The 144,179-nt window shown below is 40.7% G+C and overlaps 1 protein-coding gene across 10 annotated transcripts; it reads right to left on the bottom strand.

The window, feature by feature from the left end:
- Positions 1-37,069: 37,069 nt before the first annotated feature.
- KLHL13 (kelch like family member 13) lies at positions 37,070-117,622 on the bottom strand. 10 transcript variants are annotated; one of them, XM_066339239.1, is made up of 12 exons: positions 117,522-117,622; positions 115,249-115,379; positions 113,870-113,959; positions 107,314-107,378; positions 100,220-100,301; positions 100,014-100,072; positions 61,194-61,335; positions 59,808-59,940; positions 59,360-59,556; positions 52,315-53,110; positions 45,183-45,296; positions 37,070-43,596 (listed from the first exon to the last, which is right to left on the bottom strand). In XM_066339239.1, exons 3-12 carry the CDS (start codon positions 113,912-113,914, stop codon positions 43,109-43,111), a joined length of 2,121 nt encoding a protein of 706 aa, XP_066195336.1. In that variant the 5' UTR covers positions 113,915-113,959; positions 115,249-115,379; positions 117,522-117,622; the 3' UTR covers positions 37,070-43,108. The 10 variants fall into 10 exon arrangements, with proteins under 10 accessions (XP_066195336.1, XP_066195335.1, XP_066195338.1 ...); XM_066339238.1 differs by lacking the exon at positions 115,249-115,379 and having other exon boundaries at positions 117,522-117,618; XM_066339241.1 differs by lacking the exons at positions 100,220-100,301; positions 107,314-107,378; positions 115,249-115,379 and having other exon boundaries at positions 117,522-117,618.
- Between the last annotated feature and the right edge of the window lie 26,557 nt (positions 117,623-144,179).

Here is a 144,179-nt window from a genome sequence, read left to right on the forward strand (position 1 = left end):
TAAATTCTCCTTTAACTTTAAATAGGGAGTTTTTAAATATTTAAATAAATAGGGAATTGCTTGGATTCATTTAACCATCTTTGTTGCTTGCTGGATAGAACAAGGAACACCAATTCACCTTTCTATACATGTCACTGAGTCTATAGCCCCATGTGCTAGGAAGGCAAGGCACACAAAGAAAATATTATGCCTTCATTTGCTGAGAAAACAGATTCTCACTAAAATGTAATAAAAGTATTATGGTATGTTTACTGGTTCTCTTTTGAACAGAAAAAAAATAAGTTACTTTATTGAACTATTTATGCTGGTTTTTGATGATTAACAGACTTATTGGGAGAATAGTGTGTCCACTGGTTAGATTTTGAGAGAAGGGACAAAGGCTTTTATGTTAACTGGTCCTTTTGCTCACTGCTGTCATGAGTTTAGAGAGATCCCCACCAAAAATCAAACTTTGATATAAAATAACATTCACCAAACATAGAACACAGCCAAGAATGCCTGCAATTACAGGGCAGCAATATTCCTCTGTCCTGGGGTCCCTGTGCTGCAATACATACAAAACACTTCAGATGGAGTAATTTGGATAATATTTCAGATAGAATAGCTATTAACAATTGTTTTAATTAGCCCTTGTCAAACATCATAGAACAAAGCACTGTAACACCAAGACTGCTGCAGATATTTTAAGATTTGCTCAAACAGGTTCCATCAACAGCTTTGTCCTGGCAGGAAATTCAAAGAGAGGACAACTAGAACATTATGCAGCGACACATGACGTTGCAGCTATTAAATACACATCTACCAAAGAGCTTACTCCAAGGGGTCCCACAGATTCAAACCAGAATTATTGCCAACTGAAAACAGTTTTTCAGTAGTTTCTCTGTGCCTACTGAATGTCTGTCTTCAGCCTGTCTCTAAATATATTCCATTTCATCTTAGGAGAAATACTAGAAAGGGAAAAATATCTTCAGTACTTGTACTCTTTCTTGTGAAAGGGTTGCTACCACCTCTAGCTCCTTTCTTAGATCTGTTACACAAAGTGGTCCTGCTGAGGGGCTTTGCATAGCAGAACTTCTTAAGATGATGATGCCAGAGCATGAGTGTAGTGGGCTCACCCCTGGCCTTTGCTTGGCAGCAAGAGAAAACAAGGTGCCTTCAGCTTTTGAAGTCTTCTTCTAACAGGTTGGTTAATCTGATCAGAGGCAGTCTGGCTACTCTAGATTTTATAGGCAATTAGATTTTACAGGCAATTAAAATGGCAGAGAAATAAAATTTAAATACCACATGTAAGTTTAAATAATTGATTTGCAATTATGCAGAGTATTTCATCCACAGTTCTGCCAGGATGCCACAGAGGGTGCCTTGACACACCAGAGACTGACAATGACCTCAGGAGTGCCCACACTGACCCAGTCAGTCCCAGCGACTCAGTTGGGACCCAGTCCTGAAGAACACAAATCTTGAAATGAAGAAGGGTTCAAATCCTCAGTATGGCTCCTTTCCATCTCACAGTCTAAACACCGTAGCATTGTGCAGGATGGTGAAATGCTGCTACCTTCTCAAAGGGTCTCCTCCAGAAACCAGTCAGAGCAATGAGCCATTTCAAGCAGCTATTTCAAGACCATGCACACATACATGCCTCAGTGGAGGAAGGACAGGAAGGGCCTCCCTTATGATATTTTCTGGCAAGGTTTGTCTCACCATGCCAAGACACAGACCATGGGAGTTAAGTAGGGGTCAGTGGGCAATGATCTGAGGGCACAGAGGTGGTACAAAGGGCAAGGCAACCTACAGAGGGGTATGAGGGAAGAACAATTGGAGGGGGCAGCATTAAGTGACCAATGAAGGAATCCAAGTAGTTCTGCAAGGCGCCATGAAGGAAGTATTCTCTTTCAGCCTGGGGCCAAGAACTCTACAGTAAATCTTCCCAGCACAAAGCCTGGAAGTTTCCCCAGTGGGCTTTTTAGAGTTCCCACAACTCCCCTGTTTTTTCTTACTGTGAAGAGTAATGTATTTTGCAAACACTTAACTAAACGGGGAAACACGAGCAAAATGACAAGAACAATGATTACAGCTCAAAAAATTCTTTTAACAAAAGATGAAACCTATTGTCAACCCATCTTATCACATCACAGGCTGTTCACCAGGGCTGTGCTGGGCAGGTCGGGTCCTGCAGTGAGCTTTGACTTTCAAACAATGCATCAAATCCCTGCACTGGCACGGATGGCTGAGTCAGCCCAGGGGGTGCCATATGTGAAGGTGATGCCCAGAAGGTACCTTTGATCCAGAGGAGGTGCTACAATGCAGAAAAACCCCATTCCATTGCACACCATTGCCCCAGATCATGGCTGCACCTACCTGGCTCCAGCTGTACTTTGCTCTTTCACAACAGTGTTCCTTTCTTTGTGTTCCCTTCAAGGTGAGCTCTCCCTTCAAGTTTAATTGGATATGTCGGTGTGTTTTTGTGCTCACGTTGAAGTGAAGCTAATTTTACATGGCAATATGCCAGTTCAGGAAACCAATACACAAATTCGTAATTATTAATGCATAATTCAGTGATTATTTGCATACAGTAAACAGGCCATCATCTTGATGAAGTGTCAAATGGTATAAAGTGCTAATGAAAGAAAAGAGAATAGATAAGACAAGATCACGAGATCAAGAGAGAGAGAAAGTGGGAGTAGAATATATCCTCTAATGAACTTTGAGAAGCCTCCCTAGGCTGTTGTGCATGACAAGAGACACTAAAGCACCTTTAAGCACAGCCCCAAAAGCTATCTTTTCTCCTGCATTTCAGTCCAAAATCTTCCATCAAGCAAAGGCCTAGGGTTTAGCTGGGTGTAAATCAGATCATTCCAATTAAACCAGAAATTAGTCCTTTCAAGACCTCATCATTCAAAAGGCCCATCATTGTCAGAGGTGCAATGTTTCATTATTAAAGGGCTCCCTGGCTGTCCCAGTAGGGTACCTACACTTTCATTATACATTATGTATGGTGAGATTATTTTAGTCATTTCAACACAACAGCAAACATTTGCCAGCCTCATTCACGTCTCTCTCTCATCCTTATCCTGGAGTCTGTGAGGGAGACAGAGTCCTCACCTCCAGCAACTGCAAAAATACTCTAATTACCAGGTGTTTTTGTCAGTAACATGATATTCATTGAGGAAGAAAGGGAGAAATGGATTCACATGCTGATAATCCATCACTGGATTCATTCCATCTTTTTACAGTGACTGTTGCATCCACTGGAGAAACACAACTCTTACTGGAAGCATTCTCTTTGCAAGGAAAAACAATCAAAAGTTTTTACTGTGAGCAAATTCTTTCTTTTTAAATATGCAGGCTTCATTACTATTACCTTGAGCTTTAAAATGTAAATATTTCAGAAAAGGGTTTCTAGTTTTCAAGATTCACAAAAAATGTGGGGTTTGATATGTTATATGTAAATAATATTTCTACCAAACCGCAGGTGTAAGTAGTTATTATACACATCTTGAAAAAACTTCTGAGAAAAATTATAAAAACTGTTGTAAGTATATACAAAAAAAAAGGCTTTTGTTCAGTGTTTGGCTTTAAAAACTTGACTATTTAATGGTAACTCCTAATGAAAAACTTGAGCATGGAATAGTGCAAATGCAAATGAGAAAGGATAGTTCCTATCCTGATTTATGGTGTATTAACCTGTTGCTTTGTGCACATTACAGTTGGCTTAAAATTAAATAAAGTGATGATGGTATACACCTGGTAGTAACTCCTGATAGACTGAAGCCAAACCAGACTGGTTGAGGCTCCCAGAGGCTATTGGAGCTTCTAGTACTTTTTGTACACATGTTATTGTGTGGGTTGCTATTGATTAGGTGTCATAAAAGCCCTGACTTTGCTTCCAATGAAGTGGAATCTACCCAGACTTGCTGTGCATTTAATATACTTTCACTGAACTGCAAACACACCTATTGTTAATGAAGGGGCAGTCACATTCTCACTAAATACAAGCACCAAAACATTCATTATTTTGACTATTCTGTGGTTTGCTCTTTTCTACTGTCACATCAAGAACAGCAAGGTGGCTTTTTCAGAGGACAAAAGGAGAGACAGGCTTTCTTTGTGTTCATTCCTGTTTGTTTGCTTGCTTCTTAAGCAGATAATATTGCCTCTCCACAAAACCTATTTATAATCAAGGCTTCAGTCCTGCTTCCCTCTTGGATTTTTTTGGGGGGAGTGGGGGTTGTTGGGTTTTTTCCTCATGAATGGACTGCCAGGGGGAGCTGAGCCTGGGAGATAAATATATCAACTGCAGTAACTCTTGAGCAGAGCTGAGGCTTGGCACAGCGCTCTCTTTCATGCTGCTGTATGCATGATAAAAAGGATTTTTTTTTTTTTTCTGGTGAAGATGCTTTAGGAGAAAATGTTCTGAGCATGGTGCACAGTGGAGAGAGAGGGAGGGAGACAAAGTCTGGGAAAGAAGGCAGGAGCACTTTGTGCCGTAAGAAAAGATTTAAGCTTGTCAGAATGAAAGACAAGCATTTTCAAAGTGCATAATTTCCTGAGAATTACATGGGATGTGGGTGGCTTCAAGGCTACAGCTCCTGCTCTGCCACATATAGGTTTCAAGGTCAGAGTCTAATTTTATCCTGTGATATAACAGCCTGTGCTGGAAGCTGCTGAGACAAGTCTGAGCTCCTGTCGCCCCAAGTGATTAGTGCCTTGCTTTTCTTGTTTCTCTGAAGCTGACGACAGGGTGAAAATGGGCCAATTTGGGATCACTCCATGACTTCCATGTCCACAAGTGACACAGTGGTGGCCACAAACACTGCTCCAAGCCACAGCACAGCTTCCACTGCCAGTTTTTAAGGTGAGCTGAAGGTTCTGGAGGGGAAGGAATGAAAGCTGAAATTTCTGAGGTGGGCACAAGCTGTGTAAGATGATGGTTTCTTTTTCCAGCTAAGCCACAGAGGCCTCATGACCTCAGGGCAGGAATCAGAAATGCAAGGCAAGGAGGGAACATGGCAAGGCAAGGCAAGGAAGCAATAATTCTGTGTTTATGAATGCAAAGGTTCATCTCAGATAAACTTGGCACGAGCCTGGGAGAAGCACTGGGATGAAATCTGACTTCAAGCAAACAACCGAAAAAAGGAAAGGGTGGAAAACGCAAATTAAAAGTCAGTGAGACAGACCTTGAGGGACCTGACAAGGATTAACACTTCTGATGCCTGTTCCTCACAGAAGAAAGGAGGGTTTGACAGGGTCACAGGGCTGAATGGTTGTGACCTCTGGAAACTGGTCCATCAGATTTCCTGGGATGGATTCCTGAGATGAGGGCAGACAGAAATCTATGCCTAAGCAGTTCCTGCCTTGGAGCAAGCACAGGGTAAAACGACTTTCTGCATTGTATGCCAGTCCTGCTATCCAATCATTTCACAAATTCCCCATAATGTATCTCTTGGCATCTGCAATGCACCCCAGAGAGGGAGGAAGGGAGGGAGGGAAGGCAAGGAAGGAAGGCTTAATCTTTTGTCACTTTTGCTATAAACAACACAGATACCTGCCTTGGTATCCTTTGGGTTTTTCCCCCCATGACAATATGCCAATGGATCACAGAAAATGTTGGAGAGCCAAACAATCTCTACTGCCCAGGGCGACTGCTCTGCCATTGTCAGACAGGAAATGTCAGGTTTTGCTGCTGCCACCAATGTTCCAGGGCTGGCTCAAACCATGGATGAAGAGAAAGGCAAATTCTGGCCAGTGATCCCTTCCCAGTGATGTGCAGCCCGCCAGGAGAGGTCTGCTGTTAGCAGCCACAGCTGCTGCTCACTCTTGTGCTTATAGCCCCCAGATTCACAGAGGGTTTTTTTCACACAGCACAAGCCTTTTCTCTCCTGTGAGGTCACCTGTATCACTATTAAAACTGTCTCCTAATGACTTTCTCAGAGACAGATTTTTCCTCACCTAGGCAAGAGCACTGCCAATTCCACCCATTAAAAGTATTGACTGCCACAGGGTGACGTGTGGAGTGGTGAGACCACAGAGCTGCAAATTGCAAAAGACAAATTAAGTCCCCACTGACAGTTCTGAGCAGCAGCACGAAGAGAGCTGTTCCTGCCTGCAGAAGGCTTTCTAAGACTTTTGCTAGATTGAAAACAAAAACAACACAATGGCAACAGTGACCTTTGGGCCAAGGAAGAGCCAAGGATGAAATTCTTGTATCTGCAAGGGCCAGAGGAGGTGCAGGATGATGCTGTGGGAGCACCAACAGTGCCAGGAACTTTTCAGCCACCTCTCAATTCTGCAGCATGGATGACAGGGAGCAGTTCAGTTTTTTGGCTCTCACTGAGCAGACACCAGACCCTCAAGTTAGACACTCAGGGTCATTGCAAACGCTGAAGCATCTGGTAACTGTAAACCATAGATTTTCTTCTGAAGCACTCTGTTAAAGCAACAAATTCACTATCTTTCCTACACAGCCTACATTTATTTCACCTTGTACCTTTCCTCGTATTTAGCTGCATTAAGATCAGCTTATTCTATACCAGTCCAGTGCTGACTACAAAGTATACTGCTGATGATCATAAATTCTTCATGATGCTATTTTCAAAGTAGAAAAGATCTGCAAGGCTGGGAGAGACTCTCCTACAATCCTTTTACCTTAAACAATCACGTTTGCTATAAACCTGTTATAAACTTGTTATGAAGAAAACAATCAGAAAACTGGTATCAAATTTGTCTGACAAGGTCATCTCACTTTCCTTTAATACTTTATCCATTATGAAGTAGGATTTAAAATAATGATGCCTTCAAGGTACCTTCACCCCTAGCAGATGGCAGAAGTCACAAGGCAAGAGCTGTAATTAGAAAATCAATGGCGGGCTCATCATTAATTGCCTCCTACATGAGTGCTGGAGAGAAAGAGAGGGGGTCTGTTTGTTTTTTGCTGAAGGTACCCATTTTCCAGTTTGATGGTTCTTGTCCCTGGCCTCCACAGAGAATAGTAACATCCCACTTGAGTTGTTTTGGAAGTCTCCAAAGTGCTCAGTTGTTTCCAGGACCAAGGAAAGGGGAAGATGTGTCATTTTGCCTGCTAATAAATCTCCAATTGCTTTCCTTTAATGCCTTTGGAGCTGATTCATGAAGACTGGCAGGGAAAGGACACTAACAGTGGGATTGTGTCTTTTGCATTCCCCTGACGAGTTACCACGCTCAGCCCAGAATTTCCCTGACACTAAGGGGAGTGTATGTAGAAACCCTGCACTCCCACAAAAGCTCTACATGCATATGGGTCAGACCAACTTTAATTACATGATTCTTTTTCTTCTCTCAGATTCCTAGACTTATGCAGGACATGCTACAGAGCTGGTTCATGATTTACACATTTAGAAGGAACTCTGTTCATAAACCATAAGTATAAGGTTTATGCTACAGGTCTGCTTCCTGGAGTATCCAATCTTTAGTAGCAATGGGGAAAGCTCAGGAATGAGCAGCAGCTTGCCAAGCTTTTCAGTAAGGACTGAGACCAGCTGGCCTGGCTCAAAAAGGATGCAGACGTACCTGAGCAGCAGCTCACTTTGGTTGTAGCTGCCCCCCAGCCACAGGCTCCAGTATATCCTCTTTTTGTAACCTTTGGGCAAGACCTCAGTGTACTACAGGCTGGAGGGGTAGGAAATCAGCCCGGCAAAGGGGCACCAGCTAGAAAAGAGAGCATCCTGTAAGCAACAAGGCAAATGGTGCAGGGGAACTGGCAGCATTCATTCAGGAGCAATTCTGGAAACATCCCACAGAGTAGATAATGCCAGGGAAGAGCATTTTCCTTTAATGGCCCCTTCATTTCCCTTTTATTGCATCTGAAGTATGCAGTAAAAGGAAAAACATTTGAAGCCATAAACAACCACAAAGAAACAGCCTGGCATCTCCTGAAATACACTGCAGGATTGTATGCAGACAATTTTAAGAAGAAACAGGGTGGTGGCACAAAGAAAGACTATTGATGATCCCATGCTGGGGGAAATCTCATCCTCCTGTAGGATGTCTGAATGAAAATCCCACACTGTGCTCCTCATCACTTGTTCTGCACTGGGAGACTTGCCTGCTGGCTCCATGGGCATCAGGCCCCAGGGATCATAATATTCCTGAGGGAAGCAGATGTGGTGGATAGACACAGGGACAGTCCTGCAGCAGCACCACGTGTTGCAGGTCCTAGAGATGTGCTGAGGAGCCAAGATAGGGTTTGTGCCACTGCACTGCAGCACAAGGCATCCAGCCAGCAGAATTCCACCCCCATGGACAGTAACAATGCAGTAATGTCAGAGCATCTCTGAACTGAACTGCACCTTACTGGCAAAATTTTGTCATATCTGAAATACCAAGGAAATTTTTTTTTTTTTTTAGGAACTAACAAGGTGCCAAACCCCACAGTGTGCAGGATGATAGCCTGTCTAGAGGACTTGAATACCTGCTCCAAGCAGTACCTGAAGCAAAGCTGCAGCATGGGAGCAGCCTGTGCTGCAGACAGCACAGGACAGCATCACTAAGGTTCATGGGATGAACAAGGTCCAAAAGTGAAAGGTTTCAGATGAGACTCCCAGCTTCAGAAAGAGTCCCCATGCTGAGCACACTTGCTACTTGCCAAAGTTCATACCTATCAAAGACATGATAAGCAATTTCTTTGCCAACACATGAAGAACTCTGATCAGGTGAGGCAGACCTCTTTTCTACAGCTCCAGCACATGCACCTTCTGGACAGATCATACAAACTGCAGAGCCAGAAAAAGCTTTTGATTTGGGGAAATTAAGGCTTGGCTCTGCTGTGCTAATGAGCAGTCATTATTTGAAGCACCAAAGCCAAAGGAGTGAGATCCACAGAGGTGTCAGGGAGAAGCATGATTACCTTCCCTTCAGAATCAGGGTGCTCTCACACTAGGGCTGCCACAGCATATCCTGCAAAGCAGCTGAAATGAGAGTTACCATTGAAGGTATCGAGGAAGCTGATGAGCTGGAGATGGAGCAGCTACAACCCAGCATTTCCTATTCCCTGTCTCAGTGCTGCTTTAAGCAGAGGATCTCGCTAACTCCAGGCAGTGGGAGAGGCTACAACTGGTGGAACTGAGTATGGGGGTTTAATTGGGGTCATCCTGGGGCTATGAAATTTGATCTTCTCCTATCTTCCAGCTGTACTCTCTTCATCTATTCTGTGTAGGCTTTTCCTGCTACATTTTCACCTTTTAGCAGCACTCTCAATAGCAGGCAAGTATCTCTTACCCAAAAATCCTTCTCCCTCCTACCCTTTTCTGAGAGCACATCCACCTGCATTATTATAAAAACCTACTGATTTTTAAAAGAGCTTCGTAAATCCAAGAAGCGAGCAAACAGTGTAATTAGCAAGCAAATTACACACTGCAACACGATGAAGAGTGAATAGAGAGGGGTAACTTGTTGAGATCTGTCTGCAAATAAGTCTCCCATTGGAGCAGACTACATAAACAACTAGTCAGAAACTTATTACATCTGCATGAGTCACCACTGGCTCAAAAGCTGCAAAGAAAGGTAAGAGTTCACTGAATCCTAATCAGCAACAAACATATGATCAGCCTCAGAACTAGTATAACAACTTGTCTTGGTTTGAAAAAAAGGTGCCTGCCAAGGAAGGCGGAAACATCCTTTGAAACAGAAAATATGACCACCTCCCCTCCAAATTATTTGAACTTTGAAATGAAGGGGCTTTCAGGCCAAGATATGGGGGAAGAAACAGCAGTTCTTTACTGGCCTGTACGTGTCAAACAAGGTGAACAAACACCAGCAGCGGCAGCGCCGAGGGACAGAACAAACCCCGGGACAGAACAAACCCCGGGACAGAACAAACCTGGGACAGAACAAACCCCGGACAGAACAAACCCCGGGACAGAACAAACCCCGGGACAGAACAAACCCCGGACAGAACAAACCCGGGACAGAACAAACCCCGGGACAGAACAAACCCCGGGACAGAACAAACCCCGGGACCCCGCTCTGGGCTGCGGCACCTTCCCCTGCGGGGCAGGGCCGGGCACGGCCAGCAGGGGGCGCTGCTGGCTCCGGGCCGGGCCCTGCCGGGAGTCCCCCGCGCCGCCAGGGGGCGCTGTGGCGCGGCCGCGTCTCCCTCAGGCGGTAATGGCGGGCGGGCGGCGGGAGAGAGAGAGACACGGCTTCCTTTGCAAATCCCCAGGGACAGCCGGCGTCACTGCCCCTCTGGGTGGCGAAATGGGCTGCAGCAGGAACCTCCGAGTGGAGCCGGGCCGGCAGAGACGGGCACACCCTGGGGTGGCAAAGGAAATGTATCAGGAACTCCTGAGCTGTAGCAGGAGCCGCAGGAGTGTCCCAGCAGCAGGGCTGTGGGGTCACACCGCAGTGAAAAACCCGGAGCAGGACAGAGGAACGGCGGGGCTGGGCAGTGACAGCCCGGCTCCCAAACACGGCCGGGAGAGGAAAGGGGGGGAAAGGGGCTCGGGGTCCCGGCGTTTCCCTGGGACACCTGAGGGGATGGTGAGGGATCTCACCAAGGGACATCGGGTGTGAGTAAGGGCCCAGTTCAGTGGCTGCTCCTGCGAGCAGAAACTCACTCACGGTACAAGACAGAACCTATAGCATGAGAAAATCTCCCCATAGCAAGACCACAGCTTCCCCTTCCCTCAACAGTGGGAGAGATAGGAGCTGCCCTTTCTCTTTCTCCCTAGCCCAAATCTTGCGGTATTTCTGCCCCTCCAAGAGAAATCCTTCAGCAAGAGTAGTCACCGCACCCTTCTCCTGAACCGTGGCAGCTTCTTGGGTCTCTCTTAAGCCCGGGTCATTATTGTCTCTTAGCAACAGAGGCGAGAAAATTCCCTGGGGGAAGGAAAAGGAAAGGAGCGATCCTAATCTCCAATACAACTACACATATGTAAGCAGTGCTGCTTTCCTATAAAGTTAGTAGAAGGATGTTAAATGACACCTAACGCTAGTTTTAATTTAGCTGGATGCTGTAAAATAATGCCAAAATAGGAAAAAAACCACAAAATCCCAAACAATCCAAAATACCGATTTCCAGGGCCCAAGAGTCAGTAACCAAGGACATGAAACAAGTTAACGATAACATTTAGTGTAGATATGCATTACATTACTGGTTGTCCAGCCAGCAACACCTAATTGAACTAAAATTATTCACTCTGCATATCTAATTAGAGGACATAGTCTCAAGGCTGTGATACTCAGCCACTCAGCATTAGGTGTTTATATGAGACATAGCTGATGACACTCTCTTGTCAGGACATGGAGGAGATGCCAGTGCTGGACCCGCAGCTCTGGTTTGCAGCAGATATTACTGCTTATGATGGCCTTGATCTTTTTGTTGTACATTTACAGACCCTACTGCTGTGCACAGACATCCCACACGAAATCTATCAGAAAACATTACCCACTATAGCTCTTGGCAACACCAACTCCGCTGTGCCAACCAGCCAAAATAGGGCTCTAAGCGAGGAGAACAACTCAGATCATATGTTTTGCTAATTATGCATAAGAAGAAGACGTAAACAAGCTCCATTAAGATTATTATGCATGAGTTCATGTTTTCGCACAATTCACAAATTACCTATAACTGCTTTTCTCAGATAAATAAGGTTGGAACGATACAGCTGACATTTTTTGCCAAAGACTATGACTTCACCACAGCTTTCAGAGCAATTACCCAGAGATTTACAGTCTTATTAACCCATGACCCTGATATTTTCTGATGAGACTTTATTATCATCCTAGTCTGGTGGCTGAAAAGAGTCCTTTGCTTGATCCAGAAGGCTCAGAGCAGAAGCAATATGTCTCTGAACTGAATCTGAATCTGAAAGAAACTGCCCCAGCTGTGTATGAGCCTGGATAGCCCTGTTCTAGGGGGGAAAACTTGTCTAGGAGGAAAACTGGGTCAATAGGATGAACATTTAGGATATCTTTCTTTTCTGATTCAAGTCAATCTTATACAAACAGGGAATGCTAAAAGAGACAAAATTACCAGAAGGCATTGATACATAATTCCCTGATCACACCAAGTTCACTCCTGCAGAGACATTCGTGGAGAGTCTGGGGGATCAGGACAAAAAAAAAAAAAAAAAAAAAAAAAGGAAAATATGCTCCTGGAAGCATCATCTCCACACTCTGAACAAACACAGCTCCAAATCCTTTATGAAGCCACAGCCTCTCCCTAGGTCTTAGATCACAATGAACATGTTGCTTGGCAATACCATTCCGTTTTTAAAGCTCTCTATTCCCCAGCACTTCTGATTTCACTCCTAACTGCATGCCTACTTGGGATTTCCTGTTGAAAAATGTTGGGAAGCCACTGCACTAGATTTCTTAGTCCCTTTGTACTTTTTAACAGTGCATAATCAGATCAGGGCGGACTTGTGACTTTTTAGATTAACCATATTATTATTTTGATACTATTTTCTTCTGGATCATCAGATAACAGGAATTCCTTTCTAACCCCATGTTACTCTGCTAATTGCTTTAGTTGTACCTACCAAACACTGGCACACTGGAAAGACTGTTTCCAGCACTGGAAAGAACAAATTTGATATGAAGAGATTGTCTGTTTTTCTGTACCATCTCCTGACAGAAATAGAATGAAAATACCTCCCTGAGATGAGAGTAATATGGGACAAGTCCATTGTTTCAGCCAGCGCTGTAGACAGCTTTGCTGGAGGAGAGCTGCAATCAGCTCCTTCCCTTGACTGGGCTGTACACAAGCAGGAGGTCTTACCTAAAATTTCATCAATTTATAAATCCCTGAATGACCTCCATGGATCTCTTTAAAGAGTTTTGAAGCACTGCCAGGTTCACCAACCTTGCATTATTTCCAAAATGATGCTGAGAGCCTTTGCTTAAACTGGTGGTGGGGTAAGAGCACCTTGTCCCAGCAGCTCTCTTCACACTTGAAGGGTTATAAAAAGGCTATTTAAGGATTTCTGCAGAAATCTCATCCATCTTCCAAAAGTGGTCATTATGAAGGACACAACTCCTATAACACTGAGGGCCCAGTGGACTGGAGGGCAGAGCAAAAGTCTACAGCAGTAGGCTTTTTTGGAGTTTAACCCAAAATTAACCCAAATGCCCATGAACTGCTGCTACCATTGAGTTAAAGAGGTGTGTGCTTTCCTATGGATGTGTTCAGGCGTTCAGCTCCCAAATCCAGCTGGCTCAGGGGCTCTTGCTTGTGCAAAACTGTGCCTAGACCACAAATTAAGGTTTGCAAATTAAGTGGCATCATGTTCTCCTTGACTATGACATTCATAGCCTTTAACTACAGGTATTTAGAATTATATTAATGTCTCCTATATTATGTAAGGCAGATTAGAGTTCTGTTCCATTTAATCTTGCTCATCCATCATTTATTTAACTTTGTGTATTGTCATTCAAGGCAAGTATTTTGAAATCAAAGCTCCATTAAACCTATGCAATTATCTGTTGTTCTGGGTAACTGTTATCACTGGGTGCAATAGCTTTTATTAACTGAAATAGAACATTAAAAAATGAAAAATACGTGATTATTAACCTTGGAGCATCCCCAGGTCCTCATTTTGAAGCAGCTCAGGCATTAATCCTATGACTTATAAATAAGTTATTATTTTAAAAAAGACAGGAAAAGTTGTAGAAACAGACAACTAAGCAATGTCTTACATCATTGATTTTGCTTTTTTAAGCAGGTGTATCTTTTTTCCATGCAGCACACAGAAAGGCTTTGATGTTTTATGTAATGCTGTCGCTCACTGAAAGACAACTTGAAGTTCAGTATAAAATTCAGACTGCACAGAGAACCCAACTTCACAGCTCCTGCTCTCCTACTTGCAAAATGCTTTATATTTAAGAGTATTTATACTGCTTGCAAACTATGTTCAGAAGAGATATATTGTGGTGGCTCTGTCTTAATCACTTTGTAATTAGAAGTACATTTAGTAACTTCAAAGTAAGGGGAAATATTTGGTCTATTTATGCACTATTCTTATTCTATGTCATGCTTGTAAAAACTTCAAAGCGTCTAAAAAACCAGTCTGATTTCATACATAATTAGGTATGGAAGTGATACTTCCAGTAGCAGCCTAAGACAATAGCAACCCACTTTCCAGCCCTTGGCAAGAAACAAATCGAGACAGAGACAATGGCAAGAATAGCTGATACCTGAAATCACCTTCCTGCTTTCTGAGGTGAGAAAGCGTAGAATCAGACAGTTCATGTGGTCTGTGTATCATCAAATTTCTCATTTGTGTCAGGAAGATAACTAGGAAATCTTATAGAGTGGAGTATATGAATTGGTCAGATATGGATGGTTAGATCCAGAAACACCCTTGAAACAGGGAGCTGCAGAAAATTAACAAGCTCTAAGGGAAGATGGCCAACTCTCCAGAGGACAAGGATAACAGAAATAGGATCACATAAGGTAGCCGGTAACAAGAGGCAAAATTGCACTGTGAAATTCCACTATGCTTAGATACAGTTGTTAGCTTTATCCTGGGAGAAGTTTAATCCAGGCTTTCTTATAATCCTTTTCCTATTGCTGACCAACACAACATCCCCCAAATAGCCCAAACCACTCTTCATGGACAGTAGTGCTTGCACAGCACAGCCTGCCATCCTTTCAGCAGTTCTCTGCTGCAGGAATCAATGCAAACTCCTCTTAAGGCATATCTTTTTCTGTTGTTTCTCTGTCACGGAGAAGAGAACTAAAAAATACCCTTGAAGAGATGCACATACAAGATTGGATGACTTACAGGCAGCATGAACAGATGTACGTGGGTATTGACTACCTCTCTTGCTCCGAGTAATAACTGCAGGCTACAGTGAAGAAGCTGCAGTCTCCCAAACACTTTCAGTCATTTCTCATTGGCCTCCAGCCAGATCATCCCACAAGAATCTTTTCAATTATGCAATCCTATAAAAACAAATTAGTTTCATGACAGTGATGAATCTGTCCTCTGACTAACCTTATTATTTGCTTGCTTGCTTTGTGAAGAGCAGGATCAAACAACTTCAGATTTATCCATACATTTTCAGTGTTTTGTTAATCACCCTATTGCTTTATTGATGTTCCCATATTGGACAATCACCTTCATCTGAAAAACACTTGCTAATTGTCAGTGCTGGGGAGACTTGACATTTGTAATAAGTCTGATTAGTAGAACGGTATTTCTGTTGTTCTGTCAGGATGTAATCATCACCTGTAAAACAACAGGATAAAAACAAGTGGGGAACAAAATAAAACGCTATGTGTTTTCGTCCATGGGGAATCATGCCTGACCAATAGCACATGATTCCTTATAAGAGAGCTTCCTTATTGGACTGGGGAAACCCACTGGTCCTCACCTATCCAGAGTGTGGCAGTCAGTGAAATTTCTTTAAGTGATTTACTACTTTGAGACAGAATGGCTGGGAATTATTTGGATTACCAGCAAGCTGGGCTGGAATGAGATTTCTCAGAGCAAGGGCATTATCAGTGATGACAATCCACTTCATGGTTGTCATTAAGGATCCCGGTCTATGAAGCAGCTGTGGTGTTCAAGGAACATGCCAAGCTCATGTTCAAGACAAGAGGTGTCTTACAGAGGGAGACATAACATCAAACTGCACTGTATTACCAGGCTTTTCTTTTTCTTTTTCTTTTTTTTTTTCTTTTTCTAAAACCTTAAAACGGTCAGGCAAAGAGTCAGAGGAAAGGTGACATCAGAGGGACTGGTACAGATAAAACATTTCTTGCAAAGAGGCAGAGCTTGGCTCAGCTCTGCTCTGCACTGGGCAGGTGATCACTAACACAGGCCCATGTGAAAGGAGAATAAAAAACTGAAAAAAAAAAAATTCAGCTCCTAAAGAATCGAGATCTGGGGGAAAAGAAAAGCAATTAACAGTGCAATTTGATTCTAATTCCCAAATTTTAGAAGTCTGCTGCGGTGAAATAGTTCATAATGAAGCAATTTCTACCACCACACTGAGAAGGAGAGACATACGGGCCAGGAACAAATCAAAAGCCACTCTACCAGAACCATTGCTCTTGAAGAGCCATCAGAATTGCTGCTGAAGTGTCTTCAGTGTGCGTGACTTAGCATTCAGTCACTGCCCAGGCTGATGCCAGGCTAACCAGCCCTGCACAGGTCAGTGTATTGCTGCTGTTGGGGCTGAGCCTGGGGGACAGGTGACTTTTGAGCTTCTCCATGCAGGAGAAGGAGTAAGAGATGCTCTCATTTGCCTCCCAGAAACACTTCACATCTGAATAATCAAGCAGTGGAGGGAAAAGGGAGTTTATAATGCCAGATGCTGAAGCCTGTGTCTTCAGAGTCTCTCTCTCTCAGGGTGCACCAAAAATGCTCAAATGGTACAAAGGGTTTAGTCCATACAGAGTTCACAGCAACTCCTGCATCAAACCAGGATGTCCTGCCATGACCTTCCTGTGCTCACCAAACCCTTGGAAGTTTGCAGGATTTCCTCAGCTCAGCTGGGACAGGGGTGAGCAGGACCAGAAGCACAGCCAGGACAGGCACCTGGGGCTGAGGCAGGTCCTGCCCCAGTGCCAGGAAAGCTGAGCCAGGGCAGCTTTTGAATCAGAGCACCACAGCTTAGCACTCACCCTAATGAGCTGCCTATTACAGGAACAAACCCTGGTAATTTTAATTCTCTCTCATTTATCCTGGAATCATTGTGCTCCCACACGCACATCACCTGACAGTGTCCACTGAGACAAACAGCAGCTCATTCCTAAAACAGCAGCAACTCTGTACCCCATGAGCCCCGGGTAGGCGACCAAAGCTCAGACAGGAGCTCCCTGACATCCAGATGCGGCACGGGAGATGCAGACACCCTGCTGACTGTCTCTGCAGGACTTCCCCAGAACAGCAGTGCCTGGCTGGGTTTTGTCTCCAAAACTGTCCCAATCCATCTGCAACTTCAAGGCAAGCTGAGAGACCTGAGCAGGATCCCAAACTGGAGCAATCTGGGGTGCAGAGACTCTTGAGCTCTTTCAAGGGCAAGCAGAGCCAGTCTCTCACAGTCTCTCACATCTGCTCATTCAGAAACTGCAGTTTTCACAGAGGAAAAAAAAGAAAAACAGAGTGGCATTTTTCACTCTTTCCCACTAAAGTTTTAAACTGAAAATAGCACAATTTTCAAAGAAGGCCAAAATGAAAAAAAAATTACAAGACAGGACATAAACAGAAATTAATAGAAGTATTTCCACAGGATGTTTTAAGCATGAAAATGTTGTCATAAATATCTATGGAAAGATTACCGCTATTTTGGGTCAGCTGTGGAGTCAGCATTGAGCAACAGATTTTGCTGAGCATCCGCTCTTCTGGAAACATTTCCCAGGATAGAAAGCAAAACACCCAGAACTTCTCAGCACATTCAATCTGCTAATTTTGTCCAAGGAAATCTATCCTCCAAACTGTCTTAGACAGAGCAGTCCCAAGGAAGACCAGCAGCACTGTAGACACTGGGGTCACCCATCAGTGCTTTGTACAACACACTGCACATACAATCCAGAGCCTCTTCCTTGCCAAATACACATTTTTATCCATTTTAATGCTGATTCTCCCAGCAGCCCCTAAGCAGGAATGAGTGGCTGAAACATGGGCAGGGAGGCAGCAACAAAACCATCCTCTTGGGGAGAACTGAACCTCCCAGAGAGCACTGGAGGGATATGAATTCTTCCTTGGAACAAGAGTGGAGACAAATTCAGGGAACTTATTCCTGCTGCCCGGATGTGTTCAGCATAATAGGCAGCTGTGCTGAACTGGGGCTATCCTGAAAGAAAATCCATTAGATAGCATGGAGAACAAGACCCTGGAGAGAGGGTGGAACAAACTGTATAGACATGGATGCTGACTAGTGAACACAGGTTCACTATCTAACTCACATTCAACAGTGTTAAAGCACAAGAGCTGTCCCATTCCACAAGCCAGAGGGAGCAGCATCTCCCTTTAGACCCTGCAGCACCCAGGTACACATGTAAACAGTTTTCTTCAAGGGATTTGCTATCAAAGCCAGCAACTTCTACCATGCAGATGGAATAATAATTTTAAATAGTAATTTAAAGAGTGGAACTAATGAGATTTCAGCACAGGTTTGGGTTTTTCCCTCCTTTGGATAAAGCTCATGTACTTTATTTATTAACGTAAGCCCATATTACAATTGTGATTAACCTCCTGTTTTGCACTGCTAGGAGCTGAACAGGCACAGGGAATGAGAATCTAGAACAAGGAATGTGGGTCCACCACATGCCCAAGGAATCCAGGGTTTTGTGTAAGCTGTGGAGACTGGAAGTGTTACCGAAACAGCACTGTTGGTCACAAGGAGGAAAACAGCATCCACGGTGTCCATGGATGGTGCTAGACAGGTGCTGGCAGCTGCAGTTTCATGCCAGGTAGGCACTGCATTTTCTGGATGAAGATGAGATGCTCCCCTAGCAGGCCATTTTTCCTGAGAAGCTCCCCAGCCTCACCTTCACTCACTCATTCACCCACATTTTTTGCTTGTACTGTAACTAAGAACAACTGCATTACTAAGACACATCATCACATCATCCACATGCGGATGTGAACACAGGGGAGAGAGCAACTTCCAAAACCATTGCAGATTTTGGGCATAAAAATGCTTTTTGGGATAGAGAAAATCAGCATACAGACACAAACCTCCCCATCTGCTAATAAGTTTATTTCCTGTCAACGTGCATATAGCACAGCAACACCGACTCCTTGTAATTCCAGTTAAATCAGTGGGAACACCCAGAAAATAATTTAATCTCAGGACTTGGTTCATATTCAGCCAGACAGGATGAGTGACAGTGTAGTTCCACCCTTGGTTGGTTGGTTGGATTGAGCAAATATACTGTCTGGAGTTGAGCAATCATCCACCACATGGACTCTTAACAGAGTATTGATGGATTTTTGGTCCTACCCTAAATCTGCTCAGGACAGAAGTACCATTTTTACTGATTTTGGAAGGTGTTGCTCAGGGCTTACCTTCCAGAGGCTATGCTGCCCCAGGCACCAGGCACAGGTAATGGGATTTGGAGCTGGTCCATTCACCAGCCTGGGTGAAAGCCAGCACTCACCAGTCTCAGGCATCACTCAGCAGAGCAGGAACTCCACTTAAAAACCTGATTGATTAAGGCTTATACAAGCATACTTTTATTTTTTTATTTTTCCAAAATTAGTTTTTTAAAGTGTTAATGCTACAGCAGAGTTCTGCAAAGTAGGGTATTTGTAAGGCTGTTTTAAAGATTTTAAAAATTGGGAAAGTCAGTTTTAAAAAGGAAGCTTCAGATGGCAACTGTAAAGCCAGTTTTCCAGCTAAACAGTACAAGGAGAAAAAGCATAATTAAAAATAAAATTATCGGGCTTTTAATTTTACATTTACCAGACAAGCTAAATATAGCAGCATTAGACTAAAGCATTGTCTTCAGCAGGCTTAAGTTTCAACAATTCATTTGCTGATTAGCATCTACATGAAATCACTCAGCACCTTGATTTTTTGGGGAAAAAAAAGACAAATAGTGAATTTTTATCTGTTTAAAGAAACCCAAATCACAGTGGGCTAAACATAGAAAAGGAGAGCGATAAGGGAGAATGATGTAAAACCTAATTAAAGACCTTTGGCTGCCACAGAATTGAAAACCAATTAAAAACCTCTTTTTGCCTAGGAAGGTCCCAGAAGAAATTCTTAAATCTTAATTTGCTTCTGTCCTTATCTGCTCTGTGACAGGTCTCTGAAGCCTCTGCAGCCACGCCAGGAGGATAAGAGGGCAGTGAGCAGCGGCGCTCGGGGTCTACCTCCCTCTCCACAGGCAGCGCCGCTGGGACCGCGGTCTTTAATTACAGAGCACGATCGGCTGCTCCATTAGAGAAAGGGCTTTTAAAGCCCCATTTAAAACTTGATACGCCAGCCTCAGTACCTCGCTGCCAAGTACAGCCCTGGTGAAGGATGAAAGATGATGCTCAGCCCAGGCCATGCCTTGAACATTGCCCGCCAGCACTTCCAGATGCTCCCTGCTGGGGCTGTCTCCTGTTCTGCTGCACGGGGATAGTGCCTCGGCACTTTGCCAGACACTTCATACCATTTTGTTTTATTGCTGTAGGGAATGATCAACGACAGAAGCTGGGAACACTCAGAAAGACTTTTTACAGGTTTATGCTTAATTTAAAAATCTAATTTAAATCCTTAGTAGCCTTTCCTTTCTATAAAATTAACACTTAATTCCTTCCTTGCTACTTGAATGAATTCTTATGTGTGGTCAGCTGAAGAAGATGAAATTGGAAATCACAATTCTGGGGTGGCATACTGCATGTGAGTAATTAGAACCATGGATTTCGACAAAGATTTGTTTTCTTTATTACTACTTTTTGTTGCCTATGACAATATCCCTAGTACTGCCAGCACACAGATCAGAAATCCCAGGCCAATGAGACTCTGCAAAGCATGATTTGGGAGCTGCTGCTGTGCCAGAGAAGGAGGATCTGAGGGCAGAGAGCACGCTGCCTGATGTGTCTATCCCCTGAGACATTCTTGGAAAAATATGAAAGAACATTTTCTCCTCCACATCTTCCCCTTTTGTTGAATGCTCCCTTTCTTCTGTTACTGCTCTCATTTTCCCTTCACGTTTTTAGATTTCTAACATATTCTGTTTTTTCCTCCCCACCAAGGCAGACTCAATCTTGCCTCCCACCGTGGAGCTGCACAGCTGGGTCAGCTCTCGCTGCTGCAGGCAGCAGGTGACCCTGCTCCCACCATCCCTCTCAGGAGCTCTGGTCTTCTCACCTGAAGGAGAATTTAAATTATCTTAGCAAAACCCTACACAATGATGGATGACTGGTCATGGCACTTTCCTCCCAGAGATCCCACAGGAATTGCTTGAGCTGGCAGCTTGCTGGGATTTTCATGATTTAATGTGTACCCATGAGCTACCTGAAGAGCGGCTTGGGCAGTGCAGGTCCTTTCATCATTTTTCCTGCTGAAGTCCCAAGCTCCATCCACGCCAGCAGCTGTAGAGGAGCAGCCTGTGCCTGTGCAGACACAAAAAAAATACCGTAGTACTGGTATTTACCAACTGATTAGCAATGACAAATGCATCCACCTTAAACAAAAGGACCACCAGAGCCTCGAAGCAATTACATAAAGCAAACTGTCACCTTGAGAACATATTGACATTGTTTAAAACTCATGTTCCTGGTGACTTTTCTCCCTTTCCTTGTGCCCCTCATGATGGCAGCTGTGGTGGATTGCTGCCTTGAGTCAGCCATGCCAGTGGTCTTCACGTTCTACTATCTTCCAGAGCTGAGACTCTTTCTTCCTATGGACAGGGATGGGTGCTTTAATTGCAGCCTCTTCCCCGAGGACTGGAGCCTCAGAGGAGCAGAGCTGTTCCTCCCAGGGACAACTGGGATCCTGAGGCCTCACTCTCTGGAATGCCAGGCCATGGTACTCCAGGGCTCTGGTGGTCCTTCTGCTGTAGGTAGATGCACTCATCACCGCTGAGCATTTGCAACCAGCCCTCAAGCATCATTTCCATGACTGAGGGCCATTAGTCATCTGATCGACTTGCTCACCACACCAGCAAGTTCTGCTGCTGCACTCCTTACATGAAAAAAGACAGCTTTAATTTGGGGGAGGCAGGTTTAATCCTGCTGGAGGAGAAAAGCCATCAGGAGTTCATTTAGTGCAGTTTGACGGGAGTGCTGTGTGTCGGCTCTCACGCCATCAGATGCTTAGTGAGAAGCAACTCCAATTGGGAATTAACCCATTTTGCAGTTACTGCTAAACCTCTGGGTTTAATTATTTTTAAGAAAGTATTTTAATCCCCATTCCTGGGTTGTTGGGTTTTTTATTTTTTTTCCCAGGGATCTGTTTGCCTTAAAGCAGGTTCATTTCTACAATGGCAGCTTCAGAACTTTGTCTGAGATAGGCTGGATCCAGAGCTTAGGGGGCTCCAGGCTATCAGACACATCCAGGTACTCCAAAACCATCAGCCTCAAGAGCTCTTCTACACATAAAAATTGCCTTTGATTTTGCCCCTCCCTCCCCCACTGGTACAGCTAAATTTTATTTTCCTTTATGCTAAGCCTTTATTCCTGAACAACAGACTGCCCAGAGAGAAGGATAAAGAGGAACTGTCTAGAGGTTTGTGTATTGTAAGGTCACAGCAGGCCTTTCCTGACGTAAGTCACTAATAGCATGGCTAGACACACTAAATGACATAAAAGTCAAGAGTGGACAATTAAATATAATTTCAAAGTGATAGTTACCCTACTTGGGAATGCCACTGGATTTACAATGTCTAATCCTTTGCAAAATGTCTGTATATTAAATAGCAATAGTTAATTCAACCACATATCCTCTCAGTGACCTCGTTAGTCTATCCCCTTGCTAAAAATACTCTCGATTTGTCCCTGGGAATACAATGATTCTCATTAACAAATCATGGTTACTTTTATTTAATACAACAGCACAGACAAATATGATATGAATAAAATGTAAGAGATTCCCATTTTCTTACACAGTCTGTCATTTGTTAAAAAGTTGTACTGTTTCAAATATTATGCCAGTTGTAAACCGGTCTGTTAAGCTGTTTGTACCAAAGTTTGTACCCTCAAACATCTTATTCCAAGTTGTATACCCCCTCTAAAACCCCGGGGTCCCCCCCCCCCCCTTCCGTCGGGCTAGGCTGTCGCCGTTCCCTGCCGGCTCCTCGAACTGCCAGCCCCGCCTAATAGGAAAATCCAAGGACTTCCATGGTGCACCGCTCCAAAACCGAAGTACAGTTGCCGGCAAACGGACGCAAAAGCCGCGACCCAGCACCAAATCCAGGTAAAAAGGGAGGCACTACAACACCGAGAAGACCCTCAGCTACCTAAAGACTGAATTCTGCTTCTGCCGCCTCGCCACGACCACAAAGAGACTGGAAAGAAGTGACGCCCCTAGACCACACGAGCCCAGTTGGGTTGCCGGGAATTCCCGCGAGACCGGAGCCTCCCGACTCTGCTGCGGCGAGAGCAGCAGATTCGCCTGACACCTGATCCTCAGCGGCGACAGGAGCGAGGGCGGCGACAGGAGCAGCGACGGCGCAGGCGACCCCTCGAGTTCCCCCTTTAAAGAGCTGACTAATAAAGGCTTTTCAAAGGAGCAGGTCTCCTGGCCCGTTTTTAACAATTTGGGGGCTCGCCGGGATCTAAACCACGCCCAGAAGAGGACCAGGACGGGAAGGCGCAGCCCGACCTCGGACCTCCTGGACAGCTGGACATCCCGGACCAGAAGACAACGCTCGCCAGCCTCGCGGGACGCCACTGAGGGAGCATCGGTAAGAATAACCGGTGGCGGGAGTGGAGACGAGCGAATGTGGAGTGAATGGGGGGGGGGCCGGCAGCTCGGACCCCCCAAAGCAGGAAGCGAGTGAACTGGGAGAGACTGAGGCGTCTCCAGGGGCATAGGCGCCCCCCTCCGGACGTGCGGAGGAGAGAGTGAGTGGCACGTCAAAGCAGTGGGTGACAGAAAAGGCTTGGGCCAATTTCAAGCGTGCAACAGGGCTCGAGCAGTGTAAAGCACGCACCACACTGGCTGAGGCTACGGCCCAGAGCGTCTGAGTACCGGCTGGGGTAGCAAAGATAAGCTGCTTTTGGGGTGCTTTGGAGACTGGCTGGGGTAGCTGTCGGGGTGCTGGGACAAAAGAGTCTGCATTGGTTGGGGGTACCCAGAGAAGAGGTACGCTGTCCGGGTGCAGAGGAGTAAGAGTCAAGGGAGTCCCAGAGTGTGAGGGACTTTTAGGTAGGGGTAGTGGCTGAGGCCCTAAGGGCAGGTCACCAGGCTACCTGTGGGGCATTCCGAGCACTGGCAGGGGTAGTGCCCAGACCCTAGGAGAGGGTCCCTGGGGCTACTTACGAGTGTTCAAAGAGTGAGTGAGAGTTAAAATTTGGGCTGCCCGCCTTTAAACTTATGTGTGTGTAGGGGCACCTTAAAGAAGTTTAGTTAAAACAAAGTCAGATAATTTTGCTTTGTATTGCCCTGAAGTAAAGTTTCTGTCAGGGTAAGAGCACTGTAGTTTTTATTTGAAACCCAGTGAAAATGGGGGCATACATAAGTAGAGTGGAGCCAGTTGAGGAGAAGAGAGAGAAAAAGATAAGAAATATTCCACCAGACAGTCCACTAGGACAAATGTTAGAACTATGGGAGGTTGATGAGGCCACTAAAAGCTTAGACAGAATCAAGATGATCCATTATTGCATAGAAGCTTGGCCTAACCTAAATTTACCTGCAAAATGGCCATGGTGTGGAACTAGAGACCCCTGGATGTGTTCACAATTAACTCAATACTTGAAATCTCGAGGAGATTCAAGTATTGAACAGATACCCTATGCTATCTGTTGGCAAAAACAAGTAGTCAAAATAAAACAACAAAAATATGTAAGTTACAGCAAGGGAAACAAGGGAATGAAAAGCAGAAGAACCAAAAAGAAGCTAGCCATAATTGGGACCCCTTAGAACATTTGCCTCCTCCTACAGTTTATCCCGAAGTAATCCTCCAACCTCACCTAAAAATCATACCTTCCCAAACTGTAATCCCTGTTCCTTCCCCAGCTTACCCCCCTCCAATTTATAACCCCTCTTACCCTCTGCCATTCCCTAACACTGGTCTAACCTCCTCTCCTTCACCATCCACAATCCCTGCACCTCCTCACAGCTGGGAGTTAGGTCTGGCACCTAACAATGCATCCTGTCAGGCAATAAAAAACCCAGAAAGTTACCCTTACAGTAACACCAGGTCAAAAACCAAACTCTTTCCCCTAAAGGAGGTCCCATTGGGTGGGGCAGTTGGAGGAATAGGATTTGTCAATACACCTTTAACAGCGTCAGAAGTCAGAAGTTTTAAGAAAGAGCTGGGGAATCTAGTTGAAAACCCAGTGAGAATTGCCAACCAGATTGACCAGTTTTTGGGCCCAAATATTTATACATGGGGAGAACTAAACTCCATCTTAAATATACTATTCAATCCAGACGAGGTTCGGCTGGTTAGGGCAGCAGGAATGCGCATCTGGGAAAGAGAAAACCGAATGGGCCCACCCGGTGACCAGAAGTTGCCAATAGCTGACCCAGGGTGGGACCCAAACAGAGGAGAAGAGAGGAGAAATATGGAAGATTATAGAAACCTAATGATAAGAGGTATTAAAGAATCAGTTCCTCAGAGTAGCAACACCAAATTAGCTTTTAACAGGATGCAAGAGAAAGATGAAACCCCAGCAGCCTGGCTGAGCAGGCTCAGATGGAATTTCCAGCAATATTCTAATTTGGATCCAGATAGCCCAGAGGGACAGATATTATTAAAGTTACAATTTGTCACAAAATCCTGGCCAGATATCAAAAAAAAACTTGAAAAGATGAAAGACTGGCAAGACCGAGAAATAAATGAATTATTAAGGGAAGCCCTAAGAGTATACCTTAAGAGAGAAGAAGAAAAAACAAAGGCAAAAACCAGGATTATGGTAGCCGTGGCCAGGGAAAGTGTAAAGGATCTCAGAAAGGATACTAAGAGTAAAAGAAACACAAAATCTTTACCAGGAAAGGTAAGAGAAAGGAACCCACCACCTTGGGATACTCTTCAGAGACCAGGAGAGACCCGAGCCTGTTATTATTGTGGAGAAATAGGACACTTTAAGAAACATTGCAAAAAAATGTCATTTAATGAGACTGTCATGAGGGAACAAGAGGCATTAGAAAAATTATTGAGGAAGGAGGTCAAGGAGGATTGGGGGTGTCATGGGCTCTATGCGTTAGGGGACCCCATGAAACATCAAGAAGGGCCCATAGTAAATTTTGAAGTAGGTCCCCAACATGAAGAGTTTGAGTTTTTAGTGAATACTGGTGCAGATAAATCATGTATTAACCAACTTCCAGCTAAAATTGCGATTAAAAGAAAGACATGTGGAGTCCTAGGAGCAGAAGGGGAGCCTTTCGAGGCTTCAGTTATAAAAAATGTAGAAATTAAAGAAAATTCCAAAAGATGTGTCACTAATTCGATATATCTACCCAAAGTAGACAGTAGCCTGCTGGGAAAGGACCTGCAAGTTCAGTTAGGGGTAAGGATTCTTCCTAGAAAAGGAAGAATGGTGCTACAAATCATGAGGCTGACTGTTAGAGACTTAGGAGAAGTCAAGCCAGAAGTCTGGGCCGAGGAGGGAAAATATGGATATTTAGATATCCCACCTATAGAAATAAAAATGCAAGAAAATACGCCTCCTATAAGGGTCAGGCAATATCCTATTTCTCTGGAAGGGAAAAAAGGACTAACCCCAGTTATAACCCATCTACTCACAGAAAGAATATTAGAACCTTGTACGTCACCCCACAACACCCCTATTCTGGCTGTAAAAAAAGCAGAAATAAGTTTAGATTAGTGCAAGACCTAAGAGAAGTAAACAAAAAAACAATTACCAGGCACCTGGTGGTACAAAACCCCTACACACTCCTGAGCAGGATCCCTAAAGAACATTCCTGGTTTACTGTAGTAGATTTAAAAGATGCTTTTTGGGCCTGTCCTTTGGCAGAAGGAAGCCGAGATTGGTTTGCTTTCGAATGGGAGTGCCCTGAAAGTAAGAGAAAGCAGCAACTAAGATGGACTCGTCTTCCTCAAGGGTTCACTGAAAGCCCAAACCTTTTCGGGCAAGCCCTAGAAGAGTTACTAAGGCAGTTTATCCCTAAAAATAATGTACAAATCCTGCAGTATGTAGATGACCTCCTAATATTGGAGAGAGAGAAAGATGAAGTGAAAAAAAACAGTATTAATCTCCTAAATTTTCTAAAGGAAAAAGGCCTCAAAGTGTCAAAGAACAAATTACAGTTTGTAGAATCACAGGTCACATGCCTCAGACACCTCATTGGGGAAGGGTGTAAGAAATTAAGCCCTGAGAGAATCTCAGGTATACTCTCAATCCCAGCTCCAACCACAAAAAGAGATATAAGAAAATTATTAGAACTATTTGGTTATTGCAAACTATGGATAGAAAAATATTCCCGAAGTGTTAAATTTCTCTATAAAAAGTTAGTCCCACCTGAACCTGTAAAATGGACAGATAAGGATGAAGAACAATTGAAAGACCTAAAGACAAAATTGTCTTCAGCCCCTGTCCTGAGTCTCCCAGACCTTAAGAAAAAGTTTGACCTATTCATTAACTCTGGAGGGGGAATAGCTTATGGAGTATTAACCCAAGAATGGGGAGGACACAAAAAGCCTGTCGCATATCTTTCCAAACCTTTGGATCCAGTTGCAAGAGGGTGGCTGGCTTGCCTCCAGGCTGTAGCAGCCACAGCTGTTCTTGTAGAGGAAGCACAAAAACTGACACTGCAGGGAAAAATCATTGCACACACACCCCATGATCTCAGGACAGTGTTGATCCAAAGGGCTCAACAATGGCTGACTGACTCTAGAATTTTAAAATATGAAGTGATTTTAACCGGCACCAGTGATTTGGAGCTAATCACATCAAAAAGTCTAAATCCTGCCCAGATCCTCTCAGGGGAACCCACACCAAACTTAGAGCACAATTGCCTGGAAATCATAGATTTACAAACAAAAGTAAGGGAAGATCTTGAAGATACACCTCTACCATGTGGGAGGGTGCTATTCATTGATGGATCATCTAGGATGACAGAGGAAAAGAGAATATCAGGCTATGCAATAGTCGAAGGTACAGAAAAGGACAATTTAAAAGTTATAGAAAAAGAAAAACTGCCCCCCCATTGGTCTGCCCAGTGTTGTGAAGTCTATGCCCTCAAGAGGGGATTAGATTTATTAGAACAAGACCAAGGTACAATCTACACAGACTCAAGATATGTATTTGGAATAGTACACACATTTGGAAAAATCTGGGAAGAAAGAGGCTACCTAAATTCAAAGGGGAAAAAACTGATACATAAAGAATTAATTAAATTTGTATTAGAATCTCTTATGAAGCCCCAAGAAATAGCAATTGTACATGTCAAGGGACATCAAAAAAAGTACACATTTGAAGGAAAGGGCAACCAAGTAGCTGATCAAGCAGCCAAACTAGCAGCTCAAAGGCTGGGAGAACCAATAAAAATTCTTACTTTAAATGATGTACCAGCTAACAAAGTTAGTGAACCCATATATGATGAAAATGAATTAAGAGAAATAAAAAAGTTAGGTTTACACCAAGGGAAGCGGGGGGAATGGCTGACCCCAGATGGAAGAAAATTCCTAAATAAAGCAATAGCTCGAAAAATGCTGGCAGAAATCCACAGCCTAAGACACTGGGGCACCCAAAGGTTGTGTGATCATTTCCTGAGAGAACACCTATGTGTTAGAATCTGTAACCTGGCCAAAGCAGTTACTGAAGGATGCCTAATTTGTCAAAAAGTAAATCAAAAAGTAATAAAAAAGCCCACACCAGGAGGAAGACAAATAGCATTAAGACCCTTTCAAAGCATACAAATAGACTTCACAGGAATGCCTCCAATACAAGGACATAAGCATCTTTTAGTTATAGTTGATCACTTAACGCATTGGGTGAAAGCCTTCCCTACAAAAAGGGAAACAGCACAAGTAGTAATAAAGATACTACTAGAACACATCATCCCCCGATATAGACTGATAAATAACATCGTTTCAGACAGAGGCCCCCACTTTGTAGCACAAGTCCTGCATGATATTGTTAAAGCCTTAGAAATGAAATGGCAGTTACATACACCCTGGCATCCTCAAAGCTCAAGAAGAATTGAGAGAATAAATAAAACCTTCAAAAATGTATTAACTAAATTAATAACAAAAACTGGAATGAATTGGCTAAAATGTTTGCCCCTAGCACTCTTGAAAATCTGAGTTCGACCAAGGTCAGACATAGGGGCTTCACCATACACAACTATCCCGAATAAAAAAAACCATTGCCACTTCCCAGTGACTCTGATACCCCAGCAAAGACTCCCTCCAAATAGACCACCATTAGAGACCCAGACACACTTAAAATAACCTTCAAAAGACAACCAAAGCCCAATTAGAAACAAACAAACAAACAAACAAAAAAAACCAACAACCCGTTGTTCAAAATCTTTCCAAGTTGTTATCAAAAACTGTCATTTAAAAATGTTCTCTGTAAGTTGTTCTAAGTGTTAAGCTGTTTTAAAAAGGTTGTGATAATAATATCATTACAGATCTCTTATAGGGCACACCACAGAAAGCCTAATCAAAAACTGAACAAGTGGGGGCACACTGAAAGAAACTCCATAAGGCCAGCTAAATAACTTCCCAACCCAAGAGGCAAGACCAGGTGAGATCGAGATAATGGTTCATACTGGACTCTTGGGAGGACTAATTATAGTCCTATTGATGAGCAAACCCACCGAAGGAGCATGCTCTAAGAATGACTATCCCACTTCCCTAACCCAAGAGGCAAGACCAGGTGAGATCGAGATAATGGTTCATACTGGACTCTTGGGAGGACTAATTATAGTCCCATTAATAAGCAAACATGCCAAAGGAACATGCTCTAGGAGCTACCATCTCATCTATGATGAAGAGAATCTGCAGTCCCTTATAAGAGTTCACACTCATGTGAGTCCCACGTGTTTTAATATAACCCAAGTAAAAAATAAAAAAAACAATATTGGATGGCAAAAATTGCTGCAACGTTTATGCAGCACCTAACGAGAGAGTGCCCTATAAGAGAATTGTTTTACCAAAAAAAAAAAAAAAGAAAAAAAAAAATTAGACAATCCAAAGGGAGTTGCAAATTTAATAAAAGAAAAGCCACTGAATGAAATTGATGAACCCCTTAATAAAAACTTACCTATTGACTTATTTATTGTAATAAGCATCCTTGCCAGCTTTCTACTCCTTCCCTGCATATTCCCCTGTTTAATTCGAACTGCAACCATTCAAGCAAGCCCCAAACCTACTGAAATAAAACTAGAACCCCAAACTGAAGAACTGAATAAAGCCAAAAGAATATATAACCAATACCAGAAATTAAAAAAGATATACTCCCATGAATCAAGAACTGCCAATTGATGCGGGCAAAGGCCCGATCAAAGAAATAGAGGGGGGACTGATATGAATAAAATGTAAGAGATTCCCATTTTCTTACACAGTCTGTCATTTGTTAAAAAGTTGTACTGTTTCAAATATTATGCCAGTTGTAAACCGGTCTGTTAAGCTGTTTGTACCAAAGTTTGTACCCTCAAACATCTTATTCCAAGTTGTATACCCCCTCTAAAACCCCGGGGTCCCCCCCCCCCCCTTCCGTCGGGCTAGGCTGTCGCCGTTCCCTGCCGGCTCCTCGAACTGCCAGCCCCGCCTAATAGGAAAATCCAAGGACTTCCATGGTGCACCGCTCCAAAACCGAAGTACAGTTGCCGGCAAACGGACGCAAAAGCCGCGACCCAGCACCAAATCCAGGTAAAAAGGGAGGCACTACAACACCGAGAAGACCCTCAGCTACCTAAAGACTGAATTCTGCTTCTGCCGCCTCGCCACGACCACAAAGAGACTGGAAAGAAGTGACGGCCCTAGACCACACGAGCCCAGTTGGGTTGCCGGGAATTCCCGCGAGACCGGAACCCCCGACTCTGCTGCGGCGAGAGCAGCAGATTCGCCTGACACCTGATCCTCAGCGGCGACAGGAGCGAGGGCGGCGACAGGAGCAGCGACGGCGCAGGCGACCCCTCGAGTTCCCCCTTTAAAGAGCTGACTAATAAAGGCTTTTCAAAGGAGCAGGTCTCCTGGCCCGTTTTTAACAAAATACACATGAAAAATACATCAAAGAAACTAAAAGATGGCTTTCTGAGGGGTAAAAACGGTCAGAGCAATCAGTTATTTTCTTGTGAGAATCCAAAAGAACCACCAGACCACTACAGGTCAGGCCACTACATGCAAAACACAGCAATAATCTTGTGCAGGTATGAATTAGCCCCTACCCCTCCCTGTGCTCAGACCATGCATTTTACCCACAGCTACATTCTTTTATTCCCTTTAAGGCATGTCTTGGAGGTCCTAGACAGGAGCTGCACTGAGCTGGCAGGGTTGTGTCACCTGGACCCACCACCTCACTGAAGAGCTCTACACCTGTGTCAGGCTCAGTTCCTGTTTAAGCCACAGCTCTCCAATGTCTCTTAGTCACACGATGCTGGCCCTGAGTTACAGGCAGTTTCTTGTTGATTTTCCATGCTGTCATGTCACTCCTGCAGAAGTTCTCCAGCCTGTGAGATGCAGCAGGAGCCTTGGATTGCCCTTCCACTTAAAGGCTCAATTTGCTAAAAAAAAAAAAAAAAAAAAAGTGCTTGCAGAAGTGTTAAGGCAAAACCCTGGAAATTCTTAAAACTATACAAAGCATTTCCCGTGAGCGTGCTGGTCACAGGGCCAGTCAGGATCTCCCTTTCTCCATCTCTGTCCATCACCCAACCCAAAAGCACAGCTCAGTGAGGTAACACCAGAGACAAACCAAAATTACTGAATACAGCCCCTGTCACAGCTGGAAGCAGAGCCTGCAGGAGAGATTCTCCCTTTCCTGGAGGAAGCTGTGCCTGAGAGGAGGATGAAGCTCTCAGGTACCAGCAGCTTTTCCAAAGAGCATTTAAAGACCTGAGTTCTTCCCTGGCCTTCACCATCCTTCAGCAGCAAAACCCTAAGAACCTTGCAAACAAGCTGAAAGATAAGCAATATTTTTCATAACATTACTTTAAAAATCACTGTAGCTTTCATGAAACTCATTTTGCCTATAATTTTATCAAATTGTTTTGGTGAAAATTGTTCACTCCCTACATGGTGATGTCCACAGCCAATACCTGTTCATAGGCCTATAGCAGTGCTGGGAACATGCTCCTGGTTTGCTTTCTAGGCCTAAAATTATTTGAAATAACTTTCTATCAAGACATATAAATCTAATCTGTGACTCACATACAAACATTTCACCTGGTTCCACATCTTTCACTGGAGCTAGAAGGAAAATGGACCTTAAATGAAAATAAACCATAGCATCTGAGTATTTAACATTGCATCTTCTTCAACTGAGGGCAAACAGTTCCTCTGTTACATCCTTCCTGTTCATCACTTTTTTCAGCTGAGAACACACAATTATTTGTGATAGAAATTCTAAGAAGTAAATAAAGTTAGCTCTAATTAGTAACCAAAGTAATTTTTACTGAATAATTAAACTATAAATCTTTCTTTTGTGCCTACAGGGCATATTCTCTCTTATATTATCTGTGATCATATTGCCAGAGTCTTGCTACTGGACAAACCTAGTAAATGAGGCACAGAAATATCAGACATTCTGCAAGGTGTGAACAGGGCAAATGCTGCTGATGTTGGTTGGTGGGGTTGTACTGTTTGCAAGAAGAAGTTACTACTAAACTGCTGCAGCCCTTTCCAGTGTCTTAATGGTGGAGAAATGGTAAAGCACCTGCTACAGGCTTTGAGAAGGAATGAAACTGCTTTAGATTTGCCACTGTGATGCACATCTTTACAACCAAATGTTCATGTATAAACCATCATCCATTAGCTATAAACATGCACTAAAAATAATTTTAAAAAGGAACATTCAGCTGCTATTTACCAATTCAAAATTTTTTTCGCCATTCAAGATAGTTTAATTTTTTTGTCCTCTTTTTAAAGCAATTCATCCCACTTCACCTTGATGTCTTGTTTACAATTTGTTTCTAGCCAGAGAGCGCTGACAGATGTGATGTGATTAGCAAGACAAGACAGCCTAAATACAAAGCAGACAGTACAGCAGACAACACGCAAGGGGCCTGCAAGCTCCTCTGCACACTCCGTCATCCCCACCAGCCCTGGGAGTTCCCATCTGACAGTGGAGATGGGGATTTACCCCTGCAAGACCACACAAGGGTTGGTTTCAAAATGGGCTGCACTTAGGAGCAAACCCAGGTTCTGTTGAATTACAGAGAAGAAATACGTGGCTTTCTGCAGCCCAGCTCTTTCAGACAGGAATATTTCCAGCTCAGTTCCACTATCATTAGCAGAGTTACTAAAATAATTTTTGAGGTTCAGCTTGTGTGCTGTGACCTTGTTCTTGGTGCCACCTCAGCAGTGCTATGGGAAGAGGAGCAGAGTCCCACAGCTGCTCTGAGCTGCAGGAGCAGAGCTGCCTGTAGGGAAACCCTCTTCTCCAGCATCCAGCATGTCAGATATGGAATCATCTGTGTGTTTTCCAAGCAAAGGGGTCAGGACTGGGAGGGCAAAGAGAAAACTGAGGAACTGTCTAACAAACCCAAATGACCTTTCTAGTGTTGTCAAATTCAGATACCTGGGGTCCCTCTTGCCAGGGTGTTTACATTACAGTGTGAATGGCTTCTCAGAACCCACCCCCCAGTCACCAATACGTAACACATCCAGAGAAGAAGCTTTATTCATTTGATGGGGTCTTTCCAAAATATTATTCCCCAGTTTTGAGAGGCACACAAGGCCGTCCAATATCCACCCCTCAGTACCAAACATCAAAATGTGCTGTCCAGGATCTGCAGACAATGGAGTGACAAGCCTCTGCAGATGGCTTTACTTACTATTCTGGCGAAATATTTTCACTGAAGGCTGTCAAATCACATGGATGAAGTCCACAGTTAGAGAGTAGGACCTAGAAGCTGAACAAGGGACATCCCACCTTCAGCAAGAAGAGCACAGTGGGTTCAGGGGCTGATGGTTCCCATCATGGCAGTCATGCACAGCATTTTGCAGAGGCATTAACCAACAAGGATGAGTTCAGAGCCAGGAGAGGCTGCACTAGATACTTGATCACAGCAGGCTTTCATTCCCTTGCTCTTGTGATGAACTCAGTTACTTGCAGCAGTTCAAGAGCTGTTTTCATAAAATAACCAGTGGTCATGTGGTTCTCCTGTGCCTTCTGTGGGCGGCCAATAGGGCCACTTGACAGCACAGTCTTTGCTGTTGGCATCAAAATGTCACCTGACCCCCCATCCTTCAGGCAGATCACCTGATGTTAGGGTTTTTGAGAAAAAAGCAAAAAGTAATATCAATAAACAGTTGGAGAAAACAAGTTTTTCAAACCTTAGCTGATAACCAGCTTCAGAAGAGTGTAAAAAGTTATTTGTTCCCATTTTATGTGGAAGGGAATAAAGGCTTCCCAGGTGGCTTAGAAAAGAAAAAGGAAAGAGAAAGGTCTTCCTCCAGCAAACAGAACTAGGAAAATACAGATGTATGGTACCCTCTGACCAAGGTCCCGCTCCTGGGTAGGTCAGGCCAAGGGTGTCCCTCCCAGACTCCAGCCCTGTCCTTCCCACATCCCCATCCAGAACCTGAGCAAATGGCAGTGCTTGTTACTGGGAAGCTGAGGAGCCAGCCTGCTGGACATCTCCTCTCCCTGGAAGTTCATGGCACTCCTGCTCTCAGGACACTGGTTTTGCCCACCAGCTACAACATTCAGGGTTTCTTCCAGCAGGTCCCTCCCTCTACTCACAGCACTGTGCCCATAAGATTTAGCAACACAGAGGTTTCACTTGCCTCTTAGCTTTCATATTTTATCACACACACTGAGATTCTTCTGCTTAATCTTGACCCATTTCCAGTGGCAAAGCAGTAACAATAGGTCAGTAACAGGATGTAATGTTTTGATGCTGCAAAATCAGCTCTACGTGGGGTGTAGGGAGAAGGCTCAGAGCAGAGGCTTCTGTAAAAAGAAACTCCAGTAATTTTTAGTTTGTTTGCTAATTGACAAGCTGATTTTAGACTACACGAAAGACTAACTGCTATTCCTTTCAGTCAGTGAACTGTTAATGAAGCTGGAATTCGTCCTAAAGACGATATGGCACGTGTCATCTCTATCAAGCTATCTAAATTCCAGAAAGTCCACATTTATAAGAGTATAAATATGGAAGAGGAAAATGAAATGTGATTCTTTAAGAAGTGTAGTTTCTGCTGTAACCCTAAGTTCCAAGCTGCATCTGTTTATTGAATGGCCTTGGTCCTTCATGCCACACAATGTTAAGAAAAAATAATTCATCTTAATTTCAAAAAGACAGCAAAAATGATGAAGTGAGATGAAAAATGTGAGTAATCTTTTAAAACTCCCAGTCTGATGCCTGGTCTAATGAAAATGCTGGTTTTACAATGAGGGTGGGCTTTCTTTGGGAGGAAGTAAGGATAGGGAGAGCAAACAAGGCCACAGTTTTTTTCTCATCAGCATCCCTAAGTACGGGGCACATGCTTGGTGACATGGAGAGGTCTCAGTCATGTCCCTAACTACTTAAACCTCTGCATGGCCCAGCCTGCCTGGAATCAGACTCACAAAATGTCTGAGAAATATTTAGAAATATTTCTGCCAAATATTTGGCGGAAAACTGGGGGTGGGGGAAGAGAAATCCCCACTCTCTCCAAAATCAGTGGCTGATGAACACTAAAACTAGATGAGATCACTCAGACATGCTCTTAGCGACCTCTACGTGCAATGATTGCAGCTCAAATTTGTCCTGTGCTTTGGAGAGCCGAGGTTGAAAGTATTCTGATGAACAATCAAAGATAAAAGAGAAAATCCTTCCTCCATGCAGCCAAATGAAGGTATTTTTATGACTCTGCTGTCCACAGTGGATCCATGCTGGTCCCTGCACAAAGAGGCACAGCAGCACCTGCATTCCCAAAGTCACAGTTCATCCCTTAAGCCCCTCAGAGCCAAGGGCTGAAGCCCAGCTGGGGCAGAGATGGCCCCTGGCTCTGGGCAGCTCTGGCACCATGGGGACTGGATGCAAACCCCCAAAAGGAGCAGGGATAGGATTTGGGGCTGTGGTGCCTTGGTGCAGGAGAGTACACATTGTTATTCCATGGTGTGAAACAAAAGCCACAGAGCAGGGAATAATGCAAAGATGTTTGGTTTTTCCTTTCCCAGCACTGTGTCACTGCAGGCCAAATGGAAACCTCCTGGGTTATTACACAAGATAAATTTGACAGGATTGTAAATCATAAAATTGTCCCAAATGGCTGCTGAAAGCAGACACTATCATTCAGTTGTATCTGATGTTTCCTTTTCTTTGTTTCTTCTTGCCACGAGAAGAAACATTCCCTGCTTAAACTTTGTAAAGTGAAAAGGGGAAGCAGAAACTCCAAACATATCTGAATGATGAACCAAAACATGACATTTCATGTTTCCTGGGTTTGACTAAATGCAGTAATGCTGAAATAACTAGATACATAAAATCTCTTTTTAAAAGGCTTAGGAAAGAAAACCAGGAAAGTGTATCCTCTAATATTCTACATAATTTTAAAACATTATTCAGAATTGACTAGGTAGAAAACACTGACTTATGGGAACTAGGGCATCACTTATGTGATATGAGCACTTGAGACATCCCATATACACACAAAGTCAAATATTAATAGCATGGTATATCAGAAGAAGCAATCTCTCTCTGTTCTGGGGACAGACGTAGGGATTTATTTTATTGTCTTTATTTACAGCAACAATCCTTTCAATGCTAATATCCTCAGCTCCTGACAAAACACGCCTAAGGGACAGCAGCTCTCTCTTCCCTTTTTGGAAACTTGGGCTGTGCTTTAACGGCAATTAGGAAGCTGCTTTGATTTTCCTTCCAAGTTCACTGCTCTTGACCCTGGTTGAGGTTCTTCAGTCGCACAGGGTTGTTCCCTGAAGATGGAAGAACAACATTCCCAATGAGTCTTCCTGGGTAGGAAGGGAGCTTCGCAGGCAGGGGCCGAGGAAACCTCAGCACCCAGTGCCTCGCCCACATACCAGCAGGGAATACACACTCTATAAACAGCTACTGTAGGCACCCGTTGCAATTACGTATCTGAAAGAGTCAAATATCCAAATCTGAAGTTAACCATAGGTCAGATTAATCTGCATTTAAATGTATCAAACAGGGCAGGCGTGTTCTTCAAAGCAATTTTTTCTCTAGAACTGTTTAAGAAAAGAGATGACCCCTCTTTACCCCAGCTAAACCCATCAGAAGGAATTTTATGACTGTGATGGTTATTTGTTGACAGCTGTCAAACATTTGGGTAAAAATATGGAAAGATACACTGGCAGGCACTGAGTAAGAAACATGGGGAAGGGACTCAGGTGATCAGTGGTGTGTTTATTTCGGTGCATAAAACATGTAAAGGAAAATTATTTCCACATTTCTAAGGAAAGGTTACAAGCAATGAAAAACAAATGGAAAGAAACCAAGCATTTTTTTTTTTTTTTTACAGTAACGTTGAACAAGGGAGGTCAAGGCAAAGTTGTTAATTCAACAGAAGCCAAGTATTTTGGAACAATCCTGGTTATGAGTAACACAGGTTAGAACAGATTAATTTTTTCTTTATTAATCAATACTGCTCTGTGAAACAATGTTTAAAATCTGAAATGTTCCTACAGTTCTTTTTCCTGCACTGTTGTGCAGACAGATGAGAATAAACAAACATGATCTCTACTGAGAGCTGGAAAGTGGTGACCCAACCCCGACCTTCCCTCCCATGATCTCCATCTGGGCACAGAAGAAAGAGCAGAATCAAAGGCCAACAAAAAGTATGGTTACCCAAGGGGTTCCTGTGTCTGCCCCCTTCCAGAGCACTCAGTGTGCACAACTCTCCTTATAAAGGGGACAAAGACACTCTGGTGGTCTTTAGATCCCCAGGTTACTAAAATTTTCAGTCTGAGAGATTTGCCTCCTGCACACAGATTTTGGCTGGGTTTGGGAACATCTTGAAAAGCAGTGAGGGGCTGGTGGGAATTAAAAAGCCATAGCCCTCAGTCCATAGCTCCAAATGGTCTTTAGCTCCACTGGTACTTTAGATGTAAGAATCCAAGCTCAAATTTATTTTGGAACTCAATCTACAGGCAGCAGGGAAGACAGGAGGTGCTCTTACACAAGGAAACAGATGCCAGAAGGCCCAGATTGCTGTGGTCTAAAGGAGAATATGGAAACAGGCCAGCCAAGAGTGCAAGCAGGTACAAACAACTGAGCTTTGACTCACTTAAGCCAATTATAAGTTATTTAAAAAAATTTATATATATATATATATATATATATATCACTCCCTATTCATTCTGTGAGAGCTCAAAGTCCAAACTAACCTCTAAGCCATGACAAAAAGATTCTAAAACAACATGCATTTATGTCCCAGTCCCAAACACATTTTCATCTGAGATCTCACATTGCAGAACGATTTCTCCTAAACACTTAGGAGACAGAGCTTCAAACAGAAAGGGTTTAATTAACCATGTGGATAGCCTGACAGCATGAAGCTCTAAAAGAGCCACCTGAACCTTCTGCTCCCACTGCAGACTCAGAGAGGAATTACTCATTTCATGAATAAAAAGTTAAAAACCCAAACAGCAGCAATAAATAAGAGATGGGGAAAAAAACCAGCACATGAGCCAATACACACAGTAGGAGACTATCCCCTCAGGAATGTCAGCCACTTATGGCTCCTCCTGTAGCACCACTCCCAGGTTATCTGGACTACATCATCTATACAAATCACCAGGTCATTAAAGAACCCTGGAGGACTCCTGTGTGTCACTGATGGTGGAATTCCTGAAAAAAACAAGTCATGTTGTTTCAGTAAGACTTGTTATGAAAACACATCCCCCCACATTTTCCCAGAGTGGGTAATCTGCAGTCCAACAGAGCTGGACATCAAGACATGGAGCCCATGGACTGAGAAAAGAAGTTCACTTAATGACCTCTAAAAGACTGGCAACAAGAATATGTGAACTGATGACAGGCAGGAAAGCCATCTAGATTTCCTAGCTTGCTCTCAAACTGCAATCACCTTTTCACAGCTGAATAGGTTCTGCAATACTCACGGGACTAAAAACTGCATCAATCAAGCAAAGTATAACTCTGCCCTTTAAGACTATTTTTTCTAACCACATTTGCACTCACAGAATCACTATTCACATTTAAACTAGAATAAAAAAGAAAAAAAAACCAAATAAGCTACATATGGTGTGCAAGAAAAGAACACTTTCACAGAGCATCGAAAGCATAAAGTGCCACATGAAAGCTTGACTCTCCCTTCAGATCTCTGGGTAACCACTGCACACAACCCTCCACACACCAGGTAAGGTGCAAGCCAGGAGGAAACAGGACACACATTACTCCTGCAACATGGACATGCTTTTCACTAGTTTAAAACTGCTTATATATTTCCAAGAGTGCACAAGCTGAATAATAAATGCACTTATCAACAATGGGCTATTTTCTCTCTTGATGTAAGGACAGTGCCACTAAAAAAAAAAAAACCTCAGCTTTATCTGTTCTGATCAGGAGCAGAAGTAACAGAGATGTCAGCTACAAAACCAAAGGATTAAAAAAAAGAGTGACCATCAGATTCAGACAGCAGTGTAAAGGCAAGGTGATCACCAGCTAGAGGGTGGATTAAGAAGAAACAACAATTCTGGTAGGCAGAATGAACTTTGCAAAGAAAAGTGCTATGATCTTTTCTGATCAGATTATCCCCAACTCTTTGGTTAGAAACTGCTCCAGATATTGGTACTGCACTTGTTGCTGTGGTATCAAATTATATTTTGATGTCTAACCAGTCCATCAGATTAAGACTGTAAGCCTTTAGGGAAAACTTTATTTATCTGCATGCGAACTGCCCTAATCCATGATTAATCATTATTTCACTACAGGACCAGACTAGTGGTTTGTGCTTCTGACTATTACTAAAATGCTACTCCTTAGAGATCTCACCCCTCAGAAACAGAATGGACAACTTAAAAATAGCATCGCTTATAAGAAAACAACTCACTTTTGTCCTGAGAACAGGTAAAGTGATTCTCCCACTCAAGGGGCCTGTAGAGCCACAGCCAGGCTGTCAGCCATGATCTGCTGTGCCAGTGTTCATCCCTTCAGCACAACTCCATTATCCCAAGAAACCACAAGACTGGCTGGATCCTGGCAGGAATTCATGGTTTCCCTGGACCAGGTTCTTGGACTTTACATCTTTCTAAGGGGAGGGGAATCACAGAAAAATGGATATATGCAGATGATAAACTATCTGATGTTAACAGGGAAAAGAAACTTTACATAACCTGGACTTTTCCAGATCATCTTTCCATTGTCCTTGTCCTATCTCAAAACACAGACCAAGGGAAATGCCATCTTGGATGTTTGGAGTCAGAGTGCTGGGTTTTGCAGGGATATCAGATGAGCCTTTGGGCAAATTGCATATGGAAGCAAGCACTTTTGGCATTTGCTACTAATTGGGCACCAAAAAAGCAAAATCTGAATTAATTTTGCAGTGTGTGTCCTGCATTACTGGGAGAGGGCAGACAGCTCCTGTGGCTCTCCCAGCTGGCACACCATGTAGTTCTAATTTCATCCAAGTCAAATAGCTAAAATTGTTTTTTATCCAGATGCTTTTCTGATTTAGGTACTACAATTGCAATACGAGACAATCCTAGATTTATGAAAAGGCAGCCTGACTGGAAATGGAGATAGGTATTTGCTGTATTCATGTGCATATCTACAGCTGTGGATTCAGAGATGGAAAGGGGTTCCTATGCTATGGTTAAGAAAGATGCACTGACATCAATTTTATACTACATTACAGGAAAAACTAGCTTGCAGTTTGGGGCAAGTCCTTGATGTTTGCTTTTCAACACTAGTGAGTAAATGTTATCTAATGTCATTATAAATACTTTAATCCAGAGGGAGATTTAAAAAAAAAAAAAAAAAACCAAAAAAAAACACCCCAAAGATTAATTTGATTGAAACACTACATTTAATCCCTTGATGACAAAATGTTCAAAAATAATTCTTCCACTTTAAGTAGAACAGATAATGAGTTACTAAAAAAAAAAAACAATTAAAAAAAAAAACCCACCCACCTCAACATTGTGGCTATAAACCAGCTCCTTGGCTATTCAAGGCTCAGACACAAAACTGACATCCTGGCTTTAAACCACCTCAGAATGATCAGAACCCATTTGTTAAGCTTCTTCTAAACAGTGAATAGCAGTGAAGACACTCACTTTTAAACACAGTGTCCCTTATCCCCAGCATACAAAGAGTAGGATATATTTACATTATCCTAAAAGTATTGCAACTCCTTCAAGTACTTTTCAGTTTAATTATTAAAAGAGACACTGAATATGGATTTCAGGGGATTTAAACTCTAGCAGGGTCTAAAATATGGTTTCTTGAGCTGGAAAAAAATTCAGTAGCATGTGACACTTAAATGACTGACAAATCCTTAAAAGACAGAGCAACATTTTTCTATCCAGTGCTTTGCACAGCATAAGAAGAGTATTCTTAGGGTGATGACTCAATTTTTCTTCACTGGCCAATTTCCAGGAGTATCCACTGGTGCCACTATTCCATATCCAACAACCTTTCACAGCCACATGGAATTGAGACTTCAATTTTTTAAGAGGAAGAATTGCTTTTGATTTTAACTGAAACAATTATGAAACTTGCAGCTTATTTGTAGATTTTGGTAGTGACCATTACTAGTAAACTACACAAAGAATAAATATCAGTACTTCCAAAACTGACTCCACAGTAATCCTGCTGCTTGATGCATCAAGCAGGGACAAAATACAAATAGCAAACGCCTAACAAAAGTCTATTAAGCTTTACTTGGTTATTATTAATAGGTAACACAATAAGCTGGTTTAAAAAGTTATCCCCAGAGGATGCCCTTGTGACTGTGTTCATTAGCAAAATGACTTGTAACATGATGGGAAGTTCAGAACAAGCACAGTGGCATAATCAGAGCTGCAGTTTGTCAGCACAGCGCTGTATTTTGACAGGTAAAGGTTCTTGTGAATTTGCATGGCTGTACATATAAGCAGTTCTCCAAGAAAGAAAAAAAAAACATTAAGACTGTTTTTTCATCAGTCCATAACAATAAAATGAACACATCAGACCAAAATAGTTTCTTAAAAGTAGGTCAAAAATACCCATTCATGATCACTTCTGCATTGGTTTCCTAGCAAATTCATCTACCCACACGGATATACGTAATACGTATCCTGGAGACAGTGAGGCAGAGGAAGAAAACCAAATACATTAATGAGGTAGCTTAGACTGGGTGACTGCAGTTGAAAGTTTTATTGAACAAAAGAGGGTAAAACGTGGTAGTCCAGGTTCACTGAGCAAAAGCAGCTCTCTCACTGAAGCTGCACTTTGTGCTAAATAACCTCATTAACTGAGACTAAACAGAGGACACATTGTGTAAGTCATCTCAACAGCAAAGGAGAAAAGGTAGACTAAATTTGATCGGATGGAACCATTTGGTCAAATTCAGTGGCTTAAGTTACGGTTTCTAGCCCTTAACTACCCATATTCAGTACAGCCATACAACAGAATACACAACTGCACTGAGTTCCCGTTTGTTAATAGTGTGTGCTTCCATGCAAGCGGAAGCCAATTCCTAAAAAAATAAAAAGCAAAACAAATTAAAAAACACAAACATGTTCAGGATGTTTTGCTTGAGGCATCATTCAACTGACTCAGGAAAAACACTCCATATATGTTATAAAAAACTCCTGTCTCTACAAGGTCCGCTCCTGTACAGTGCTAATATTTTAAAATTATTTTATTACTTCCCTCTGCCTAAGAAATTTCATATGCTCTGAAAGCACCCACAAAGTCAGGTGGGTAAACAGATATGTCAAAAATACTCTGTGTAAAGAGGGAGGTAGCTCAGGCTGCTTGGCAACCTTCAGGCAGTTCACATTGATGTGGTCTACCTACCCTTGTAATCTGCAGTCAAAAATGAAAGGAAAAAGGATTTTGACATGAAATTTAGTGATGTGTTCAAAACAAATTTGACTCACTGGGCTCCCAAATGTAAGCTAAAAGGTACCTCACAACCCAACATACAACATTAATAACATACCTAGTTCAGACATTTTATAGACAATACCCCCTCATTTGTTAAACATTTGGCTCGGGCAAGTATATCTTTAATTGTTAACCACTTGAGAGACATTCTAGGCTAAAGAAACAGCTCAAATAATGTCAAAGTCTTTTCTTTTTTCCAGTAATTGTATGAAATGCTGTAGGCTAAGCCTAACAGAAACTACTGAAGAAAAATAATATACCCCATGATGCAGTGCAGAAGTGTTACTACGACATGGTGAGTCAAGGGAGGGTTCTAAGGTGCTGAAAGAGGAGACTCTCTAGACGGTGACCCTGTATTGTCCTCTGGAGGGAAAACAGTGAGAGTGCAGGCTCGAATGCCACCAAGGGATTCTGGAAGGTCAAATACTTTATGCCACTCATCTTTTTCTGGATCATACTTCTGAACTATTTCCACCATGCACCGGTTATTCCAAGAATATCCTCCAACAACATAGATTTTATTTTCAAAGACAGCAACCCCAACATCACTTTGCCCACGTAACATGGCGGCAATTGGAGTCCACTGGTCTAGAGTTGGCGAGTAATATTCACAGCTCAGAACATCATCATAATCACTTGTTCCTCTAAAGTGATTTCCACCAATAACATACAGCTTGTCTCCTACAGTACACATGCAATGCAGACCTCTGACTGTCGTCATCGGAGCTTTCTGAGTCCATTTGTCTGTGTCAGGGTCAAAACACATGAGTTCCTTTTGGAAAGTATCATGGGTAATTCCCCCTAAAGAAACAAGACACACGTTAGAGTAGTTATAACCCTAATAAACATTAAACAACAAAAAATACATTTTACTAAAAGAATTCCATCTTCCTTAAAATTCCTTCTTCATTCTAGTTTAGATTACTATCACAGAAATACTTCTTTTCCAGTGACATTTGCTCCTTTCAATGTGAATATGGACAGAAGCCATGTCTCACATTGCAATTTATTACACAATTGATACTGGCAGATCAAAAGAACAAAAAGATCTGTTACCTATGCTTCTATTTTAGAAAATTATTTCTTTGCTTACATTTATTCAGTTTGCTATTTTTGTTTCTCACCATCAAGAATCCATTTCCCTTTCAAATTCTGATACTATGCCACTGTGTTTTAAGTATCATAGAGTAGAATTTTCATCAGAAAATTTTTTCATCAACTTCAAGTGAATAGAGAGGACAGATTTCAAATATTCTTCAGTTAATAGTTACCTATGGTTCCCTTTACATTTACCTTCTCCATAGCTCCCTGAAAAAGCATTTGGAGAGGCTTCAGAACAAAAGGAAAAGAAAAATCTGTGGGATCTACATGAAAAAAACCACAGCAGACAGCATATGCATCTGCCACCTGCAGTAAAACAAACAAAATGGACAAAACACAACTGACAACAGCAGAGCAATTAGGAGCTCAATGGACTTGCTCACAGTAAAATAAGCACCTGTACCTTACAGTAAATTCTAAAGCAAATTTCTCCTGGTCTACTGGCACAAGGGCCCCTAAATCAAGCTGCTCCAGCAGATCTCCCCTCCAGTTCTTGTCAGCCAAGCAACTTTGTCCCACCTCCTGCCCTAAATTTCAGCTTAGTTCCTAAGGTGATATCCTTTAAAATTTCAGTAGGAGAATATAGTCCTGCGATCTCTGCAATGGTCACTGACAGACAGATTGAATCTTCTTTAAAAATTAAGCTAATAGGAGATTTTCAGATAACCCATTTGGAAAAATAATGTAATGAAACTACAACCTCAGTGACATACAGGGCCAAGAATATTCCAAATAAAAAAAAACTGTGAAAGTACAGATATCACTTATACAATATGATTAACATGGGAACTTAGCCCTTTCCATTACCTTAATGAAGGTAAATGTTGTTCTTTAAAATAACAACATTTCCAATGTGTTCCAAAGTTTATAGGGTGGGTGTGCTTAATTATATTGGTATATTATATCATATCATAATACATGTTATAATTATATAGTAGTTAAACACAATTATAATTATATATTATAACAATTTTATATTTAATTATATTGCAATATAAATTTATATATGTGGCTACACATATATAAATACTTTATTCTGATTGGTAAAGTGAGTAACTGCTTTGGAATTTGGAGCTATTCAATTACTAAGCATAATATTATCTACAGTAATTTTGTCAGAGCCTGCAGTGTGTGTGCGGTTTGACTGGCTTCATGTAAAACTGTATCACTACTGATACCATGGCAATCCTACTGCAACCACAGGCTAATTTGTACTGTCTGCTGCTGAAACAGAAAAAGTTAGACAAGTAATTGTTTCCCAGAGATGATATCACAGGCACAATTACCTGAAATATACATTAATCCCCCATACACGGTTCCAGCATGGCCATAGTGCGGTTCATTCATTTTCGCCACGTAGCTCCACTCGTTCATTCTGGGGTTGTAACATTCCACAGTGGCTGTTGGAGACAAATGAGAGCAGAGAAGTGTTGAAACCAGCACGGCCATTTGGTGCTGAGCTTAGTGCGGTGGCAGAAACATTCACAGAGGAAGTGCCAACAAGTAACACTGTTCAGCTGAGGGAGTCTCAAGGGAATTATTGAGCACTATCACAGAAACACAGAACAGATGAGGTTGGAAAGGGCCTCTGGACATCATCTTGTCCAACTCCTCTGCTAAAGCAGGGTCACCAAGAACAGGTTGCACAGGATTCTGTCCAGCTGGGTTGTACCATAAGTAAACTTGCTGAGAGAACACTCTGTCCCTTGCTGACTAATTTTCTATTGCATTGCAGGGTTTTACTAAGGATTTACCGAGCAACATACAGCACAGCATATGCAAGTCACTACATCAGTTTACAAAAGCTAAGGTTTAAAAAAAAAAAAAGACGAAACAGCTCTGAATCTGGAAAGAAGATAAGCAGTGGCTGTGTTGATGTACAGCTCCATTTGTGCAGTCTTCCCTGCGAGTTGGAGTGTTAAAATGATCAAGGCTTTTATCAGATCAAATCACAGAGGACAGTGCCAAGTTAAGAAGAAACCCAGCACCCAGAAGTCAGTGAGAATGGATTTCTGAGAAGGAAACCTCCCTTCCATGGAACATCGGAGACATGCAGGTTGCAGGAAAAGGGCATGCAACAAGCACAGGGAATACAAATAGAAGGCAGATTCAATAATGGAGCGAGCTCTAGATATTGGCAGCTTGAATACTACAGGATGATTAGAGGGACCAAAATCCTCAAAAACCCCATAAATATAGTGACTTTATGATGCACAGAGCAATTGTCAATAATTAAGCTATCTTAAAGACAAATCAAATATAATTTAAAATATTTAAAGATTGCTTAATCTCTGTTGGATGTTTATGAACTATACATAGAAAAATCAAGTCGGTCTTTAAAAGTCACATTTTACTTGCTCTAAAACAAGGTTTTTATTGAATCAAGGGTAGAAAACCTGAGTCAGCTCTATGGAATCAGTGATGGTGACTTAAGAGTGCAGGATTACACATCAACTGAGAGAGAAAATACCCTTAGAATCTGAGAAACTTGCCATTATAAAGGTAGAATCTAGTTAGTGTTAGTTTAAGTCTAATTACAGAATTATAGAGCAGGCCAGTAAAGAACATCAGGCACTAACACTTACATAGTGAATATAAGGCACCTCACCCTAACTCCAAAGCTATTTCAAAAAGATTTTCTGGATCATTTTAGAAGAGTATAGATATGGTCTCAGACTACAAAAAAAAAAATTCCCTAGTCATGAAAAAATTAATATAGAGAACATTAGAGTGACCTTCTGAATTCTCTTTTAGTTTCTGCATAATCTCCTTATTGTTGCAAAATGGGATGATAATACATAATTCCATGAAATTAGTGTCTCAAGTACACTCACTGAAAATAGAAGCTTCCAGTTCCAATGTCAGAAAGATTGTTTGACTGCCAGTTCAGCATGATCTAAGGCTAGAAGTGAAGGAAAAAAATCTATTTTGCATTTAAGAATTTTTAAATTGTTACAGCACACTGGACTTGCTTCAGCTTTTCCCCATCCTAGAGCTGAACTTCAAATTTATGAAATGCAGAAAAGTGCCAGTCCAGAACATTAAGTTCATTATATAAGGCAAAACACACTAAATTTCTTCCCTTTTTTTAAACAAATTGTATATGTTGATTTGTATGTATAAAATTATTAATTTCATACTCTTGAAACTGTTTCAAAATAGTAATGAAATCTTGAAGCCGATCTGATTCTGTAAGAGTGCATCGCACAAGGACTCCCAGTTCTGCTCTCCAGGATGTGTAAGAGGGACAAAAAAAATAACAAACCAATACAAAGTAACTGAAGTCACATGTGTCTGCAATTTTTGGTTTTAAAATCAGCCCAATATAAGGGCAAGTTTCCAAATCTACTCTAAGAGATTTGCCTTGGTTGTTTGGGTTTTCTTAATAAGAGAGAAATCTCCTCTTAAAAAAAAATAGTATTCTTTTCCATTTGTTATGCTGCAGGACTTCTGTGTCCCATCAAGGACTTAGCCATAAATCGAGTGAATGCTGGAGACACAGTCTTGCCCCCAGAAAGGTATAGGCACAAAGAACTGATTCCACAAATGACACTTAAATCTGTGACTTGTGTTTCTGTGCAATGCCACCTTGACATCACACACAGTTTTTGCCCAATCCCCAAATAAACCCATGGTCACTCTTGGAAATATAATCATCCATTCCAATATTCTTTTTTTAAAAGGAAAGCTCCTTTCTGCTCTGCTCTATTTAACAATCAGAAGCAAAGACATGCAGAAATTTCAAAACCAGGAAGAAACAGATTTGATGTGCAGGTAATTACAGCTGTCCCAGTTCCACCCCTAGAGCAGCCCCTTCCAACTCCGTTTGCTGCTCCTCTGCACTGAAACCATCACTCCACTGCTTCCACAGCAACTGAATCTCCTTTCTCAAACTGCTTCCACTCTGCACAGAGGTGAGGAACTTGTATTTATAACACATTCCAAGGAGAGGAAGAGCAGAGGATGTGCAAAGCAACTGCAGAGCCAGCAGCACCCAGATGAACGTGACATTCAGCGCTGGACAGTTTTATCTCACTCTGCACTACAAACTGCATTTAAGAGAGAAGCCATAGCCAAAATATCCCTTTAGCAAAAGAAGATTAAACATGCAGAATTGGTACCCATTACCACCATCACTATCACCATATTGTAAAGACATAATTTATCTGAGAAAGGATGATGCTGAGTCCAAGACCCATCACTTTCTGATGTGGCTTCAAAACTGTCTCGAACATTGCTGGTACAGCTAAAGTACTCTCTGACACTATTTAGACAAACTATTCCAACTCAAATTTCACATCCACTGTGCTCTAAACAAAGCTAATCATTTTCCAGCTGAAAAACCCTATTCTTCTGTTAAACTGATCCATATACTTGTTTCCCTGTTAACTTGTAAGGTTGTTCAAATTCTCTCTTTTAACAAGATATTCCTCTTCACTGAAAAGAAAAAAATATTCAAAATTCCAGCTATTAAAGGTGCCCGTAATCTAAGAGAGACATCTCTAGAAAGTCTCCAGACAGTGCAGAGTTCACAAAGCACTCTAACACTACTACTGTACCTAATGCTGCTAATCTACCTAAAACTGCTAATGTACCTAAGTGAGAGTGATGGATTCATTCTTCCAACACGGTGAATGATTCAGACCAGGGTTTATTTATGTTTAACAGTAGAACTTCTCATGTGTTCATTACCATAATCCAGGGAAGACAGGCCTCATTTTAATAGAATTAAGCAATCTCAAAAAGACCTGAAGTTTTGGCAGTCCCAAGAGATGTTCAGACTGCACTCCTTTTATAGTGCCATCTGTGATGCTATTTAAGGAGTATACACATATTTAACACTTCTCTGTCAGCAGCTTCTAAAGTGTCTCGAGGTCTGTTACAGTAGCATTTAGCAACTCTGTGATGCCCCAAAACGCGGGCTCTTAATTTCATTATATTATTCCTATAATACAGCTTCTTCCTGTACAGCTCCAAGCTGACTTAGTTAAATAGTCCTGACTAATTTTGTTCTAGCATACCAAGGAGCCACTCCAAAATAAGCTTCTGCACAAGAGGTCCTCTAGTTCACACTCTGGTCTGATAGTCACAATACTACTCTGACAGTAAACAGCCCAACTGGATACTGATGCATATCAACCAATGACAGCTAAAATACATTAGCTATATCTTTATATACATACATACATACATACATATATATATATATGCACTCTCACAGGGAAGTTTTTACATAAACAAGGTTCAACATCATAGAAGGCATCTGGAAAATAAATACCTTCCAACTTGATGGGCAGAGGGTCAAAAGAACAGACAACTGGCCTGGCGGTTTTCTCTTTCTGTCTTTATTGCAGTGTGATGAATGAATCTGTGGTTTAATCGTAACTCAATATCCCCTAAAGTGCTTAGGAAAAGCCCGTATATAAAAACCCCAAAGTCTACTCAAGCCTATCAACAGCCGAGCCTGAAGTATCTGGAAAATACTTAAATGCACAAGTTTTCTAGTACTTACACACAGCTTCTGCCATCATCAAGCACCACAACTGAACTCTAACAATTAGCTACAAAAATCTACTTTTCAGAAGAGAAAAGTCTCCAGTGTTCAGCTGGAATCTGCCAATGTGCTGTGCTTCACAAGTATCTTTGTGAGCCACACCTGGGTTTCCCGTTGTCTCTTTTTTCAAAAAGCCTTGTGTTTTGCACACCTGCCTTGTTCAGGCTGGGCTCCTCTCTGTGCCCAAGTGCTGTTCTCCTGCCTTCTGGGAATACCTCTGGCAGGTGCTTGCCTTGACATTTAAAGAGAACTAACCAGAATTATCTACAATCCTTCCAGGGGTGGCGCTTAATTCTGTACGGGCCTAAGCTGTCACAGGGCTGAAAAATCTAAATTATAATATGATCATTCAGGACATTTAAAGGATACATTTACCACTTTCTGACATATGTACCATGTATATGGAAATTCACTCATCCTGTCCAGTGAACCAAACTTTTCTCAGTGGCATGCACTGGTAAAACAGCAGCTCATTATTACACTAAAGTAAGTATCACAGATGTAGAAGTGACATTTGCAAAGTTCACAGAAGATGAAAACTGTTTTGAAAAGGTTTGATGGAAAGCCTCAAAAAGTATAATTTTTATTCCCACAAATGTTGGGGAGGTGGGAGGAATTCATTTTAGTAACTTTAATCCTTTGGTCCTTTTCCATAAGAGCTCATCTTCCAGAAAGCTCAGTTCAGGATTTGGGAATTTTTCCTCTCTAACAACAGACTGAAATTAGTTTGAACCCAAGGGCAACTTCTTTAATATCTGTCCAGCACACATTTGACCTTCTCTTCTATGAAAACCCTGAGAGTTTTTCTCTCCTGAACAGAATGTGAAGTTTAAGCTGGATTGCATCTTCCAGTTGTCAAGGTTTATGAAAGAAATATGAAAATGAAAAGTGACTCACCTCACAATTAACAAGGAAAGAACCTGAAGCTCCAAATCAAAGCATCAGACAGCTACAATATTTAGCATTTAGAGTGCTCTTCCCACAGACTGATCCAGTGGCACTTTTCAGGTCTGTGTGGAAATTGCTACAGCAGTTTCATGATATCTTTACAAAAGAATTTTGGATAGATGATAAATTTTGCATTTTAATTAAAGAAAGCAGAAGAGTTGAAGTCAGCAGAATGATACTGCTTGATCTAATTTAAGGTAATGCTGCACTCAAAGCCTCCATCACACACAGATTGCACTGGCTTACTGACAGTATTATTTCGTATTGATTTTGTCAGACTTGCAACTTTTTCACTGACAGTTTAACAACCCTGCTCAGTTGAGGGTTTTCAGTGCACAAGGTCAGCAATCAGATTATCTACTATTAATTCATACTGATAGAAAATATCTCACTGAAGATATATATCAGGTCTTCTGAAACTCAAAGATCAATACATGATGTTAGCTTGTAGATTTAGTCTTTTAGAGGATATTGAAATTGTTTAGGATGTATTTTCAGGAAAATAAAGTGATAAGTAGTAAAAAATTCTGAAAACCTCAAGATTTGTGTCAGAAAATGGCTATCTAGGGAAAACAAGCTATTGCTAAGCAGTTTCTCATCTTTTTAGAACAGGAGGCATTTTTAAACCTCTTATTTCATCAAACATTGGAATGGATTTTAAATTTATAGCAAAGTCAGGCCATTTTTGTATGGTGGAAGCAGTGTACTGTATGTTTCCTATGAAAATTTGCAACATGACAATGGATTAAACCTGTGTATATGAATAGCTGAGATGCAGTAATTTTAAGAAGCCACAGATCCTGCAGTAGAAATCAAGTTTTTGTATTGTTTTAATTAAAAATCATTCTCACTGCACCTACTGATATCTGTGCATTTCTGAAAAGCAGATCTTAGTAACAAGAGGTAGAAGCCATGAAGGGACAAGGGACAGTTGAGTATTGGGCTGAAAGCAGCAAACTAAATAAGATAAGATGATACTTCGTTTAGATGTATGATTGTACCTGGTTTAGATATAATACTATGCTTCCAGTTTAGAATATAATACTGGTTTAGATATAATACTAAATGTTGAAGCATAATCTCTGTGACATTTCAATTTTAAAGCACAGACAAGTTTACAGTAGAGTCTACTATTCCAGACTTGACTAAATGCTAACCACTATGGCTTTGCACAATGCAGTGGATTAAGAGGGGTCATCCTCTGCAAATTTTTGTTAAATTAAAACTTACCAAGTATTTATTGCAAGAGGGGAAAGGAGGCACCAGGACCAAGTCATTCAGTCATTCGAACAAAAAAGTTACCTGAGTACTCACAAGATCATAGGTAAAATAATTTTTAATTATTAAAAAAGCCTAGAACATCAAAACATCTGAATCTCACTAATCTGTGAGATTAAACAAATCACAGTCATTAAACTAAAACAACAGCAAAAAAGCCCTTCATTCAAATTTCTATTCTAATTTCAAATTCTATTCCAGAAAATTTGTGTCTTTTAAAATGGAATATTCATTAAACAGTGAGCTTCATCTAGAGCTGAGTCTATCCCACAGGAATGGATTTTGTTTCTCAGCTGATGTAATGACTAATTTATTTAATTTTTTAACTGTTTTTATATTCCCCCACATTTACACAGGCAGACACACATGCTTGCTTCACGTTTTGTGGTGAAGGCCAAGACATTGGATATTATGCATCAATACACAAGACACATGTATTTGGAATTTTGTTTTTTGTGGGATTGCTTCTAAAATTAACTTCTAATAGCATCCAGACAAATTTCTCTCTGAATTTGCAGTATTTCCAGAGAGCAGCAGCACTCCAATGACTTCAACTTGTTTCTCTCCACCCACTCCCTGGGCAGCAGGGTATTTCCAGGCTCAACAAAAGGCAAAGGGCTGGCTCCGGGAGGACTCACCTAGCTCACCCGCTGCATTCCGACCTCCAACTGCATACAAATGTCCTTTGAGGGCACTTAGGTGGAAGAAGGTTCGTTTCTCGTTTAAAGATGCCACTTGCATCCACTTGTTGTAGCGAGGATCAAACCTGAAGACAGTGTCGACCGCCGTCTTTCCCTTCGTGTCATAATTGCTCTGGCCCCCCACCACGTACAGGAAGTTCCCGATCACGGCGATGCCATGCTGGTACCTCGGCGCATCCATGGGAGCCAAGGATTTCCACTCGTGGGCCTTCTCGTCGTACATCCGGAGCTCCTTGCTGACCACCAGCTGCTGCCGGAGCACTCCTCCCAAGGTCACCAGGTGCGTGCTGTCCGAGCGGATGGCCGTCCGCTCTGACTGCATCACTGGCTGCATGTACGGCATCATTTGGTAATTGCTGGCCTCCAGAAGCAGGTTGACACAGGTGTTGTCAGTTCTCATGAAGTCCACCGTCTGAACGTAGTTAATAAGATCCTGGGGTGTCATCAGGGGGAACCTGATGTTCTTCATGAGCTTTGCAGCGTACTCCATGCGAGGTTCCTCATAGCGCAGCCAGCGACATGCCGCCTTGAAGAGTTCAAGTTCAGTGCAGTGCTTAAGGCTATTACTTGAAAGCACGAAGGCAAGACGTTCAAAGGGGAGTTTCACAAATTCACCAGTACTTAATAATGCAGGGAAGTTCTTCAGGATGAAATTATTAACATATTTATCCACTTCCGTGAGATTGTATGTGTTGGCAATTCGCCCAACCTCTACACAGTTTTCCAATGAAACCTATTAAGTAAACAGAAAAAGGAATGAAACCACTTTCTTAATTTGGTGTCTACATTATAATGTAAAATTAATGAATACTCTAGAATCAGCAATATTTTAGCATTTTGCAATGCTCAAGGTGATCTACACATGAGCAAATATTCAGTGCAGCATATATATTCATGACTGCAAGGGGAGATCCAATTTATTCCTTATTTTGAAGAAAGAAATGAGACAAGGAACAAGCAGATGGCATATATTATGTCAAATACCTTATACAATGATGAGGCATAGCAGTTATATAGCACTTCATCTTTGAAAAGCTCTGAAAACATCTTTGCAAGAAATACATGTAGAAAATAAAGTTAAGGGAGATGTGATCATCCCAAGGTTACATAGAGTAAAAAAAAAGCCTTACCATTAGACGTTTTCTGACATTATTAAAATTGTATGGACATAATAAAACAAAAGAGAATGGCACAGCTAACCCCTGCATGCCACATATTTTGGACATCTTGTATTTACAGTATTCAATCTTATTAATAAATTCCTTCCAAAACAAACAAAAATGGATCTTTAATAAATCAAAGCCGTATTCCTACAGACTGTTCAAAAGTAAATACATGTCAAAAATAAGACAAAGGTTGTGATTTTAACTTATACATAATTTTTTTGAAGAAAGAACTTATGAAGATTTCCATTAAAAATACTCACCTCATTAAATGCTTTAGCAGTATGGATCACACCCTAATTTATCTCAGTATTTGAGTGACTGTATCTTGGTAATCATCTGTTTTACACTGTAGCTGCGTCTACCTTTTTATATCTTCGGCTCCTGAATTTCTAAGGTCACTTGGGATCCAAGGCACAGGGAGGAAGAAACATGCCGGGTATGGGGCACAACTCCTAGTGGGTTTTCAGTGAGCCCAGTCAGTTCATTTCACAAAGCTGTCTGGTACATGTGCCCAGCAAGTCACTCAAATACTTCTTGCTGAGAATTGCAGCTTTTTTGCATTCAAACCTTATTCCAATCCAAGCTTATTTTACACATATTCTAGTCTCTGTGCATGTCAGTCCTACTCAGTGTCAACCATCTCCACAACTTTGTGATTCTCATTACATTTGTAATGCCAAAAGAATTTAAGCTTATGAATCTCACGGTTATTTTAAAAAAGATTATAAAGACTGAGGACTATGACCCAACTGGAGCCTAAGCATTCAAAAACCTTCAAACGACCTTCTGGTCATGACATAGATTAGAAGATTTTAGTACTGTATAACTCAATCTGATCATTGTCCTTTAATACCAGACAATTCAAATGCCTAATGAGTACAGGAATAGGAGATTTTCTTAAGTAACTAGAAACTGATCTAACTTGACCTAGAGTTAAGATCTACAGTCATCCAAAGTCTTCATTCACACATCCTGAAATGCATACAGATCCTGTAATCAGGTCCTATCTATAAAGTGAATGTGCAGCAGACTACCAGGAGTTCTATTATGAAAATATTTGTGTTTTATACACATGGAAATAATTTTTGTATTACAAGAGAGATCACACTGTTTATATCAAAATATAATTACGCCAACTAGCAACAGCCTGTAAAATAATCTCTGGCTGGTTTGAGGACCAAAATATTATCTGACTGGGCAATCAAACAGGTTGCCCAGAGAAGCTGTGGCTGCTCCATCACTGAAGTGTTCAAGGCCAGGCTGCATGGGGTTCTGAGCAACCTGGTCTAGTGGAAGCTCCCTGTCCAGCAGGGGGCTGGAACTGGATGATCTTTAAGCTCCCTTCTGACCCAGGCTATTCTATGATTCTAATTTCTGTACATTTCCTTTTAGGTATTTTAATTTACATAAATCAATTGCATAATGGAAATAACAGCATACCATAAATTGAGTAAATTAAACAGAACATTCTTACTTCTAAAATTTCTTTCAAGGTGTATGACAAAATAAAGCAACTGAAAAATCACCCCTTAACAAACAGCTGACTTGCAGTATACCACAAATCTTAACTCTTGCTCTATATTTACTGTATTTAAAAATCAGTTTGGAATACATTGACTGACATCAAACTAGAGAGATTCAGTACTTCCTCCACATCAAAGGCAGGCAGGTATTATTGCATATAGGAAAGGCATGCTTGAACTTAAAAGATCAAAGCAAAACCTGTACAGTTTTTGTACAGGTTCTGTACGACTGGCACATGTTCAGGATGCAATTGAGTACTTGGAGCTATTGCTGACTGGCTGCCACTTATCAAGTGCCCAAAGCGCATCAAGTTATGTATTACCATAATTATGTTACACTGTAAATCTATGCAACTGAACATATTCCTGGACTTCTTCTGTTTGAGAAATTTATTGACACATTACACACTGTTAATGACTGATGAACACAACATCAGCAGTTTCCACTCAACCCCTGATTCTCAGAAAATTTACTTTATTCTGCCTTTGTTAATCCACTGGGACTCTAATGCACTTAGAGTTGGGTTTTTTTCATATATGGTTGCAAGTACTTCCCATTGTGCTTATGAAATTGTGCATTATGTTTGACTCACTAACAAATTCCACCACTCACCTCAAATCAGGGTGTCATATTAAATATTGTCTTAAAGTTTACTTAGCTTGAAAAATTACTATTACCCTCTTTACTGTGCTCTAAGCTAATAATCAGTGTACCAGGCTAAATTATATTGCAAAGACTTAGAAGTCATAAAAATACACATTCTAGAGATTCTTAAATCCTGAGCCAAAAAGTCATCCTTCAACAGAAAGAGATGCTGCAGCTACATTTACTTGACTATTCAAAAGTGTACAGAGTTTAGTACAATAATGTTTTTAAATACTTCATTTACCCAAACATCGGGGTTTTTGTTTTGTTAGAAGTTTGACTAATGCTATGGTTCTGTATGGAAGTCAGTCAATCAGGAGCTCTTCAATGGAGAGAAGGAACTGCTACTCTGGAAATCCCACTGAAGTGAACAGGAGGAATGGAAATATCAGGTGAAAATATAAGACTGACTGTAGAGTGTATCCAATAACTACTAAAAATACTCACAAGGAAAGAGGTAGAAGCCATAAATGTTCAAACAGCTAAGCAGCTCCACAAGGAGTTGAGAATTTCATTTAAATAAATCCTATTTTACATGGACTTTGATTACTGAGCAGAGCTTCTCACTCACATTACTCACTGTAATTGCTCATTACAAAGCAGAAGTTAGAGAAAATACTAAAAAGCTTCTCAAAAAAGAAAGGTCAAGCACAGCACCGTGTTATGACCGCCTGAAAAACCCAAAGCAAAACACAAACTACTTTCTTGAGAAAGCAATTCACTTAATTCTTTGAAATTTTGAAGCATCCACTTTCCAAGCTCTCATAAAAACTTAACTGACTATAAAGTACCACAAAACTGGACACAGCAAAATGATTGCAAGTATGAGAGCCTTGGAAAACAGCTCAGGAAAAGTAACATGCACAAAAAAAATCAAGCCCTCAAACCTGGTAGCACAAAAAAAAATCAGGTGTCTAACTTCGTTTTGTTTCAATGACTGCACTTAATGCAGTGCTTCAAAGAGTCAAAGTTTAAAAGGGCAAACACACTCCTGAAACCCTCCATTTTCCTGTGGGCTTCCACTGACAGAATCCCAGAAAAAAACACTACAGAAATTTGACCTGCTCAGCAAACAGAATCCATTGTACCCCTACAGTACAAAATCAAATTTCTGGTGGCTGTCAGGGCCAGTCCCAGGGTCAAATCCCATGGTCCAAAACAGAATAACTTGCTCCATCTTCAGATAATCAAGTTCTTTTGACAAGACACAACTTCGAAGTCCTAAGCCCTCAATATTTGACTATTACCTAGTAGTTACAAAAGTGTATTATAGAAGGAATTATAGAAGGAATAAATTTTTTTTGCAGATACATCCAAGACATTAATTTACAACGTTTGGGAATGTTTTCGTTAATCACAGTGTAACAACACTTTCCCCATTACCCTGTGATTTTCCTAAGCGCTGTAATTCAATTGGGTAAGTTTCTCATCTTTCTCCATTTTGTACACTGCTGCTTCTTTTGCAAAATCAGTATTATGTCTAGAACTCACTACTCTGAAAACATTTCCACAGCATTTTTATGAATTTTAATTACATTACATCTCAATTAGATGTGAACATGAGAGCCGTCTTAGTCTATTGTACAGCTGTAATTATTTAAAACCAATAGTAACGGTAAGACTGAAAGTATCTTAGAAAGTATTCCATTGTTTCTCTGAAAGCCTGCTTGGTTGCAGAGCAAAGATAATCAGAGCAATGGGCTACTTGACAGGAGGGCTGTATATGCAGAGCAAGTAAAAAACACCTTTAAGTCAGCTACAACAGATACTATTCTTTGAAGGTATCATTATTTTTGTCACACAAATTAAGCTGTTACCTTAAGCTTTGGATTTTCTTTGTAAATATTTCCAATACCCTCTTTATGAAGTACACAATTGCATTATGCCTTACATAAACTGACTTTTATAATCTCTTTAATAATGGACTCCCCCGACAATTCAAAGACAATTAAGCATTTGTCTTGGAATGGCTACCTCAGTTCTCAAGACAGCTAACTTCAGTAGAAACAAGCTCAATACTTGCTCAGAATATTCATTTAAATTACAGAAATGCTCCTTCAAAAAGAAGCTCATTTGAACACCAATTCTTGTTTCAACAAATTTAGAAGTAAGGTAATTCAAAAATACTTTATATAAGGATGCTAAGAACATAACTAGGCTAACAGAACAACCTCGATTTTGTACTTCTTCTACAGTTGTACCATGTATGAGATTATATCCCCTTAGACACCAGTCAGAATAAAAGCATTCCCAAAAAAGCCCCCAATAAAATGAGGAGAATTAATAAAGTCTTCCTCATTCTTTAAAAATGCAGTATCAAACAAGATATTTCTTATTCGGACAAAAACAGTGACTGAGTCAACATCACAAGTGAACATACTTTTAGAGAATGAGCATTTTAAACAATGTTACGATTTAATATGAAGAAAGTTCTTTCCACAGCAAAGCAAAATAAACAAGCAGCTGCCCTACCCAGAAAGGGGAAAGGGCAACACGGTGTCCCCAGGGCTCGGCTCCCATCAGAAGGAGCCCTTTTCAAATACCTGATTCAAAACACCACCAAGACCTTTTACCAAGCTGGTATTTATAGTAATGTCAAACCTAGAGAGGCATCATTTTGGAGGGTAAAAAAAGTCTGAGCCACATAAAATACTCTTCTAGAGTTGAAGAGTATTAAGCTTAATGAAACATTATCACATTATCAGATGACTGATCAGTTAGAAAATATTTCCAAATTACAAGCAAAACAGCATTAACAAGCCTAAACATGTCTAGCACATCGTATGAAACAGATTGCTGTTATTACCAGCTTGGAGTCCTCTGGTTTGCATAAATCCTGGTACATATTTTTGTTTAGGGAGGTCACATTTCTAAGCCTGTACTTTGCATAGCATCTGGAATTCCTGCTTCTTTATTCCTCATTACATAATCAAAAAGCTGAATTCCAGATAATTTTGTAATTCATGGGGAGCACACCAGTCTCCCTGTTAAAGCCAAAGTTCTAGTGAGGTACATAAGCATTTAACATCAACATTAGAAAACCTCCAGGAAATATTAAAAATAACTACAGAGTGTCTCTCCAGGCAGAATTGCTTTGACAGCACAGCTCTTTCACCACTGCTGTTCTACAGCCCCACAGAGCAGGTGCTCCCCATTGCTGGCAGGACAGGAGGGCAAGGAGAGGTACTGAGGAATCCTATCTGGGTGTTGCTTTTACACTGTGTTTGAGTCAGAAAACAGGTGACTGCACCCCCATTGATATGGAAGGGCTGTAAATACAGGAATAAAGTGAATGTAATTGAAGCATACCTAATGAATGCAGCAAGCAGACTAATGCTAGGGTGAGTGCAATCATGCAGGGAGACCCTGAAACATCTCATATCAGACATGTAAGGGAAGAATTTTAATATGGTAGAACACTTGTATCAAACTCACACTGTACGTAATACTCAGAAGAAAACCAAGTTTTTCACGGAAACTATAAAGCAAATTTGTTCTTTGTGAATCTAAACTGTGAATAATGGCAAGTTTTAGACATAACTTTGACTATTATGTAATACTATTATGACTATCAATGTCATCAGAAGAAAAAACAAAACTACATACCAAGGTCTTAAATATTGTAAAAGGGAAACAAAGAGTCTTACCCCAGAGATAAGAAATACTTTACAGAAGTCCAAAACAGGTAAAATCTGCAAAAAACTGGCAGCTTCCAGAGTATCCTGAAGGTTGTCCATGTTAAGGGAAAGTTTCGCAGTATAGATGAAATCGATGATCTTCTTTAGGCCTATTTTGTTCACACCATGAAGCTTAATGCACATTAAATCTTGTTCCTTCATTCCTCCTGAAATACAGATGCAGGTAAATGCATGTGATCATTTTGACAGGGTTGAAATTATTTCATAAATTCAGAGATAACTAAAACACAATTTAAAATTTTAATTTTAAAACCCCGTATGCAAGCAGAGAGAGAAATGTTTAGTCCACAGCGTTGTTTGCAATCTTGTGCTCATGTACACACAGCACTTTTATGTCTGAGTGTCTGAATGAGAGAAATTTAGAGACAGCAGTACATGGCTTTAATAAAAACACCACCTGTGAACATGGCCTTGAAGTAATCACTTGCAGAAGCCATCATTGCTCTGTGGACAGGAAACACCTCATCACCATCTCCAGGAACAAGTGTCACATCACAGAGCAAACCTTCCACTCGCAGTTGGTCGAAGCCCTGCAGGAAAAGCACAATGTAAAGCATCCCTTTGATTTGGGAGGAGAGCAGGAACCTCTTTTATTTCCCTTATGTAAATATTTATTTATTTTTACATACATCTGTACTATAGGTCGAAAAAGTGACAAAGAAATAATATGCCATCTTAAAAACATTATTTGTAGTATGTTTAATGATCATTATTCATTGAAAACAAGCAGAATAATCATTTTCTAGACACAGCTGATGAAAGGCCTCACAGTACATGAGGCCTTAGAAAGAAGTTTTATTCAAATAATTAAGTTATTTTCAGGAAAGAGTTTCTTCTGTAAGTTTCACAATAGCAGTTGTTTCAGGTAGGGACTGCTATCTTCTTTAGATCTACTAGAAAGGTCACATATGCATTCTAGATACAATTCTGTTCTACAGCAATTTAAGGGATTTGCAACCTAACAGGCTGCAAAAGTCTGTGACCTGAAAAAAAAGCTGTTACCTGGTTCTATGATTATCAAATTTGTTATCAAAGTCAAATAAAAAACTAAAGTCAAACTAAAAACTCCAAAATAAGCTCCCATTATACATCTGATCTCCTCTGAACTACTTATAACATCTAACAGTTAAAAAAAAAAAAAAAAAAAAAAAAAAAAAAAAAAAGTCATCTACAGCAGTATCCTAGAGCAAGATTTCCTCCAAAGATGTGCCCATTTGTGGATACTGGAGGATGAATGAAATGCTCTCCTTCATTCACTGTGTAACAGAGGCTCAAACATTAAACATTTTCCTTCAAACTGGTATTTTTCTAATACTAGTAAGAATGTAAATACTGTATAGATGTTTCTACCACACAGTAGTGCCATTGTCAGACCCAGCACAGGGCATTACACAAAATCTGACAGGGCTCTGCCATCTTAGGGACATGCTTTACTTAATTAAATAATGACATTTAAGTGAGCTTCTTTGATGCAGCTGTCATGTCAGAGTTTAAAAGTTTCTACCTTTTAGAACTTGGGAGTGGACTGGGATAGGACCCCAGGAAAAGACCAGGGTTTTTTTCAAAGCTGCTGCCCAAAGCTGAACCTCTATCTCACAGGATAAAGAAGCTCCAAGAAGTTGCAAGAAATGCTTGCTTGTGGGCTTTGACAGCACAAGAACATGAGAGTTTTTGAGGCTTCATAGGAATTACTAGACTAATAAAATCCATTGAGTGGACACATAGTTTAGAGCAGCCAAAATTCTCAGTGTAGCTCAATACAGGCATGAGAATATTCAATTACCTGTAATACCACAGAACTGTGAGTATTGCTGGTGAAAAATCTCGTGGTTCCTGTCTTTGAAGACTGTAGATGGGCAGAGACGCCCATATCGCTGCTACCAAGAGACACTTTCATATGAGGATCCTCCTCTTCCACCAGAGATCTGAGAAAATTGGAACAGAGAAACCTTAAGACCAAACTCATTTTCATTCAGCGATCTTTTGTTCTAAACCCATAGTCTTCTGGGATGAAATGTGACAGCACAGAGGCTACAGGAAAAAAAAAATCAGCAGGCAAAGAATCAGTCCTTAGTGGTTCCCTTCAGCTAATTCAAGAAAGTGAGGCATTAACAATCACTAAAAAGGCATAACTACTTTTTGGCTAGTTTTTCCTTTTCTTTCCATCTCCAGCTCCCTGACTTAGATACTATGTTATTTCTATGAGCCAGTAATTTATGATGCTTGTAGAGGTTTCATCTGGTTTCCAAAACCAAGCATCTTAGCTTTTCCTTGGCAAACTGGTGAAACAGTGAAACTCTAAGTGTAATATTAAATAAACTACTTTCATTCTTACAGCTTGCATTACCTCATTCATGCATGACTATTCATAATAGAAAATAGACATCATGGAGTTTCAAGCTGTAGCTTTAACCTTCTTTTAGAAACACGCAACTAGAACTCCTTTAGGACATGATATCCAGTATTTTGCTACTGTGCAGGCAAACACTTTATAGTTTTAATCTAAGATTTTATTCCAAGCAATTACTGGCCAAATCTAGACAGGACAAGCTAATTTTAGATAGAATTGTTAAAGAATTACTGCAGTATTATTAGCCTACTAATTTAATCTTGAGATGTAAGTTAGGTTACATCTGAGAGCCTAACTTTGCTAACCTGTAACTATTATACAATGTAAATAAAATTCTTCTACAGAAGTATTAACAACAACTAGTTTCTGTTATTTCTGTGATCTACTGTTCTGCCTATGAGCCTGTATAGAAGTATAATGAATTTGTACACAATTTCAATTAGCAAACATAAGCTACTATTCCACAGAAGAGGGCATCTCCATTGTTAATGAAGACTCCATATCTCAAAAGATATTTATAGCTGTTTGACGTAATTGCTACAAATTTCAGATACAAAAAGACTTCCAAATTTTAAACTTGGAGGTTAAGACACTGGCCTCCAAGCTAGTTTCAGAAATTACTTTAAGTAACAAGAATGTGCTTAAATCCCCCTCCTTTTCTCCAGTTTTGATTATGACGTATGTAAGAACAAATTTGGAATTTGTGGAAGAAAACAATTTTCATAATTTCATTTTAAAAAATATTTACCCCCAGCTTCTTCAGGTACAAAGACCATGTAGAGCACTTTCTGAAACTCACGTATTATTCTCATAACATCAATGTGCCTTGTTCAAACCCATAAGTACAAAAGGTTAGCTACAAAAACATATTCAAAACAAATTCACCATTCAACAGTGTACATGGGTTTGAAACAGTGAGATTTTATGCACACAGACATAACACTGTAGGAACAAGGGTACATCTAAACAGCTGTGACTTCTAATGTATTCAGCTGAATAAACTAACGTGGATGAACTGCAGCATGCAAGATTTGTTCTATTTTTGAAACACAATTATCTCTATTTTATAAAACAAATCCAGAGTAATTTAAACAAAGTTTACAGGGTATACCTTAGAAAAGGGCTCTCCAGACTATCTCTGCATCCAACAAATACAACTATGCAACAAAGCAGCAAGCAGTTGCTGGCTTACAACCCCAAATACTTTTGTTCACTCAGTTCTAGGGTGTTTTGGGTTCAATGGGTTTTGTTTATTTTAGTTTTCATACAATCGTGTGAGGCAAGAGACTTACATAATTTCAAAGGACATCCAGTCTCTAAATTTGTACATGTCTTTCTAAGACGAAATACAAAATAATGTAGGGAGACTTGCAAGCATGGGTGTGAAGAACAACAGATTCAACAAGCATGAATCTAACTCTTTTCTCTTGAAGCATCTTCCGAAAATGTCAGATCAGATAGATGTTACATGAAAGAGTATTTAAAATAATTTCTCTGAACTCAGAAGAAAATAGAAAGTGAAAACATCATTTAAAATCATTACTTAAAGAAAATGACAGTAAACCACCCTTCTTGGGCGTTTGCAGTGGCTTTTTTACCATGTTTGCCACATCACTACTTGACTTCCTGACAGACAGCATAATTCATAAGTTTTACAAATGAAGGCAAAGACCTTGAGCATGATTCATTTATTCCAAGAGTGGCTGGGATAATGGAAGCATTTTTCTGAACATGACACACAGCTTCCCATAGCTCTATTCTCTACAGGTCATCCTCTACAGAACACAATGCCTTGTTAAAACTGCACAGTCAACAGAAGGGATGTAATAAATTCTAAAATACTTGCAATACCTAAAAGTAGACATTGGATACTCCTGGTGTATCTACAAGCAGTTATTTCTTCTACGTAATTTTCAATATGTAATGAGAAGTTCTCTACATCACACACATAAGCTCAGCGATTCACCACCTGAAGCTCTTCTGCAGAAAAGATTTTCACTACTTCTCTTCCACATTTGCTGTTACGTATGGACAGAAACTCGCACATGTGAATGAGGCACTTAAAACTACAAACTCCACACTATAAAAATACACCACCTTCCTAACCTACAGCTTCTGGAGGGCTCTCCCTTCTACAGAAAGTGACTTTCAGGAGCTGGGTTTGGCAGAAATTCCAAAGCAAGTCAGCATTAACACCTGGCAATAAGGTACTGATCCCCTGAATTCCAGCCGTGTGACATTCACCAAGAGGGAAAGAGTACTCCCAGAGTGACCACAAATTATGCCTTTGTCACTGCTTTGTAGCAGCTCAGCATTCATCTCCACACACCACAAAGAACCTGTCTTTGTAAAACAAAGTAGAACTGCTACAGTGCTTTTAAGATCTGTGTTAACAGCAATACACAAAGAGCAAAACCCAAGTATTGCATCATATACCCTGTAACAAAACCTTAATGTAGCTTCTGTTGCAGGGGCTGTAACATTAAGATTCAGAAATAACTGCAATTCACACCCAGCACAGATGGGAAATGTGCTGAATGTCCAACTGACTTCCCAACAAAACCACAGTAAGTTCATCTGTCTTGTTTGGACACTTACCAAAGGCATTATTTACATTTATTAACATAGATCTCCTAAGCATTATAATTAACTCAATAGTAATGAATGTAAACATATTGATTTTTTTTTTACTTTAAGTACAGTATATCACAATTAAGCATACTACCAAAGGAGAAAGTTAATTCACTTTCTAATTAATTCTATTGTTCTGATCAATAGAAATCATTAAACAAGAACAGCAGTACCATTTTTAACCAGACTTTTAAAAAGTTAGGAAACAAAAGTTAAAAGAAGTTAAAACTACAGAAATATGTAGTGAGAATTCATAACAAGCTGCTCTAAATGTGGATGTTAAAGCCAGCATCAATGGACGCATTTGGTCTGGAGAGGGTTGAAAATCCTAGTGGTAAGAACAAGGGAATGTTGGAGTTGAGTGTGAAATGAATATTAACACTGCAGGAGGAAGGCAGAGAAGATGCCTGACTTTCTGCAACCTCTGGGAAGCAGTGGCTTGCAGTTCAGAGAGAGGTGCCAGAGGTTAATTAGTTGCTATCACAAAGTAGGTCAAATCAGAATTTTCTTTCTAACCGCATGTTGATTATTTCAAGTACAGCACAGTTTTTTCCTTGAGGCTGTAACCAAATGTGCTTTTCTCATGACTCCAAGTTAATCCTCCAAGTACTTCCAACTTATATTTTTGTAGTGATGAAATATGGAGTGTTCATTATATGGATATTAATATGCTTTAACTTCCCAGCAAATACTGGCAGATTTCACTGGATGGAGTCACAATACAGTTCACAGAGGCAAATCGCTTTCTAAGCCACTTAGCAAATATTAACCTGTTAAAACAGTTCAGTGACATTCAGGTAACCCATAAGCAAAGAGCCATGAAAACCATGACAAATTTTATTCTCAACTAGAATATTCAGATCATGGAGTTGCCATTTTGTAGAGCTTAGTGGCCCAAATGAAATAAATCAAGATTTTGTTATGATGGTTTCTTCAGAAATAGTCAAGGTTTTCTGATGCAACAAGACGACTAAAACATTATTAAGGATTTGTTAATTTCCATCAGTAATCCATTCATGTGTTTCTCAGACTATTGTAGAGACTCTAAAAACAAAATAAGGAGATCAGCCTACAGCTAGATATTTTAGAGTGCATGTTCTCCAATTTATTTAAAACCTAGTCTTTACATAATTCAGTAAAAGCTTTGCCAAAGCCAGATTGGCTAGAGAGTGAGTTCTTAATTTGGTGAAGCCTAATAGCTCATTTTTGAAAGGACCATAACCTTCTTTTCTGTCATATTACTGTTCAATGAACTATGACCAGAAGTGTTGTGGTCACTGGTAAAACAGCTTCAGATGCAATCACCCCTGGCATGTGCCAGGACTCTGGTGTTTATCAGGTAACAAGGACAGGGATTTCAATTTCATATTAGGTTACTCTTATTGCAAGCCAAATCTTTATAATTTTATGACATACTAAAAAAAACACCCACAACCCTGGTACATTCCAGGGCTATCCTATGCATGTACCTATGCACATTTGCTAATTGAATCTATTAATCTATTAATTAATTAATCTATTAATCTATCAATTAATTAATTGAATCTATTATTTACTATACTGCTTGTCTTCCCATTATGTATAGATGTTCCAACTTAATGAGTAATAAATTTAGGAATTCCCCAGCAAAGTACCTGGCCACCTTGGAGCTCAGTAAAAGCAGAGCTGATATGGCAGCATCGCATTAAAGAAAAATGAAAATTTTTTTAGAAATTCAAATATTAATATAATGTAGATGAAAAAATTATACAATCGAGGTATTTCACATTTCTATTCCATATATTCTACTCATACAATTTCAGAAAACCCTTTATTTCAGGCAAAGAAGTTACTTTTATACTTGTCCTCCCCTAAAATAACATCTCTTCCATTTATGACTACTTTTAATAATGTATTTCTAATTTAATTCTTTTATGTTATCAGCAACCCAGTAAATCTAACCAGTTTTATCAACTGCTAAGGATTTCTTATTACTAAAAAATTTCTATAGCAAATGCAAGTTCATATTTTAAAACAGATACATGACTCCAGCTAGCAGAGAAAAGGTCATTTTCGTTCCAACAGGCTGACATAACAAGTTAACTCCTTTCCACAGACCAACGAGCAGGTTCAAACTTCAGTTCTTTCTTTGAGGCACACAGGAACTGACACTGCTGCTGCTCAAGAGCCAAAAGTAGCATGGACACAAAAACAACACTGGAAGGCAGGACCTAAATTGCTTTGCACAGATCACTTCTGTAACACACACAGTGCATCAGGAGTGGGAATCATGCCTTTTTTCCTTTATCACTACGTCCAGTTGTCCTATGCTATTGGCTTCAGATGTCACTGTTTTTACTGGACAATTTGAAGACCATATTTTATTAGATGAACTTGAGTCTGCCACTAAAACTAAAAACACCTTGAATTTGTCAGGCTACTGAATTTCTTTAAAATGCCATTTAATTTTGTTGACTTGAAAGAGGCCACCACAACCAGAAGTTTATAAACCTTCTGCCTCAAGTGAACTATTATTGCGCTGTAACTACTGTGAAAACAATCTACTAAAACAGCTATAGAAGCTAGTGCAGCATACTGCTCACTTTGGACAATGTTCTGATGTTTGTATTTTAATATTTGGCTTTTTACACCTGAGCTTTTTCATACATTAGAAGGGCACCAGTAACAGCAGAAATATTTGCTTAGTAACTTCATACTAAGCTCTTCTAAATCTCCACTCCAGGAGAAAGGCAAAAAATAAAACTTACTGTTTCATAAATTAAAAAGCAAACAGATATCCCATTTTCCACCTTTGCTCTAAACTGACGGTGTTCTGTAAAAGGAGAACATAAAAACAGGCTCTACATAATAGACCAAAAATGAGTGGGTCCTTTACAAGGCTCTGGCTAAGGGATGCAGGAGATGAGGACACAGGACTTGCAAACTCTCAAAATCAACAGGACAAAGATCATTTGGGGCACAGGCTGATTGGCAGAGGCAGGCAGCGCACCAGTTTTACTTGCTGTTCTGACACAGTTACAGCACAAGATGCTCATCGCAGTGGCCAGCTGAAGAAGGTGAAAGTCAGTACAGAAGCAACGCTGTCTGAGTAGCTCCGCCAGGACCATCACCAAAGGCAGTAAGGCTACATGAGGAACAATCACAACCCCACTTGAAGGACAGAGACAACGACATGTGCTTAACCACAGTCAGGCTCCAGGTAAGCAACTGAAGCTATTTCTAGAAGCGAAGTTTTGGAGACTGGTACTTAAATGTCAAGCCTTAACCTTTCCATTCTTTTTTCCTTTTAGTACAGTCAAGTGTCTTTGGACTTCAACGTGAATCATCATATTGTGTCCAAGCCCACAAGCCCACACGAACAGAAATAATATGAGCTACTACAAACACTGAGGTGATTCAAGACATTGTCACGGTTCCCAGCATCAGTGGATCTCAATGGCAAGTAGGAGAAACAGAAACAAAGGCACTCCCAACATCACTTAAACGTTTTTGTATCGCCTTCTAGTAAGGCTGCACCGTGACCAAAGACAGCAGATCAGTTGCCACAAAGCCAGCAGAAGAGGACCGAGCAAAATCAACTGTTTTGGTATGATTTCCCAAGAATATGCATACAGAAAATATTTTCTTCAAAATTCCTTTTTAAACAACTAAACAATCACAGGTCTCAAGCTGTTTGCAGCATAATTATAGCCCGCTGGTTAATTCAAATTTGTTTTCCACAGAAACAAAGCAATATTTGGCTCAGTCAGTGCTATAAAGCTTTTGTTCCTAACAGCATTTAATCTCTCTGGGAGCCTTAGTATCACGTCCACATTTATCTGTCTGACAAAGGGTTTGCATTCATTGAGTCATTTGTAGTTTAAATTTGCAGACTTGCATTTTTTAATGATGCTAAACTAGAAACAGTTCATTAATGAATTTTTGCCATAGTTGGTGCTTGTCTGTTGATTCCTACTATTAGAAACTATCAGAAAAATAGTTTCTAAAACTATTAGAAACTATTCCTACTATTAGAAAAAGCAAAGGAAATACACATTTTGTAGCTTTTCTACATAAGAGAACTATTTTATTCACTTAATATTGAAAAAAGTAAAATAGAACAGTCAGAGAGTTCATAGTTTAGGCTGGACTAAGACTGCACCTATTTTCTGCTCTTTATATTTGGCCTTAAGTACTCAAGAGTTAAATAAGATTTTTGACTTGACAGCTTATTACTTCCTATGTGTTACAAAATACTTACAAAAACCGTTCTGCAGGAATCAGCAGATTACAGTTGTACCTCATGCATCCATAGTTTTCCCACACAGAAATTAGTAAGTTAACAGAGTTGCTCCTTAGAGAAAAATCTAAGGAGGCACCTGCAGGTTCCATGTTTTGTCATAGAACATACATCCCACTGTGTTCCTGTAACTGAATTATGAACTACTCCTTTCAAGTGTGTTAGAGGTTTTTTCCCTATATACTGGTCAGAATAATTCTGATACCTTAAAAGTCAGTAAGATTCTGACGTAAGAGTTTGGGTTCTTATTTACCATTCCTCTTGCTCTGTCACTTCCCACAGATATTTTAGCATTCCTTTATTACAGTTTGCTGGAGAGGATGTAGAGGGGAATTCTTCCAATTTTAAAATATTTTTTCCCTATGTGATAAAGCAGATCTACACATGCCAGATAAGAGGGGCATGCAATTTGTTCATCCCATGAAAAAGCACATTTTTGCAATATAGACATTGATACAATCTTAGTCACTGCTGGACAAAATATTACAACATTATAACAATAATCTAGATGTGCATTTCCACTTTAGTGTGATAGCTACAAAATATTATACTATAATTCCCATTATATTACCATTTAGAACAAGCAACTATTATTTTAAAACCCAAATATTCACCAAGCACTTTTTGGAAGTCCATAGGTAGCCCTATCCAAATGTCAACAGAAAACACCACTTAACACTAGAAAAGTCAGTGAGTAGAATGCGACTGGAGAACAAGATTTTTTTCACAGTAGCAAAGAAATAACAAACTGGCAGAACTGACATGCTGACAGAACAGGCTGAGTAACATATTCTAGATAATTCAATAAAGATGCTTTGCTATGTCACAACACAATGTCAATATTGCAACATCCTGCTGTATAAGGAGAAGTGTGTAATTTTGAGGACCTATAGGCCACATCATCCCTTATAAGGTCTCCCCAGAAAAAACAGCAACCACAAGAGACTTCATGACAAACAAGTTGGAGATTTTTTTCTCATTTTTATGAGTTTATTACAGCAATGAAATTTGTCATGCCAAACTTGGAATAATCTATTGAATACCTATTATATCGACAGGCACAAAGGAGAACACTGTTCACAAAGTTCCTGGGGTTAAAAGCAGTCTCCTACGAGAACAATACAAGCCACTTCTACTCCCCACTCATCCAATTCACCCATTTGCATGTATTATCAGATCAGCTAAAAAACATTTGAGGGGACCTGCATATTGATTTCAATACACTGAAACTTGAAATATCTAGAAAGTAATGTCATCAAATGGAAATGTTGCCAAAGACAGGTGAATGTGAATATCATGTAGTCTGTCAAATGCTCAGAAACCCAACAAAAGGGTTCATTTACTAAAATTGACCATTGAAGGCAGCAGACACACAGAGGGTGGTCTCACCAAAGAGTACTAATGCAAGAGGTCTGATGAATTACATACATATCTTTTCCCATTTAAGTATATATCACTGTACAGCATAAATTCAAAGAGCTCATTGTAGAGCAAAGCAGATAGTTGGAAAGACACAAAAGCATTAATCTATATAACCAATATAAGCAGCTAAAACTAATGCTGCTTACCCCAGAGTATTAAGAATTTATTCTACTTTTCTGCATAGTAACTGATTTCCATTAGAGCAAAGCATTTTCTATCAGACAAATTTCATAACCACATGACTCAGGATAGGCTGTGTTACAAACTCTTTGATAATATATTTAGAATACCACATCCGTTTATTTCTTCAAAGTTAGTCAGTTATTTATGAAAACACATGCAAAGATCGTTTCCATTTAAGATTAACATACTATTCCATGTGAAAGGATAGAAGGCCCTAAGATTACAAGTGGATTATTCTGAATTAAGAATTCTTTTATTTTATTAATCTTTAGAATTGGCATGAAGGTGACTAAAGTCACTTAATTGAACATCTAACTTTCTAAAAAGCAAAGAATATTCTTGCATGACAAAACCTTGACAGAACAGAACTCTGTAAAGTGTTTTTGCAAATAGTATTTTTGCATTATTGAATTCTTTGTAGATGTTCATCATAGCACTTTAATCTTCTGAGTTTCCACAAACCTCTCTTCCATTTGTATTAATGGAAGATGTGCACAATTTTTTCCAATGTCATTACTGGTGTGAATAAGAAATAATTCTCTTAGTTCTTAATGTATGAGACACCATGCCCCATGAACAATAATTGAGACTCATGTTCCTTTATGCCTCAAAGCTGTTAAATACAATTCAGAACTGTTCCTCACCCTCACTGTACTAGTGCTTTAATTCTTAACCTCTGGTCGTGTCAGTCACTCTTGTTTCTTTGTTTTCAAACATTTGGCAGTCATGTTAAATAACAGCTATGATGCCATGGGACACCGCTTTTTCAAGTGTTATTCACTGTCTGTGTTATTCACTTTCCTCTTACTCACTTGCTGAAACTGTCCACATAATACATGAAGTCATGTAGGTCTCTCTCTACATAGTCAACACAACCACAAATACGAGTATGATTTGACTAGTGGTGCATAAACTTGCTGTAACAGCTTTCACAATGTTTGGCAAACAGCATCTATACTCTAAATCCCAGTGAAATAAGTGCCGTGAAAGAAAATGCAGCCTGACAAAGACACGTGCATGTGCCCAGAGCTGCACGTTCCTAACTTGTGCACTAAGCCAGCTGCACTACACCTACATGTATTGGCACATGTCAGCATTCCAATTCTAATAGTGCCTAATTTTCCCTGAGCAATGTCACTGGATCTCTCCATCTTGGTGGAAAGTTCAAGCTGCTCTGGATCAGTATCACCAGAAGTCAGGGATTGTGTGTCTTCCCCATCAGCGGGACCCTTCGCTGTACCTATAATGTGAAGAGTTACCATTGCAGCCAGGACGCCCTGAAAAATATCCCTAGTAAATAACTGGTGATATACAAATCCACCAGCCAGGAGGCAGCAAGTCCCTGCTGGCTTCTTTCCCATTGCCAGGAAAGGCGTACCAGATCCTGCAAACCAAGCAGACTTCCTAGTGACAGAATCATGTCCTCACCTACAAACTCATCACACCTCAGCTTCTGCAGGTCCTTCATTTCAGGTACTACACAGCCACAAGCTCCCCATGGCACAGAACTCTCTGAGATGAGCTCCTCACACCCATTTTCCTCTGTCAGCAACTGCCACAAACTTCCCAAGAAGAGACTGAGATAAGCCTGCAAGACAGCCAACATTTTGCAGCGGCACTTTGTACATAGGTGCTTCATCCAAGAAGCCAAACCTGCTCACAACCACTCAGCACTTACGGAAACTAAGGAAGAGCTCAGCTATGGGGTACACAGATCAAAAAACTCTAATAAAATCTATGCATCCTGATCATTAGGTTAATCTCTAGATAAGTTGCTTGTAAATCATAAGCAGGTGATAAGCAGATGAAGCTTTTAAAGCTAAGATCAACTTTACTAGAGGAACTTGAAAAACTGGAATTTCATTTTAAATACAAGAAAAAAAAACCCCACTTTTAAGACCTTCCTACTTTGTATTCCAAACTACACTAAAGCCCCTGTTTTGTAAGATTGAGATATCAAGTATTAAAGGGATTAAAAGCTCAAACACACCTTAGTATACCCTAGGTCCAAAATATTTAGTAACAAAGTGTTTGTTCATCTGTGAATTCTAGAGTTTTATGGCCATTTATTTTACATCAGTATGTGTTCAATTCCACACACCACTTATTCCTCAACCCTTTACTCAAAACATAAGCTCTTTGCCAGTCTGCAGAATATTACTTAAGACAGAAAACTTATAAATATGAATAGTAAAAACATCAGGCAGTATAAATCCATATCAAATTTACTTTATTTCTGCAATGAAGGTAATTAATCCCATCACCTATTTTACAGGTCAACCTAATTCACAAAGGTTTTTTTATTTAGTTATTTATACTGCCTAATCAAATAGGTGCCATTTTGTAATCTTTCTCATTCTTTATAATAAAATATATGAATCATTTTAGCATTAGATATACAAGTCCTCCTAATATCAGGTCTCTGTGCCAATAAAGAAATGTCTTCAAAATATTGAGATATATTGACTCATTATCAAGAAATTATTAAAGCTGCTGATCACATATTTCTCATCCTCCAGGTAAGCTCAGCATGCTATAGTTTAAACATGATCACTAAACCTGTTCATACTTTCAACACATGGAGATAATCAGCCACACGATCCCCATCACAAAGGCTGGAGCATTCTCAGGGCTAAGATTAGCACTTTAAAGGCAACGCACAAAAGAAATGCTCCGTTTCAGCAGCAGAGATCAGACTGGGCTAGTTCTGATTTTTCTTGCATTTAAGACTACTACAGTTTAAAAACAACAGTATAAGATAAAACACTAGTGGTACTGTTTCTCTGAAATAGGTTCAAATGTCTCGCAACTCTTTTACCATCATGGTACTTCCCTTATATTTAAGTCATTTTTTTTAACAACTCAGAATAGGTAGAATTTATTGAAATAGCTTCTCTTCTGGTACCTTAAGTATATTTGATGCTTCCCATAAAAAGACTGAAGCTCATCCACATCTTGTAATAAGATTAATTAATCTTAAATATGAGCGTGCCTGGCACAGGTTTTGTACAGCCAGGTTTGTTCCCTCAGCCTTTCTGCCCGAGAACAATAGTGACCATGCACATGGCGCTGGATTCTTTCAGCCCCACCATAACAATGCCATGCTCAGTAACAACAACAAAAAAATACATCTAGAGGACCTATGCACCTCTCTCTTACAGCATGTACCTACTGTAGCTGAAGCAAAAGCCGATCTCCAAGTAGACAATACAAGCTTAAAAGTACTAATATGACAGGTATTAGGCTGGAATACTATTGAAAAGTAGTAACCTTTACAGCAATTTACAGATAGAAAAGTCACCTACACTGCTACCTGTACCTTTTAAAGCAACTCTTCCTCCTTTTGGAAGAGCTGATTCCCTAAAGGCAGAAGGAATTTAGTACCTTGAGCTTAGTAGTTTTTATTTCAGAGAAGGAAAAAAAGACCACCTGCATATGCTAGCACAGAACTCGCAGCAACAAAAGGTGAACAAAAGCTGCATCAGGATTTAGCAAGACAAAGGCATATTGTGAAGCTACTATACACTGACAACCTGTATAACTATGCAACTATTCAGATATGAATGATTCAAATTTATGTTTTAAGCTTTCATTCTAACTTTTTCTGAAGACATTCTATTTGTATTAGGGCTAAGACTTTAAAGAATAAACCAAGACCAAAGCAGGATGATTTCATCTCTACGAGAACTCACACAAACAAAAGTGCAGTACAATACAGCAGGTGATTTTAAGCTCAGTTTCCAAATGAGATAGTCAGGAGGAAGAAATGTTCACATATACACTATACAGAAAGCCTGCCAGCCTCAAAGCTTAACTTGTCATTTCAAGATCAGCTCTACAAATTAACAACACCACAAACTTTTCAAATGAATATACACAGCATCATTATGAATAGGGCTTAATCTGCACAAATTCTCTATGTTTCGACAAAAAGGGAAAGACTTGACACAACATCCATCATGAAACATCCAGGATAAAATCAGGGAGAGGGGTCTACATAGCAAACAAGATAAAATTCTGAGTGCCAATGTCATTTAATATGTAACAGGGTATTTTGCCACAGGGTAGTCTCACAAAAAGAATTCCCACCTTATTATCCTCATTTCTCTCACTTACATGTATGCTGGAGAAAGTGGCGATGACCTGGATGTTTTAAGCACAGGAACTGGGAATTTCCAGATAGCAGGAGAGCTCGTTTTCCATTTCAATGGCATGTTGTCACCACGGTACTACAATAACAGTAAACAGCGTTTCCATAACAGACTACCAACTAGGACTTCCATTCCACACACTACTGACACAGCAGTGGCTGCTGCTAAGAACAAGGAAATGATTCTGCCAATGCCCTTAAACCGATGCTTCCAATCTGTAAAACAGGGCTGTAAGGCATCTCCTTTTAAATCCTGCTGTCCCCTAAAGCAATATGATGATTCTATCCTTCTAACTCAACAATAGTGCCACCTCGTTAGGGAAGCACTGACTGCAGTATATGTTAAGAAAAAAAGGCAAGACTGCACTCTGCACCAGCATAATGCAGCTTTATTTAATAAAAGCAGCTAATTTTTAAAGAACTGTTTCTGATGCTATTGTTCTACCTTAACAGGGACACTGCAGCACTGTACTATATATTCTCTTCCTATTAACCTCATTTCTGACCAACGGAAACAGAAAAAAAAAATGAGTTTCATATGAAAATGAAACAACATACCTACTCAGAATACACTTGTCATCCTCTGAACATTCTTCTTTTGAGCTGCAACAATACAAATGGGATATAAATCTCAGCATAGCCTTAGGCCACGGCTAATAGAGATCAGGGACTAAATTCAGCAGCCTGTTTTCCTCCTGTGCAAGCTCTGACCAAACAATACAAGAATGCCATTATGGAAAAAGCCCATTGCAAAAAATCAGTCCTTCTAATCCATAGCTAGGAAGACAAAATAAAGCAGAAATCGCTGCAGGTTTCTGCATGCTCTTCTAATAGCTTCTGGTTCAGGATGCTCTCATTTTCCTATTCTCATTTCCAAGGAGGAAGAGCAAAATCTCATGCATTTTACAACATGATATGCGAACACAAATATCACTCTGTCTTCTGCAGTAGAGAAGCAGAGACTAGCAGGCTGTTAATAGCAGTCTTTGTAGGAACGCTATCAACAATCTAATTCTCAACGCCCCCCCAGCAGCTCCCAAATTGCCTCCAGAACTGACGAAGCAGATGGTCACGCAGGTCCCCATCAGGGACCACTCCGCAACTCAGGGCTCAGCCTGGTGACCTCCTGAGGCTGACGGCAGCAGGGAGCAGGGGAGGCAAGCCATTAAAAAGGGAATGGGGAATTTAATAGCATCTTATGCAGAAGCAGAGCAGGTTTCTAGGGAAAAGAAGGCAGAGATTCAGCTATACTGATTATCTTATGGGGAAAAAATACATCACCACTAATGTTTTTCCACAGCGGACCAAATCAACACTAAGATATTTAGTCTACAGATTTCAGAATAGTCTCTGTACAGCATGACACTTTTTCTATTCATCAGGATAGCTTAATCCTCTCATTGAAAAGCCAACACCCTGTCACGCTACTTAGCAATAAAGCATTGAACCAGGAGCTATTTCTATAAATTTATTCATTCTAGCAACATTTAACAACACTCTGATCGGGTTTCTGTAACAGTGAAACATCTTGTTTCACTGTTACAAAATGTTTTCACAATGTTAAATTCAATTTTGGGATGAAATCACCAGAGAATAATTGCTGCTCCTGATCAGCATTACTGAAAATGTTTGCCCAAAATATTTTGGGCATTTGAAGTTGTTACCAAAACTAAAGGCAAGGAATTAAAATAACACAGGATAACTTCACTCAAAACCAGATACACCCCTTCAACAAACAATTGAGGGCCTCTCTCTCACGTCTCTGCATTTCCAAGTTACAAATGAGCAGCATTAACCCAGGCAACAAATTTCACAGGAACTGCTATTGGGATGCTGAACAGACACCTCCGTGTATGACAACAGTGTTTATACACTGTGACAATATATTAAGAAACACAAGTCTTGCAAAAACACCTATGCAGTTTTAGCACAGTCATACTTTTAGCAAAATAATTCAAGTATTTACATGCCAACAGGCATGCTTGGCTACATACTTGGTCAGTACAGTGTCCAGTCTCTCACACACACAACACACTGGACTATTACATCTGCACTGCCAGCTCTGCACTGAAGGTCTTGAAATCAGGTTGAAAGATACTGGATACCAGCTATTATACTCACAAAGTAAAAAATAAAAAAAAACAACACATGAATTTGCATTCATACACTCAACTCTACTGTTACATTCACCATTATACAGAAAGAGTCTTTTAAAATACAATAAGCAAACGCAGTTACTCCCTTCCTCAGACTGAGTGCAGCCAGTGCAACCAACTGGTAACTGCTTGTAAAGTCTCTGTTTCACTGCTCTGCCACCCCAAAGGAGATCTTCATACGTTTTATTTATTAAGAGCAGCATGACTAATTTAAAAAAAGAGAATGAGGCTAAAGACAATCAATGGATCCTTTTTTCAGAAGTAACTCCTGAAATACCCTTTTGATCATTAAAAAAACATCCAACTAAAGCCACAAAGTCATTCCCAAGCAATGACTGACATTTAAGTCAACCCACACAAGCACAGAAACCAGAGTTACTTCCCACTTTTGACCCCAACAAGATCATTCACCCTAGAGGCCAACATGAGTCCTCAAATACCTGCTCTCCTTTGTGTGTTCCTCATCCCACTTATTTTTCCACTTACTCTACAAAAAACATAAATAAAACTTTTCCAGATAAACAGTAAACATTTTTTTGAAAGTTCAGCAATTCCAAGTACTGCCAACCAAATCCTCTCTCAAAGTCCAGCACAACCTACTCCACCAAACAGCCCATGCACAAAATCCAGAATTGAAGAAAGTAGCAGTGCCAGGTACTCTAAAAATAGAGAAATGCTTCTCACTTGCTAAAGAACAACCATGTGAGAAATGAATCACCTATCTGCACATAAGGAGAAAAACATAAATCAAATCCCATTTTCTTCCTGACAGTCACAGATTGGTTGCATACTCACAAGGAAAAATACTAATATTATGTATTTTATGCTTTACATTAATTATTCCTAAGACAATAGAACATTTCAATATATAATTCTGGTACTTTAATTGAGGCTTCAAGAGAACAGTTTAGCTGCACATTTAAAAATATTGGAAAAGTAAACTGATTTCCTGGAGTGCATTGCACCCACTGAATATGTATTTTCTGTTCTCATATTACATAGCTTTGCCACTAATGAAGGATTCTGAGGGCCAAAAGCAGTATATACAGCTCTGTGCAGAATCCTCCTTGCTAAGAAAAGTTATTTCCAGAAAAGTGCTCTGAAAACATACCAACTTGGCACACAAACTGGAGACCTGCTTTAAGTTTAAAACTCCTAAATGCTGAAAATCCCATGATAACTGCACCAATTAAATATAATTTTGGGACCATTCAAAGGGCTTGTTTTCTGTAGTTTTCTCACAAGCATGTTCATATTCAAAATCAAAAGTATCTCCTATTTATAACTTGCTTGAAGTTATATTCTACTTATTATCCAAGTCTCCCACACATCCTTTATTCTGTGTACAAAAGATGAGAAAGCATTTGGGGTTTAAGCAACTGTCTCCATGCAGGTGTTTCCAAAGCTGCACTGAGCACAGAAAGTAACTGATAGAGTATCACAAATTTCTGCACAAAACTTGGCCATCAAGGAAAGGAACAGGTGGCATAAGAAGAAAAAAAAAAGGAAATAATGCCACCAAAGGCAAAATCCCAAGGTGCCATTTTACAGATCTGAGATGTTAAGCAAAGCCAGAAGCTACTGACTGGGGCTGAACAGCAGTGCAGCTGATCTCACAAAGAGAAGAAACACCAGAAAGCGCTAGTGTTAAGAGAGGAAAGCATTTCCTAACCCTCTTCCTCCATCCCTGCACCTACATTCTGCTTCACTATTGACCAACAAGCAAAATTCGGTCCCAGATGAAAAGAGCAGACACAGCATCACACTCAGCAAGCACATGACCAAATCACACACAGAGCCCCCTTGCCAGGGCACTGATCACAGCATCTTTTCTTCTGCAAGCTCTCCCTGACCTTCAGAGCAGGAATGTAGCTAAAACCACAGCTCTTGTGACTCTCTTCCTTTTCAGGGGATATCATCTTCCTTCCTTTGTGCAAATTGAATGCTAAGCTGCTACCACGTTATGTTGCACATACCAAATGTCAACACATTGTCCTCTTACAGCCCACTGTGTTCACATTTCTGGGGCATCTGTACAGCCAACAAAACTTTTGAACCATCTCCCTTAAGACTTACTTTCACAGTTGTTCAAAAACAAGAAAAAGGCACCAGCAGAAAGCTGTATCAGAGCCCAGGCAAAATAAAACTATTCTGTCTGAAACTGCCTTTGAATGCCACCTGAATTTTTGTAGGAAAACTGCAGAATAAAAGTCAACTTCTAGAGATATTTCTGTATTTTCATCAGTTTGCACAAATAAAAAAAAATTAACTCTTTTTCTTCAGCTTTAAAACTATTAAAAACAAAACTGAAAAAAAATACTTGCTCAGTCAAGTGATTTACTGTATTTAAAATAATTGCTGTTCCACTTTAACAGGCTACCTAACTCTCTCCTTTTATCCATCTCTTAGGAGTCAGAGGAAGTGAAAGCACTAGGTGAAAAGTAGGATTATGCTATATCACAACTTTCTCAAGTCCTCCAAATCCTTTCTAGCATGACCTGAAAAGTCTTCTCACGTCCAGAATCTCAGGTTTCTCAAGCTTTCCAGAAAGAAAAACAGTCAAACCTACAGTGACAGTATGATGTACGTCTCCCATTTTCATCTAGACATGGAGACAACAGAAAGGTCTTAATATTTGTGTCACAAACTATTTCCTATTGATATTGTGTTTATATAAGGAAAGATGCCAGACTCAACAACAAGAAAAATATTTTAAAACAGTAGTGGTAAGAGCAGTAAACATATTCAAACCTCAAAGATTCTTCTCCCCTACACCTGTGTTCTAAAAATTCATTGATACAAAAGCATGTTTCCATTTTGAAATGCACACTTTTTTATATGATAAAATCCCTGTTTTATGATACTAGCACTAGTAGAGCTTGCTTCAAACTAAAGGTAGAAAATCAGTTTCACACAGGGAGGAATTGCTCTCATCTTTTCCATATCTTCAAACCACCAGCCTGCTGAGCTGATGAATCCTACATTACATGAAAGTATTTTGATACAGAAGAAAATAAAGCAGAACCCCCAAAATCCAGTAAAATATTCCCAAAGGCATGGAGCTCAAATGCAGTAATCATTTCAGTATCAAAATCATTTCAACAATTTAAATATGGCTGCAAAGGCACAAGTCTAGAAATTGAAGAAGAGAAAATAAGGATGTGTATCAATTCTGTACAGGTTCCCTAAAAAACTGACCGTGTGATAATTAAATTGGCTTATTTATTCAGCTCTTTCCACTTCACATGGGTGCTTCTTATGCCTCTACCTCTGTCTTTTCAGTCTATTAAACTGCAGCTGTTCCAATTATTGGAAGAGAATAATTAAAAGATGATGTTGACAGTACTGTCCAATATATGAGTCAGTTAATGAATACAATTTCTATGACCATATATCGTCAAAATATTCATACCAAAACTCATATTAAGGCAAAACAAACCCTGGCCTAAGGAGGAATCCACAGGAAACTACTGCAGTCACATTTGCAGTCCTCTCACAGCAACACTGTAACATTCCCCAAATACTGAAGTACAGAAAAAGATTGGCAATATGCACCTGGCAATGCTTTTACTGAAATGGCAATATTTCTAGAAACAAAGATCTTATTAAGAAAAAGTCTTTGAATTAATTTTTAAAATTTCATTAAGAAATTAGCTTAAAACTGCCAAAGACAGTCCTGACAAGTATGCCTGTACTTTGACTTGCTACCTGCTATATTGTCTCAAATTTTTTTTTATAACTGGGGGTAAGAAAAGCCTTTAGACATCAGATGTGAGTTACAGCAGCTTTTAGAAGTAGTTGTACTACAGACATCAAGGATGCATGTGATTTCATAAATGGATCAGAGATGCTTACAAAGTAGTTACTATTAAATATATTTAATTCTTTTAAACTAGGCTGGCTGCTCATGGAACAAGGAATAATCATAAATCATAAAGCATAAAACAGTGAGATAAACTCGGTTTGCAGTCAACCCCTCCTGCTGTCAAAAATGCTGTAAGCAGTGCAGGTTCCTGTCTCTACAGCAATGTGTGAGGCCCTTTCTCAAACAGAAAAAAAATATCCCCAAATCTTTAAATATTAAGTTAAGCAATCAGGGCATGTCCTGTGTGTTTAACAAGAAGTGCTACAGTTTTCTATCCACTCACTCAGCATTTTTTCCTGTATAAATGAGGATTTTGCCACAGTAACATCTTAGGACACACCATTTCAGTGAAAATCATTATACATAAATATACATATGCATACTATATATATATATATATGGGATTGTGTATATAGCATGTATATATATATATATACATACATACACACACACTATATATAGACATACATTATGTCTATATATATATATACACATACATTATGTCTATATACATATATATTTGACAAATACACATTACCCTGCATCTGACACAGCCACTTCCCCTTCCCTTCCACGCACCTCAGATAGAAGAGATTCAAATACTTACATGACTTTGAGACTACCAAAATAAGTATACGTTCTTCAACAAACCAAAGATGCTGAGAAGGAATCATGTTGAGAAATAAGTTTCTCCATTTCACACATTCTTCAATGTCCATAACCTTGGTCTTTGTACCATTCAAAAATGGGAAAAAAATCTGATAGTCTAAGTCTGAAACTTCTCAAATTATTCAGCAATAGCAAACATCCAAAAAAAACCTCACATCATTTCCTATAAAGAATCAACTCTTTTAAAAATTAATTAAGTAAGAGAATTTTGCTTAAATCTTAAGTCAGGGTCCCAAAAACTTGTCAGAAAAGGGAGACAAGAAATGCACAAATTCAGACCCTGCACTATTAACACTTCTAATATTTGGAAGCATTATTTTATTAAAATATTAAAGCCTGTCTCAGGTACATTTGGTAACTACACACAGTTTCAGAAATATTTTGAATATTCTGATGTGTGTGTTTCTTACCATGAAAGTGGGCATTATATTATGCCACTTACAGATGTCTTGCATTTTCTTGTGTTTATTCTTGAAGAGAGATTTTTCCTAAATTTGAGGAAAGATTTGTCAAGATGCACTGTTAACTTAATTACAAGCTACAGGTTATAATATTTTTTAAAAAATCAACTTTGCTTGGGTAAATTATTATTATTATGTAAAAGCTATTAGGTAAAATAAGGACTTGAAACATTTAGTAGGAAGCAAAACCAAAGTGAGCTAATGAAGGTTTCCAATTTTTTGATCTAAGTCAATGTACTCTACTGTCAACACACCACTAAGAAGAAATGCTTTTGAACTAGTACCAATTTATTCAGAGAACTTGGCTTAAATTTTCCAGGTGATTATATTTAACAAATCAACATAGAAAACTGAATGCACAGTGACAGCAGTCAGACTGACCCTGCTGAAGATAATTGTCTAAAGCAACAGTTATTTGTATTATGTCAAACTGTGAACTACAAAGAACTTATTTCTAAACAACTTCTCCACAGCTGTTATACTCTGTTGGCTGCTTAATTTATTTTAGTAAAGTATGCCTAAACACATTTACACATCAGACTCAAATGTTGCAAATATATTAAACAACTTAGTAATGGAACAGAAACCAGGACTGAGTACCAGCAATTAACAACTTCAGTATTATCTGCACCACAGACAGAAAACTGCAAACTACAGGAGTCATGTGCTGGGTAAAGTTTCTTGGAAATATTCTTAAAGTTTTTAGATATTTTCTTTCATTCTCGCATTATTAAGATAGAATCTGTTAGTCCTTTTGCATAAACCAGATGAACTCAGCAAGCAGTGCGGGAAAAAGTCTCGTACTAAATTTTCATTGTACAATCAGTGAGGTGTTCATTCCACAGAATTAGCCCTATCTTAGCTGTCATCAACAGTTAAAAACACTTGCAACTTTCAAAATGCATGCCTTGCTTACATTCGGATTTTTCCAGAAGACAAAAAAAACACAATCACACAAACTATTCTTCATATGAACTAATTCCATTTCTCTGAAATACACCAGTATCATCTTCTACAAAATCACTAATGTCAAAATTCCTGTGTAATAATTAAATTATAGACAGGAAATTGCAAACTGCTTTCACCTTAAGCAGCTCTGAGAACATAAATTTAAGGAAAATTCCACATTTCCTAGGAAAGTTTTGGAAGATACCAGTTGGTTATTTCAATTTTGTTATGGTGGGCAAATATACAAGCTATTAATTCATATCCAAAACCAGATTAAAAATTTTAAGATATTCAGATTTTAAGATATTGACTTAGCAGAGTGGAACAACTCTGCAATTGCAACACCCCTACTTAGTGGCAATCTGGATAATTTAGGATCAAATGAGGACATGCTGCTTTGCATAAAATAATTGTACATAACAAGAAAAGTACAAGCTGATTTTAGAAAGGCCCATAGAAGAATGGCAATCTTACTTGCATTTTTAAAAACTATGAACTATTTAAATCAAATATTTTAAAGTCTTCTGATTATAACCCTTTCTTTCATAAAACTTCAGACAGACTCCTATTCAAAAGTCCAGTTCAGTGCTTTCACCAATGTCCATGTAGCAGCTTCTACAGGTCGTTTTACCAGCACTCCACACACTCCTGACAGTTTTCTCCATCTTTGTAGTGTTGCACATGCAGCCACACTCCTTCACCTGGCAAACCTCCCTTCAGAAACACAGAACTGAAAATAAATTAATGAAGGTCAGAGGAGGAGAAGACTGCAGAGAGGTGGGTGGGAGGCTCAGCCCAGTGACAGCCACCACCAGCACAGCTGCACCACTTCATTCCACCCACTTCATTTGGTTAGAAAATAATGAGTCTAAATTCTGCAAATAACTCTAGTCTCCTATGCAAAACAGTCACATCGTTCAAATCTGTGCTGCTCTAGTGAATCACAGCAGGCTCAGGAGAGACTTCTCACATTAGAGAAAAAACATTTAAAATTGATGGTTGTGCATGGTGTAGAGGTCCTTGGGGTGAAATAATATTGTACAGCTGTGATGCAGAAGACATATGCAAGAGTCAGCTAAATCAAGAAATATCTGTATTTCAGCACCTTCTGCAGCTGCAGTAATGTACTTTTCCACAGCTGGAAATATCTTTTTGAAGCATACGTAGAGAACACCACGCAACCGTGATAACTTTGAGCTGGGACAAGCCCTTCTCTGAAATAGTTTTAAGTAAAGTAGTTGTAATTCGGGGCTTTGTCTGCCAGAGGGAGCTGAAGGAAAGAGAAAAAATCCCAGGCATCTCATTCCTTCAGACATTTCAGAGTTGTCCTACACCAATTAATGTAAGTATTCTAACCAAAAGGGGGTTTAATGCAGCTATGTCTGGCACAGGGCACCTCTGCACTGACACTCCACTAACAAAACTTTGCCCATCATGCCCAGTGCACTCGCTCTAGGACCGAGTCCCTCTACAACTTTAATGGCAACAATACTTCCATTTAAAGTGTTTTTAACTGCTTTTTGATCAACACCGTAGTGGAGATGACTGCCTCAGAGACAAACTAATAAGAGCAGCATCAAATGAGATGGTATCCAACACCTTCTTACATCAGCTTGTCAATAAATGCAGGGCAACCCTGCACAAAGACTGAACTTTCAGTTAGAACAAGATACATATTATCTGAAAATAGATTGTCATTAAAAGGCTCGTTGGTCTTTTTTGCACACTCTTTTCACATACTGCTTCTAAAAATGTTGGCACACCTAAAAATCTGCCTGTGGTCAGAGGTGCTACCAGGCAAAACTAGAATTTATATGTCAGCAAACCAGTAATTTATTCTTTTATAGAACTTGCTAGAGAGCTTAAAATAAAAAGGAATTGGTCTCATTTTGCAAACTGATAAAGCAAACTATTTAAAAATATGTTCCTGGGAAACTGGGATTCTGTAAAACAGCTCAGGAAAGAATTTCACTGCACACATACTGGATGATCCCTTTCTTCCCACCTGCATTTTCAGGTAAACTACTTCCACCTTCAAAACTTGACCTATAAAAACCAGCACACAAGGGTATTGCAGCTGGAAAAAAAAAAAAAAAAAAAAAAAAAAAAAAAAAAAAAAAAAAAAAAAAAAAAAAAAAAAACCACCACAACAAGGCAAATGGGTATACCTTTAAATAACTCTTTTAAACACTAAGGTCTAAGCTGATCCAGCTTCCCTTAGATCAAAATTTCACTGACAGCTTTAAAATCAGCACAGCAGCATCATGCACATTTCTTGCAATCAGAACGCTTTTACAAAACCCAGTTATGCCACCTTCTGGTATTCACAAGAACTACTCAACAAGACCAATATTTTAATACATTCCCATTTTAAATGGAGAGGGGAAAAAAAAAAACAAAACAAAAAAAAAAAAACACAAAAAAAAAAAAAAAAAAAAAAAAAAAAAAAAAAAAAAACAAAAAACAACCAGTGCGAACAGAAAACTCACTTTTATCTACGAAACCAGTGAAAAATACTACTCATTTTAAGCTTTGGTTGATCTGTGCAACATCATAGCTCTGATTAAGTAGCTTGGACTAGTTTGTACCCAGCCTCAAAGTTCCTATGCCCATACTACCCAGGACATGGATTTGATGATCCTTAGGGGTCACTTCCAACTCAGGATATTCTATGACACCTACTGACAAACAGAGCACCCTTCCCACACATTACCTGGTGTGAGATGTGAGCTATTCTGCCCTTTGCCACATCTTAGCAGCTGCAGCAAAGAACTGGGAAAGCAGAGAGTGAAAAGGATAAGAAAACTTGTGGAATGGCTTCTGTACAAGAATCGACTTCTAGATTGGACTTACTCGCATGGAAACAGAGAGGAAAGAAGAAATACATTGAGAATATATATAGTGTCATAAAAAGCATGGTATATATGGGGTCCTTATTCACCACCTCTCTAACACAATAAAGAGAAAGCCTCATATGAAACTAGCAGATGTTTGGCAGAGAAAAAAAAAAAAAAAAACAACAAAAAAACAGAACAGAGGAAACGTCTTCATGTAACATGCTGCAGCTATCCCACCAGCAGCAGTTGCTTTTCAATAACTGTTTATTACAACACAGATTCACTGAAGCAAAGTGAGAAAAACAGTTTAAAACAGAAGTGGTTTGTACCCAGTGCTACGTCCATGACTCAAGCACTCACATACAAGACCAGCAATGAAAATTCTCCACCTTACTTCCCACTACCAAAGCATGCTTAATACTGTAGTGGGGGACACACAGAGTTATGTAAAAACAACTATAATCCCCCTTCCTCCTGTATTATACCTGGACCTATGTATATCTACACCACACTGATAAAAACACAAGGGAAGATCAATTTAAGTTGTGACTTCAATAATTTTTTTATCATTTCCAACCTATGCCTTCAATATAAAACTGCTTCTAGATGTTGAATTCCCATAAACAATTTCTGAAGAAAAAAAAGCTTCAGGGAAAGAAGAAAGAAGGCACAGAATTAGGTATGATGTAACATTTACAAATTAAGTGGATAACTGACTCCAAAGTGTGTCAACTGATACTGCACAATCCCTCCCAAGACAAACATTTAGAAATTCTCCAATCTTAGACACGCTCTGACACAGAAAGTAGATATTTCTGTGTAGATTAAAATTATCTGCATATATATGATAATATATAAAAATTACGCCTTTCTAGGTATAATTTTACACTGCAACTTTCAACTACTAAAAAAATTTCCCTATTTGAACTTAAAAAAGAATAAAAAGAATTTGGAACTTTGGTATCAGAGTCAAATCCAAGACCATGCTCAGGCATTAATGTACAAACAGCAAAAAAAATGTAAGACAGCTGAAACAGAAGGACATCTATTTGCATGCCCACTTGCTCATCACATCTTCTCACAAACCTCTGCATATTCTTTCAGCCATGTTTACTCAGCTCTCTGCAGAATGTGTCCCATGGTATAATCATTTCCCAGATCTCTAAACAAAGCAAAACTCAATTAATCAAAGCTTTGCTTTGACATGTTCTTCCAAGTACAGTAGATTTTACTCATTCTGAAGTTTGGTTGTTTCATTTTCTGGGGATGCTGAAATTACAGTTTTTCCCACACAAGACAGAACAATAATACACAGGAGAGCATACACACACCACAAGAAATACAAAACATTATTTTCATCATAAGAAACACAATAAATCATGCTTAAACAATATCTTATTTGTCTGAAAGATTTTAGAAGAAACTCTGAAATAACTAATACAACAGCAAAGTTGCACAATAATACTTCAGGAGAATCACGAAAGTAACTCAGATCAGGCAGAATGTGAATGCAAACACCTGAACAAAGTCTTGCTGCATATTGCACAAAGTGTTTCCAGGAAAATGCAATGCCATAATCCCACATAACCAACTCCTAAAACAATTTTTTTTAAAAAGCCATACACTAACACCAGTCATGCCTGAGCTGCTCCTGCCTCCACATGTGTCTACAGACATCTAGAACTGGAACTGAGTAGATTTCTGCAATTTACCAAAACATTTCTTCAGTCACTTGGAACATTGATTCTAAATATCAAACCTTATACTGAAAGCAGTGTTGGTGTCTAGAGATTCAAAGGCAATCTCAAAGGAACTCAGTATTTTCATGACACTAATATTCTTGAGAGTTGAAGCTTTATAGGCCTTTGAACTGCATATACTGAAAACATGAAAAGAAAGCAAGATTGATTCAGGGGATAGATGGGAAATCTCTGCTGAGACAAACATACACTACTCCAAAAGCACAGGATACAGCAGTCAGATTAGGAAGGGAGGAAGGCAGGAAGGCAGAGCAGTAAATCAGATATTTATTCAGTAGGGTCAGTACTGAAATCAAAGCAAAATGCAGTTGGTAGCATAAGATAAGATGAACATTTGCACAAGAGTTTCTGTAAACACTGAAACAAAAATTGTTCCGTGCATAATAAACCTCTGCAGGGAAGCCAACAGTCACAACAACTATTAACTCAGGAGTTTTACATAAACACTGTTACAGAAGACTGTTCTTTCTTTAGTGCTTCTCTTCAAATTTCTGTGAACTTATGCTCTGGCTCATATCCTGCATCAAGCAACAGCATGCACAAACATACCTTCTTCTGTTTGAGTCTTTCACTAAAGCAGAAATATAAGCAAACTACCAACACCTTTCTGTCCAAAAAGCAGCTGCTGGGGAGAAATTTCTAAAACATGACAAAATTTTGCTGGATCTTGAAATAAATGTCCATTCAGGGATTTTTTTTTTTTTTTTTTTTTTTTTTTTTTTTTTTTCTGGGGGAGAGGGTGTGTGGAGATGGCACTAACCAAAGACTGATTTATTAAAAGAAAAATACCTATTTGAAGACTACCAAGTATTTTAATTAATTACATTCAATAAATATTTAAGTTTTTCAGAATTGTCAGTCATTGCATCAGGCACCTGGGTGTAAAATAACTAAATACAGAATTTGTAGATAAGCAGCCTATTTATAATTGTTTTTTGTCAATGCTCTAGAACAACACACAAGGTACAGTGTGACTTAGCTTTTTCTTCAGGACTCTAATCTGATGAAAGCCTACGGAATCCAAAGGGCAGAAGTGCAATTAACCAAAATTATTGAGTCTTAGCTTTCTGGTGTTGAATGCACAAATTCTTTTTCACAGCAAATTCCAGCGATGTGATTCAGTTCATTTACCCTTCTCACTCTCTTTGCTCCCGAGTTCTGCATCAGTCTTCTAACCCAGTTAACTGGCTGGAGAACAAGGCCATTCCTGTTCTCCAGCATCACCGCTCATTACTCCTGGAGCAGGCACAGCAGAGAGGTGCCTGCTCCCACTGCACATGAAGCTAGCATCACATAATTACTCCTCATCAGCCGAAGTCTTTGCCACACCCCACTGCAGAACAGCAATTGAAAAGGATTTCCGGTTTCCAATGACAGACCAGTGATGTCCTGGCAAAGGCCCTGAGCAAAGCCCAACACAGACAACCATGTACTTTGCTGTATGGGCTGAGCTCTAATTATCTGAAAACAACTGAACAGAGTCACATCCGTGCTCTAATTACCAGGACACAGAACAAGAGAGGAGAAACCCTGACTGTGAGAGCAAAGAGGAACGCAGACAAAGGCAAAGATGCTGCTTCAGCCGGGAGAGAGCAAACTCCTCTGCTTCAGCTGTCATGCTCTGCTTCATTCCCACATTGCTCTGACTCATTCAAGTCACATCAATTTAAGCAACAGCAAACACGGCTTTGCTCCTCATCCAGCTGGCTTCTGAGGGACTTGCTGACTTGTTAATACATGACCTCTGTGCTCCTGGGGGCAACAGAAGCAAAACAAGACCATCTGAAGATTTAACACATTCACTTCAAATTAAGTTTCCTCCTCTCATCCTTGGCTGATCCACCACCACCTACCCGGCCGTCAGCTTGGATTCAACCACTCTGTAACAGGTGAGCTGAAGCAGAAGAATGAAAGCAGAATTCAGGAATTTGGAAAAGGGTAGTTGCATGCTGAAAACGTTTGGAATCCAACATGATGGAGCTGAATGTGATAACATAGCTTGGGAAAATAGAAGGGGATTAGCAAGATGCTCAAGTTTCAGCAATGCCATGGGAAGGTCAGGCATAAATATATATATACAGTACTGTGACAAGGCAGAACAGCAGTAGTTCTAGCTGAAGGTTTTCCATGACAGACATGGACATTTAAACAGTGCACTGTTATCTTCAATTTTTAAATTTGCTATTATCCACAGGAATCAAACTGCTGTCTGGATTTCAGTATGTGTTTATTTATGGGATTGAAAGTCACCAGGCTGTGGAATACGCTGTTTGAAAAACTGTGCCGTTTCCCTGAAGAATCTTGCTGGTCCTGCAGGATACTGGTATAATACCTCTGAAAATCACACAAAAACTTAATAGTTGCTTCAACTTTCATTCTCCAGGACAGGACATTAATGCAAATATAACCCAACACTTCTCATTATTACAAGATGTCCTTAACATTAGCAAGCTTACAGTGTAGCTCATTAAAACAGATCAGTTTCAAATGCAAAACTGCTTCCCCATACAATGAACACAAGCAAGACTGTTTTTTCCAGCACAGTCTCCACCACCATGCGATTATTTTCCAAGATATGGCTGATTTTGCATCCAAGTGAGCTGCAACCTGAATCAGAGACATCCCAGATGTCCAATGACAATGGAATAGTGGGAAATGTATTACCAAGCTGCACACAGGAACATAGACAGACAGAACATTCCTAGCATAAAAAAAAGAGTGGAATGTACACATAGGAGGTTTTTGATTGGTTTTATAGTACAAGGGGGTTTGTGTTCACATGTGGGTGTTGTTTCTGTTCAAATAAGACAAAAATTTACATATCCTTCAGTTGTTTTGGATGAGGTGCAACTTCTTTAATTTGTTTTAAATGTAGGAAGTACCAAACTACTTGGAAACCATGAAGAAAGGGACACTTCTTTTTCCAAAATTAGGTCCCTGCTTCTGTTAACAGCAAAATCAAATAAAACAGATCAGACACACCCAAAGAAAAGTTCTATTTATTTTTCCCCTTCCCTTTATGAATAGCAGATAATGTAATTATTCCATTTTGACTAAACAGAGGGACATTGATTTAACTTTAGCGCCAACAGAATTTTTGGGGAGTAAGCAGTTTAGACAGCATCATTGCTTTTCAAGATTATAACTTTTATTTCAAAAGTGTTCATTTAGATGATCAGCTGCTAGCTATGGCAGATTAAACAGTGTACTACAATGACTCATTTTTGAAACAACAGGGATAATTTTTGAATGTTTTGTACATAATCAATTTAAGAACCATGCCGGTCTGTACCCCAAAGTGATATACACAATTAAAATATACAGTCACAATTGATAAATTACATGCAAACAAATACTATACTCTCAAAGGGACAATGCTATACACACTATGTGAGTAGATTATTTTAGAATTAGGACTTTAAAGTACCCTACCATAAGCATAAAGTTACTTTGGCTAAAGCCCTTTTTTTTAACTTGATGCATTCAAATAAACAGCAAATTGAGCAGGGAAACAATTACTCAATCCTCAAACCTCCACTCATCAGGAGAGCAACTGTAACCAGCAGACATCCACCCAAGTGACAGAAAACAGAAAGAAGAAGCAAAAAGGAAAGTGACAATCACCATGAGATTATACTACACTTCTAACAAGTGTCATCAGATGGAGAACTTTCCAAAATCAGAGCTTTCCAGAAAAAAACCTGCTTACAGTATGTTGAACATTCTACAAGCCAGCCAGACCTTCCAAGCAGCCAGAGCAGTTTGCAAGCTCACCTAATCCCATTAAAAGCAGCAGCTGACCTCCTTCAAATGAAATATGAGCTATTTTAGAAACACACCTCTTTGCCTCCCACAAGAAGTTCAAGTTGCAAACAGTTCATGTGGAAAACGCAGTGGCTTACAAACCATACGCTAAAGCTGCACTCGGACAGATGGCAGGACCCACAGCCATGTCTAGAGGAAACTGAACTGCATTTAACCCAGAAACATACCCAAACCAAACCCAAAACCCAGCTTTTAAATATGCAAGAGAATGTTTCTGCTTTGAACCACTGTTCTTTCTTTATGAAAAAAAATTAAACAGGAATACATCTATGTCACATTTCAATATATTCATTAAGCCTGCATATTGATTTCTAGTCACAGAAGAGGAACTTTTGCTTTTTTATCAAATATTCCATCACAAAGGAAACATTGGCTAGGTAAAAATAATCTCTAAAAAAATTACAGATATTTTCTTTTAATGCAAGTCAACACTAAAGCTGTGAGTATTCACTCTACTAATCCTTAGGTCATTTTAGTGGCTGGTTAAGAAAGGTTATTTGGAGAGCTAAAAGCATTTACTGTAGAAAAACTTTTTACTGGAAAGGTTAATTCTTCCACTGAGATTGAGAAACATTTTCCCCCTTAACAAGCATAAACACTGTCACACACACCATACTGAGACCAGATGTAACAAAAACACATGTCCAATAAATAAGGTTAAAAGTTCATCATCTCCTTAAAAAAAAAATCCACTGATTTTTTTTCTAGTTCTTTATCTTCTAATTTTAATTCTTACATGAATATATTAAAAAATGCTTCACATGGCAATGCCAACATCACATTTTGAATGGTAATGGAATTCTAAAGTATTCAAGCGCATGTGCCTGGGAACAAAGGATAAAATCATGAACCTAGTGAGGACTGAAAGTACTTCTAATATCACTTCTATGAACACAGAGATGACTGCTAAATAAAACTAAGTATGAAAGAATAATTTGAAGGAAACAGGACTGAGTAGGTAATGGTAGGGATTACTAGAAACTGGAAGCTTCCAGAGATGAAGAGAACACATAAGAACTCTGCTCTAAGAAAAGCTTTTGTAACGTTTTTCTTCAGAATTTCACAGAATTATTCATTAAAGAGCCATTTTTAACTCTAAGCAGAAATGTGACTAACTAAAACACTGCTAAGAGGTTGTGTGCAGAGTGCAAGTTTGAAAAGTGAAACCTGAGACTGAATATGCTCAAGTCACCATAAATGCATTCAGCAGACAAAAGGCACTTGTGTGCCTATTTTGGGGGGAAAAAAAAAGGGAACAAAAAAATCTGTTGCTTCTAATCCAAGATCAAACATATAAGAAAAAGTCCCCCCGGAAGCAGCAAACAGCATACCAATGAGTTTAGTCATTCTTCAAGACTGATTTAGCTAATGCCAAAACATAACTTCAGTAATTTAAACTGTTGTCCTATGAATTATCTGTTGAGACTGAGACAGAAGTACACAAAATCAGTCAATGAAACCACAGAAACTATTAAGATTTCTTCAGCCCAAACTTGCTAAAAGAAGGTTGCTTGATGTCAATACATGCCTTGGAACAGAAATAATTGAGCATTTATTCTTAAGATGAATGCTCAAAACAGTTCTATTAATCTAGTCAAATGAAAGGTTTAAAATGCCATTAGGAAAGGAAAAAAAGTGGGGATCTTAAATGACATTAATGGAAAATCCTCTTGCTTCAGTAATATTTTCACCTATAAAGGAAAATTTATCCTATCAACATACTGAACACTCATAGCCAGAATGTTACACTTCATGCAGTGTAACATGATGGATCCCTGTCACTTTCTCAAACAACCACAAAACTATTGCTTCTGACAGGATGTCAAGATGTAAAGTTCCTTTACAAAGTAATGTCAGAAACTATTGTGTCAGCAGCACATTTCATCAAAAACTTAAGATCCCTTAAGATTTCCATTTAAGTATGATGTCCCTATTCAACTGAAAAATGCAAGAGAACTAATCAAGATACTTATATTTGAGCATGCAGCTCAAAAATTTTCTGCAGAAACATACTGCACTACAAAAATAATTTTTTTCTTGTTTCTTTGAAAGAATGAACCCAGTCACTCCAACATAGATTAACTAGATCAGCCAAACTACCATTATGGGTGTGCAAAGTACAGCACAAGATAATATAAACAATAGCATAGCTTCCATGTTCATGTTATAAATGAACAATTATGTTTTAAGTGAGGACTTAATTTCAAGAAAAGACACTGAAATAAGGTTGCTCTATTTTCTGTTGGGTTAAAGTGATCAACTCTACATTAATGACTGCCGAAAATCTGTGGAATACATCTGTTTACTATAATAAATTAAGTCTTGTGGTTTCAAAAAAAAACTACATCACAGAAAGCCACAAAACAGATGAGATAGTCTAAAACATAGAATCACATCTAATCACAAGTTTCCAGTATCTAAAATGTACTTGTAGAGAAGATGGGAATTGTTCCCTTCACAAGGATACACTAATCTCATTTATTCATCAAAAACCTGTTTGAAAACATGTTAAGAACCAAATTACTTTCCAATTAAAATCAATATTAAGTCATTTGTCAACACAAAGCATTCCAGACAATGAAAATATTCTGTATGGGAAAAAAAAAAAAAAAAAAACCTACTAAACTTTACTAGTTTTTCTCTTTGCCAACAAAGCATCAAGAATTAAAAAGAAATCCAAATGTTGAACTAGTTTCTCAGACATTTTAATATTATAAAGCCTTGGGTGAAAGTGACACTATTTATATCAAAATAATCTTCTCATTTCTTCGTTTCTACCCACAATCTACCTCGAGTTTTGGACATATCTTTATTTATTCCTTTTATCTTGCCTACAGTAGTACACCACTAGGGACGTGCAGTTTTGCCTGACTGGTAATTTATTTGCTAGGAGCACTAAAGAAAGAGTGTTTTGTTTGTAGGAGTGTTTTGTTTGTCTGTCCCTTGGCATGAAAATGAAGACATGGGAAACATGAAGGGTGCTGCTTCTCCAAAAAACTTACACATTCAGACCAGCAAGGGCCTTAAACAAATTATATTGCTGAAATATTTTTATCAATTTATGTCATTACTTAGGATAAACTGGGAAAAAGCCATCTTCTAGAAGTATATGCTGCAGACCTGAAGAGTTACTGGCAAAGAGACAACCATTTTTTCCAACTACACAACCATTTTTTCCAAAACATTTTCTGCAACATCTTCAAGATGCAGCCTTTTCTGCCTTGCTATCTAGTCAGGTAGAGTCCATCTTTCACAAAATTAAATTGTTCTGGCTTCTGGCAAGCCCCACATTTCCTAATATTTGAATCTACTCAACTGTCTTCCTGCCTTGTCTCTTCAGACACATTAATTTACTACAGCATATCCATCCAATACTCCTACTTCTCTCACCACATCCAGCATGAAAAGCTGCTTTCTGATGCCCTTCAGGGCTCAGCTTTGCTGGTTTTGCAACACTTTTTCCCCTCTATTAGATCAACCTTTGGCAAAACATCCAACAAACAGTGTTGGATGTTTTGTGTTTTCTTCCATGGGACCCCTAACACATAAAGGCACCAGAAAAGAAGAAGCAACAATAATTTCTGCTTCAAAACGACACCAAGCTGGCAATGGCACATGGCACTCAGCAGTCAGAGCAATGATAAATGGCAACTATCACTTCTTAGGCACTCGAGTTGATTTTCCACAGATCCCCAGACAAAACACAAGCTCTTACAGCAGGAATTGGGAGCTCCAGGCTGGCACAGCACAGGCACAGCACTAAAAGTGCAATTAAGCAGCAATTGTTAAGGTAACACTTCGCCTTTTACAAAAATTTGGTAATCTCTGATCAAAAGCCACCAAAACTATGATGAGGGGTGCAAGCTGAGGCAGAGCACTCTGCTGGTGCAGTAACAGCAGAGACTCAGCCCTTTCTATCCGAAGCTATTCTGATACAGCTGCAAACACCCACATGCAACATCTGTTTTGTCAGGGCTGCTTAGGAGCAAGAATTAAAGAGGGCATCAGACAACATCTAAAAAAATTATTTCCCATGGATTTTTCTCTGTAACTGAACACTACAACACTGTTCCTTGTTTTAAAAAAGAGGGGAAAAAATCAACAACAAAACCTTTTAGTTTGGTTCCTTGAAGCAAAAGCAATTTTTAATAAGTTGTCCAAAGACTAAATTTTAAGGAAGTTTTGTTTATACAAAAACACAGCACTCTTCATATTGCACTGAAGAGTTAATCAAAATTCAGCTGAAGGCAAAGTAAGAATGTGTTGGATCAGTTCAGACTTCCTGAAATGCCATTTACAAGCAGTGAATTTCAGGTAAGCCACATACACCAAAAGGGAAGTGAGACTAATGGAACAGGATTCACTGCAACGAACTCCAAAATACAAAACTATATTTAAAATCAGTGAATGTAATTCTTGCTTTATGTAAACCATTCTACTGCAAAATTAGCTTGTACAGCACACAGAGCATTGCTAAAGCAGCATAAACACCTGACTTGTGAAAAATACACCCTGGCAAGCAGGAGGCAACCCAGCAAAGGCCACATTACCAACGTGCAGAGAATAAAGCCCCAAAAGAGCTATTGCTTTTCCCTCACCATCCTAAAGCACTCCCCAAAACAACTCAGAAGGACACCTGTACCAAATCAGAATACAAACTGCTTCACTGCAGAGTCACTTCAACCTTTAATAAGACATTGTACAGCAGCAAAATAAACCTCTTGTGCTGTTACTTGGAGAAAGGAAAACCCTTCTACAGTCTTAATGAAATCTAATCTATAAGCTCAAAGCCATTCAGCAATTCCAACCCCTGCATAACATTTGCAGGAACACAACTGTGCTTCTGTGCTCCCAAGTGAAACAGGATTATTTCACTGCCTAAGTACACTGGCATTTTGGCTCTCAAATCAATCCCTGTCTTGGCAGTTGGAGCCAAGTTGCTAAACCGAACTCCAAGAGGGACAAGTCTGACAATACCAGAGTCATTGTAAAATTTCAAAGCAAACAGGGTTGAATTTTACATAAAGATTCATGTAACTTAAGCTCAAAAGCAGATCTGTCTGTTAATACATTAAGGGAGATGTAGAAAAATACATGCACGGAACACACTTTTATGGAAATTTTAATCCGCTATCTTGTGTCTGCCTCAAGTCCTCCGAGGCCCCTTCTCTCTTTGTACATTACTTCTAAAGTTTTTCTGTTACAAATGAGCTTTTCCGTCCATAGTAATGGCCTAGGAGATGACACTGTTTCCATCCTCTGCCTTGTGTCTAAGTGAACAACTCAGCCTTCTGCAGCCTCAGAGCAGGAACAGAAGCTCCATCCACCAACACCTCACCCCAGATGGGGCAGGGATCTGAAACTCCACCATTTCTACACGTAGCAAATTACCTCAGGTCAGGACTCTGTGCAAGGACACAGACCTAAACTACTGCACTGAATGTAAAGTTGCAGAAAACAGAATTTTTACAATGCTGTGGTGTATTAAAATACTGCCTTAAATGAAATATTCTTCTGAATTTTAAGTCAGATGATCAATTTTTTCATGCCTGGATTTGCATAATGGACCAAATTTAAACTCAAATTCCTATAGTGAAATTAATCAAATTATTATTAGCTGTCCCAAAAGCATCTAATCAATTTAATTTAGAAGTGTTCTTAAAATGTTCATGAACTTAGAGATTTCCCTTCTCTTCAGTACTCTGTAAAGGACTTGCATTTCATCTGCACTTTCCACTCCCCATAAAGCTTTTCCCTGATATAAGTCACCTGTGGGTACAACTTCAGCATATTTAAGCTCATTCATCATCACCTAATAAATCCACAGTGATAAAATAAACTTTGCTAACAAAATGTTGATTACATAAGCATTGCATGTAAGAAAAAAACTGTATTTAAGAAATCCAGCAAAGCAAAAGAAAAACCTGCATTGTCTCCACAAAGACAACATGACATTTGGATCCCACCTTTTCCTTATCACCATGTGAAAAAAAACCCTGGTATGAAACCAGCTGCTGTCATTAATTCAAGAGCATAAAGCTTTACATGCTTACAGAGAGATAAGGCCAACAGAACATATTAATTAGTCCATTCTTGAGGAAACTGAATAGGTCAGATACAGCACGTCCCTTCAGTGTCCAACTTATCACATAGTCCCCTGATCTACTGTCTACCAAGGGCACAGTTTGAGTACCTTTTACTACTGTAGAAATTAGACTCACTCAGATATGGGCAGATGCCAAGCAGAACAAGGCACCCTCATTCTGCCCGTCCAGTAAAAAATCAGCACCAGGAATGCTGTGTATCTTTACCTTTTGGTTGAACTTCATATTGAATATTATCCACTACAGTTAAGAATTAATATTTCTGAAGTTTATGAATTTAGGAGTCAATACTACATGAAAATGAAAAAGATTTTATTGTACATTTGTTCTTTATTAGCAAAGTTATTTTTTAACTTAATGGACTCAGTTGTATATAATTCAAGCCCTTTAAAACCTGCTGTTTCAGCATGCAAAAGGTGAAATGTTTTTCCATTTTTCACCAGAAATTCTACACATCCAGTACACAGTAATAATCGCAAAAAGAACAATAGCAACAGGTAAACAGCAATTTCCTTTATACAGCCCACAAACTTGATAAATACTTCTCAAGACATTACAGCATAAAGGTTAAAGCCAAGGTTATGATCATGCAGAACTGGAAAAGGAATCAGTTCCTTCAGCTCCATCCTGCATCAAAAACTAAATTCAATTCTCAACTTATCCCATTATATTCTACACACATTCAGCCTTGCAATAATGCTGTAAGATCTAATGGAATTGTCTACAAAGGTATTACCTATTATTGCAGCTACTAATACTGACACTGTGGAGCATTAATGTAGGCAAACTCCAAAACACACTTTTTTGTGGGTGTCATTGGCTGTGAGCCTCATCTGCCCAAGTATCAGAGCATCACCTCATCCAGCCCAGTGCTGAAGACCATGAAAAGCTTGACTGCTGTGCAACTGAAATGTCCTTAACAGCAAACATCTGTACAAATTAATTTTTATCCCCACAAAACAACTGCTGCCTATTTTACAGAAAGTCTTTTCTGAAAATGACATCACTAAAACATAGTCAACATCTGTAAATAAGCTCCAAGACAAATGTATGTATTACCAATAACTGTAGCATCACTCTAAGAACACTTTAAAGAATACAGACTGATACTTGGAAGATCTATACCTGAATTTCTTGTTTAACAAACAAAAAAAAAAAAAAAAAATCAAGTTCCAATTTTATTAAGCAGATAATATTGAAGAGATCTTATTTAAAAATAATGGAATAATGAAGAATATTGCATGTTATTGTTGCTACTCAGCCAACTGCAGCTAAGACTTCACAGACTTTGTCCACAAGAGATTTCAACATAACAGAGTAAATCAAATAACACTATGTCCTGGGTAAGCCAGCTGGATCAGGACAAGGATTTCTCCTGCTGCTTCATAAAGAACCCAGCACCTGGCTAGGAGACTGTTATAAAGAAATCATCACACAACCTTCCTGAACCAGCAAGCAGAACCTGGAACAAGACAAAGGAAAGATGACTACAAGCCAACATTAAGCTGATTTTCTCCTGAGTGAAAGCAAGAGAGGCTTTCAAATTAGGTACTATTTGCAGACGCCAAACCAAAAGGAAGACATTAAGCAATAGTGACTTTTTTTAATTAGTTACTAAACAAATGACAAAACTGTATCTATGAAAATATCCAAAAGGCTCCAGGAAGAGGGAAGTCTAAAAATCATTTAACTTTTCTTTTAGATCTAGGTAACAAGAAAGGCAAATCAAGTGTAGGAACCCGAACTGGTTTCTACCTAGGAGTTGAAGCAATTACTAGCTTACTGTAATAATAGGATTTTTCTTCAATATAAGAACAAAGAAAAAGATTTCATTGTGTAGTTTTAATCCTACAAACATTGGAAAAATGAAAAATCAAGGTGCCTGAGGTAAAAGCAGTTCCTCTAACTTGAGCTCTTCCTTGCCAAGAAAAACACTGAAGCTGTCCACAAAGGCACTGTTCTCTTAGATAATTATCATTAGAACAAAGCAACAGCTCCAGAGTACCAAAGTTTATGGTTTAAAAGAAAGCACTCAATACCACATTACTCATATTATACAAAAAAAAAAAAAAAAAAAAAAAAAAAAAAAAAAAAAAAAAAAAAAAAGGCACAAAGACTATAATGGAAAATCCTAAAATAACATGCTGCTTTAATTCACAACTGTTACTGGAAATCTGGCAAAAAAAAGGGAAACACTGGGACTAATTACTCTGAAGGAATGAGTTGGCTGAGGAGCCTACAGCACTAAAAGCACAGCATTTTTATGGAATCCATTTGAAAAATAACACATTGCATCACCTAATTGTGCTCTCTAAAAATGACCTTGTCTCCACAAAAGCAAATCCTTTAAGTATTTATTCAGGTACAGTTATATTCTATCATGGAGCTTCTTCCTTTCCTATAATATTTTAGGAGTGTGGTTTAGCTGCTTGATCCTAGAATGTTGTTTATTCCAGAAGACAAAACCTGAAAACTTTCAGGAAACTTCTACTGACTGCTACAATTCCCATCATGTTTATGGCAGATATAGCAGACTTGCAATCCAAAACTTTGGATTGGAGGACAGTAAAGCACTAAGAACCTGACATGCAGAATAAGCTTCTGTAAGTAACAAGTTAACTCTGCAAAAGATTCCCCATACCCAGACGTGAGGGGTTTTACTGCTGTCGAGAACAGTTTCAGCAGTCAACAGTAAAAGCCTTTGGTAGACTGACCACTACAGACAAGTAAATCGTTGTGGTGAATCAGTCATGAAACTATTCATTGTTCTGTCCTCCAGTTCTATCCTTCAACCACGAGCTTTGTCCATGGCCGCCATGAAGGGCTCTAGACTCACAGCCTTCCAGACCCAAATGAAACTGTTAGACAAATGGCACAGTTATTCTAAGTTAGAGAATAAAAAAATAAATTAATTCCCACATTAGCATTTTGGGCTTTTTAGAAAACACATGTCAGTTACTCACAAAGAGTCTCTCCACATCATCTCTGATAAGCGGAAATATCTCCTCTGTTCTTCATGCACCTGTAGTCAAACAGAAAAGAACTGAAGCAGAGTCACAGACAGACATCCCCAAATAACACCTGGCTCTCTGATCCCATTGATTTTCACTAAGGAAACCAAGATTTGTTCCAAACATTCACTCACAATCTGTTTCCCCATTTCACTTACTTTCTCAGGTAAAATTACAGAGATGAAGGAGCACAAAAGCAAGAAAAGTGCTTCTTGTTTGCATGCATTAGGCTGCTCTTTACTGTGGAAACAAGAATGAATTATGAAAACTAATCAAGTGAACAGAGAGCACATGCCCTAGATTTTTCAAATAATCTCTTGGTTTAACCCAGTTGCCCCTGAGCCTGCCTATCCCATGAACAATTTACTAAAATGGAAGCTGTGACTCATTAAAGCCACCTTTTAAGAGAAAGAGAAACAGCTCAAATTATTTATAAGCAAGACATAATCACATTAATTTGTACAGAAGAGGCCAAAATCTTAATGACTTCCATTTCTAAGATCTTATACAGTTGATAAACAAAATCCTGGATCATTTTTATGTCTCAAGAGTGTGGTATCTTACAGCCTTTACCAAGATGAAAGACTACAGACTATAGACTATAGCTTGTGAAATAATACCTCCACTTGAAGGGACAGTGAAAAAGTCATAACATTTCTATTTGCTGACATTTATTTATTGGCAAACATTGCAAAATATAAACTATACAATATCACTGAAAAGAGTCACACTTCAGATTTTTGGTCTTCTATATATTTTACATTTATAAACATAACTGAATGATAAAACCTTAGTAGCTGTATGTATAGGATATTTCTTTAAAGCAATTCTCTATTAATTCACAGCCCAAAGAAGCAATTTCTTTTTCTTAGCCAATACTTTTAAGATACAAAAGCAAATTTTTAGATAAGATCACAGTGGCAGTTTACTTACAGCAGAAAATAAAAACTGCTGCAAATCATGCTTTCCCATTCAACTACTCTGTACAATAAGAAATAAAATTTTGACACCAGAGAGCAGTCACAGTCTCTCATAATTTGAGAGCTGTCTAAAATCTTATTTTGCTAAAGCAGACTTAGACATTTAGTGGAAGGAAATAGTACACAGTATTTGTAAGCATGAATTATAAATTCAGTGTGTGCTTTGCAACACTTTAAACATGCTACAACTGAGACAGCATCAAACAGAATTGTTTAACAGCACCTAACTTGCCCACTCCCTCCCACTGATACTACAGCAGCTGGTAGAATAAAGTGGTTCTTAACTCTTGGTGTTGCTACACCTCAGGACATCTTCTTGGTTCAAATAAACTTTAGGTTTTCGTCTGTTAAAGAAGTCTGCTGAGTAAACAGGATAGGTTTTATGCATCTTCCTTCACAAAACTAGCATTCAGAAAGTGCCACATCACCTAGCTGTTCTCCTACCATCATTACTCCATTATTTGTGAAGTCCTATGTTGCAATTAAGATGCTTGTCTCAGTCCTTGTTTTGCCCTCCTGTGGACATTACATGGGCTTCTCTAATGAGACCAGTACATTATACAACAGTATGAAGGGATCAAAAAAATACCATGTTAAAATAGATTTTTTCGTACTCAGAAAAATTTAGTATTTTCACATTCAGAAAAACTTTCATCTTTTACAATAGAGCTTCTATCATCCTCAGTGCTGATTCTATATTCCCAGCATATAAATATCAGAAATTCACACCTCTGCTTATATCTCTGCCACAGAAAGGACAAATCTGAGCACCAGTACAAACTTGGATCCCCTGCCAGGAGTTGAATTTCTCACTACTGTGCAAGGTCCTGAGGTCTCTGGTTTGCAGGGTTTGCTCTTGTAGCTGATGTTATATTTTGCCATTGTTCTTTCAGAAATGCAAAAAGAAGTACATATATTAATGAATAAGGATTAATTTCCCATGAAAACCATTACATTTGTTCTAACCATCTTCAGCCTGAATATGGGAAGATAATTTGAAAGAGGTATGGCTGAGACCCATGTAAAATTTTTGAGCATTCCTGAGAAGTTAAACTACTTCTAATTCCAACTCCATAAAACAAACACTATACATGCATTGTCATATGCCACTGAATGCAACTTGCATGGTGGATACCCTGTGAAACTTATTTTTATGCCTGTAATTCATCTGTCAGGAAGCTCTAGATTATTCAGGATTGATAATGCACACTCCTTATGTAGGTTACTAGTATCAGTTACAGCCAGCTCTTCAGAAACAACAGCATATTAGTGACACAAGACATGCCAAGGAGCGACAAAGTGTGCAGGGCACAGCCTAGGAAGCCATTAAATGAACAAGCACATGAATCCTCAGGGGCAAATGTGAGCATCCAGGGAACGTAAGAAACATTCATCAGGTCAGAGGCCAGACCTCAGCAAACATCATTCCTACAGCAGGCAAGTTGGTTTTAACTGATTCTCAGAAATCACAAAACAGATGCTGGGATTGAGCCTGACTTACTGTGGTAACAAAGTCCCTCCTCCTGCACAGCAGACAACCTGAATCAAAAACTAACAAAACTCAACTGCTGTAAAACAGAGTGCTCATGAATTCCAAGGGGGCAAGAGGTTGAATTCCCTCTTGGGAACACTACTGAGGGCCACAGTCCCATGTTACTTAGTTTCGCCTAACCAGCACATGCCTACCTTATGCTGAACCAAACCACGCAGCTGCACAAGCCAACAGCAAGGAGCTGTCAGGGGACAAGCAGTGCCAGCACAGCCAGTGCTGCCTCCCACCAGAGGGACAGGGAGATGCTGCTTTCCAGGCGGCAGCTGCAAATCCCTGGCATCCACCGTGCTAAGAGATAAGGAAAGAGCACTGTCCCTTCCAGCAGCAACTGATTAAATCTGACATTGAACTACGCCCTTAAAAGAATGGCATTAATCTCTAGATAAGTAGTAGTAAGAGAATCTCTCTCTAAATACGAATATATGAATATATGCCTAAAAGAAGTACTATCATCTTAGAAGTCAGATGCAGACCAGCCAGGTGTAGCCAGTTTTCAGCATGAACTTCGTACACAGTTCTGGAGAATAGCACAGCCTCACAGTTTTTATAACAGGCATCAGAGTCGCATTACTCAAGAGCAGCATTAACCTATATCAACTATCACGTGATAATCATTGGCAAGTAGAATAATTTACTAACTTCCACCCACAAACCAGAAGTATTTAAGTACTTAAACATTTTCCATAAAAATCAAGTCCAGACACAAAAGAAATCCCATATTATAGACTACAGAAAATACAATGAAGTTAACAATTAGCGTTAGTCGGCCAAAGTCCTGCATTTTGAAAATATCAGTGTCATAAAGGAAGCCAACAGGCAAAATACAGATCTATGCAGCAGAACAGATCTTATCCTAATGGAAATTTTGCAGTTTTATTATGTGAAGAAGTTTCACCCACCAAAAGCAGTGCTACTATTCTTGTCAACTGCAGTTATAGAATAGCCTTCATTAAAGTACTTTAAAAATATGTTTGAAAAAAATTTATTCAATCTATTTTAGGAACATAAAATAAAACAAGTTTCAGCATGCTCACACAAGCTTGGAAGTCTTAATTAATACTTCAAGTATTAAAAAAACCTTGTGCTTCTTGGTATAGTATTTCACTCACACAGAAAGAGAAAACAGCTCCCTGAAGCAGATCAAGTCATTAATACACAACATACGAATCACACCTAAGTAAAATACCTGCAATTTAAAATGGCACCATAGGCAAGAAGAAAATGCTGTGTTACACTGAGTAGCTGTGCTAAGCCTAACAGACCTAGGCTGGATGCCCTTATATTAAAGTCTCAACACTGGGAGCTTCAGCAATTACAGCATAGCATAATCCAGTCCCAAGGAATGAATGGACTTCTCTACCATTCCCTTGAGCCCAAACGCGCTCATCTTCCCACACAGCAATCCCAGCCTGGGACCAAAGAGACGGGGGCAAGGAATAGGCTGCAGATGACACATCGCAGAGGTAGTGAGTCTAAGATGCCAGCACGGGGAGCAGACAAGGATGCAGCAGGGACCAGTGCCCGAAACACAAGAAAGCAAGCATGACGCGAGCCAGTTCCCTGCCAGAGCCACAATGACCTGACAAGATAGTGACTTACCTGGGTTCACAACATCAGCTCTGTTCCCTGGACAGCAGCACTGCTCTGTCTCCTCTGCCCTCAGCTCAAACATCCGTACCCTCTTGTTATCCCCAGCTGTGGCTTCAAGCATTGTTCAGGGCTGTGCACAGCACCCAGATGGCCTGCTAGTGGCAGCTGCCCAAGATGCTGATGTCCTCCTACTGCTGCTCCTACAGCCACAACAGAGCAGGCCCCTACCAGTGACAATGCCCACAACTCCTGCTGTTTTGTCTGTGTCCAGGCAATAAAGCAGCTTCCATGCCACCTCTCTACTAAAGGCAATGTGAGTTTCGGCCTCTGTGCTTAGGACTGGAGGAAGTTTTTTAATCATTATCTCTCAAGAGTGCTGACAGTACAAAGTTGGGAGTCTTGCCCTCCATGGCTTGCTTCCATTTGCCAGGAACTCCATCCTGGACAGTCTGTGTCACAGACTTAGAGGCATCAACTACTACTCTGGAAGCATTAATGAAAAGGCCAGTTCACCTCAGACTGGAAACAGATGATAAAAACAGGAAGTAAAAGCCTGTGAAGCTTCCTAGTAAAACAAGTGCACATACACTTCAGCAGACTGAAATCTTCCAGTCTTCACAAGTGACTCCTGGATAGCCAGTATACATTACCTGGCAGTAAAAGCAAAAAAAAACCACAGAACATTAAAGCCCATTTTCTGCTGTAAAACCTTTTGGCACCCTCTCCTATATCATGTACCAGGGTATGAGAATCACCTGCACCACTGAGAAATCGAATCCTTGGTATTTCCTTATTGCTACCATTCAAGAATCCTTTGACAAGCCACCTTGGAATCACTTTCCACTGAACTCCAAGCCCCTTCACCTGCTGTTACTTCCATCAACAATGTCCTTTACCTGGAGACTTCTTCTAAGCTACATTCCTGGGAGAAGAAAAATCAACATATGCAAATAAAGGCCTGAGAAAAATGCTCCTAGGTCAAGTTAGTCAGTATGATTTCCAACACCAATCACTGTCAGCCAGGTTCCTAATTTTGCAGTGCTGTTATGGGAGAAGGTGGAAGCTAAGGGAACACCAGGGTGCAGATCAACTTAGATGCATTAATTTTCCTTTATTTTCTTCCAAAATCTGTTTTGAGCAGACCTTGAGATAGCATAGACACTGAACTGACAATTCAGGACACACTAGGTCAGAAATGGACCCAGAACACAACACAGCTCACACCACTCACTGCCTTATCATAAGCCTCACAAATGACATGAGAACTGAGTAAGATGCACCTCACATTTTTGTCATTCACCATGGATGCTTTCTAACACAACAGCTTTAAAAGCAAAATGAGATTTGGATTTCTGATGATACCTGTGCTAGAAATGGACATTAAGAACCTCCCAAACACAAGGATCTTGGACATCAGTATGACAGTCCAGTTTTTTTGTCTCCAATAACCATATTGAAAGAAAAGCCAGAAGAGAAGCCACATAACCTTTAGATTACTGACTGGGATCATTCTAGATGTCCCAACCTCTCAAAGAGTGAATTTGCTAAGTAAGACTGTTCAAAATGAAGGAAAGCTTTACCTCTGAGCAGCACAGCTTTAATTGTTATCTCAGTCAATCCACGATCAGAAAAAGTAAATTGAAGCTTTAGCTGCATTCTGGAAAGATTTCAAAGCCACTTAATATTCTACAAATATATACATTTCTCTTTTTCAGGTAAGCTGAACAAACTTCTCAGAAAGCCGAAAGTAATCAGTCTTAGCAGAATCTGCTTGAGTTACATATCCTACTTTGTACAAAGCACTAAGCTTCCTAACAAAGAATATAAGGCTCAGTGATTTCATCTACAAGAATTTAACAATTATAGTTTGTTCATCAAAAGTGTCCTGATATTTTTGAGATAATAGCAGTGCCTAACATCTCAAGCATATAAACCAGCTTTTGAAAGCCCTTGGAAAAAAACTGCTGCTGAAGAATTAAACTTGATATTGTCAGAGTCCTACAAAAGAAAATAAAATATTTTTTCATTTGAACATTTGCATGTTAAGTATTCGAACTGCTGTAAGAATTTAGATTACAGGAGTTTTCAGGAGATGTATATTTCCAATGGACTACATCCAAATTATTATATGTAACATACAAAAGCCTTTTAATTTTGTCCTAGTGAAGCTGACAAATTGTGTAAGTTTTCGGCAGACACTGTTGACACTTTACTAACATGTTACTCACTCACAGTCTCTCAAGTCCTCTATTTTGCACCATGAAAATTAATCAGAATAATTTTAAATGTGTTAATTTAAGAATGTCTACTGCAACATCTGGAAAAGGCTACGTAAGGAATACAGAGCATGTACATACATGAATATTTATCCTTCAAACTAGGAAGTCTCAGACTACCAACAACACAAAAATACCTGGATATTTTGATCAATACCCAAGAACATCTTTAAAGCTATCTTGCTTTCTTGGCTACATGAATTGTTTAATTCTGTCACACACTAAGTTTTTATATAGGAAAACCAGCACATGAAAGACAGGAAAGTTCAGACTGAAGAACCAATCAGCCAGGCTACCTATTCAGGAGCAGTGGCAGTGAAAGGACACTGACTTCTGGCACCTTCCCACTGCCAGGTTTTAGGAACTTCCTCCCACAAGCTGCGTCTGGAATTCAGCCTTGAGCACTTCAAAATTCACTTTTATTCTTCCACTAATTTGTCTAATCACATTTCAGTCTAATTTGCACTCAAGATATCCCATGACAATAGAGTCTTGATATAATTATACGCCCGGTAACAATGGAGTCTCACAATATAATTAGAAATTACAGGAAAGCATCCTTCAGCTACTACCTCAATAATTTCCTAACGCACCACCCATAGCAGCTTCCCACCTCTGATGCCATACTGACTGCAGAGACTTCCCCACTATAGTTTCTCAAAGAATGCTCCCCTGCTGATCCAACCCTTTGACCTACTGTGCTGTCTCTTTACTGTCTGGAAAGCTGAGAGTACCTCCACACCAAGCTACACAATGTGTTGCCTGGTTCTGTTAATTGAACAGGAATGGTTTGACTGGGGTTTAGTCACTAAAAGAAAATTATTTGCATACACAAAGTATCTCAACTTTCTTACTGTTCATGGCAGGATCCCAGGGCTATGTTTCGCCATTCCCAAGTAGTCCAGGTTAATTTTGACATCTAGAACAAGGTTTGGGAAGAGAAAAGAATTGTCACACACCTTTGCACACTATTATCCACTGTAGTTGTTACTTTAAAGAATGGCAGGGTAGTGCATTTCCAACTAAGTTAACTATTGCCTTCTGCAGCTCTTTGAACTCTGTCTGTAGTGTGAGTGGAAAATTGGATAGCCTCACTTCTTGCCTGAAGGGAAAGTTCACATAACTCACTAAAAATCTGTGGCATCCTGCTCATTTCCATGTGTATGGAATATTTCATACAGAATCCCACAAGATCACAGCTCCACATAAAAGTCAATTTCAACAGTAGTGCAGAAGAAAAAATGTCAGATCTAATTTTTGCTTTGAAGCTACTCAGGCAGTCACTGTCTCAGAATCACAGCCACCACTTCATGTCAATCACTAAATGGATACAAGCCACAGGAGGTACAGAAGTCCTAACAGAAGTAATACCTTGCTCCGTGATCCCAAGCCAATCCCCCTTCTCGCAAATTCCCCTCAGCAGCTGTTACCACAGCAGGAAGCAGGAAACTCTGGTTGGGCTTGCACAGGGAGCACCAGTCACAGCACAGCTCGAATAGCACAAAGTTAGTGAAAAGTCATCTTACAGCCATAAACAATGGGATAGAGGGATTTAGGAGGAGACACAGCATTTCTTTTTAATGCTGCAAATACAGCACAACCGATTCAAAAGGAAAACAGCAGGCAGTTACCCTAAAACACAAGGAGCAATCAGCAGTGCTGTTATTTGCACTGGCATTAATATTTTTTAATTAATTCTAACACAAAGCAGAGTGAAGAAATGCTGGCAACAATGCTGCTGACTTTCGTTTCCTCTACATTTTCTCCCAGGAAAGAAAAAAACTAAAACATTGCACTTGGCAACCCGTATTCTCACACTGTTAGCACCAATAAGTGAAGGTCACTTCTATAATTCAATGAATGAACAGTATTTTTTTCAATTACAAGCTCTTGCCAATCAAATTATTCATTTGTATTATTCAAACAATAAAGCAATTCTAACAACAAAATCATATAGGAAAGTGCAGGTTAACCAATAATAATGGCTCAGAAGCACATGGGACATTTAAACTTCTTAACCAGAACAAAGGGTTTGCCTAAGGATGAGAGGCTATGGCAGTCTTATTGCATGAAGCTTTTGATACTCCTCCTTAAAATGTGTCATATTATTTTACTTTTACATATTCACAGCTATGGATGGCAGCAATCAGAATGACTCAACTTCCAGAACTAAAGTACCATCGTGTCACAAATGACATACATAATTCACCAGGAAGCCTCTTACGGTTTGTTTTGGTGAAGGCAGCCAGAGAGACATGAAGCTAGAAAGCAATTTCTGGTGGTTTCTTACTCCCTTTAAAACCGGGAGTAAGATTCAGCTCTCCCCCACCCCCTATGAGCAGATTTTGCCCAACCTGCAGGGTGGCACAGCTGTGTCAGGCTGCTCCAGTGCCACACATGAGTGTCACTCTGCAGGGCCTTGTGAAAGGCTCTTAGTAATGAAAATCTTGAACAATGTCAGACTTGTTAGACACATCTGGGAGGGCACTGAAACGATAAAGGCAATACAAAGATAGCATTTTCTCCTCTGACCCACTCGGTTTTTTCCTCCTCTCATTTGTTTTATTGCCATTATTTATTCCTGACTCCTTGTTTAGGACTGTAAAATGCTGTCATGCAACCTCATATTGTGCACATTCACATTTTCCAGCCCAGCTCCCTCCTACCATTAATTTTATTAATGAATAGCAATCAGAACTAGTAGTGGGACCTGGTTACACCCATAACATAGACTCTTCTGTACACACGTGGGGAAGACAAGACACAGCTGCACAGCAGCCCCACACCACATGCCCTGGCACCACCACCAGAAGGGCACCAGCACTGCCATCCCCTGCTTCCACACGAAACATGTCTAAATTTAATCTCATCTTTCACTCCACACCAGCAGATCATTACAGCCTAACCAGAAAATGCACTCATTCCCCATGAGGATGATGAAGTGGGATTTTCTTATTTCAGCTGTAATCGCAGGGTTATTTGCAGGGAGAAGCCGGAGTGAACCTCTGCCCTATGTTTGGATCTCCTCCTCTGGGAGCAGCTGTGCCATGGAAGAGCTCAGCACCCTTGGCTGCTTGTCCCTGCTCTCTGCCATAAGGCTCCCGCTGAGCTGCTCTTAAGTACTTTCTAACCTATTTACTAAGGATCAGCCAATACAAAGAGTGATTATTTAGGCTGTTTAAACCACTCTAGCTTATTTTGGTTGACATTCTGCAGAAGAGCTCGCATAAATGTCTAAGCTGCCAGAGGTAAGGTTTACAACTCCCTTACCAAAATATTTTCTCCTCCTAAAAAGTAGGAATGATAGCCAACATCAAGAGAAAGCCAGCAGCAGACAAGAAATCCCTGCTGTCATCCCAAAAGAAGCCAGGGCATTTGGCACACTCGTCATCACCAAAGAAATCAGTTTTAAGAGGAGGGCAAGTCCAGTGTATATCTTCTCAGTCCTTTCTCTCAGAGAACACATAACCTGGAGCTCCATGAGCCAGGACAGCCATGTGAGCACCTACAATAGCACTTCACACAAACCACTGCCCTTGGAGGAAGGCAGTAGATGCTGGTAAAGTCCACCACATCCTCTTAAGGCTACAAGAAAGAGAAAAATGTAACCACCACAGGTGAGACAACTTACTAAGCTGTTAACAACAATAATAACTGTTCCATTATACAGCCCTACCCAACCCCACTCACTGCCACCAAACACCAGAAAAATAATCAGTGGAAGAAAGACTATGGCAGCATAGAAAGATTTGGGAACAGAAACTGCCTTTTTGTTCTGCACATAGGAGGCACTATCATAAACAAGATCCTGCTACATGACTGTGGCTCTTAATTATCATCTGATAGATACACCAGCTAGAACACTATGAAAAAAAAACATGGAATTGCAGTAGGAACACAAAATCTCAGAATCCCTACATTCTTGCTAAAGGGAAGTGGTAGCAGGGGGGTTGTACCATGGTTCACTTGGAGCCTCACAGCAAACTCCTCCACATATCAAAATTTACATTAAGACAAGATACTAAACCATTCCTGAAAAAATATAACCAAAATACAGGCCAGGCTCTCTTGCAGCAAGTGATACCACCAGCATCACTGAGATAAGTGATGAGTTAACAACACTTCTGCCAGCCCAAAGATAGGTGATAACATGATCATCTCATTACTCTTATCCTTTAAGTAGGAGAACTCCATTTGTTAAGGTCAAAAATTCTCGGGCTCAGGGGTGAAATAAGATACCAAGCCTCCCTTGGACCACAAAACTCCCCACAATAGTCCTTTTGTCATCACAGATGTCATTGTTTGGTACTGTCCAAGCCTAATAAGGAACAGAGGCAATGAATGCTGGCACATTTACTTCCCCATGGCAAAAGTGAGCAACCACAAGATACTGGTCAGATTTGCAGAGCCACCAAGGGAGCAGCACAAGGCAGCTCAAGCAAACTGATAATTTCAATATTGCTCACTTATCCAGATTCATCCTCCAATTCCTTCGTAGTTTAAGCGTTTAATTCCTAATTTCCAGCTTCAGTGTGTAAGCTTGCAAAATCTTTTGTTTGTATGTGTCATAGGACATACATCCTGGTGGAAATACTTTAATTCCATTGTATAAAAACAAGCTTTGCCTAGAACAGCAAATACAAGAGACCAGATCAAATTTCTAACCATAAAATCATTGCTATATCATAAATTCAAAGTTAAAGAGAGTAAAACTGGTAACACTGTTACTCTTTAAAGCTTCCAACATAAATAGAAATAAAATACTTAAATTTGTTAATAAGTATCAGCAATACAACCTCACATGTATTTTGTAACTTGTACTTGCTACTACTTTAAAAGTTACTCACTAGCACTGAGCTGAAAGATAATGAAGGGAAGACGGTAGGCATAAACTATTAACACAAGCCTTCTACAATTCTGGCATCATGGTGGATGAAGCTTCTAAAAAAATAAGAAATATATATATAGAGAGAGGACATGCCCACGTCTGTAGGATTCTAGTGCTGCTCATAGCTTTCTTTAAATAACGGATGTGCTACTCACTTCCTCAATTCTATTCAAAATCTGTGGGCAGCCATACATTTACCCAGAACCACGTGTTTTGTATTACTGAAACTGGTTGAGAGTCAGGCACTGAGAAGCCAAAAGTTGACAAGGCAGAAGAGCAACCCATTTCTCCCTCTTGGCTCCCTTCAAGAGCCAGGTAGCTGTCAGTAGACATAGGGCAAGGTTTGAACCCTCCAGAACCGAGAAAAAGCTTTCCCCCTCCCATAAAGTAGTGTAGAATTTCTACTTTAATACAAATATTTACCTGAAAACATGAATTTAAGGATTGCATGGATCCACTGAGCTTCCTCACAGGTGGAAAGCTAAATGGAGAACAGCAATCCCAGGAAGAGCTCTTTAAAGGTATCTGGAAACATGACAAGTTTGAAGTGAGAGTGATGCCCTAGTCAGCTGAGCTGAGATTGATGCTTCATGCCCAGCAGCGTCTGCTGGGAGAAGCCCTGCTGCCTTCCCTCCACTCACCTCCTGACATGATTCCTGTCTCTACCTGAGAGAGCAATAGCAAGGCGTAGCCACAGGGTGAGTTAGCAAACTGATAAAACCATTTCTGAGTGGGTAAGCTTCCCATGAGCTAAGCAGCATGAAAGAAGTTGTCCTGCAATCGCTCAGGCATTAGCCCTGCCAAGGAGCTGCAGCAGCAGATCAGCAGCACAGGGCAGGACCCCCAGAGGCACATCTGATGAAGCACCTGCAGCACCAAACTGTCCCCAAAGCCTCTGCCATCAGATTTTGCTGTCTGAGTGTGAATTTTCTGCTTAATTTTTAACCCCAAACAAGTTTATGAAGAAGTTTGAAATTTAAAAGAAATATTTTGCATTGTTCTCTTACAGAATTATTTTAAAATGTAAAAAACATAGTACAATCATATATGACAGAACCAGAACTTCAACTTTAGAAAGACAGTACAGCAAAAAGTGCTGGGTTCAGATCATCATCATAAAATACTGCTGGATACCTCCCATTAGCATTATCAGATAAGGTTAGTTATTCAAAGGAATCAAAGTTCTCACAACTGTAGATTAAATGCGTGTGGAATACATTCAACATGCCACTCACATGGAGATCCCAAAGAACAATCAGGAAAAAGGAACTGGGTTGAAATTAATATTTATCCTTGCTTTTTTCAGCCGATGATTCTCTCTAATATTTAATCAAAATCACGCTCATTCTGCTGAATTTTTTCATTACGTGGCACCTCACCTTCCCCATAACAATTTGTACTTGACCAGATGGTTATGGTGTGAATTAAGCTCATTTACCATGCACGGTGGTTTTCACTGGTCACGATTCTAAATCCTGGTCTGTGATTTCTGATTAACAGACTGATAAAATGAGTTCATTCTCTTCTCCAAGAAAAAAGGAACAAAGTTCTTCCCCCACTGCCCCCCAAAGATGGAAATAAACATTCATAGCAGGACTCACATGATAAGTAGCTGAGTACTGCAATATTTGTTAGAACAGATACTTTTAAGTTGTCCAAGCAAGGACAGGCACTGAAATCACCTCATCCCTAGTTTTAACAATGAGATCCATGCAACATGTTCCCATAAGCTTTGTGCCAAGTTTTGCGAGGTGGAACAGCTTAGACAGGACCTCTGTCCTAAAGCAGCTTGCACCTCCCACTTCAGGAAAATAAAGATACTTCTGAGAGGCAGGACAAACAAGTCCATATGCCAGGAGGCATGAGCCAAAGCAAGTGTCTGCCATCATGGATAAATAGTCCTGCTGCTTTGCCTACTGACAACCAGTTCTGCTCTGGTCCCATCCACACCTGCACAGAGAACAGCAGCAGTTTTACTCTGTCAGTAACCTTCCATGCGCATCACACTCTGGGCACCCTCCAGAGAAGGTGATAAGCGAGAGAGAAATGTGCAGTGTGACAGTTCAAGCAGGCACAGGGCAGTTGGTAAGATTGATGCTCTTTATCAAGGAAATGGAGAAAGGTCTGAAGTTTTCCCCAAAATTTAAGCAACTACAAGTCAGGGCAAAAGCTCTAAGAACTTGCTTGGAAGCAAAACTTCTGTTCACAAGCTATTTTCATTTGTACATTCTCCTGTACATAACTTTGTTAATATTTTAAATATTTCACATTAAAGAAACCGAGAAGAATATCTGGCATTGCCAAACAAATCTCACATTTCATGACTACAGAACACACCATCAAGCAGCTGCATCAGTCACAATGAAGGTAAAAGAAAAGCCCTAAGGAATCATATGACCATTGTCATTTGTATTAACAAAGCACTGTTTCCACAAAAAGAAATCAGCAAGTTTAAAGCAAAAACATCAATAATACAAATCAGTAGCTGGGGCATTCTTCAAAAAGTAATAAGGCCAACTCACTTGAAAACAGCTTCTCAGAACGGGCGTTGAAGACATCAAATTCATTACAGGACACTGAACATGGGAAATCACCCAAATTTTCTTAGTCTTCTGAAAGACACAAGCCAATTAAAGGGGTCAGGTTTAAATTTTGTCACAGGCTAGAAGCTCCTCCTGGCTTCAAACAGATCACTTCCTACCTCAAAATCCAAAAGATATCTTCAGGAAATCCACTTCTGAAACACTTCTGTCACCAACACCAAGTCACACATTCCAGCTCCCTGTATCTCCCACCCCAATGCACTTACAGCCTGGTTCCCTTGTCAGAACCTCCTGGTACAGGATATATCTCTCCTACGCGGCATAGGCACACTTTCACCTCAAAACACCTCCTACTGTGTAAAGCCCTCAGAGACAAAGCCTCATGAAAATAATTCATAGTATTTTATAATAATGAATAATTTTATGATCCTAATTCATAATAATTCACATAAACCCAGAAAATGTTTCAACTCCCCTGATAGCCCACTGAAAGCACACCATTGCTCACAGAGACTACAATTAACATTATTTAATTACTCTGTAGCTTTTCAAAGATGCTTTGCTTAGGGTTAGCCAATATACTGAGAAAAGTTTCTTCCAGAGCAGTGTTTCTAATCTATCCACAAAGCTCTAATCTCCCAATTTTGATAAACCTGTTTCATGGCAAATAGTTAAAAAGAAAACCATAAAAATGCTTCCAGTCAGTTCTCTGACAATGCAATACAGCTGTGAGAATTAAAAAAACTTGGAAGTAGAGAACCTTGAAAAGAAAGCAGAACATATGTTGCCCCATCTATTTAAGCTTTTACCTCCCACTCACAGTGACACCCATAAACACTATGCCAGATCTGTGATAAAAGCATCCATCCCTGTGAACTCAGCCCCAGGCTGTCAAAATCAACTTTGATAAGCTATTAAGGGTCATTAGAAAATGTTTGCACTATTGATACAGTGAAACAGCCTAACACTGAATATGTTTGGAAGCTGCTGTTCTTAAAGAACTTCGTAATTGTTCAATTTTTGCCACAGTGCAGTTTCACAGAAAGTTTTTCCAGCAGAGACATATCATCTAAAAGAGTAAAGGAAAAAAAATGTGCCATATACTAGGCATCACAACTATTTCAGCAAGCTAACAACCATGAAAAACAGGAGCATTTCTGACAGCTTTGCTTCTGGTGTTTGTAGTGCTAGCAGAAACACTCCCAGCAGAAGACACTGCAGATTCCTTTGGAATCTTTACCAACACTTTCTTTGTAGTGTTGATTATTTACCCCTTTCTTACAGCTGGACCACACCAAGAACACACAGCCCTGGAGGTAACTTCAATGATCTCTTATTTCAGACAACAGAGGTTATACCTTTGGGTCCAGACAACCTGGGCTGTATCATATTGTCAAAGCAACACATACAAGTATCATGATACACTGAGGTACATTCAACACGAGCTAGCTTGTTGAATTTTTTTAAGAACTCCAGCATTTTTCTCAGTCTGTCGGAAAACAAAACAAATTAAAAAACACACTTGTGACTAGAGTTGTTAGAACAATTTGGGTTGGTAGAGACCTCAAAGACCATCCTGTTCCAAGCCCCCTGCCATGGGCAGGGACATCTCCCACTAGACCAGGTTGCTCAATGCTCCATCCAACCTAGCCTGGATTTCAGGGGGAAAAGGCAAGGGTTTACTTAGTAAGCCCAAGCCCAGTGTGCCTCTAGACAGGCCATGTGCCAGCAGAAGAAGCCTTCCTGCAGTAGCTACATCTCACTTCCCCTCTGAGTCCCACGTGCTGCCCCAGTAGGATACCAGCTGCACGTAGTCCCTCTTCCCTGCCTTGCCCCCACAGCTGCCTGAGACGATCCCAGTGCTCATCATCACTCCACAGACATGCTCAGCTGTCATTTGGGGAACTCCACTGCAAACTAGATCAGGGAATCTGGGCATAACCCCTTTCTTCTGGCTGGGTACATTTGCTGATATGCTCCACACATCACCAGAAATTCTGCCAATGATACTATGAATTGCAGAATTCTCCAAGCCACTATTACTGCTACAGATTAGGTACAGTTGAACTACGGCCTCAGATGACATTCAGTTTAATGAATCTTTTACAGAAGAGCAGGAAAAAAATTTTAAAGTAATAATAATAAAAAAGCTGGCTGGGGCAAAGTTGCTTTAATTCATTTTTGACACCTACTGTCATTGGCTCACTAGAAGAAGTCTTGCTTCTTTGAAGCAGAGCAGCATGCTAATTTGTGCTGGCACCTCACTACAATTTTTTGAACTTTAAAAGTGAAGGAAAATGTTTAGAAGCACAATTTTGAAAATCACAGAATCGAAGAGATCATGAGAAGTGCATTCGGGATAGCATTTAATCCAAGTTACTACACAATTTTTTTTTTTACTATCAACACTCTGCAGCATATTCTAGTATTAAACAGGACTGCAGAACAAGCTCTACCATGAAATCAGAGAAGTGGGAAGAGTGCCCTGAAGGTTATTCATTAGCATTATCTCTATGTGTAGCTCACTGGGGAAAGAATAAGGAAAACTCCTCTGTGACATTCTATTCAAATGTATGAGGCATATTTAAATGAATAAGGAAAGTATTTCTGATGCAGATTTCACAGCAGGTATAAGACAGCATCAGTTTCATTAACACTCAGAACACCCAAGCTGAAGAGCCCTTTGCCATACAAAACTGAAAAAGATGTGCACCTTGCATCTCCTGAATTACACAAAGGAGCCGAGCCAAGACTCCTAGAGTTCTTAAGTTAACATCGCACTTTTCATACGGAGGCGAAAAGTCCTGAACAGTACCTACTAAAAACAGAGCTTGGCCTAAATTTTCTGCCAACAGTGAGAAGAGGAAACTGACAAGTTAATTACAACCTGCAGCTACGTCCCCCTTTGTAATGGCTGCATCTCAGAACTAATCCCCAAAACTCCTTCCTGCACCCAGACCTCACCCAGCCTATTTAAAGACCCGGGAACAATAAACGCTTGACGAGCAGAACGGGCCGGGTGAAGGAAGAGAACGATTACAATGGCTGCACAACAAAGCCTGGAAAAGGGGAGTTAAAGGCACTTTTTGCCAGCGGCACAAGCGCCGCAGCCCGGTCCGCGCACGCCGCCAGCCGCGACCCCGGCCGGGACACTCCCGCTGTGTCCCCAGCCCGTCCCAGCGGTGACCCCCGTCCTGCCGGACCCCGTCCCTGCCCGGCGGGGCACGGCGCTCTTCGGCTCTGCCGTGCACCGGGCACCCCTCGCCGGGCACCCGCTGAAATGGAGGCACCCTGCTCTGCGCTCCCTGACCCGCGGGGTCCCCTCAGCGCCCCACGCCGAGCCCCCGGCACAGGGGCTACCGCCCGCCGCCCCCAAAGTGCAGCCGGGACGCCCCGGTCCGCCCCGCAGGCAGGGAGCCCCCGCCGCCGGCAGCGCTCCCCGAGCAGCCCCCGCTGAGGGGGAGACCCTCTGGGCAGCCGCTCCGGTGCGCGGCAGCCCCCCCGCGCCGCTCGCTGAGCGCGGCCCCGCTCCGCCCGCGGTCGCAGAGGCCCCGCGGAACGCGGCGCCCCCGGCCCCGCCGGGCCCCTGAGCGGGACAGAAGCGAGCCGGGTCCCGGCACCTCGCCCTCACCTGCGGCTGCGGCCGCCCGGCCCCGGCCGCGGCCCCGCTCCGGAGCGTCCCCGAAGTGCCGAGCGCGGCCCCGCTCCCCGCGCGCGCCCGGCCCGCCCCGCCCGGCCTCGCGTCACCGGCACGGCGGGTGCGCACTGCGCCTGCGCGGGGCGGGGCGGGGCCGGGGAGAGGGGCGGGGCCAGAGGGAAAGGGGCGTGGTCTGTGCGGACGTCGGGAGAGAGGGACGAAGAGAAGGAGGGATGGAGAGAAGGAGGGAGAGAGAGAAGGAGGGAGGGAGGGAGGAAAAGAAGGGAGACAGAGGGGCCACGGTGTGCAAGCGTAGCAGGTCTGCCGGCAGGTCTTGTCTCCAGCAGCTTGGTGCATTAAGAGAGCTGATGGAACAATAAGGAGGACATAAAGAGGCAGCAACAATCATAAAATCACAGAATGGTTTGGGGTGGAAGGGATCTTAAATGAGACTATTTATTCCACACCCCCCCTTGCCATGGGCAGGGACACCTTCCACTAGACCAGTTTGCTCCAAACCCCATCCAGCCTTGCCTTGGACATTTCCAGGAATGTCCACAGCTTCTCTCCACCAGTGCCTCACAACCCCCAAAGTCGATAATTTCTTCCCAATTTCTAACCTAAACCTACCCTCTTTCAGTTTGAAGTCATTTCCCCTCACCCTGTCACTACAGTTCCCAATGAGGAGCCACTCTTCCTCTTCCTTGTATTCCCTTCTCAGATACTGGAAGGCTGCTTGCCAAGTCCTTGGTGGCCTAAGGAATGCGAGACAAAAATATTTCCTTGTGTTCTCCAGGGGATTCATTTGGGATCAGCAATATTACTAAAAGAAAAGCCAGCCCCAAGCTGCCCTCCCGACCATTGTATTGTCTCTTGAAAAGCTCAGAATTGCTTCATCTGCTCCCATAATGCTGGAGGATACTAACCCTGATTTTTCTTCACAGTCCTCTCCTCTTTTTCATGTGGCCACATCTTTGATTTGGGAACTGCTGTTCTTCTACCAGTCTGCCTGTATTGTTTCCTGTAAACACCTTTAATTACTGAACACACAACATTCAGCAAATTTTTGACTGCAGGTAATATTAGGGCAAATAATGCCTTAGTTAAACCCAGTCAACCCTAATGAAGTTATAGGAATTTTAGCAATGCAGTTGAGGGCAGAACTTTATGCAAAACTAATTATGAAGCCATAGGTAACCTTCCAGCCAAAACTACAAACAGCTCCTCATTCTTTTAACCCTGGAGGAAAAGTTGAACAGCCTAAGAGACCATAATGCACAATTTGAGAGTTGCGTATGTCCAACAGCACTTGCTTTCAAAGCTCTTTTTTATCTGGACACTTTTTGCATTGGCTTATCAAAGCCAGTGCAGCATCAGTCTCAGAGGAAAAGATACCCTGGTTGAGTAACTCTCTAACAGATTTTGCTATGGGCAGTTTTGGGTTCACTTCTGTTCTCTTCACATCATTGAGAGCAACTGAAGCAAATTCAGGTGCAGGGAACCAATTCACCTCTGCTCTGAAGCCGACAAGAAAATCAGAATCTCAGTTGCAGAATAAAGCTCAGTCACAACATTTTACAGAAAGAAGGTTGCGACAGTAAGTTCTTCACCCTTTTGCTTCTTTCTTTCTGTCAGAAAAGGAAGTGAAACTCGCTATTTAGATGGACAGTAGATATAAAACACATGCCTCTCCAGATACTGCTTTTTTTTTTCCTACTGCTCTTTTCCATCACAAGGCAAGGTAATGTCTCCAATTCACATTTAACATGAGCTCTTGCCCAAGTTCAAGTACTTCCAGACTTTTCTACACTTCCAACTGCACCGAAACTTTCTGATCCTCTGTGCTCATTTATCTGGTGAAAGGTGGTTTTTTTACAGCCCAAGATCCACCTTGTTTCACAGTTGGATATTCAGGTTGGGGTTTTTTTGGTTGGTGGGTTTTTTTGGTTTGTTGTTCTTGGGATTGGGGTGTGTTTTTTTTTTGGGGGGGGGGGGAGGTTCTTTGGTTGGTTGACTGTTTTTTGGGGAGGTGGGGCTTTTTTGTTTGTTTTGTTTTGGTGGGGTTTTGTTTGTTGTTTTTTTGTGGGGTTTGTTTATTTTTCCCCCCTAAGGACTTGGGAAATTAATTGAGTGCTCACAGTGCGCCACTGTTCTTCCAACAGTTATGCCTTGAAAACCAGGCAAATTTTCCCAGTGTTTACCTGGGACCTCTCAGCACCAAATTCCAGCAGGCATCTGGAAGCCCCCAGGAGACCATCTGTGCAGGGGAGGGCTGCAAAGCTCTGTTCAGCAGACCTAGGCTTTCTTGTAAGGAGTTCCTCTTGAAAATGCATGTACTAGGGTTGCTTAGATACTATATTGTCATTAAAAAACTTGTTATAAGCACGCTTTTCTACAAAACTTTGATGCCTGTTATGTATTTCTCTACAAGAAATGCACTTGAAATTTGCTGTAGACTCTCTGTCAGGTATCTCAAAGTATAAACACAGCACAAGACAAATACACAAAATTACTAACACAAAGCAATTTACAAAATAAATTCTATGTGTAATTATAATATATATAACATATTATATTACAGTAAGAGAGTATTTACAAAAATTTCCTATATAAGTCTACTTACAGAATAGTTCCTTTCAAAATGGCCTTATTAGTATTTATGCAGATAAATCTGTTACAATTTGATAATTATATTGAACATAATTTGGTGTGATAATGCACTTTTACAGCATCTAAGAACAGTATAAAGGATGAACAGTTATCAGTTCAGGCCGAGCACGTTTATATCCACCTCACAATCACTCTGCATTGATGTTACAGATTAGAGAGAGCAATATACATTAAGCAACAGTATTTCCTGTTTAGAAATTCTACTGCTCGATTTTATCTCAAAAGAATACGCATACCCACCACCGCCTGAGTTGGAAACAATTCACTCTGAGCATTTGCTTTGTAACAGAATTGTAAGAAAATTGTAACAGAAGCTGTCACAAAGTAGAACACAGAACTTGGGTGGAGGAGAAACTGAGCTCCATTAAGTTTTAATTGCTTGTGGCAACATTGATTCACTATTTGCAGTTCTGCAGGTAGTTACTGTTGGGCTTGATTTGCGCGTACGAGGAGCTGCAGCTTACAAGCAGTGAGTAGCCACACGTCTTTAAGGCAGCATTTCTGCAGCTCCTTCAACCAGCATTGCCTGCCAAAGGGAACATGCAGCATCCCTGACCCCTTCTCCAATGCAGGGCTACAGGTGGAGATGCATCTATGTGCTTCCAGGTGTGAAATGAGCTCCTCTGCTGTATAAATGCTTTTCAGTACCTCTTCTTCCTTTATTCCACAATTTAGAAAAGTTACTTTCAGGATTTATACCTTTTCTATAACAAAAAAATGTTCTGTGTGGGATAGCTCTGCATATTCATGCCACAGTAACAGCCTCACAAAATTAAAATCATTCTAAAATGAGAGGCGAGGTGCACGTTTGTCAAGCAGTAAACACTGAAAATGTTTTGTGGTAAAAAAATCATTCGTTTTAAGGTTTTTTTTACAGCTGACTTCCCCCCTCAAGACAGCTTGATTCCAGCCATGCATGGTGCATTTCCAAAGTTCACTGACAATTCTGGCTCTCACTAATGCACAGCAAATCCTATGGAGCTGGAGAAGAAAGGAACATCTGCTGAGTACAGGCAGTTCTGAGCTCCCGGCTGTTCCTGCAGGCTGCCATCCATTCCAAAGGCCAGGAACAGCTTGGCACTGACCATCTGGAGGGGCTCTGTGAGCACAGCCTCCAGCAGAGAGAGAGGGGTCTGAGCAGCAATACACCATGTTTGCTGAGGCTGGTGAAGCCTCACAAAAAGTCTTCATTCACAGTGGAGTGTACCTACACTCTGTTCTTGGTGTTTGCCCGTGGTGTGTTAATAGGAAATTTCCCCCAGAAGGCTATCAAAATAAAAATCCCTAGAGGGCAGAGCAGCACTCTACAGCCTTGTTCTACTCCATCTCCACTTCCAACAGCATGCAGGAGACACCAGCCAGTTTCCAGGAACATCAGCAAGGAAAGCCTCTCAATTTCTCAGGTGTTTCCTGTAAGAAAGACAGCCTGGCAGCTTCTCTCCCTGTCCTGAGACGCAAACATGAGATATTTTTGGTGCACAGCATGAAAACTGGAAATTTCACCTTCCAGCCTCATGCTTTAGAGCACAGAAATGGGTATTAGGTTCCTCACCACCCAAGCACTGGTTAGATCAGAGCCAGCCGAGGAGCACAGAGACACAGCCATGCCTCCCCAGACAGCTGCAGGCAGCTCTCAAAAGCAAGTGACACTAAAATATATATTAAAGCTTTATCAAAAAGATATTTGAAATGTCTCTCCTTGCACAGTCAATGCCTTTGCATTAGAAATATTACATATATTAGAGTAGTTCCCATTGCTTGGAAGAGGAAATAGCTGCCTGGTACATGCTGGCATCCAAAAACATTCTAAATTAAAATATAATACTGATAAATCCTGCATGTGCAAGCCTTGATTTTCAGCCTTTTTCATCATTCCCAGCTATTTTTACAAATGTAAAAATGAGGGCTAAACAACAACCTAAAGATTATTTTTTTCTTGATACCACTTTAAATGCCTCATTTCTCTTTGCTCTCTTAATGTTTTGTCTCTCTTTGCCTTCCACACAGTTACCCACCACTGAAATGGCAGTTACTGGGGCAGCAGAGAATCAGAGAAAGTTTGAACAGCCTGCCCTTCTCTACCTGGCAAGCTCACCACAGAACAGGAAAGAAATCAGCATAAACAGCATTGCTACTCTCAGAGAAACATTTCCAATGTAAATGGAGCATCTCACTGGAGAGACGTAGTTAAAATATTAAAATATGTAGGAAGGGGGAGTTATTTTGGCCACTGAGCATTAAAATTCATCATGTGGAATAAAAAAAAATAAAGACAGAAAGCATTTAGGTTACAATTGATTCGAATCTTAGGAGTTCGGGAAGCCAGATGAAATGTGAAGGGAGTGGAAGGAAGGATGGGGAAATCAGAGAAGATGACTGCAGGGAGTACAGTCCGTAACTAGCATCCAGGCAGAAAGGAGGCCATCCAGAGCAGGCGGAGATTTAAATGCCTCAAGGATTCAGAGTGGTTCTAAAATTTAACCAAACAACTACAAAGAGAGGATCTGACCTAAATACGCCACTGACATCCTTACATTGTCCAGTGCAGCAAGAACCTCTCTAGTTTGAGGCCATGAAGGACTGATATTAAAGCAACACTGACATTTTAATGCCATTTTTAAAACACATACATGCTAAGATTTTTGATTGACTTGTTCTTTTCAAGACATACTAGTAGATTTTACATTCTGTGTCATGCCAGCTTTCCATAAAAAGACAGTCAGAGGTCCATTGCCCAGGGTATAGCTTCCTGTGGTAGACACACAAAATGAATTACCCACTTTGTATTGCAGGGTATGATTGCAACATTTCCACTTGCAGCAAGGACTCCCTCATCTTCAGTTGACTAAATTGTTTTGGAAGCCTTCCTTGGAAACATAAGCACTGACAAATAACAACCTTTACCAGTTGCAGTCTACCAGTCCCAGCCCCAAGTACTCCCTTACCTCAAAGGATTTAACTCAAAAAATAAGTAGCAGTGGGGCTTGCCATTTCCTTCAAAGTAATTTTGGAGTTTATATAGTTTTTCCTCCAGCAAAAATCAGTGAAGCAGAATTTCAGATTTAGAGAAATAGCTATTTTTAAAAGATTTTTTTCTTGCTGTAATATGTTATAATAAAACATCACTATCAAAAGATCAAAGAGTACTTTTCCTTAGCTGAGGTAGAGAGCCATTTGGAAGCCAAGGCAAGCTGCAGGTTGTGCCTGAACTTGGTGCAGGACTCAGTCAAGACATTTCTTTGGTAATTCAGGTATTCTTCCACAACAATTTTCATTTTTAATACAGGAATTTTCCTGTAAAGTCTTTCCTTGCTTGCCCTCTTTGAGATTCAAATTCATAAAGATGAGTGAAGCAACTCAATATTTTAGTTGTATTATTTCTCTCCATTGCTTTTTCTTGATTTCCTATACACATTATGAGGCAGCCCAGAGAGGGGTAGGAATTTGAAGTCTGAGTTATCGATTATCAGCAAGTCCAAAGTCTAAATTATCTGGGTTTTTAAAATGTCAGATTTGTATCTTCATTGTGGTTTTTTTTCTAAGGTTTGGCTTGTTTTATAGCTTTTACTGTTATGGGGAATAAATAGCCAGATGACAATTCTTTCTCACTGTTAGGCAAAAAGTGCAAGTCAGGAAGTGCTTCCAACAAATATTACAGGAAAAAAGCAAAATACAATACTTCCTTTCAATCCCAAATTTCCAAAATGCACTACAATAAGGTGTTTGTTATCATTCCCACCAATCTCTCTCTCTCTCTTTTTTTTTTTTTCTTTCTTTCTTTCTTTCTTTCTTTCTTTCTTTCTTTTTTTATGTCTGCATGACAGTGTTCATCTTTGAAGTGCCAGCATAGGGATACTTTATGATTCATGAAATAATTACGTTTGCATTCACCATATACAAGTTCCAACAGCTAACAGAAGTGCTGAGTTAATCAATGTCTTCTGCAAGTTCTCACTGTTCTTCTAGCTTGGGCAACAACTGGAACAACACTTTTTGCACAGAATTACTAATCACAAGAGATAACTACTTCCACCACAGTTGACTGTGTATTCTCCTGGCTAAACAATTTGTCATTGCATGCTTATGCTTTTGTTCCCTGCTGGCAAATGTTTCTAACTCCTTTCCTATGACTGCAGGGCAGCTTTCAGAACATGACAGGAATTTTAAAACACTAATAATAATTCTCAATTTGAGTAAAATCAGCTTACTTTTAACTCATAAAACTGGTGTTACAGGTCTTTCTCATCATCAAGAGGAAATGGGAGTCCAACATTGCCAGGAACGCAGATAAATAACATCACTTTCTACTTCCTTTCCTTTCCCACAGGTGGGGATGAACAGTGAACAAATGCCAGCAGAGGAAACTCTTTCAGCCAACACAGTCCAGCCAAGATGCAGAAGAAGTGACCTGTGCCAGATGGAACGATTACATATATAATTTCCCCCAGAGCAATAGGGAGAGGAGTGTCTCTTGATGAAGCAGCAATACACAAAAGGCCTTGCAATACAGCACTGCACTCCTCCTTTGCTCACTGCACATGGCATAACCCATATGCTGGTTTCATACCTGGGAATTTCTTTCCATAGTGAAAAAAGCAGTCCACATCTGCTTTTTAACGCTTAGCAGTAAGGATAGAAAATGTGTAATTCTAGAAATGCCTCTATGTCTTATCATTTATCCCTGCAGTATCAAAACAAGATATGAACTTCTGTTGTGTATTATTTTACCTGTCACAAAAAGAAGGGTAATAAAGGCTAGATTTTGCTTGCCTCTTGCAAACACTCGTGCTGATCTATGGAGCGCTGCTCTTTTGAAAGTTGTAGGATCTGATCAAACTTGGGTGTGACAGAGCCTGGCCGTGTCCTGGCAGAAGAGCTGCCTCTGACCACCCCTAACATCACAAAAGCAGTGAAAGCAACTGTGTGCTCTCATTCTCCACAATGTGAGCTGCTAAATGGGCTTTCTGCAGCAGTCGATAGTTCTTATAACAAACCAATCTCTCTTTAGGGTTCACTCCCAATTAGAGATCACAATGAATACAAAATAAATCATTGATCGATGTCAGGAAATACATTAACAAATCCATCTCCAAGCACCGAGCAGCTCAATGGTTCTAAGTGGAACAAATTTAGTGATTGTCAGTGGTGTGGAATGACTCCATCAGCTGAATTCATCCACCAGTAAATCATCATAGTAAACCTTCTGAGCCACACCAAAATATGGACAAGAGAACAACACAGGACTACCCAGCAGCCATTTCTCAGAACAATGCTTTAAAAAAAAAGTTTCACATTGCCACAGGTTAAAATGTAGTGTCTCATCAAGATATTCCTAAAAGCAAGGGAGTCTGCCCTGAGGCAAATTCAAGCACCTCTAGTAAGGCTAACCAGCGCTGCAGCAACAACAGTGAAGGGTTTATTTCTACAGAGATGAACAAATTGTGAAATGTGCTTGCACCACCGAGATGCTGCAGTGTGCACAGCATCAGCAGGACCCAGTGACACCAGCTACCTCATTACAGGGTATTTTACTGCAGTAGCTGCATGGGTATAAATCCAAAGTTTTGAGCCATTAGTGCAGTGTAAGTCTGTGTCTTTATTTTTCTGTGCAGCACAAGGATAATGACTGCAGAGAGAAAACAAAGTTGTTCAGTCTAATATTTTATCTACAGGGGAACACTTCAGCTACTGCATTGTGAATAGGTAACACCAAGATCTGTTACAGCAGGGAGGGCAGTGGCAACTGATCCTGACTAAACAGCATAAGGAAAGTAAAAGTCATGAACAGAAATGCAACACAACATGTATTGGGAAAGAAACAGGCTGAGTTCCTTTAAAGGTTCACAGCCTGGCTTCTGAACAGGAAGTCTGCCCAGGAATGTCCGTGTTGACCAAAAAGATTAACCCTCTTCAGGAGCTTTCTAAGGTGGGCTTCATTTAGAGATGGATATTTGATCATAAACAACAACAATCACAGTGTAGTATCATGGTTTCACTACTTCTGGTCCATCTTTGCAGCATAATGCCATGTGGAAGTTTCATGAGTCTGCATATACATGTTCTGTAACTCTCAACAGGTTATCCTAAATTTTGTGTACGATAAAGGGAGGGCACAGCAAAGAGTATCGATGCTGACAGAAACCTGGATCACCATCAGCTCTCCTGGCTGTGCTTCAACACTGATAAAACCCTGCTAGTTGTTGAGGGAGTAAGTGGGGGCGTACTATTTTAATATCAAAACTTGATTTTCTGTGTTATGGCAGAAGTTCTCAGCAATGTGTCTCCCTTCAAGAAGATCAAAAGAATTAGCATAAAGTGGGGGTTGTAAATAACAGGTCATCAGTATTGGCAAGGAAATTATAGGTGTTTGGCAGTAGGATAAATAGTGGAGGTGAACCCAGCCAACTGCTTTTGAAATTCCTTATGTACTGCTGGCCCCAGCTGCAGGCTCTAATGGCTGTAAACATCACCCCTGAAGAACGGGATGGAGCATCTGTCCATAGGGTATTGTGGCAAATCCTTACACCAAACAGGGAAATGTAGTTTCAAAAGCATTACAATAAGATGGGGTGTCTGTGTCAGTGAAGCTGCGCTTCATTTTACTCAACACATCATTGAAAATTATTTCCATGAAACTGTATAGAAAGTGCTTTCATAACATCCTTGAAAGGCTCCTGAAATTAGCTGTGAATGCCTGACAAGCAAGCACAGGGAGTACTGCTCCTTGTGCCAGTAAAACCAGAGGGACAGGAGCGAGTCCTGAGTGTCCTTTCTCCAGGATTTTGTTGTCTGGGCTCTGTGACAGTGTTTTATACGCGACGACTGGAGCCTGCACATCTAGGAATTTGTGGGGCTTTATGAGGCTGATACTCCATTTTCTTTCAAGTGCCCCAGATATTTGCTCTCTAGCAATCCCTTCAGTGCCAGGGAGAGATCCTAAGGGAAGCTCTAAACCAGATGGTCGGGCAGAGAGGGGAAAAGAAAACTGGTTCTTCATTTCCTTTCAGGAGCAGACGTTGCAATGCACACAGTCCATGGGCTATGCCTTGCAGGCTCTCCTGTCTAGTTCATGATTAAGGATGCAGTTAATGTTCTTTTGCCATTCCACAGCAGAGCAGGATTGCTTGATCCCTCAGGAAGGTCCCAGCTGCCCTTCTGAGGACGCTGAACATTCTGTTGTGTCTAGATATGTTGTATCACACGCATTTACCACTCTGCCTCCCTTCCCTGCCTTGGCACACTTGCCACTATCTGGCAGAGGGGCTCTTACTGTTTCTTTCCGTACACATATCCTGGGCACACCAGCAACAGTCAATTTTCCTTGTGTGGGCAGATGTGAAGTCAGGGGGAAACAGGAATTGCAGTGCACAGTTTCCATCCTGCTGGAATGCTCAGAGCTGTCCTGGGCCATGCAGGGATGCCCAGAACCTTTGGGCGTTTGGTTTGGTTTTGCTTTTTTTTTTTAAATTTACAGAGGAATTTAGGGCATATTTTAGTATTATTTTTATTATACATGTATTATTTTATATATTCAACTTCATTTCCTGGCCAGTCCATGTGTCCCAGTGGGGGGCTGTGCCTTAGTGTGACTCCTCCTGGCAGAGAGCCAGTTTATTAAAAAATGAAATGAGGATTCTCATTAAATGAGAAAAATCATATTCATCCTCAGCGCTTTTCTGTCTCAAGGCACCATTGCAGAGCTGCTTAACCCTTTCTTTAGTCTCTTTGCATAAACTCTGTGTATGTGATACCTCAAGGCAATTCCCAAATACCATGGGCTTTTCAGGAGAAAAAAGGACATTGAGGTACTTCCTGTGGCTATTTTTTTCATCAGCAGACTCAGCATTAAAAATGCACCTTTCTGACAGCAGCAATTTTTAATGTTCCTACCATATTATTGCTCAGGATGTCTGAAAAAAAATTACTACTTCTGCCTCACCACATCTTTCCTAGTTGCCTGTGGTGCTGCTGATGCCCAGGAATGCATTCTGGATGCTCCCTGCTTTTTGCTATGCAGTTCCTGAGGGGTAGTGACGAATTGCACTTCAATACAGTGCATCTGAATTTTAATTGAATTGTAGCCTGCAGCTACGTGGAAAGACATTAAAATGAAATTCCAGTATTTCACTCTAGAGTTGAAGTTCCACTATACCTCTGAAATAACTGATTGTTATAAATGATAAGAAGCCAATTCAAAATAACAGAATTTATTTAGCAAATTAAAAAATAAAAACCACAATTAAAAGCCACAATAAAATTGGACAACATCGATCAAATGCTGGGTGGGCAGAGTGACAGTAACAACGGTACCATCCAACCTCAGCCACACATTCTAGGTCCGGTGTAAAATCTTTTTATATAGTTTATTTGTCCTGAGGCTAAGTCCATTGGAAGTCCAAATATTCATGTATCTTTTTATTTCCAAGCGAGGTCTTGAAAGGTTCCTGCAAGTATGAAAAGACGTTGATAGTCATCCTGGATCTCGTCTTTGGGGTGTTGATTTGATCATCCTCCGGGATCCCCTATCAAGATTGGTATCAGATGTCGAGGAGCTGTGAAGTGGAGGCCCATCATTGATGAATGAGCCATCTCCAGTCCGGCCATGTCATTTCTGTTGCAAATTTTGTGGTTTCGAAGCTTGCACTACAGGTCTTGGAATCTTAGAGATTCCCTGGAGTAGCTTTTTAATAGACCAAATCTTTGATACACGAATTTATCCATTACATTTACCACACTGATCAACCCACTCCCCTGTCTCTGGCTTCACTCGTGGCTCTGAGAGACCCTGCCAGTAGCCTGGTACAACTTCCCAGGTAGGTCACAGAGAAGTGAACTTTGTCCCAGTGACACATGCTCAAATCACTGCCTGATGCTGGCAGTGCTGGCCCCCATGCATTTCCTATATTTTCATGAGGATAACATACGGAAAAGGTTTCCCAGGTGAGGCCTGAGTCTAGCAAGGGATTGTGGCAGTGTAACCCGAATCTACAAGAAAGCCTAGGTTTTGTAATGTCACTCCGTTCTGGGGCTGCCAAGTACAGTGCAAGTGTCAGAAACAAAAAGGTAATTGATTCACCCATCCCTTTGCCCTTGGGGTTTTGGGAATGCAGCACCTCAGAGAAAAGAGCAGCTCGAGGATCCTTGTGGTGCCTCCCTGAAATCATGCTGAAATGTGAGATGTTCTGGTGACTGTGGGAGTCAGTGGTCCCTCCCAAACAGCAATAATATAAACTTCTGCTACAGCAGCTGCATCCACTGGTCCAGAAGTGATTTCGCGCTCACCAAGACTGCTGTTCTCAGTTACTCTGTGCAACACAAACATGGAATGTGTGCAGAGGAGGGTTGTAAAAGTTGCTGTTTTATCTGGAACAAAGTAAGCGTGGAAGAATACACAATTAGAAACACGGAGTAGCTATAAATAAACAGGCACATCCTTGCAAGAGTGGAGATCACATAAATATTTGAATATATTATGCTGACCCCTGAAATCAAAACGTTAAAAATAGTCTCTAGCCTTTGTTTTTCAGAAAGGAGAGTATCTTATTGCCAGAAGATTCCTGTATTTGAGAGGATAGGTCACTGCCACACCTACCAGCTTATGTGAACCTTCTGCTCACCAGAAGCAGCAAGGAATATTTGGGTTTAGCAGAAGCTGCTTCCCATAAGGTGTAATTGCAATCTCCACATCTGTCCTTGCTCCATCCCTGACCCCTCCAGCTGCAGCAGGAGGAGAGGGCTCTTCTCCTGCACCCCCACCTGCATATGATAGCAAATGAGGAGGAGGAGGAGGAGGAAGGGCTCTGGCAGCTGTGCTCATGCCTTGGGAGGAACAGTCCCATTTCTCTATGGAAAAAGTCAAGGGTTTTTTTCCCAAAGCTTTGAAACCATCTGCAGAGCAGGGATGTGGCCCTCTGACCAGGCTTTGTTTGTATTACTTGCCCATGTTAAATTGAGTGTGGGTGCAACACCACGGTGCAACACAGCTGCCCAGTCACATCCCCTGCCACACAGGGCTGCTGCTCTGTGGGGGACTGATCTCTCTTTTTCCAAACAGTCCCACTGCCCTTCACCTCAGCTAACTCAGCCACACTTCTCCATTTGCATTTGAAGACCTTATCTGCTATTTAAACTTGAAGTGTGGGTTAACTGTGCAAAATGTGTTGGTTCTTCCAGCTCTATCAATGTCACAGAAGAAGATGTGTCTTCATGAAACTTGTCCCACTTCCACCCTCAAAACACCACAGGTACAGCAGTGACACTGCTAAACATATTTTAGCCATTTTTCTAGTTTTCCTGTTCTTTTCTTGTTTTCCAGTTCCTGGTTTAAAGAAGGTCATAACGGTATAAAAAATAAACTTTATATTAAAAGAGAAAACTTGCTCAGTATATCTTGCTTCACTGTTGGAACAGGAACCATTTTTCCAACTGCTGGCTAATCATCAGGAAACTTTATAGACTATGATGAGGCCTGCAAGACAGACATTGCTAATTCTTGCTCCTGCTTCTTCTACAGCCTTGGCATGTAAAAAGACATTTAAAAAAATATTTCTACAAAAGCTTTTGGTTTCTATGCCACAGCTTCAGCTTTTGGGGTTATCCTCTCAAGTAGGAATTCCTTGCAATTTTTCAAAGAAAATGGAGTTAAAAATGCACAGTCCAACAAGTAGGAGAAACATGGCCAACAGAAGCAGGGAGAAGGCTATAGAGGAAAGTTCAGGATGTCAGAAACAAGATGTAGTGTGTCAGCCTTGAGATTTTAACCTGGAATACGCTTTGGTCTCTGCTCCCTCTGTCCCCTTCATCTCAGGCATGGCTAAGCCAATGGCCACAGGCACCAACATGCTCCTGCCCTGCAGTCATCCACCAGCACTGAGCTCCATACATGTAGCAATGTGTCTGTATAACATCTGTATCTGTATAACATGTATCTGTATCTGTATAACAGACCATTCTGATGCACCAGCCAAACTCTTTGTGACTAATCTTATCAAACCTGCTCCTGGAGAGCACAGAAAACACACAGGGCTCCTGTTTCAAGCAAAGCCACAGAACCCCCCTCTGAGGCCACCCAAACTGCAGTTTTGTTGTTAGAGCTCTTGGGAATTCATCAAGGCTATTGAGAAAACAATAGGATCAAAATAAGGAGACAGCCTGAGAAACAGTCTGCAAAAAATGTAAACCCTAGATAGGGGAAACACAACATGAGGATGGGTGTTTGACCACTTGGATGTCCTGAAGGATGTGTGCCTGCCTCATGAAGAAGCAGCTCAGCCAACCCAGAGATGTGTGCCCACGTGGACAGTAGACCTAGAATATGTATCTGGCATATAATGTAAATAATATACAGCCTCTGTTGGAATCATATTGGTTCCTTTATTCAGTGGCTCATTTTCCCCCTGCACATCCATACTAGGGGGTTGTATTAATTTGAAGTGTTTCAAGTTGCTCTCATATTGTCACATCTCTGTTCCAAGCACCTGGCCCACTTTTAGGAGGACAGATCATCGCAGGGGTTGGGCTGTGCTGCTTTGGGCATCTGCAAAGGGCTCACAGGAACTCTGGGGGAAAACGGTCCCTTCTCATGTCTGTCAGCTTTAGACTGAGATTCCTCTGAAAGTACAGGTACCATCACAGAACGTAATTGTGTTTACAAGCCTGAATGAAACTCATCAGTTTTGCTTATTATTTCAAGCGGTTCAGTTTTTGCATGCTTAGTGCTCCACAACTATTGTCTCTGCCACCAAAGAGACAAAGCCGTTGCCCTGTTCTCAGCCACAGCTATTTATATCTTGTAATAACACCCCTCAGGATACAAGGAAGGGTATGAAACCAATAGTGTAAAATTAGGACAAAGACACAACCTTCGGGGCCTTTCTGCTCAAAAGATGTCACTAACACCAGCTCCTCACTTTGTTTTCTCTGCTGGATTGCTCCCCTGCAATCCCACAGCCAGATGGTCTTTAATTCTGTTTATTTGAACTAAATTCAGAGCAAAAGGAGTCCGTGCCTTTGGAGACATCCGTCCCGCTTTCACCACTAGACAGTGCTGACAACTCCGAGAGCCCAGTGATAACAAACCGTTTTACAGCCTCTAAATGTTGGGGAAAGCAGAGTCAGCACCGGTCAGGTCACACCCAGCTCTACCTATATTGCAATTGCTCCCTGTGTGGCCGCTATGGGTTGGACATACCCCAGCCTCCTGGCCGGTCTCATCTTCGCTGAAGAGGGATCCCCAAAGGAGCAAAAGGAGAAGAGGCTGGTGGAAATCCAGACACATCTGAACACTTGGCAGGTACTTACTGTGCCTTTTGAAATGTTTCCTCTGACTCTGAAATCAGCTTGTCACTTCAGGAGTTAGTTGAAATACTGTTTTTCTGCCCCTTGGATGTTTTTCCCTTTAGAATTCCCTAAGGAGCATTGGCTGACAAAAATAAGAACTTAGCAATTCTTTGGAAATCAGAAGTGGATGTTGTGATAAAGTGTGTTTGTTCACTAAATCTGGGTGAAGGGATATAGATGCTTTGCTCACTAGAAGGGTGAAGGGAAATAGATGTTTTATTCACTAGAAGGGTAATAGGATATAGATGTAATAAAGTACATTTGTTCACTAGAAGGGTGATGGGATATAGATGTAATAAAGTACATTTGTTCACTAGAAGGGTGATGGGATATAGATGTAATAAAGTACATTTGTTCACTAGAAGGAGTGAAGGGAGATAAGTAAGGTATGTCCGTTCACTAAATCAAGGATGAAGGGAGATAGATAAAGAATGTCTGCTCACTAAATCAAGAGATAGATAAATTGTATAACTTTACTGACCCCTTCCTGTTGAGATAAACATTTTCAGGGACACGCTAATTGCGATGATTAACTGCATCTGAGGAAAGGCTAATCAAGACCCTAGCAACACAGGATGGACATGCGCAGAGTACATCGAGGACAGTCACGTCGACAAGGAACAGAACTGTATAAGAGGACACCAGAGACCCCGGATCGGCGCGGCGGGTTTGTGGGACGAAGAGCCCACCTGTCGCCCAGCGCTGAAACTGCTTTTGCTTTGCTTGCTGTAATTAATAAAATTTCAATTGGAAACCATAATTGGCTTTTGGTCATAAATTGGTAACAATTTGGTGCCGTGACTCGGATGGGAATGCTGGTGGACTCGTGAGGGGCTTGAGGAGGCGCCCCACCTACAATAATAGGTGGCCTTGGCTCCCGGTCTTCACCCCACTCCCACCGACGATCCGAAATTCAAAGCAAAGGCAGGGAAAAGACCGGTCGACCCTATAAATTCTGTGCACAGGAGTCCGGACGAAGACGCAGGAGCGCGTGAGTACTGCCCGTTGAGCAGGGGAATCCGTTCGGTCGGGGTCGGGAATCCCGGAGTGTGACGTATGATGTGTGCGTGAGAGGGAAACCGGCAGCCGGATTTCCCAAGTGAGAGCGGACCCTCAGTAGTGCGTTTCTCATTGCCCGCGAGGGCGTGAGCCACGAACCAGGGGAAGCGAGTGAATACGTGTGAAAAGAAGGCACTCCGGAAGATGGGACAGGGGAAAAGCAAGCCCCCTCCACCCATAAAGCCCCCTCCAGTACTTAGGAACTCCCCGCTAGGATTCATGCTGGAGAATTGGGAACATTATCCCGGGATAAGGGAGAAAGATAAGTCTAAAATGATACATTATTGTGTAAAGGTTTGGGGAGGGCAGAAAATATCAAAAGATGTGTGTTGGCCGATGTATGGGTCAGCTGATGATAGGGTACAGCAGTTATTGAACTTTTGGGTGAACTCCAAAACCCCTTTCAGTCAGGAGGAAAGTGACTATGCGGCAGTTTGGCTGACGACACCAGGGGTCGCTATTTTCAAACTTTCAGAGGAAAAAAGATCTAAGGAACATAAGGCTCGAAAAGAGGAAGAAATTCCCATGGGACCCCCACCTTATATACCCCCGTCACCACTGGCTCCCCCTCCGCCTCACCCCGAGCAAAGTGAGCAGGAGGAACTGGAGCAGGGACCGCAAACACGTAGCAAAACCCGGCAACATAACCTATTTCCCTTAAGGGAAATGCCGATGGGGGGTCCCCAACCACAGATGGGATTTATATCCGTACCTCTTAACTCAGGTGACGTACGGGATTTTAAAAGAGAGATGGGAAACATCCTGGAAGACCCTTTAGGGGTAGCAGAAAGAGTGGATCAATTCCTAGGACCTAACATATACACATGGGAGGAGTTGCAGTCCATTCTGAACATATTATTTACCGCAGAGGAAAAGAATATGATCAGACGTGCTGGGATGCGCATTTGGGACGCCCAGCATGTCCAGGGGCCCTTAGCCGATACCAAATGGCCCTTACAGAATCCTCTCTGGAATCATCAAGACCAAAACCATAGAGGACACATGCAAGACCTTAGGACTATTATCATCCAGGGTATTAGAGAGGCTGTTCCAAGAGGCCAAAATATTAATAAAGCATTCAATGAAAGACAAAAGAAAGATGAAACCCCCACGGAATGGCTGGAGAGATTACGAAAAAATCTGCAGTTGTATTCGGGCCTAGACCCTGAAACACCGTTAGGACAAGCATTACTAAAAACACATTTTGTAGCAAAATCATGGGAGGATATTCGGAAGAAACTTGAAAAATTGGAAGATTGGCAAGATAGAGGTTTGGATGAGCTATTAAGAGAAGCACAGAGGGTATATGTTAGGAGGGAAGAAGAGGGTCATAAGAGACAAGTTAGAATGATGGTGGCTGCAGTCAGGGAAAGTAGAGAATCGGATAGGCAGGGTAAGGGGGAGAGAACCCGGAGACCACCCCCAAAGCAAGGGGGACCGGTAGAGAAGAAAGAAGAAAAGACTTGCTTCTATTGTGGTAAACGGGGACACTTTAAAAGAGACTGCAGAGTCAGGATACAGGATGAAAAAATGTTTAAAGAAGATTAGGGGAGTCAGGGGCTCTACATATTGGGGACCCCGAAACATCCAGAGCCCTTGATAAAATTAAAACTAGGTCCCCAAGCTAAGGAGGTAGAGTTTCTGGTGGATTCGGGGGCTGAAAGGTCCACCTTACAGAGTCTGCCTCCCGGGTGTAATTCATCACGGGAAACAGCCCTCGTTGTGGGAGCGAGTGGGATTCCGTTCAAAGCCGGGGTGGCTAAAGACATTTTAATAGAAGCAGAATCCAAACTGGGGGTGGGGGATTTTTTGATAGTACCCGAAGCTGAATTTAATCTATTGGGACGAGACTTGATAATTGAATTGGGAATAAATTTAGAAGTTAAGGGAAAAGAACTGAAAATAAGACTCTGTCCTCTTAGAGTAGAAGATGAACAAGAAATAAATCCTGAAGTTTGGTACACACCTGAAAGTGCAGGACAATTAAAGATACCTCCCTTTATGGTCAAAATTAAAAACCCTGAGATCCCGATAAAATTAAAACAGTACCCTATATCCTTGGAAGGTAGGAGAGGATTAAAGCCTGAAGTAGAAAGATTAATAAACAGGGGATTGCTAGAACCCTGCATGTCCCCATTTAACACTCCCATCTTACCAGTAAAAAAACCGGATGGGACATACAGACTAGTCCATGATTTAAGGGAAATCAATAAGCGAACGGTTTCCCGGTTCCCGGTGGTAGCGAATCCATATACCCTACTGAGCAAACTGGGACCTGATAATTTATGGTATAGTGTGATTGACCTAAAAGATGCCTTTTGGGCCTGCCCCCTGGACGAATCATGTAGAGATTACTTTGCCTTTGAATGGGAGGATCCTGATACCAATAGAAAACAACAATTAAGGTGGCGAGTTCTTCCCCAGGGCTTCACGGAGTCACCCAATTTATTTGGGCAGGCCCTGGAGCAACTCCTGCAAGAATATCAACCCCACCCTGAAATAACATTAATCCAATATGTGGATGATTTATTGATTGCAGGAAAAGAGGAAGAAAAAGTCAGAAAAGAAAGCATTAAATTGTTAAATTTTTTGGGATTGAAAGGACTTAAAGTATCAAAAACGAAATTACAGTTTGTAGAAGAAGAAGTGAGATATTTGGGCCATTATATCAGTAAGGGGGAAAAAAAGATAGATCCGGAAAGAATAAAAGGAATATTATCCTTACCAACTCCGGGGAATAAGAAGCAGATCAGACAATTGCTGGGGTTAGTAGGGTACTGTAGGCAATGGATTGAGAACTATAGTAGCAAGGTAAAGTTCCTGTACCAGAAACTTAGCACAGACGGGTTATTAAAATGGAGTGAGGAAGATAAGGAAAAACTACAGAGGCTACGGGAGGATCTCGTTAACGCTCCGGTCCTAAGCCTACCAGACTTAAAAAGACCCTTTTATCTGTTTGTCAACATAGATAATGGTACAGCTTATGGGGTCTTAACCCAAGATTGGGCAGGGAAAAAGAAGCCGGTGGGATACTTGTCAAAGTTATTAGATCCTGTGAGCCGGGGATGGCCCACTTGCTTACAGGCAATAGTAGGATGTGCCCTCCTGGTAGGGGAAGCTAAAAAAATCACTTTCAATAGCAATCTTAAAGTACTATCTCCCCACAATGTTAGGAATGTACTCCAACAAAAGGCTGAGAAATGGATATCGGATACTCGGCTCTTAAAGTATGAAAGTATCTTACTAGAAGCCCCCAATCTGACTTTAGAAACTACCAGCTTGCAAAATCCTGCACAATTTTTGTATGGGGAACCAGATGACACAAAATTAGTACATAATTGTCTCCAGACTATAGAAGAACAAACAAAAATTAGGCCTGACTTAGAGGAAGAAGAATTAGAAGAGGGAGAAAGGATTTTTGTAGATGGGTCCTCCAGAGTAGTGGAAGGCAAAAGGAAGTCGGGATATGCTGTGATAGATGGGAAAACCCTTAAAGTGTTAGAATCAGGACCCCTGAGTGGCACCTGGTCAGCCCAAGCCTGCGAACTATATGCTGTATTGCAGGCCCTAAACAGATTACAAGGGAAGGAAGGAACAATATACACAGACTCCAAATATAGCTATGGAATAATACATACTTTTGGAAAAATCTGGGAAGAAAGAGGGCTAGTAAACTCACAGGGGAAAGATTTGGTGCATCAAGAATTAATAAAGAAGGTGTTAGTAGCTCTACGTAAGCCAAAAAGGGTAGCAGTGGTACATCTCAGAGGACATCAAAGGGGAGTGGATTTTAAAACCAGAGGGAATAACGCTGCTGATCAAGAGGCCAAACAGGCAGCATTTAAAGAGTTAATTGTAACTCAGAAAGAACAAGAGGAGCCCAGACAGGATTCCTCGGCCCTATTATTTACGACACAAGAAGAACAGAAATTGACCCGGATGGGTATTTCAAAGAACGCAGAAGGGAAGTGGCACTTAGCAGATGGGCGAGAGGTGTTATCTAAATCAATAGCTACTCGAGTGCTAACCAGGTTACATAAACAAACACACTGGGGAAGCCAGGCTTTGATAGACCATTTTGCCACCAAATACATGTGTATCGGACTGCACGACTTAGCTAAGCACATTACCCAGGGATGCCCCACCTGCTTGAGAGTTAACAGATCAGTACAAAGAAAATTGCCATTGGGGGGGAGACCTTTAGCTACCAGACCATTTTCTAAAATTCAAATAGACTTTACTGAATTCCCTAAAGTAGGAAGATATAAATATGTACTAGTTATAGTAGACCACCTAACCCATTATGTTGAAGCTTTCCCTACCACTAGAGCAACTGCGCAAACGGTGTCTAAAATTTTGTTGGAACAAATAATACCTAGGTACGGGGTAACTGAGGTTATAGATTCTGATCAGGGACCACACTTTACCTCCAAGATAGTCAAAAACCTTGCTGAGGCTTTGGGAATAAGGTGGGATGAACACACCCCTTGGCATCCTCAAAGTTCTGGAAGAGTAGAAAGAATGAATGGGGAATTGAAGAAGCAATTAGCCAAGTTAACGATAGAAACCAAGCTCTCTTGGATAAAGTGTATTCCCCTTGCCTTATTAAATCTTAGGGCCCAACCTCGAGCTGATATAGGAATATCTCCTTTTGAGATGTTATATGGAATGCCCTATGATGCTGGAATACCACAGGATCACCCTGGAATTACAGACAAAATCATTCAAACATATATTAATGAATTGATGAGATACAGACAAGAATTATGGAAAAAAGGACAATTAATCCAGCGTCCCCCTCTTGATATTACCTTACACCAGGTAAAGCCCGGAGATTGGATCCTTATAAAAACGTGGAAAGAAACCACTCTGCAACCTCGGTGGGATGGCCCGTACTTGGTATTATTGACCACCAATACAGCGGTGCGAACTGCAGAGAGAGGGTGGACTCATGCCAGCCGCATAAAAGGGCCTATACCCAAGGACGAGTGGGAGGTCAAGAGCCCAGCCGGAGACTTGAAACTTAAACTGGCTCGTAAAGGGGGGGGGAACCCCACTTGAGAAAGACACCGATTGAATCTGACTGATTCTGGTCCTCTTGACTTCTACATCTTTTAAATACAGACATTGGGGAAACATACAAAGGATACATATATATTGTTTAACCTTATGGAATAAAAGAGAAGTGGTTAATGGATAGGGAACATAAGCATAGAACCTTTAGAATAAAATATTTACCTGGGGCTAGAAGGGATGATAAGGGGAATGTATATGCACAAGATGTGCAAATAAAGTGTACGGATTTATATTGTAGGGGAACCTGTTATCCATTTGTATGCTATCAATGCTTAGTGTGTAAAGACAGGTGGTGGACCCATTGTAATAACGGGTACCCACCAAAAGGAGTTTGTTATTCCTGTTGGTCTCTCCAACGAGAAATAACTAATTGGACATTGGCCCAGAGGGTGGCCACTGGAAACTTAATATTAGGATCTAATGAATGGTGGAATATTTTTGCAGAAGGGGTTAATCCGGACCTTTACTGTTATCATTCAAACGAACCAGTGCCTTTCGTGGCGCACATTATAGCAGGACTGTGCCGCAAAAGGGCAAAGAGCATCAATTGTAACGTTCCAGAGGTCAAAGACCATAATTGGAACACTTACATTCAAAAGACAACCCGAAGGGGGCAAAACTCCCCTCCTGAAGAATACTCTTGCTGCCGAGAAGATGGTACACCCCGTGGCTCGAAGCAACCGAGTCGACGGGCGAGGCAGAGGAGACAAAGACTGTGGAGGAGGTCGCCCCGATATCAGTGGAATCAAGAGGTTATGGTCCAGGAAATGCCCCAAGAGTGGGAATGACCCTCCTATCCAAAATCGTACCTGTTATTACAAAGGAGAGACCACTAGTTTAAGGCTGACAATTAAGATGACTATCATGTTAAGTTTATTTGATGGAGCAGACAAGAGCTAAAGCGATTAATGAACAAAACAAAATAGCCTGAAAGAAAAAGGGGGGATTGTGATAAAGTGTGTTTGTTCACTAAATCTGGGTGAAGGGATATAGATGCTTTGCTCACTAGAAGGGTGAAGGGAAATAGATGTTTTATTCACTAGAAGGGTAATAGGATATAGATGTAATAAAGTACATTTGTTCACTAGAAGGGTGATGGGATATAGATGTAATAAAGTACATTTGTTCACTAGAAGGGTGATGGGATATAGATGTAATAAAGTACATTGTTCACTAGAAGGAGTGAAGGGAGATAAGTAAGGTATGTCCGTTCACTAAATCAAGGATGAAGGGAGATAGATAAAGAATGTCTGCTCACTAAATCAAGAGATAGATAAATTGTATAACTTTACTGACCCCTTCCTGTTGAGATAAACATTTTCAGGGACACGCTAATTGCGATGATTAACTGCATCTGAGGAAAGGCTAATCAAGACCCTAGCAACACAGGATGGACATGCGCAGAGTACATCGAGGACAGTCACGTCGACAAGGAACAGAACTGTATAAGAGGACACCAGAGACCCCGGATCGGCGCGGCGGGTTTGTGGGACGAAGAGCCCACCTGTCGCCCAGCGCTGAAACTGCTTTTGCTTTGCTTGCTGTAATTAATAAAATTTCAATTGGAAACCATAATTGGCTTTTGGTCATAAATTGGTAACAGATGTGATTCCCTTAAATCTCCACTGCCAAAATACAGATATTTGTAGTGTATATAGAGTTCTTTGTACCCACTTGTAGTCAGATGATTTTCTAATTGGTTCCCTTGCTATTAGCCTGTCTGCAAAGTATTCACAAACAATATTAGAGGTCCCACTCCTTCACAAAAAAACTCTGTCCTAAAAATGACTCGTAACAACATGTGCCACAGTATGTTACACACACACTGTGCTATTTTTATCCCTCCCTGTTTTCGTCAGTGATTAAAGCTTTTACGATGTAACCCAGCACTTTGAAGGGGCTTCTGCCGTTCCACACCGCAGCTCAGTGCTCCATCCAGCGTTAATCTCTCCCTGATTGCAGGGAGGTTCTGCCCCAGATGCTCCGGGAGACAGAACTCTGCTTTGAGCGCAGCTGCCACCGCCTTTAGTGGGTTTTGTTTGGAGAGGTGTCTCCTCTGGATAGGGATGAGCTGTCTAGGGTGGTCTTCCAGGTCCCTCTGGGCCCGAAGGGAGACAGTTCAAACCAGGAGATATCAGGACGTGTTTCCAGCCCGCCCTTGTTTTGTGCCTGCTTGCCAGCTGTGCTCTCAACATCACCTACTGGCCAAACAGCTCTGCAGCTGCTGGGAGAGTGAACCTCACATCTTCCCCTTCCTCTTTTTCCTACATTCCTCCCTTCGGAATATATGAAAAGATTGATTGAAATTGTACATGGTTTAAAAAAAATTACATTCACTGATAAATTTATCAGAAAAACATGAATTAAAATTCCCACCGTACCGTGTAGGATTTTTAGAAAAAAAAAAAAAAAAAAAAAAAAACAAACAAAAAAAAACCCCAAAACAGCTTTGTCCATATTTCAAACCCCAATGCCAGGATCACAGAGCAGAGCTGTGCCTATGTGTTTCCTGGTGCATTCCCTGTGCCCACAAGCAGCATGCCTGGGGCTGGTGAGCCGCTCCTGGACCCACCTGCACTTCCCTGGCTTCTCCCAGAGCTTAGAGCTGCTGCCTCAGCACCCACAGCAGGAGAGAGTGCATTGGATAGATAAGAAATACGCCTGGTTCAACAAACATTTGGCTAGAAATGCAGACAGCGTAATCAAGATACTCATCTGCTTCAGAAAAGGCTTCTGAGGAGTTACGTTACATCCTTGCTATGTCATATATCCAATTATAATTCAGCTACCTCCCCCTGGGAATCAGCATAGAAGCTAATCACTATGTAAACTGCAGAATGTGTGGGAAATTTTCTTTTATCAGCCAGTGTTACCCTTGGGAAGGGGAAGATTCAGGCACCAGTATGCTCCCTGCAGCAATTCCGTCTGCTGCTCCCGCATGCTGGGTGTTTGGGGTTTTTCCATGCCCCCTTACAAGCCCTGTAAGGTGGGCACCACAGTCCCCTGACATGGCTGTGGTCTAAGGCCAGGTCTGCTTCTCACCGTGGGTGGGGAAAAAAAGACGCCAGGGCTGGTGGTACCTGACAACCTTGCAGAGAGTGACACAGGGATGTACAAGGAATCAAACTAGGAGGAAAGCTCCAGCCACCAGGGCTGACCTGCTCCCGATGCACTTTGGGACACACACCCCACCTCCCACCCAGAAGGGCAGATTAATTCACCTTGAGCATAGCCAGAGCTTCTGTAATCTCCACTTCCAGGGGCCAGGGCAAACTGTTGCTCTGTAGATAAAGACAAGTCATTCCCCTCCAGAGCAGCAGGTCCTAAGCTACCAGACAGGATTAATTTTTGGGGGGGTTGGGGGTTTTTTCCAATAACTTTGAGTTTTTTACTTGCTCTTAAAAGGTGCAATTGAAAGAGTACAAAACAAATCTACACATATGTGAGAAAAGGGTGCAAATTCATTTTGAGCAAACCCTGGGAAGTTACCATTTCTTCAGTAAACTGCCATTCTCCAGTTTACTCTTTCTTTCTCTTTAATTTGGCATTTAACAAAGGCACAACATATGCCCAGCGACCTGTGCCCATCACTGCTGAGCTCTGATGAGCAAAGAGCTGCCCAAGCTTTATGCCCTGAGATGGCTCTCAGCTCCCATGAGGCTGCTCAGGCTAAACCTACTAACTGGGGCTTGAGCTTTGCTGATGGACAGTGAGGCCCCATGTATGGTGGTGTTGGGGATGGATGGGTGACAGCTCACCAGAATATCTGGAAGGATATTTGGAAGAGGGTATGGGTGCCTTTGTACACTGTTACATTACAGAAAATCAGTGGCTCATGTTCTGTGATTCCTGAAGTCATCCTGCAGAGCTGCCTTTGTCTTTCTACAGCCAGCTATCACTTGTGGTTTCTTGCTGCTAGTATTGGCCCACAGCAAATAAGCAGCAAAAATCCCATCAGCATTTTCCCACAACAGCCTCCTCGGAGCCAGGACTGTGGTGTTATCTGCATTGGAGCAGCAGCCAGTCCCTGGGCCAAGGCCCTGATGTTCCCCTTGATTAGGGCCATGGTGCTGTACCAAGGGTGCCTCCTAATGCACTGCTGCACTAGAGAGCCCTGGGCTGAGCAGCCAGGCACAGTTCTATGCCAGAGCACTTCATTTTAGTGGGCTCAAAGCAAATATTGCCATAGTTTCACATTCCTGACCGACTTTGTGTCAGAGTACATCAGCATAAAGAATTGGACAAGCCCTCAGGTTGAAGCAAGATGGTTGTTATTTAGATCTAATGAACTGCAATAGGCAGAAATACATAAATCATTCCTGGCCAAGGAGTAAATCAAATGCAAGTGGCTGAGATGACACTGGAGCCTGAATTTCAATCTGCTGAGGGCCAGATGCATCCAACAAGAGTACAAGCTCTGTGATTCCTGACAAGCTGCTTTTCCCAGCACCCAAGTTCAATGCTTTAAAACACTGACTGACCTCACTGACTGACCTACACTTTCTGCTTTCCATTTTCTGCTGAGAGCATGCCTCTGGGACATCCACCCCCTGTGAAAGTCTCTGACTTGGCCATCACCTATATGGAGGTGAACAATCATTTCTACCTGTAATGTGGTCAGTTCCCTATTCTGTACAGGGTTTTGCATGGGCTTTCAGCCCCACTGAGCTTCCTTTATTCAGTTTTCAACTAATGCAAAGCAATTTGAACACTAGTGTACCCCTGGATTCAGCAGAACTGCTGACATAGATGGGACTGGATCTGGCCTGACCCTCATTAGCAAGAAAAGGGACAAATTGTCATTGTTGCTATCAGAAGTCCCCACCTGGCCTTGCCACTGCACCCTAAAGGTTTCCATCTTGGATAAATAATAAATGCAAAAGCCAGCCTCACATCTTCCCCTTGAAGACTAGATGAAACTGTGCTCAAATGAATTAAATCTGCTTGCTCTTTTTTGGTGATGAACTTCAGGCTGATGAAAGTGAACTATTTTTAGTGTTAGCTAGAGGCACAAGTGAATGGCTGGCAAAGCATGGAGTGCACTTCCCTGCCCTGCCAGTGCATCCAGCCAGGACTGCACCACCCAGGCACAAAGGATGCCAAGGGCCTTGACGCCATGCTCCATCTTGCCCCCTTTTATTTAGAGCATGCTCCGCAATTCCTGTTTCACAAGAAGAGGCTCCTTCCAGCTCAGACCCACCTTGGGTTGGTGAGTGCTTGTCTTTCTTAGCCAGTGCCAGGGACTGTGTTCAGCATTGGGGTGCTGACATGTGAGCCCCATAGTTCTGCTCCTTAGGCAACACTGCTTTTCTGCCTTGGAGCAGCTCAGTGGGAAGTGCCCCAGGTGTAGCTGCCTGTGCTGTGAGACAGCACTGACAGCACTGCCACAGACTGGAGAAGGAGGAGGAGTCTTCTACCTTCGGTTCAGGGCTGCCAGCAGTAGCACAAGTGTCTAAATTGGCTTCTACTGCACATCCTGCACCTTGCACCATGGGACGGGGGAGTTGC

This window comes from Sylvia atricapilla, chromosome Z (assembly GCF_009819655.1).
Source record: "Sylvia atricapilla isolate bSylAtr1 chromosome Z, bSylAtr1.pri, whole genome shotgun sequence".
Lineage (NCBI taxonomy): Eukaryota > Metazoa > Chordata > Aves > Passeriformes > Sylviidae > Sylvia > Sylvia atricapilla.

Coding starts and splice junctions, on each gene's coding strand:
- KLHL13 (XM_066339239.1), bottom strand. CDS start 113,914: ATGAATTTGATGTCTTCAACGCCCGTTCTGAGAAGCTGTTTTCAA. Junction 100,302..107,313: donor CTGGGATCCTGCCATGAACA/GTAAGAAAGTTG, acceptor TTGTTTCCACAG/TAAAGAGCAGCCTAATGCAT. Junction 100,073..100,219: donor CTGTAATTTTACCTGAGAAA/GTAAGTGAAATG, acceptor GTTTGACTACAG/GTGCATGAAGAACAGAGGAG.